At 40.7% G+C, this 110,391-nt stretch overlaps 7 protein-coding genes across 10 annotated transcripts; 4 read left to right on the top strand and 3 right to left on the bottom strand.

Annotated features, from left to right (window-relative positions):
- Positions 1 to 12,197: 12,197 nt before the first annotated feature.
- degs2 (delta(4)-desaturase, sphingolipid 2) lies at positions 12,198 to 18,841 on the top strand (the record flags this gene model as incomplete). Its single annotated transcript, XM_083910696.1, has 3 exons — positions 12,198 to 12,279; positions 16,437 to 17,179; positions 18,698 to 18,841. The coding sequence occupies 3 exons, from the start codon at positions 12,198 to 12,200 to the stop codon at positions 18,839 to 18,841; spliced, it is 969 nt and encodes a 322-aa protein (XP_083766822.1).
- A 3,347-nt stretch (positions 18,842 to 22,188) lies between these two features.
- evla (Enah/Vasp-like a) lies at positions 22,189 to 57,180 on the bottom strand. Of its 3 annotated transcripts, none has more exons than XM_083903361.1 (14): positions 56,830 to 57,180; positions 35,450 to 35,618; positions 34,608 to 34,788; positions 29,293 to 29,350; positions 28,917 to 28,978; positions 27,141 to 28,082; positions 26,359 to 26,615; positions 25,503 to 25,618; positions 25,221 to 25,248; positions 24,918 to 24,957; positions 24,761 to 24,821; positions 23,356 to 23,413; positions 23,188 to 23,245; positions 22,189 to 23,093 (listed from the first exon to the last, which is right to left on the bottom strand). In XM_083903361.1, exons 1-14 carry the CDS (start codon positions 56,832 to 56,834, stop codon positions 23,056 to 23,058), a joined length of 2,073 nt encoding a protein of 690 aa, XP_083759487.1. In that variant the 5' UTR covers positions 56,835 to 57,180; the 3' UTR covers positions 22,189 to 23,055. The 3 variants fall into 3 exon arrangements, with proteins under 3 accessions (XP_083759487.1, XP_083759486.1, XP_083759488.1); XM_083903360.1 differs by lacking the exon at positions 56,830 to 57,180 and adding an exon at positions 52,011 to 52,101; XM_083903362.1 differs by lacking the exons at positions 34,608 to 34,788; positions 35,450 to 35,618; positions 56,830 to 57,180 and adding an exon at positions 33,260 to 33,493.
- A 3,238-nt stretch (positions 57,181 to 60,418) lies between these two features.
- Positions 60,419 to 62,165, bottom strand: ccdc32 (coiled-coil domain containing 32). Its single transcript, XM_083904872.1, has 4 exons — positions 62,075 to 62,165; positions 61,529 to 61,764; positions 60,995 to 61,148; positions 60,419 to 60,894 (listed from the first exon to the last, which is right to left on the bottom strand). The coding sequence occupies exons 2-4, from the start codon at positions 61,758 to 61,760 to the stop codon at positions 60,705 to 60,707; spliced, it is 576 nt and encodes a 191-aa protein (XP_083760998.1). The 5' UTR covers positions 61,761 to 61,764; positions 62,075 to 62,165; the 3' UTR covers positions 60,419 to 60,704.
- A 288-nt stretch (positions 62,166 to 62,453) lies between these two features.
- pcmtl (l-isoaspartyl protein carboxyl methyltransferase, like) lies at positions 62,454 to 66,161 on the top strand. 2 transcript variants are annotated; one of them, XM_083885879.1, is made up of 9 exons: positions 62,454 to 62,547; positions 62,760 to 62,898; positions 63,985 to 64,089; positions 64,242 to 64,273; positions 64,389 to 64,493; positions 64,578 to 64,698; positions 64,799 to 64,884; positions 65,211 to 65,380; positions 65,548 to 66,161. In XM_083885879.1, the coding sequence occupies exons 2-9, from the start codon at positions 62,781 to 62,783 to the stop codon at positions 65,582 to 65,584; spliced, it is 774 nt and encodes a 257-aa protein (XP_083742005.1). In that variant the 5' UTR covers positions 62,454 to 62,547; positions 62,760 to 62,780; the 3' UTR covers positions 65,585 to 66,161. The 2 variants fall into 2 exon arrangements, with proteins under 2 accessions (XP_083742005.1, XP_083742006.1); XM_083885880.1 differs by having other exon boundaries at positions 65,512 to 66,161.
- A 910-nt stretch (positions 66,162 to 67,071) lies between these two features.
- rpusd2 (RNA pseudouridine synthase domain containing 2) lies at positions 67,072 to 69,452 on the top strand (the record flags this gene model as incomplete). Its single annotated transcript, XM_083906734.1, has 4 exons — positions 67,072 to 67,077; positions 67,195 to 67,698; positions 68,090 to 68,386; positions 68,475 to 69,452. 4 exons carry the CDS (start codon positions 67,072 to 67,074, stop codon positions 69,288 to 69,290), a joined length of 1,623 nt encoding a protein of 540 aa, XP_083762860.1. The 3' UTR covers positions 69,291 to 69,452.
- Positions 69,453 to 70,790: 1,338 nt separating this feature from the next.
- Positions 70,791 to 82,144, bottom strand: disp2 (dispatched RND transporter family member 2; the record flags this gene model as incomplete). Its single annotated transcript, XM_083910647.1, has 10 exons — positions 70,791 to 74,078; positions 74,430 to 74,588; positions 74,745 to 74,842; positions 75,487 to 75,605; positions 76,407 to 76,522; positions 77,022 to 77,145; positions 77,683 to 77,712; positions 77,805 to 78,043; positions 78,163 to 78,304; positions 82,047 to 82,144. 10 exons carry the CDS (start codon positions 82,142 to 82,144, stop codon positions 70,791 to 70,793), a joined length of 4,413 nt encoding a protein of 1,470 aa, XP_083766773.1.
- Positions 82,145 to 86,848: 4,704 nt separating this feature from the next.
- pkdccb (protein kinase domain containing, cytoplasmic b) lies at positions 86,849 to 98,848 on the top strand. Its single transcript, XM_083909882.1, has 7 exons — positions 86,849 to 87,520; positions 88,545 to 88,676; positions 91,540 to 91,811; positions 92,086 to 92,165; positions 92,482 to 92,589; positions 97,332 to 97,508; positions 98,723 to 98,848. Exons 1-7 carry the CDS (start codon positions 86,864 to 86,866, stop codon positions 98,827 to 98,829), a joined length of 1,533 nt encoding a protein of 510 aa, XP_083766008.1. The 5' UTR covers positions 86,849 to 86,863; the 3' UTR covers positions 98,830 to 98,848.
- The last annotated feature ends 11,543 nt before the right edge of the window (positions 98,849 to 110,391 follow it).

Raw genomic sequence — 110,391 nt, 5'->3', positions numbered from 1 at the left:
ATAGTAAAGTATGTCGTCCAAAATTGTCAAAAACGTCATAGTATAGCATGTCCTACAAAAATGGTCAAAAATTTCATAGTACAGTATGTGTTCCAAAAATGGTCAAAACGTCATAATATAGTATGTCGTCCAAAAATGGTAAAAAACGTCAAAGTATAGTATGTCGTCCAAAAATGGTCAAAAACGTCAAAGTATAGTATGTCGTCCAAAAAATGGTCAAAAACGTCAAAGTATAGTATGTCGTCCAAAAATGGTCAAAAACGTCATAGTATAGTATGTCGTCCAAAAATGGTCAAAATTGGTCAAAAAGTCATAGTATAGTATGTCGTCCAAAAATGGTCAAAAACGTCATAGTATAGTATTTCGTCCAAAAATGGTCAAAAATGTCATAGTATAGTATGTCGTTCCAAAAATGGTCAAAAACATCATAGTAAAGTATGTCCGTCCAAAATTGTCAAAAACGTCATAGTATAGCATGTCCTACAAAAATGGTCAAAACATTCATAGTATAGTATGTTGTCCAAAAAATGGTCAAAAAATGTCATAGTATAGTATGTCGTCCAAAAATTGTCAAAAATGGTCAAAAACATCATAGTATAGTATGTCGTCCAAAAATGGTCAAAAACGTCATAGTATAGTATGTCGTCCAAAAATGGTCAAAAACGTCATAGTATAGTATGTCGTCCAAAAATGGTCAAAAATGTCATAGTATAGTATGTCGTCCAATAATGGTAAAAACATCATAGTATAGTATGTTGTCCAAAAGTTGTCAAAAATGTCATAGTATAGTATGTCGTCCAAAAATGGTCAAAAACGTCATAGTATAGTGTCCTCCAAAAATGGTCAAAAAACGTCATAGTATAGTATGTCCTCCAAAAATGGTCAAAAACGTCATAGTATAGTATGTGTTCCAAAAATGGTCAAAAACGTCATAGTATAGTATGTCCTCCAAAAATGGTAAAAAATGTCATAGTACAGTATGTGTTCCAAAAATGGTCAAAAACGTCAAAGTATAGTATGTCGTCCAAAAAATGGTAAAAAACGTCAAAGTATAGTATGTCGTCCAAAAATGGTCAAAAACGTCATAGTATAGTATGTCCTCCAAAAATGGTCAAAAATGTCATAGTACAGTATGTGTTCCAAAAATGGTCAAAAACGTCATAGTATAGTATGTCGTCCAAAAATGGTAAAAAACGTCAAAGTATAGTATGTCGTCCAAAAATGGTCAAAAACGTCATAGTATATAGCATGTCCTCCAAAAATGGTCAAAAACGTCAAAGTATAGTATGTCGTCCAAAAATGGTCAAAAACGTCATAGTATAGTATGTCGTCCAAAAATGGTCAAAATTGGTCAAAAAGTCATAGTATAGTATGTTGTCCAAAAATGGTCAAAAACGTCATAGTATAGTTTGTAGTCCAAAAATGGTCAAAAAAGTCATAGTACAGTATGTGTTCCAAAAATGGTCAATAACGTCATAGTATAGTATGTCGTCCAAAAATGGTCAAAAACGTCATAGTATAGTATTTCGTCCAAAAATGGTCAAAAATGTCATAGTATAGTATGTCGTCCAAAAATGGTCAAAAACATCATAGTAAAGTATGTCGTCCAAAATTGTCAAAAACGTCATAGTATAGCATGTCCTACAAAAATGGTCAAAAATTTCATAGTATAGTATGTTGTCCAAAAATGGTCAAAAATGTCATAGTATAGTATGTCGTCCAAAAATGGTCAAAATTGGTCAAAAACATCATAGTATAGTATGTCGTCCAAAAATTGTAAAAAACGTCATAGTATAGTATGTCGTCCAAAAATGGTCAAAAACGTCATAGTATAGTATGTCGTCCAAAAATGGTCAAAAATGTCATAGTATAGTATGTCGTCAAATAATGGTAAAAACATCATAGTATAGTATGTTGTCCAAAAGTTGTCAAAAATGTCATAGTATAGTATTTCGTCCAAAAATGGTCAAAAACGTCATAGTATAGTATGTCCTCCAAAAATGGTCAAAAACGTCATAGTATAGTATGTCCTCCAAAAATGGTCAAAAACGTCATAGTATAGTATGTGTTCCAAAAATGGTCAAAAACGTCATAGTATAGTATGTCCTCCAAAAATGGTAAAAAATGTCATAGTACAGTATGTGTTCCAAAAATGGTCAAAAACGTCATAGTATAGTATGTCGTCCAAAAAATGGTAAAAAAACGTCAAAGTATATCATGTCGTCCAAAAATGGTCAAAAACGTCATAGTATAGCATGTCCTCCAAAAATGGTCAAAAACGTCAAAGTATAGTATGTCGTCCAAAAATGGTCAAAAACGTCATAGTATAGTATGTCGTCCAAAAATGGTCAAAATTGGTCAAAAAGTCATTGTATAGTATGTTGTCCAAAAATGGTAAAAAACGTCATAGTATAGTATGTCGTCCAAAAATGGTCAAAAACGTCATAGTACAGTATGTGTTCCAAAAATGGTCAATAACGTCATAGTATAGTATGTCGTCCAAAAATGGTCAAAAACGTCATAGTATAGTATGTCGTCCAAAAATGGTAAAAAAAGTCAAAGTATAGTATGTCGTCCAAAAATGGTCAAAAACGTCATAGTATAGCATGTCCTCCAAAAATGGTCAAAAACGTCATAGTATAGTATTTCGTCCAAAAATGGTCAAAAATGTCATAGTATAGTATGTCGTCCAAAAATGGTCAAAAACATCATAGTAAAGTATGTCGTCCAAAATTGTCAAAAACGCCATAGTATAGCATGTCCTACAAAAATGGTCAAAAACGTCATAGTATAGTATGTCGTCCAAAAATGGTCAAAATTGGTCAAAAACATCATAGTATAGTATGTCGTACAAAAATGGTCAAAAACGTCATAGTATAGTATGTCGTCCAAAATGGTCAAAAACGTCATAGTATAGTATGTCGTCCAAAAATGGTCAAAAACGTCATAGTATAGTATGTGGTCCAAAAATGGTCAAAAATGTCATGGTATAGTATGTCGTCCAATAATGGTAAAAACGTCATAGTATAGTATGTTGTCCAAAAATTGTCAAAAATGTCATAGTATAGTATGTCGTCCAAAAATGGTCAAAAACGTCATAGTATAGTATGTCTTCCAAAATTGTCACAAATGTCATAATATAGCATGTTCTACAAAAATGGTCAAAAACGTCATAGTATAGTATGTCCTCCAAAAATGGTCAAAAACGTCATAGTATAGTATGTGTTCCAAAAATGGTCAAAAACGTCATAGTATAGTATGTCCTCCAAAAATGGTCAAAAACGTCATAGTACAGTATGTGTTCCAAAAATGGTCAAAAACGTCATAGTATAGTATGTCCTCCAAAAATGATAAAAAACGTCAAAGTATAGTATGTCGTCCAAAAATGGTCAAAAACGTCATAGTATAGCATGTCCTCCAAAAATGGTCAAAAACGTCAAAGTATAGTATGTCGTCCAAAAATGGTCAAAAACGTCATAGTATAGTATGTCGTCCAAAAATGGTCAAAAACGTCATAGTATAGCATGTCCTCCAAAAATGGTCAAAAACGTCATAGTATAGCATGTCCTCCAAAAATGGTCAAAAACGTCATAGTATAGTATGTCGTCCAAAAATGGTCAAAAACGTCATAGTATAGCATGTCCTCCAAAAATGGTCAAAAACGTCAAAGTATAGTATGTCGTCCAAAAATTGTCAAAAATGGCATAGTATAGTATGTCGTCCAATAATGGTAAAAACGTCATAGTATAGTATGTTGTCCAAAAATTGTCAAAAATGTCATAGTATAGTATGTCGTCCAAAAATGGTCAAAAACGTCATAGTATAGTATGTCCTCCAAAAATGGTCAAAAACGTCATAGTATAGTATGTGTTCCAAAAATGGTCAAAAACGTCATAGTATAGTATGTCCTCCAAAAATGGTCAAAAACGTCATAGTATAGTATGTGTTCCAAAAATGGTCAAAAACGTCATAGTATAGTATGTCGTCCAAAAATGGTCAAAAACGTCATAGTACAGTATGTGTTCAAAAAATGGTCAAAAACGTCAAAGTATAGCATGTCCTCCAAAAATGGTCAAAAACATCATAGTATAGTATGTCGTCCAAAAATGGTCAAAAACGTCATAGTATAGTATGTCCTCCAAAAATGGTCAAAAACGTCATAGTATAGTATGTGTTCCAAAAATGGTCAAAAACGTCATAGTATAGTATGTCGTCCAAAAATGGTAAAAAACGTCAAAGTATAGTATGTCGTCCAAAAATGGTCAAAAACGTCATAGTATAGCATGTCCTCCAAAAATGGTCAAAAACGTCAAAGTATAGTATGTCGTCCAAAAATGGTCAAAAACGTCATAGTATAGTATGTCGTCCAAAAATGGTCAAAATTGGTCAAAAAGTCATAGTATAGTATGTCGTCCAAAAATGGTCAAAAACGTCATAGTATAGCATGTCGTCCAAAAATGGTCAAAAACTTCATAGTATAGTATGTCGTCCAAAAATGGTCAAAAACTTCATAGTATAGTATGTCGTCCAAAATTGTCAAAAACGTCATAGTATATCATGTCCTACAAAAATGGTCAAAAACGTCATAGTATAGTATGTCGTCCAAAAATGGTCAAAAACGTCATAGTATAGTATGTCGTCCAAAAATGGTCAAAAAAGTCATAGTATAGTATGTCCTCCAAAAATGGTCAAAAACGTCATAGTATAGTATGTGTTCCAAAAATGGTCAAAAACGTCATAGTATAGTATGTCCTCCAAAAATGGTCAAAAACGTCATAGTATAGTATGTGTTCCAAAAATGGTCAAAAACGTCATAGTATAGTATGTCGTCCAAAAATGGTAAAAAACGTCATAGTACAGTATGTGTTCAAAAAATGGTCAAAAACGTCAAAGTATAGCATGTCCTCCAAAAATGGTCAAAAACATCATAGTATAGTATGTCGTCCAAAAATGGTCAAAAACGTCATAGTATAGTATGTCCTCCAAAAATGGTCAAAAACGTCATAGTATAGTATGCGTTCCAAAAATGGTCAAAAACGTCATAGTATAGTATGTCGTCCAAAAATGGTCAAAATTGGTCAAAAAGTCATAGTATAGTATGTCGTCCAAAAATGGTCAAAAACGTCATAGTATAGCATGTCGTCCAAAAATGGTCAAAAACTTCATAGTATAGTATGTCGTCCAAAAATGGTCAAAAACGTCATAGTCATAGTATGTCGTCCAAAAATGGTCAAAAACTTCATAGTATAGTATGTCCTCCAAAAATGGTCAAAAACATCATAGTATAGTATGTCGTCCAAAAATGGTCAAAAACGTCATAGTATAGCATGTCCTCCAAAAATGGTCAAAAACGTCAAAGTATAGTATGTCGTCCAAAAATGGTCAAAAACGTCATAGTATAGTATGTCGTCCAAAAATGGTCAAAATTGGTCAAAAAGTCATAGTATAGTATGTCGTCCAAAAATGGTCAAAAACGTCATAGTATAGCATGTCGTCCAAAAATGGTCAAAAACTTCATAGTATAGTATGTCGTCCAAAAATGGTCAAAAACGTCATAGTCATAGTATGTCGTCCAAAAATGGTCAAAAACTTCATAGTATAGTATGTCGTCCAAAATTGTCAAAAACGTCATAGTATATCATGTCCTACAAAAATGGTCAAAAATGTCATAGTATAGTATGTCGTCCAAAAATGGTCAAAAACGTCATAGTATAGTATGTCGTCCAAAAATGGTCAAAAAAGTCATAGTATAGTATGTCGTCCAAAAATGGTCAAAAACGTCATAGTATAGTACGTCGTCCAAAAATTGTCAAAAACGTCATAGTATAGCATGTCCTCCAAAAATGGTCAAAAACGTCATAGTATAGTATGTCGTCCAAAAATGGTCAAAATTGGTCAAAAACGTCATAGTATAGTATGTCGTCCAAAAATGGTCAAAAACGTCATAGTATAGCATGTCGTCCAAAAATGGTCAAAAACGTCATAGTAAAGTATGTCGTCCAAAATTGGTCAAAAAGTCATAGTATAGTATGTTGTCCAAAAATGGTCAAAAACGTCATAGTATAGTATGTGTTCCAAAAATGGTCAAAAACGTCATAGTATAGTATGTCGTCCAAAAATGGTCAAAATTGGTCAAAAACGTCATAGTATAGTATGTCGTCCAAAAATTGTCAAAATTGGTCAAAAACATCATTGTATAGTATGTCGTCCAAAAATGGTCAAAAACGTCATAGTATAGTATGTCGTCCAAAAATGGTCAAAAACGTCATAGTATAGTATGTCATCCAAAAATGGTCAAAAACGTCATAGTATAGTATGTCGTCCAAAAATTGTCAAAAACGTCATAGTATAGTATGTAGTCCAATAATGGTCAAAAACGTCATAGTATAGTATGTTGTCCAAAAATTGTCAAAAATGTCATAGTATAGTATGTCGTCCAAAAATGGTCAAAAACTTCATAGTATAGTATGTCATCCAAAATTGTCAAAAACGTCATAGTATAGCATGTCCTACAAAAATGGTCAAAAACGTCATAGTATAGTATGTCGTCCAAAATTGGTCAAAAAGTCATAGTATAGTATGTTGTCCAAAAATTGTCAAAAATGTCATAGTATAGTATGTCGTCCAAAAATGGTCAAAATTGGTCAAAAACATCATAGTATAGTATGTCGTCCAAAAATGGTCAAAAACGTCATAGTATAGTATGTCGTCCAAAAATGGTCAAAAACGTCATAGTATAGTATGTCGTCCAAAAATAGTCAAAAAAGTCATAGTATAGTATGCTGTCCAAAAATGGTCAAAAACGTCATAGTATAGTACGTCATCCAAAAATTGTCAAAAACGTCATAGTATAGCATGTCGTCCAAAAATGGTCAAAATTGGTCAAAAACGTCATAGTATAGTATGTCGTCCAAAAATGGTCAAAAACGTCATAGTATAGTATGTCGTCCAAAAATGGTCAAAAACGTCATAGTATAGTATGTCCTCCAAAAATGGTCAAAAACGTCATAGTATAGTATGTCGTCCAAAATTGGTCAAAAACGTCATAGTATAGCATGTCCTACAAAAATGGTCAAAAACGTCATAGTAAAGTATGTCGTCCAAAATTGGTCAAAAAGTCATAATATAGTATGTTGTCCAAAAATGGTCAAAAACGTCATGGTATAGTATGTGTTCCAAAAATGGTCAAAAACGTCATAGTATAGTATGTCCTCCAAAAATGGTCAAAAACGTCATAGTATAGTATGTCCTCCAAAAATGGTCAAAAACGTCATAGTACAGTATGTCGTCCAAAAATGGTCAAAAATGTCATAGTATAGTATGTCGTCCAAAAATGGTCAAAAACATCATAGTAAAATATGTCGTCCAAAATTGTCAAAAACTTCATAGTATAGCATGTCCTACAAAAATGGTCAAAAACGTCATTGTATAGTATGTCGTCCAAAAATGGTCAAAAACGTCATAGTATAGTATGTCTTCCAAAAATGGTCAAAAACGTCATAGTATAGTATGTCTTCCAAAAATGGTCAAAAACGTCATAGTATAGTATGTCTTCCAAAAATGGTAAAAATTGGTCAAAAACGTCATAGTATAGCATGTCCTCCAAAAATGGTAAAAAACGTCATAGTATAGTATGTGTTCCAAAAATGGTCAAAATTGGTCAAAAACGTCATAGTATAGTATGTCGTCCAAAAATGGTCAAATTTGGTCAAAAACGTCATAGTATAGTATGTCGTCCAAAAATGGTCAAATTTGGTCAAAAACGTCATAGTATAGTATGTCGTCCAAAAATGGTCAAAAACGTCATAGTATAGTATGTCGTCCAAAAATGGTCAAAATTGGTCAGAAACGTCATAGTATAGTATGTCGTCCAAAAATGGTCAAAAACGTCATAGTATAGTATGTCCTCCAAAAATGGTCAAAAACGTCATAGTATAGTATGTCGTCCAAAATTGGTCAAAAACGTCATAGTATAGTATGTTGTCCAAAAATGGTCAAAAACGTCATAGTATAGTATGTGTTCCAAAAATGGTCAAAAACGTCATAGTATAGTATGTGTTCCAAAAATGGTCAAACACGTCATAGTATAGTATGTCCTCCAAAAATGGTCAAAAACGTCATAGTATAGTATGTGTTCCAAAAATGGTCAAAAACGTCATAGTATAGCATGTCCTCCAAAAATGGTCAAAAACGTCATAGTACAGTATGTGTTCCAGAAATGGTCAAAAACGTCAAAGTATAGTATGTTGTCCAAAAATTGTCAAAAACGTCATAGTATAGCATGTCCTCCAAAAATGGTCAAAAACGTCATAGTATAGTATGTCGTCCAAAAATGGTCAAAAATGTCATAGTATAGTATGTCGTCCAAAATTGGTCAAAAACGTCATAGTATAGCATGTCCTACAAAAATGGTCAAAAACGTCATAGTGAAGTATGTCGTCCAAAATTGGTCAAAAAGTCATAGTATAGTATGTTGTCCAAAAATGGTCAAAAACGTCATAGTATAGTATGTGTTCCAAAAATGGTCAAAAACGTCATAGTATAGTATGTGTTCCAAAAATGGTTAAAAACGTCATAGTATAGTATGTCCTCCAAAAATGGTCAAAAACGTCATAGTATAGTATGTGTTCCAAAAATGGTCAAAAACGTCATAGTATAGCATGTCCTCCAAAAATGGTCAAAAACGTCATAGTACAGTATGTGTTCCAGAAATGGTCAAAAACGTCAAAGTATAGTATGTTGTCCAAAAATTGTCAAAAACGTCATAGTATAGCATGTCCTCCAAAAATGGTCAAAAACGTCATAGTATAGTATGTCGTCCAAAAATGGTCAAAAACGTCATAGTATAGCATGTCGTCCAAAAATGGTCAAAAATGTCATAGTATAGTATGTCGTCCAAAAATGGTCAAAAACATCATAATAAAGTATGTCGTCCAAAATTGTCAAAAACTTCATAGTATAGCATGTCCTACAAAAATGGTCAAAAACGTCATTGTATAGTATGTCGTCCAAAAATGGTCAAAAACGTCATAGTATAGTATGTCTTCCAAAAATGGTCAAAAACGTCATAGTATAGTATGTGTTCCAAAAATGGTCAAAAACGTCATAGTACAGTATGTGTTCCAAAAATGGTCAAAAACGTCATAGTATAGTATGTCTTCCAAAAATGGTAAAAATTGGTCAAAAACGTCATAGTGTAGCATGTCGTCCAAAAATCGTCAAAAACGTCATAGTATAGTATGTCGTCCAAAAATGGTCAAAAACGTCATAGTATAGTATGTCGTCCAAAAATGGTCAAAAACATCATAGTATAGTATGTCGTCCAAAAATGGTAAAAAAACGTCATAGTATAGTATGTCTTCCAAAAATTGTCAACATTGGTCAAAAACGTCATAGTATAGTATGTCGTCCAAAAATGGTCAAATTTGGTCAAAAACGTCATAGTATAGTATGTCGTCCAAAAATGGTCAAAAACGTCATAGTATAGTATGTCGTCCAAAAATGGTCAAAAACATCATAGTATAGTATGTCGTCCAAAAATGGTCAAAAACGTCATAGTATATCATGTCGTCCAAAAATGGTCAAAAACATCATAGTATAGTATGTCGTCCAAAAATGGTCAAAAACGTCATAGTATAGTAAGTCGTCCAAAAATGGTCAAAAAACGTCATAGTATAGTATGTCTTCCAAAAATTGTCAACATTGGTCAAAAACGTCATAGTATAGTATGTCGTCCAAAAATGGTCAAAAACGTCATAGTAGTATGTCGTCCAAAAATGGTCAAAAACATCATAGTATAGTATGTCGTCCAAAAATGGTAAAAAAACGTCATAGTATAGTTTGTCTTCCAAAAATTGTCAACATTGGTCAAAAACGTCATAGTATAGTATGTCGTCCAAAAATGGTCAAATTTGGTCAAAATCGTCATAGTATAGTATGTCGTCCAAAAATGGTCAAAAACGTCATAGTATAGTATGTCGTCCAAAAATGGTCAAAAACATCATAGTATAGTATGTCGTCCAAAAATGGTCAAAAACGTCATAGTATATCATGTCGTCCAAAAATGGTCAAAAACATCATAGTATAGTATGTCGTCCAAAATTGGTCAAAAACGTCATAGTATAGTAAGTCGTCCAAAAATGGTAAAAAAACGTCATAGTATAGTATGTCTTCCAAAAATTGTCAACATTGGTCAAAAACGTCATAGTATAGTATGTCGTCCAAAAATGGTCAAATTTGGTCAAAAACGTCATAGTATAGTATGTCGTCCAAAAATGGTCAAAAACGTCATAGTATAGTATGTCGTCCAAAAATGGTCAAAAACATCATAGTATAGTATGTCGTCCAAAAATGGTCAAAAACGTCATAGTATATCATGTCGTCCAAAAATGGTCAAAAACATCATAGTATAGTATGTCGTCCAAAAATGGTCAAAAACATCATAGTATAGTAAGTCGTCCAAAATTTGAAAAAAACATCGTAGTATAGTACAGTGTTTTTCAACCAGTGTGCCGTGGCACACTAGTGTGCCGTGAGGGACCGTCAGGTGTGCCGTGGGAAATTATCCAATTTCACCTAATTAATAAACAAATAATTATTTATATGCAAATAATATGGATATGAATATTAACACTTTGATAAGAATGACTAAATTGTTAATATAGGCTACAGAGTATCATTTTTAAACATTTTTGTTTGGTGGTGTGCCTCCTGATTTTTTCAATGAAAAAAATGTACCTTGTATAGCATGTCGTCCAAAAATGGTCAAAAACGTCATAGTATAGTATGTCGTCCAAAAATGGTCAAAAACGTCATAGTATAGTATGTCGTCCAAAAATGGTCAAAAACGTCATAGTATAGTATGTCGTCCAAAAATGGTCAAAAACATCATAGTATAGTAAGTCGTCCAAAATTTGAAAAAAACATCATAGTATAGTACAGTGTTTTTCAACCAGTGTGCCGTGGCACACTAGTGTGCCGTGATGGACCGTCAGGTGTGCCGTGGGAAATTATCCAATTTCACCTAATTAATTAACAAATAATTATTTATATGCAAATAATATGGATATGAATATTAACACTTTGATAAGAATGACTAAATTGTTAATATAGGCTACAGAGTATCATTTTTAAAAAATTTTGTTTGGTGGTGTGCCTCCTGATTTTTTCAATGAAAAAAATGTACCTTGTATAGTATGTCGTCAAAAATGGTCAAAAACGTCATAGTATAGTATGTCGTCCAAAAATGGTCAAAAACGTCATAGTATAGTATGTCGTCCAAAAATGGTCAAAAACGTCATAGTATATCATGTCGTCCAAAAATGGTCAAAAACATCATAGTATAGTAAGTCGTCCAAAATTTGAAAAAAACATCATAGTATAGTACAGTGTTTTTCAACCAGTGTGCCGTGGCACACTAGTGTGCCGTGATGGACCGTCAGGTGTGCCGTGGGAAATTATCCAATTTCACCTAATTAATTAACAAATAATTATTTATATGCAAATAATATGGATATGAATATTAACACTTTGATAAGAATGACTAAATTGTTAATATAGGCTACAGAGTATCATTTTTAAAAAATTTTGTTTGGTGGTGTGCCTCCTGATTTTTTCAATGAAAAAAATGTACCTTGTATAGTATGTCGTCAAAAATGGTCAAAAACGTCATAGTATAGTATGTCGTCCAAAAATGGTCAAAAACGTCATAGTATAGTATGTCGTCCAAAAATGGTCAAAAACATCATAGTATAGTATGTCATCCAAATTCGTCCAAAATTTTACAAAAATGTCACAGTATAGTATGTCGTCCAAAATTGGCCAAAAACTAAATAGTATTGTTTGTCGTCTAAAATCAATATTTTCCATCTCTGCAGAGAACGTTTACTTTCCTGAGAAGTCACATCAGAGACACTCCGCTGTCTCACCTGAACAATTTTCCATTTAAAATAAACACAATCACTTAAAAGAGTTGTAAATGAGTGTAAAGTTGCAGTTGCAGAGCACACACACACACCTGAGGCCTGCATGCGTTTGATCAGTTTGGACTTAATCCCTCCCCTCCGGCAACAACGGAGGAGGGGGGGGGCGGGGTTATGTCGCCGCACCTTCCACCTTCAACCTGTGCGAGTGGGTGTGGCCCCGATACTGTGAAGGTCTGATGACACATAACGCCAGATCCACGGAGAGGGACAGTCATGGGGAAGACAGGTGGAAGGGGCGACTTTGAATGGGTCTACACGGACCAGCCTCACACGTCGAGAAGAAAAGAAATCCTGGGTAAGAGAGCTGACACGGGACATTTTAGTCTGTTGCCAGGGTAACGTCTCTCCGCTCCGTGTGTGTGTGCGTGTGTGTGTGTGTGATGAAGTAGAAGCGTGTGTTTGTCTCTCTCAGCCGGTTCAACCTGTTTACTAGTAGCCACTGCCTAACGAGCCATTGGTCCACAACGGATGAAGTGTTAGTGCAGACACTCATGCAAACACAACGGGTTTTTTTATTTTTAGTTAAAATACAGTTAAAATACTAAAAGTTAAACCCAAGAAGTGGAAAATATGTAAATGAAAGTTACTACAGTTCGAAATTACTCTGCAAATCAGTATACACGTTAACTTTATATATATAGTTGTGAATGAATGTAAAGTTTTAATCAGCATCATTAAATAATAAATAATTATCCATGTTTGCAGAGATGAATATATACTTTTTTCGTTTCGTTGCTTTCGTAGCACTGAAGTGTACTTTTCATGTGTACTTTGGAAGCTGCTTTTTTGTGCTGCCATCACAAACCAGCCAGAGTGTACACTGTACATATTTGCATTTAAAGGTAAAACTTGATATTTAAATGAAGAAGAAGAAGAAGAAAGACAGCCTGTTTCTTCTTGGTCAAACGAAGAATAAAGTGAAAATCATTATGATGCTGCTGCATCTGTTTAATTTTACCTTTTTTTATTATTTTTTTTATTTTAATTTTTCACGTCTGTTACTCAAAAGAAGAGCAGTGCAGGGCTTTTATTTTCTTGGAAGGAAGTGACTTGGACAATTTTTCAATCCCATCTTCCTCTGTTGTCCAATAACACATTTATCTCTGAAAATTGGTTTAAAAAACTGTATATTTTGGGTTTCTTGGGGGGGGTTAACATGTGGGAAAGGAAGTCTGCAGTATCACCACTACAAGTCATTAATTCTGACAACGTGGACCTTCAAAATAAAATAAAACAAACATCTTTCCTAGTCAGCCATAACATTTAAAGTATTTAGCTACAATAAATATTATTATTGTATTATTGTCGGATCTGCATGGTTCTCAAACCATGGTGCGTGTACCACCAGTGGTACGCGAGCTTCCTCTGGCGGGTACCTCAGAACATTTAGAACTCTCTGTCCATCTCAGTCGAATATCACTATTAGACCAGTGTGTGACGGGTATGTGAGGATATGTCACATATGTCTATTTACGCTACTGTGTTATAACATTGACTATAAGGTATTAAAGGTGGTGTTAAACGCTTGAAAACCACTGGTTTAGATGATCACCTAATAACACGTATTAAACTGCAGTTTAGGTTAAACATTTCCTGGTTGGCTTTTTGTGTGAAACCAGTCTGCCTCTCAGTCTGTCTCCCCCCCCTACACACACACACACACACACACACACACCTTCCTCTGACTTGCATTGATAGCAGGTGCAGCCGACAATGCCTCTGGGCTCACTAGGTAACGAGACACATTCCCTGCTCTTGACAAACACGGAGTACAATGCTATGCATGAAGTGAGAGGAGAGGCTTTTGTTGGAGTCCTGGGAGGATCCTTGGGAAGATTGCCCTTTATTTACAACAACCACATGGGCTTTTCATACACCTCTAAGTTTACAGAAGAGGAAATGTATCCAAAACTTTGGAGTAAACACTACGAGCCCTTCAGTTTATCCATCTTTTTCGGTTTGATTCATCGTGATTTCGGTTCACGTACGTTTCGATACTGTCTTTGAAAAAAGCGTCCAGAAAGGTGAGGGGTTGTTTGACACCTCCAAGCCTTTAATTATTAAAGCGTCTTCTGTTTTAATTCTGCCCAATGGCGCGTGAATGTCAGAGGTCACCTCATCTCTCATCAACACAATCATGTGAGGATATTATAAAGAATTTATGAATGGAATGACAGTAGTCTGCAATAAACGTCTCATTGTTTAACACCTTCAGAGGATGTTAATGTGTGTCAGAATTTGATTGTAACATGATGATTGTACACTTTTGTTTAGTTTTAAAAAAGGGTTTAGATCAACTCATGCAGGCGCAGTCAAATCTCAGATCCTTCCTTGTTAAAATATGAGGCTGAAACCTTTAATATGTCGCAGCAAATTCAATTCAATTCAATTAAATCCAGCAGAAAATGACTTTGGTAGAAGTTGAAGATGCTCTTTTATCATGTTACTTACGTAAATCAGAGGTCATCTTCTGATATAAAATGTACTTGAGTTTTAGAAGTAAATGTATTAAAAAAAGGATTTAGGAAATGTGAATGTTGTACTTAAGTAGAACATGTGTACTTTCCAGTGATGGCCACGTTGCAGAATGTTCCGCGCTGTGGCTTTAAGCAGTTTAAACAATTTATTTTACGATGCCTGGTTACTGATTTATCTACATGCCCTAACGACAACAACACAATGAGATAGCGTGCGGCTATAAAAACATATAAACATGACTTAAAAAGTCACTCTAGGTGAATTTCAAATATTGCAGGGTGCTGAGTTTTGATTTTAAAATGAGTGATCTTAGGGGAGCAGTAGGGAGTTTACCTCTCTTGGCTAAAGTTTAACTCAACGAAAGGGGATTTGATCAGTGGAGGACATAGCGACATGTGGCAGAGAAGCCGCTGAATGCAGCCTTTCAGTTGTCAAGGTGAGCCTGATTTGCACAGATGAGATAATGGAAGTGAGCTGACCGGAAAGGAGGAGACCACATTTGCATATGTTATGTCGGGTGTATGATGCACACAAGTATAGCGCGCTGAGGTGTGGTGAAAGTGCCTTTCATCACATCAAAAATACACTATAATACACACAAATAAAATAAAGGGTAAAAAATACAACAACCCTTAAACACACCTAGAACCATTTTTGTGTTTTTGGCGTTTCTTTTCTAGAATTGTATCCTTTTTTATGTCTATTGTCAAAATACTCACACTCGCACGCTTAGGGACAAAAATGTCCTCATTGAAACTCATTCAAATCACTATTTTTGATGCATCGTGACAAAACTTGGCAATGAGAGGGTTAAAAACTTTTTAAAAATGCATTAATATTGGATATGTAAGGAAAGGACTGATGTTGGTTTAAAACATTAAATTAAAAAAATTACACAATTTTTAGAGATTAATTTGTTTTATGAACACATTTTGGTGCTATAGTTGTTTTAAGGTGACTTTTTTGAAGGCTTTTTTGTTGTGAAATTAACATCATATATTTTTCATACTCATGTCGCAGCAAAATAATAAAATATCATTATTTATATATATACAATATTCATTGTGCAAAATAAATAGGCACAAATAATAATACAGGCTGACTATTTTAGCCATGAGTAATATCTGCAGATCTCGGCATGTTTGCAAATATCCCATAATACATTCTGAAGCCAATATTGTGCCCGGAATATTGTGCATCCCCAGTATTTGACAGGGAGCCAGCGAAGCTGTTGAAGGTCTCGGGGTTATACGATCTCTCCACGTAAAGGGCAGATTATATTTTAAAGGTCATTTGGAACAGCTCTTGTTGAGAATAACACAGAGTTTCCTGTCCCTCAGCAAAACAACACCTCCGCCAATTAACAGTGGCTTTTGTCAGTGGGCTCTTTCCCCCGGAGAGCAGCTGGTATTTTACAGCCTGCCTGATTGTGTTCGCTGGGATCCCCGGCAATTTGTCACGGACTGTAGTGACACGAGATTGACCTGGTAAACAAGCTTCTCTGCAGTATTTATGTCAGACTTCCTTTAAAAAAGAAGAAGAAGAACACACATCTACTATTTCTATCCATTGTTTCCCCTGAACCAATAATTAAGTTTTATGCAAATCTATTTACAGTGTTGTAATGTAACAAACTACAAATACTTTGTTACTGTACTTAAGTACAACATTCACATGCTCTTTGCTTTGTTATTTACATTTCTGGCAACTTGTGCTTTTACTCTACTACATTTCTGTGAACTATCTTTGTTACTACCAAATAAAATCAGAAGAAGAGTTGGTAATCTGTATGTATATAGACAAAGTACATTTAATATCAGAAAATTGCCTTTGATACAGTAAGTGTCATATACTTAAAGATTTTTACTTAAGTAATATTATAAAAAAAGTGTCTCAAGCGTCACCTTTTAGATACTTTATACAAGGCCTCTGTTTCTCATCAACCCCCTTTTTTCTACCCACTTCTCTCCTCAGCCAAATACCCGGAGATCAAGTCACTCATGGGTCCAGATCCCCAGTTGAAGTGGGTCGTATCAGGCATGGTCCTCACGCAGATCCTGGCCTGCTACCTGGTCCACGACCTCTCCTGGAAGTGGATCTTCTTCTGGGCGTACACCTTCGGAGGCTGCATCAACCACTCGCTGACGCTGGCCATCCACGACATCTCTCACAACGTGGCCTTCGGCAACAAGCTGGCAAAGTGGAATCGCTGGTTCGCCATGTGGGCCAACGTGCCCATCGGACTGCCCTACTCCGCCTCTTTCAAGAAGTATCACATCGACCACCATCGGTATCTGGGCGGCGACAAGCTGGACGTCGACATCCCCACAGACCTTGAGGGATGGTTCTTCTGCACGCCGGCCAGGAAGGTCCTGTGGCTCTTCCTTCAGCCCTTGTTTTATGCCCTGCGCCCGTTGTTGGTCAATCCTAAACCGCTGTGTCAGCTAGAGGTCCAGAACGCACTCGTTCAGCTCATGGCAGATTTACTCATCTACCATCTGTGGGGGGTGAAGCCCATTGTTTACCTCATTGCAGGGTCCATCCTGTGCATGGGACTGCATCCCATTTCGGGACACTTCATCGCCGAGCACTACATGTACCTGAAGGGACACGAGACGTACTCGTACTACGGGCCGCTGAATCTGATCACCTTCAACGTCGGGTATCACATGGAGCACCACGACTTCCCCAGCATACCTGGCAGTAAACTACCTCAGGTGAGACGTGCGCCGCGTCATTAAATCATGACTAATATTCCATTGGGTAAACTCTGGACCTGAGCTAATTCCTTCTCGCTGAGACAAATGTTGGTCACAGTTCGAGTACGAGGACGGTTACAACACACTGATAAAACGGAGGCCTTTCTTGTCTTTCAGAATCCAAGCAAAAAGGATTCTGCATTTTTTAGATGTAAGGGCGCTTTCACACCAACAGCAGTTGGTGCGCACCAAACGATCCATTCGAACCAAAAACTCTAGTTCGTTTCGTTTTCGTTGGTGTGAAAGCATCAATCGCACTCGGGTCCGCACCAAATCAAGCGGACCGAGACCGCCAAAAAGAGGTGGACTCGGTCCGCTTGACTCCGCACCAAATGTCACACTCTGGTGTGGTCCCTCTGGTGAGAACTCGGGTCCAAACCATATTCTGCAGTAAATGCCATGGACATAGCCTATCTTGTAGGTCTCTGGAGCAATCTTCGCCTCATAGTTACCACGACCACATTCATGAAAATAGCGCGTCTCCTCTGCCTGAAATATTTGATATTTTGCCAAAAAGGGCCAATACAGAGAATGTAATAAACGAAGACCAGAGCAAGTAGCAATGTGCGAACGTGTTGCTCCATAGTGAGTCAAAATTGGCGCTTTTCTACCGGAATATATATACACATTGATGAAACGTCAATCGTGCCAATTTTGGTTCGTTTGCTGGTGTGAAAGCGGACCACACTGGAGTCATATGTTGCATAATAACAATTGTATTGCCTGGTGCGGATCAAATAATCGAACTAGTGGTGTGAAAGCGCCCTAAGACACTACTTTGTCACCGATTGAAGTGATGAAGAGATTCACTGCTGCCTTTTGACACAGCTGACTTTAATGCAGCCTGTCCCGATGAGCCTCTTTTGTCATACACCGCCGTTTAAAAGTTTTAAAAGTCACACTTTTATTCATCAAAAGAGTTGCAAAATGAATAGAAAATATAGTCAATACATTAACAACATTAGAAATAATGATTTTTCTTCAAAATAAATTCAGCTGTGCTAACATCATTGCACAAGGGTTTTCTAATCATCCAACAGTCTTCTAACGCGATTAGCAAACACAATGTACCATTAGAACACTGGAGAGAAATGGGCCTCTATACACCTATGTACATATTCCATTAAAAACCAGACGTTTGCAGCTAGAATAGTCGTTTACCACATTAACAATGTATAGAGTGTATTTCTGATTCATTTAATGTTATATTCATTGAAAAAAAAAAGAAGAGCTTTTCCTTCAAGTGACCCCAAACTTTTGAACGGTCGTGTATGTTTAATTATTTAGTATTTTGAATGGCACCCATTGTGCCCCATTAATTATTTAACTGTTAAAATGAATGAGGATCTGAAAGTCGGTCTTTGCTCCTGCTTAACAAAGACAACAAAAGTCACAACACTGAGCCATTGAAAGGCTTGAAAAGACAGCGTCTACTTTGCATCCTCGCTGACGACCCTCATTTGCTTGTTTTGCTAGGTGAAGAAAATCGCTGCAGAGTATTACGATTCGCTGCCTCAACACACGTCCTGGATCCGGGTCCTGTGGGACTTTGTGTTCGACGACAGCATCGGCCCTTACGCCCGGATCAAGCGGAAGTACGTCGTCAACAAGCAGGGATGAACGCGACTGTGACTGATGATAAAGGAATTTGAATTTCAGTTGTAAAAAAAACCCAGAAACATTTGGACCAAATCAGTAATATTCTAGTTTATAGACTTTTTTTTGTTTGTTTTCACTGTATCTACTGTACATAGGTAATGGACGGTGTTAATTTCGTCCCTATGGATAAACGCGCACATTTACAGACAGTTTGTACAGCTATTGCGATTTTCCTCGTCCCATTATTTATTCATGCATAAACACTTTGTAAAGATGGAAGTCTTTTTACCGGGAAGTGACGTTAATATAAAGCATACATATTTATATAGTATTGAATTTGAACACCCGTGTTCCTTGCAAGACAAAGGTCGCGCGCATTCTCAAGCAGATATGGATTCACCGCCTCTGTCGATTCCTTATCTGTCTGCAAACATTACATCAGGCCTCTTAAGTTAAGGATTGTGAGAATTAAGGCACCACAACGACCCGGTGACCCACAATTTACCACCACGTAAAAACACGGCGGGAAAACAAACGTTAAACACTTACTTTTGCGGTTTTTCTTCTTCTCGATACCTCATTTGGCTTCCTGCAGACAACGACAGAATAGATGTCTGCCCTTTATTGTGACACGGTTGAATGACCCTAGTGGTGTTTTTGTGGCTGTAAAACCTCATTATTAAATCGTTGTTATTGTTTTGCTCCTGGCAGTAGTGACAGAAAAGTGTACAGCAGAGTGTGCGAGTCATTGCCGCAAATATTCAATGGTACACAATAAAATCCCACAAACAGCTGCCTGAACTGTGCACCAGCACAAAAAAGTGTGTTGTGATAAAGTGAAGGAGAAAAAAAAAAAAGAATAAATCTAAAAGTAATGAGCATTTGGGGGAAAAAAAGTGATCACATCAGAGTTTTTGTCCGTTTGTACAAACAATTTGAATAACCATCATGTGTTGTTTCTGTTTAAATGCTCAATGATATAAAAACCGACAAAGGATCTTTATAAGAGGATTTTACTATAAAGAAATGAGTTTGTGGTTGATTTGTTGTCTCCTGCCTGATTTTTGGTATCTTTTTACCCACTCGACACCACAAACCACACAGTGTAAGACCTTAAGTTCTGTTTTCAAGCTTCAACAAACCCTTTAAAGTTGTGATGTCTTCACCAATGATCCACTGGAGTCATAAACACAGCATCGTTGCATTAAATTGCATCATTAGAAAGTGAGGATAAGACGGTGTGAACTGTAACTTAAGCCCTACTTTTACATCATGTCCCAGTGCCTGCGGTGCAAGAGAAGAGACTTAGTGTGAAATCCTAGCGTTTGAAAATGATTAACCTCTAATGATGAGATTACTAACTGTAACAGATACCAAACGCCTTGAGGAACGACAATGGCTTTCATACGAAGGAGTATTAGGGCCAAACTGAAGAAATGTTCTTCTTTTGAGAATTAAGTCGTATTATTATGAGAATAAAGTAATGTTATGAGAATAAAGTCGTATTATTAGGAGAATAAAGTCTTAATATTATGAGAATAAAGTCGTAATCTTTTAAGAATAAAGTTGTATTATGAGAATAAATTCATATTATGAGAATAAAGTCTTAATATTATGAGAATAAAGTCATATTATGAGAATAAAGTTGCATTATTATGAGACTACAGTAACGTTATGAAAATAGTCTTGATATTATGAGAATAAAGTTATGTTATGAGAATGAAGTCTTAATATTATGAGATTAAGGTTTCAATATTATGAGAATAAAGTCATATTATGAGAATAAAGTCTTAATATGTGAAAAAAGTCTTATGAGAATAATGTCTTAATATTATGAGAATAAAATAATAGCAGAATAAAGTCTTAATATTATGAGAATAAAGTAATATTAGCAGAATAAAGTCTTAATATCGTGAGAGTAAAGTAAAGTAATAATCTAATCTAATAATCTAAAGTAATAATCTTTCAAGAATGAAGTCATTTTATGAGAATAAAGTCGCAATTAATATTCACGCAAAATCTCAGATAGGAACACAAAGCATTTTGTGAAATTACTTTTTGGTTTATGCTTCATCCCAGACTTCACAAATAAAGAAATACTTCATATTTTTAGTCACATCAGCAATGCATAATCTTTAACATCAGGACTTTGAAAAAAATCATGCAAAAAAAAAACGAAGTCTGTTTGGAAGAAAGAATCACACATACTTGGAGAAAACCATCTCTATTGTGGAGAGTCTGTGTGCTGCTGCCATTTAATAACAATACATTTAATAGTATTACGAGTTTAGTATCTTAAAATTACGATTTTATTCTCGAAAGATTACATTTCTTTCCTCTCTTCAGTTCGGCCCTAATACTCCTGTCGTACCCAAAAGAAAGCGCTTAAAGAAACGCATTAAGGGTTTATTCTAATGCTACGAAATCCTAGCTTTTCATTTCAAAGTGATTACACACTTATAAGAACATATGTGTTGCTTGTGTCCTAAAAATGACACACTGTTAGCCTTAAATGTCAGAGGCTCCCCATTAAATTGGAGTTTCCCTTCAAACCTGGACACCAGTGAGGACTTTTCTGTAGAGTTGGATCTCTCCCACGGCTTCTTCACAGCATCTAGTGAGGAGGACAGTAGCAATCTTAGAATGTATGTATATCTTAAGATGCATTATATAGTGTGTGTTTTATATATGAAGTATAAAAACTACCACCTGGATAAAATGGTTGGGTACCTGTTGAGTTGCGACCTGATCCCCGACCACTGCACAAAAAACACAAGCACTTCCTCAGATATGAGGCACACACACACACACACGTAGTTTTCAGTTTGAATGAGTTTACTTCCAACGTTTTTTTTTTGTAGTTTTTTTTTTTTTTTTTTTTTAAATCAGAACGTAGTCGAGAGCGGACAGAGTGGATAGAACGCAACAACCGATATTCGACCAAACTCTTCCTGCAAAGACACATTTAACTACCATCATATACGACCTACCAGTCACTTTCTGCACATTCTTTCCTAGGTCACATTTCCATTATTGCCCGAGCAACAACCCTCCTTTATTTATGTATTTTAAAATCACATTGCTACCATTATCAAGACCAACATTTCATATATTATTATTATTATTGACAGGGGGGGGGAATCTTCATGGAAACAAACCACCACAATAAATGCACCACCTTTTAGTACTCATTTTTTTGTTTGTTTGTTAAAAATCAAATGAAAAATTCATATTGGAGACGGGAGGTTTCATGCATACTTGGTGGCTTCACAAAGCATAGGATGACTAAACAGATACTACATTGTTTAACATCTATGTAAAAATCCAGGTGGCACATTTACAGCTTACGGGCTGTTTTATGAACGATGACCCCCCCCCCCCCCAAAAATTTTCAATCATCTCTCGAATCTATCTCTAAATCCTTCACTCATTTCTCTTCCTTTTACGCTTTGAATGGAGGAAAGAGGTAATTTCAGCGGGCTAATTGTCGTTCAAACACGTTTCCATTATCCCAGGAGAGAAAAGGACACACAACACCAGTATGAACAAGGTACATTGTTGTTGTTTTTTTTTTTTTTTAAATAATACGCCGGTTGTGGGCAGGTGAGTCTGCAGCACCATTTTTGCCCATATTGTGCTTGTTGTCATCAAATAGTGAAAAAAAGTGAATTAAAATAAAGAAGAAGAACGGAAATTAAGTAGTGGACATAAATGGTGTGCAAGGTTCCTTTTTTCCTTCTATAATAGTAAAATACTCATCGTTGTCAACAGCATCGTCACCACAGTTTTTTTTTTCTTTTTTAAATAATAATAATAATAATAATAAAACAGTAAAAACTTAGAAAACAAAAATCTTCTTTTAAGACTGAACAGAGAACAAAGAGCTGCAACACTGGGCTGACTGAGTCTATCGTAGGTGCACAGAGAGGAACACAACACCAAACTCGGCACAAATGTCTGTCCATCCCCTCCATTCTTTCATCTGCACGTTTTCTTCTCCCCTGCTGAGTTCATCAGTCCTTTCATCGTTCTTTCTCCGTCCATTTCTCTTCCTCCACCTGCTGCAGACTCAAATGTTGGCACAACATCTCTGCAACTTGCGTCGTCTCGTATTTGCGATGGTCACAGAAACATTGAGAGAACATTCCTTGGTCCTCGTGCGTCGGTGCATCTGCATGTCCATCCTCCTCTAGCTCCTCCCCCTCGCTCTCCCTCCTGCCGTTGCTCGGGTGAGATTAGGACGTACTGATTCTGCCAATTTCTTGTCTGATGGCTGCAAAGATGAGAAAGCGGCGTTAAAAAGGCGTCCACAGCAATGTGGTCGGCTGTTTTTTGTTTTTTTTTAAATACAAAAAACATGTTCTTACCATTAATTATTTCATCTTTCACCTTATGCAATTCACGTACAACTTCGTCCAAAATTTCCTGCCGAACAAAACCTGCACGTGAGTCTTTTTCCAACAACACAGGGTGTGAAAGATCATCTCAGCTCAACAGATAATTGATGTGACAATAGGGTGCAAAATGATACCGACCTGTTTCATCCTGTCAAACTCTGTGTCTGATTCACTAGTGCTGCCAATTGGCCTCACTCTGCAACACAAACCCGAAAATGATATCGTTACATAGCGAGTAGAAGATGGCGAACTGCAACTTAACCCCCGGTTTTACTCGTTTTTCTTTTTAATATCAGTGCCTGTGGTGCACGAGAAGAGATTTACTGTGAAATCCTAGTGGTTAAAGGTCCAGTGTTTAAAAATGAACTATCTTGGGTGGATTGAACCTTTAAAACTTTAAAACATTTAGACAAAGTAGTATTTTTGTGGAATCAACCTTTAAATCTTGGGAGAGAGAGAGAGAGGGATTCATAAGCCCCTTCCCTTCCATGCTTCCAAACACCTGTTTCTAACAGCCAAAAACAGGTGAAAAACAGAGAAAGCAAGGTATTTAAAGTTGTCATATTTCAAGAACGGTTGATCATACAGATTACATTTTAGTTTGTGAGAGAGTCAGGAGGCTTTAAGGAGCTCCCACATTTAAATTTGTGAAGAGCGGGTGTGAATTGACAGAGAAATTACAGTTTTAATATCACCCTCGTCTTCATTTAAAAAAAAAAAAAACAAAAAAAAAAACAAATAAGCTGAGTTTTAACATGGGAGTCAATGGGAGGTTTGACCAGAACTCTCTATGCTTTTATGTGACTTTAATGTACTGAAACAACACACAGGGCTAGACAACAACCATAGCAATGTTTTTATATCAAATTGTCAGTGTAGGTTGGAAATTGTGGGCAGAAGAAGAGTTTGTTTAGAGATTTTCGTGATTATTTTCATTATTAAATCTGAAGACGTCCAAAAAAAAAAAAATACAAAACTTAAACTGTGATTGTTTAAAAACCGTAATAAGTATCAAAACTATGATTTAGCTGAGAAAAGTCTCAAGTCTTGTGACCCGTTGAAAGTTTTAACCAAGTCTCTACGTTAAGGTATGACGACACTGTGAGGCTCCGAAGTGGGCTGTGATTAAATAATTTTTTAAACCGTTTCCCATTCACGTGTATGTGGAAATAGGATTTTTATCGCCATGGTAACTTGAAATGCTTAGAAAAATCAAAACACCATTCCCGATCAAACTGCTGTAATGGTAAAATTCAGTGTCTCAGAGCTACATTTGCTCATCACCCATACCAGCCGAACACAGAATACCAGGTCCTTTGTGTATAGTGTATTATGTATTGTGTCTAGCCTGCACTTTGTCTATTGGAGGAATAGCCTATAGCTAGGCAGACACTGCTGTTTTGCAGTAAGCTCGGAGAACACTTATAGGAACATACTTATTGGTCGTATTCTCAAAGTCCAACAGTAAACTCTCCTAAAAGTGTGTCTTAAATATGGGTGGGCCTTAAATATCAGCGGCTCCCTATTATATTTCCTTTCACACCTGGACACGAGTGAGGACTTTTCTGCAGAGTTGGATCGCTCCCATGGCTTCTTCACAGCATCTAATGAGGAGGACATTAGCAATCTTAGATGCTTACGATGCATTATATAGTGCGTTATATAAATATATATAAATAGTATAAAAACCTGGTGTGTACCTGTTGAGTTCTGACCTGATCCCCGACCACCGGAGTCGTCCTAGAAGGAGTAAAAGAAAGTGGTTACAACCTCTTTTACTGGAAGTTTGGAGTCCAAGTGAAAACTAAACCTTGCTGTATTTTACTATTAAAGTGTTAATATCGTGTGATCTCAACATAAAGCTCATGCAGTTTTGTGTAGCCAATCACGACTAATGCTTCAAGAGCACAAAACCATAGAATACCAAGACTGTGATCTTGTGTTAATGCCTAATAAGCTTCGGCTTCAGCCTACGCTAACGTTTGAATTTTACGTAAACTTACTTCATCAGGTTTCTCTGAAGCTTTCCGTCTGTGAGAGAGGGCAGAGTGAGCACACGAGCAAACAGTGAGAGAAACACAACACAGAGAATGTAACGTCGACAGGACATTTGAAAGCATTTCATCACAAGAGCAAATTTCCTGTTGGAGATCAATAAAAAAAACAAAAAACAGTTGAAAACAGGAAGAGTAAAAACAAATGAAAATTGGGTAATAGGCTTTTTTATGTGTTTGTCTATGATGATGAAAAAGGGGAAAGTGCATATATGGGTGTGGCTGTTTGACCTGCGAGCTAGTAAGGCATTCATCTCTTGCATCAGTCCCTCCCCACCACCACCACTGCCACCACTAGACCGGTTGGAGTCACTTTTGCCACTGGAGCCGGGCGGACTGCTTTCATCCTGGGGAGAACATTAGAAACATTAGTTTTGGTTCCCCTTAACACCTAAGCCTCAAAATGTCCGTCTGGACGTTTGTTTTTGCTTATTTTGACCAAATAAAAGGGCCAAAACCAAACATTTTAAATTTGAACAGTATAAAACACATTTAAATTAAGATTCATGTTTGAGTCTTTGTCTCAAGGTGCAAAAACAGGTCACCGCACGAGTAGAGCTGCAACTCCATAAAATGTTAAAAAAACGTTGATCAGTGTTTGTCAAACCTGGACATTTTTTGTCCACAAACTAAAATGATTCAGTTTTAATTATTTCTTTGTTATGTGGAGCAAAGAAACGGAGAAAATATTCACATTTAAGAAGCTAAAACAATCAGAAATCTTGCTTTAATCATGAAAAAAGCTATAGCTCTAAGCACGAGTGAAATTACCGCAATAACCACACATTGGCTTTGACGTGCAACTTCTCAGCTTTCAGAAACCCTTGGACATTTTTCCAAACTGTAATGCAAGCTACGGTAATGTACGGTAAAGTGCGCTTGAGCAAATGTGCCGTCTGCGATTACACTCGGTGTTAAAGGGTTAAATGATCTGATTCTAATGATTCAGTAACATCGAAAACAACTGCTTTACAAGTCACTAGTTTGTGTGTCACATATAAAAGTGAGGAGGTACTATATTGTAATGGAAAACCAACCAAACCATGGAGTGGAAAGGCGGCATAACACTGAATCTACACCTCCTTACCCTATGTACTTTCCGTAGTTTGGCTCCAGCCAACGCTGCAGCCAGTCCTGAGGGTTGTTGGTGCTGGGCTCCTGGTGGACCCCCAGGAGGCCCCCCGCAGGTGGGCAGCGGAGGGGGCATGGGTGGGGGCACCGCCATCGGAGGCGGTGGACCCGGTGGCGGAGGTGGCGCTGGAGGCCCAGCGAGGGGAGCTGGAGCTACAGCGGGAGGAGGCGCCACAGAGAGCATGGCAGGGTGACCTGCAGAGACAGGGGGGCCTGGGAGGAGCAGAATCACAGATCTGTCAATGGCTGCTCACTTTATTGAACCGTCTCACGCTCTTTGGAAGAAGATGCACACGCTCACCGTTTGACACCTGGTTGCTGCTCAGTGCGACTCATTTGAAGGATTTCAAATGTTGGAAATGTATTAATTTATTAAATAATATTAATTTACACAGTAGGTACTGCACACAACACATACAGGTTTTTCCTTCTGCTGTGGATTAGCCTCACTCTCTCACACTATGTTTTTATGTAACTGCAACTGGGCGTGTTCTGATCACTATGCAAACAATCCTCATATACCGGAACAGAAATTTGTTTGTTAAACACTCGTGTGGGTAAAGTTGTGTGGCTTTATGGCTTCATGTATTGTGTGCACATGCACCTGTAGAACAATGATGCGTACATTAGAGACTCACCTTTCACACACACAAGCACATACATAACATATATATACTATAATATGTCGTGTCCCTCTTGTTGAGAGACCACCTCCTCCTCTCTCCTCCTCATACTTACTGCTGATGGCCACAGGGGCCTGCTGGGGGACGGGGGAGGGGGTCTTCTTGGGCGATCCCCCGTCCGATATTGCAGTGCAAGTGGGGGGCGAGGAGGAAGTGATGGTGTGGGGTTGGGCCTGCTGCTGCTGCTGCTGCTGGTGGTGCTGGTACACCTGCTGCTGGTACACCTGCTGCTGATGTGGTTGAACTTGTGGTGGTGGCTGTTGCAGATGCTGCTGAGAGTGAAAGGCGGGTGGGTACTGGGGCTGGGGAGCTGCGAGGGGAGGCTGGGGGACGCCCTCGCAGGGCTGGGGAGCACGTGGAAGATGCTGAGAATGAGGAGAGTAGGATTCGTCCGGCTGGCCGTTGGACTGAGCGTGGGTGGACGGGTGGTGCTGGACGAACTGGTGAGGGACGGTCATGGCGCCTTGGTCGTGGGGCGGCGGCGGCTTCATCCTGGTGCTCGGGGGCTGGAGGGGGTGAGCCACCGGGAGAATGGGCTGCGGAGGCAAACCCTGTTTCACGGGCATCGCCATCATGATGGGTGGGGAGGAGGAGGGGGGCAGCTGGGCGTACATTTGCTGCAAATGAGAGGCGGACCAGGTGCCATGTTTCGGGGGGAGCATGATTTCTTGTTGTTGTTGTTGATGCAGAAGGAGGTGGCGAGCAGCTGTGGGAGGAGAAAGGGGGATATGACGGACCTGGCGGCCCTGGGTGATCACTCCTCCCTGGACTGGGGAAAAAGCTGAGGCGAGCGAGGTGGAGAGCTGTGAGGAGAGCTGGGCCTTAGCTGCCTCTCTCTCCTGAGAAGGAGAGGAGGAGGTGGAGGAGGGAGGAGAGGAGGAGGCGGCCACGCGGACGTAGGAAGGTGGCAGTGTGCTAGCTCTGTACTGTCTGTACTCGGGAGGAGTGTCTGGGTGGATGGGAGGAGTGGAGACTTTATATTGGAGAGTGGAAACGACTGTGGCGGACAGAGAGGAGAGAGAGAGAGAGAGAGAGAGAGAGAGATGCAGACGAAGAGGAGGACGAAGGAGGGCAACAAACAAAGGAAAACAGAAAAGAGAAAAACGTGAGAAGAATGAAAAGCAATCAACTGATAAACCAAGCAAGTAAAAAGATGAAAAAAATCAGGAGCAATCCAAAACACGGAAGCAATAATAAGCAAATAAGAAAGAATCAAAATCATCATAAAAAAGAACAAGCAGCAGAATGCAAACATGACTGAGCCATGATCAGAGAGCATATGGCGTTTTCCCTCCAACAAATAGCTGGAAGAGAGAGATGGCAGTGGCAGCATGTTGCAGGGACGGGTGGGTGCTGATATTGCAGGGACAAAGGAGAGGATGTTTAAGTCTCTGTGTGTCTTTAGAGGCAGACTTGAACATTTATATGTGTGTATGAATCAAATGATAAAAAGAAAAAAAAAAAGCATAAAAGTAAAGGCATACAGACCGGGGAGCGCTGGTCAACAACTAAAAGGTGGGAAACACTTACACAAACAACACTGGGGAAGCCAGGGTTTGAAAGCTCGGGTAATTATTAATGACGACATCACCGCTTTGCTTTGGAAACAAACTGTGAGCTTTGTCTGACCCCGACACCTGCACCGTTTAAAAAAAACAAACCCCGATCAAATATCCATATATGACATCGAGAGTCGACCGCAGGTTTGTTTAAAGTGTGCGTGTGTGTGTGTCGCTCGTAGAATCTGCTGCCTTCAACTCAGTTCGGTGTCCAGACCAGCGTTGTGTGCGAGTGCATTCAGTGGGTGTGGGAATGTTTGTTTAGGCCTCACCTGATCCAGACGTCCGCCGCTCCCTCTCCTTGTGCGCCTGCATCTGATGTTGCTCCATCATCCTATGAAACGCAAGGACGTCGTGTTGTTCTTAAAAATCTTAAAAGTGACCCTCCGTGTACAACGCCGTCATCAGGACACTTGATGACGGATCAGGATGCTTGTAATGTGCGGTGTTAGAATTATTTAAAATGAAAATTGTTTAAAAAACGCTGTGGTAATTAGGATACATTGAAAGTAATATCCAGGAAATATCTCAGTAATTCACATACTGGGCATTTTTAAATTATTCCGTATAACTTGTGTTTTAATTACAGTATGTATGTGTGTCATGTTAAGTGATGTTAAGCGAAGACGGTCGGGGGGGAAATTATACCTTCGTTGTGCCTCATTGTCGTCCGAGGACGGCCCATTTTGGCGCTGAACGACTGGACCTGGAAGACGACAAAATAATAATAATAAATCCACCACATAAATGCAAAACTCCAAGTAACCAACTCTTAAAAGCCTTTGACTGTGAACTTTAATTGAGGATTGTAAAGACAATTTATGATGAGTGAGGGCATTTAAAAAATAGTTTGTTTTAATTTGTTTTTTGGGGAAGGTTTTCCTCGTTTTTAGTAGTTTAGTTTTTTTTTGTAATATGGAGTATTTGTCAGGAGCAAGATTCAAAAAGGTCACAATAAGTATTGTGTCATAAAAACCCAATGCCTCCACGTCTACACAGTGTTTCCTCTCTCCTCCTCCACGCTGGTCTTTCTTCAACCTCTCCTCTTCAGTTCTTTCATTTCTGTCCCTAATTCTAAAGTCTTCTTCCATAATCCCTCTATCACTTACAGAATTCAGTTTCACTGCTTTTATTCCAGCCCCAGGCGTTTGTTTTCCACTTTACTGTTTTCACTCTGTCAGTACAACTCTTGTTTACTACATACAGTAACTGACAATAAGGAGCTGCTGCTGATTCAGCTTTTGTTGTTTCTACTTGTATGTGTATGTGTGTGTGTGTGTGCGTGTTGTCTCTCTGTCGCTGCGTTTGTTATGTACCCGTCTTTCCCGTTTCCCAGTATCCCCTACGTTTCAGAACAGGCCTAAACAAGAAAAACCTGTTTTATTAACCCTTATTTTTTTAATTGATACTTGTGCATTTTAATCCATGTATAGTTTTACGTTATAGTTATTATTTACTTGCATTCCTCAACAGAAAAAAAAAAGTTGTAGTGGTTGAATGATTCATTTCTGACTCAAATGTGGGAATGAAAAGGTGAATTCAGCTCTTCATTTGGCAAATAAAACAATAACATTAAAGTTTTTGTACTATCTCTAAAATATATTGCTTTTATGGACAGGCATCCGTGTAAAAACATTTAGAACAGAAGTGCAAACAGCGGCCAGGCTGCTGTGACTTTTGCCCCACAGTGCAAACAATCTGTTTATAAAGTAATTTGCTCAACATGTTGCCAGCCACAGGAATCTCGAGTGTAAACCACAGCAGGAGAAAGAGTTTGAGAGAGGGTGGGGACGAAAAACAGAAACACAGAGGAGGAGGAGATCCAGCATGTAAAGGCTCATAATTCAAACATAAGAATAACATAAAACATCCTTCTCTCCGCTCTGTATTAAGTGTCAAATAATAATCACTGAGATTCTCAAGGCAATAATGAAGAAAGATCCACGTAAAATGATGCTTGAAAGTTGTATTTTATAATAATATTGATAACTTCCCGTGAGCTTTTAATTTGTTAATGAAACCTGTTCTTTCTGGCTTTTGTTTTGAAGTACTTCCTGTGAATCAGTGATCACTGGTCTAACAGACTGCAATTGACATTTAAAAGAAACAAAACAAAAAAAAACCCTGTGTTCGGTATCCCTGTGGCGCTCCTGTGGGGGTGTGTGTTGTGTGTGTTATTGTTTGCTGTGTAAACTCAATAAAAAAGGGTTTGGAAAAAAAAGAAAAGGAGAAGAAATCCAAGGTGTGTGTATAGTGAGTCATAAAATCCCATCGACAAAACGTAACTCATCAGTGCGGGCTGGGTTTAACGCACGTCAACACCTGGTGTAATAATCAACATCATACCATCTCAGTTTAGCACTTCACTTGTTGTTGACCAACTACAGACACCTCCCCCCTCCCAGTGATGGGAGTTTTTAGCGCCTCATTCTATTAACGGGGAGCGTCAGGCAGGCAGCACTTATCACATATCACCGGAATACCAGTCTTTAAACTTCAACAACCCACGCTGACTTCCACAGCACAGCACCCATGAGTGATATTTCCGTTCACTGTGTCTGGAGAGAGAGGGGGGGCAGCAAGAGGCCGAGCTGTGAGCACTGGTAGAGGTCCATATTTTTACATTTACACATTAGACAGGCTCCTACTTTGTATGTTTTTATTTTTGTCTGCTTAGTTATTTTCATTCCATCATATTTATTTATATTATTATGTTTTATACTACTGTACAGCACTTTGATCAGCTGCGTTTTTTTTTTTTTTTTTAAATGTGCTTTATAAATAAAATTGGATTGGTATGCTACAGTGGAGTATTAGGGCCAAACTAAAAAGAAAAAAAAATATTTCGAGAATAAAGTCTGAATATTTTGAGAATAAAGCCATAATGTTATGAGAATAAAGTCTTAATATTTTGAGAATAAAGTCGTAATGTTATGAGAATAAAGTCTTAATATTAAGATAATAAAGTCTTAATATTTTGAGAATAAAGTCGTAATGTTATGAGAATAAAGTCTTAATATTTTGAGAATAAAGTCGTAATGTTATGAGAATAAAGTCTTAATATTATGACAATAAAGTCATAATATTATTAGGAAAAAGAAAACGACTATTCTCATAACATGAAGACTTAATACTCGTAATATTACGAGAATGAAGTCTTTACGTTATGAGAACATGGATAATTCCTCCACAGATTTTTTCATATTTTTCTTCTTTTTTTATGTACACATCCTGTCTGCAGGCCTTACCCTCGTTTGTCCACATCTAAAAAGGTGATTACTGTCACCAGGCAGCGGATGAATGAGCTTGCTGATAACGGCACTGATTCATTCTACCGTCGCTGACCTGTCTGGTGGTCTTCCCCTCGCTCCCCGACTCTCCAGTGAACTCACGGTGCGTGGCAATAATTTGCTGCACTCTAAACATTTCGAGCGTTAAGAAAAATACTACTTTGCTTTTTAAATCAGTAGCATTACCAATCTGGACTTATGGGAATTTGAATAATTGCTCAAATGTGTATCCGTGTACATCGGGAAATTTGTGGTCCTACAGTTGACATGATGCACGGTGCAGGGCTTTTGGTTGTTGCCATGACGAAGGGCAAAGATGAACGGGAAGCTCAGGGGACCAGAGGGCCTGATCAGACTTGTAAACTGGATCTCAGGAGGCAGTTAGGGATGTGAGCATATGTGTGTGAGCTTGCTTCATGTAGTCAAAGAAATATCAGTTATTCCTCCCTACTGTTCTATGCAGTTTGATGCTAAAATACAAACATCTGCCTCTTTAAAAGACACAGATGAACACAATCTGTTCAGCAGCTTCATTAAAAACACTTTCAATGCAGTGTGAAACAATTTTACAAGAGCCGAGACACATTTAAAAGGTTGGTACAAACATATTTATATAATAACAATTAACAATTTGTGAAACACTTTTACGAATGCCGAAAACAAATTTATGTAAAGCCACAGTCGCTGAGGGAAAGTCAACCGGAAGTGATGGAGTGTGAGGTCAACTCTTGTGGTGACTGAGCAGGGACTGTGATGATCTGTACATGCACATGAACAGCTTCATGCAGTCTCTAGGATTTTAAATATATAGTGAATATATATAATAGAAAAGTGTCATTTATTTAGCTGTTATGCCAACTGTCTATTTTGAGAGGTTTGCTCCCCCTGTTTGCTGGTTGGTGGTTTTAAGGTGGTTAAGTTGGTGTTAATTAAACCTTGAAATGATAATGTTCTTCCAGAAATAAACAATTTGTAATGATTTCTTTGTTATATGGAGCTAGTTTTCATTATTAAAACAAAAAAGAAACTACTAATCGACTGAAATCGGTCACTGCAGCCATAGCTGCAAAGTATTTCTTCCGTTTCTTAATCAGTTGCTAAACTACATATTTGTTTAGTATCGTTTATTACAATGTCTTTAAGCTAAATCCACAACTTATATTTAGCTTAGTTAGATATTTAGTTAAAAAAAAAAATCAAAATCTTCTGCTACGACCATCGATTTTTAAACTGAAAAGGACCAAAGCTCTCTCCCTCCTTCCCTCCATTTGCCATGCAGCCTGTTACTACGGAAATGGCTTTTTCCTCTGCGGCACAACACTTACTCAGAAGGATGACGGTTGAAGACACTCGCCTGAGGACACCAGGTGAAATCTCTGGAGTCAACATCGTGAGAAACTCTGCTAAAGTATCCAGCGTTTACCAGCTGTTTCCAAGCCCTGTTCACTGCACTGCCACACAAACAAGCCTTACTTTCTATATGAAATAGGATAAATAGGTGAAACTTTTTCGACGACGGATGCCCACGATCCCCGGACATCCAAAACAGACCCCCGAAAAACAACGTCGGGTTGCCATGTGAGGACAAGAGGTTACGACATTAAGGCTGCAAACGGGGATATTTTAGCCACCGAGAGGAGAGTCACAAGGAAGGGAAGGGATGGGATGACAGCACCGTTAAACAAGCAGATATTCTCACACACAACTTATAAGTAGCTCGTAACCAGAGCTGCTGCTCAGAAGTGACTTAAAAGTAGACGTCACGTTCACTTTGAATGCATTTTAGCAAGTGAAAATCTATACGTTATTATGTTGTACTTTGAAAAGAGTGCTTCAAACGCGACACAACGCGAAGATAACGCGCATTTGTTCACATGGCAGCGTCGTCTGTTACGACTCAAACACAGCTGTCGACTAAAGTAAGACCTTCTGAACATATAAAACAAATCTTTAAATAACTGACTGCTACTGTTTGGCTGAGTATCCAGAGTGCAGTTGTAGTGCATGATATTAACCAGCAGAGGGGAGTACAGCTCAGATAAGAAATCACAGAGATTTAATTGAAGCTCATTAATGTGGACACACTGTGCAATCAACAGTTTAGGTTATTTTATCTTCTAGGCTTCTACCGTCTATGTTTTCCATCCTGATTAAGAGAGTCAGGTCCAATAAGTGGACATAAACTCATATTACTCGTATACATGACACCTGTGATTGACTGTGATATAACAGCGGGTCTAAAAACTCAAGCTGCCGACTTAAAAACAAACTTCCACCCCCCCATTTCTCAGCAGAGACGAACCGTTAAACGTGACTCCCTGAAACATTCGGAGAATGTCTCAGAATAACCACGTGGGGCCTGAGAGGGAGTCAAGTGTAAATCAGGACATCATTGCTTCAGAAGACATCCATCCATTCACTTTTTACCGCTCTATCCTCCACATGAGGGTCACGGGGGGGTGCTGTGCCAATCTCAGCCGACATAGGGCCATCCACCATCCAAATCTCACACTCAGACCTACAGTCAATTTAGAATTTAGTCCACTTTACCTAATCTCCAAATCTGCACGTTTTGGGACTGTGGGTGAAAAACCCGGAAATGCAAACAAGGAACGATAATGCAAAGATGCATTTAGTGCATATGTAAAAAAGAAAACAAAAAAAGGTCTTTACCTCCACTGTCAGGTGAGCTGAGGACATTGAGGGCAAAGAGCATGGCGTTGGAGAAGGTGGTGGCCTCCTCCTTACTGGCAAAGTTCAGCCCATAGACCTGGCGAGCGTCACGCCACTGATGGAAGGTCGGGGTGGCCTGGTTGTACTTCAGGCCCTTCACTATGGAGTAGTTGATCACCACCTTTGAAAAAATTATAATTTATTACGATTTAATGTGCATTTGATAATGAGAGACTCTTTAGAAAAGACATTTGACAACTTTTGATTAAGTGCTTCACTCCGTGGTTTATCATCAGCTGACTATAAACATGTCATGACTGATTCAATGATGTCCCGTCTAAACCGGCAACATCAAACAACTGTTATATATACAGTATATCTGCTCCTGGTCTCTGTCTTCATATACAAGGCATAATACAACCTGTTTAATCAAAACATTAAAATAGAAAAGGTAAAAGAAAGAGGGGAGAAAAAGGAATTAGAAGAGACTAAAAGTTGCAGTTGTACTATATTCTTGGAGGAAACCATGACAAAGCATGACTGTATTTTACTATATTTATAATTCTTTATGACTATGAGGATATTGCAGACCCCAGGGAGAGTTGGTACCTTCCTTTATAGTGACAACTATTTCAAGCGTTCAGATTTTTCAGCTCCTTAAATGTGATTATTTTCTGGTTTCTTTGCTAATTAAAATCATTAAAAGCTGACTAATGTTTGCCGTGTGGACAAAACAAGACATTTGAGATCATCATTTCCACCATTTCAACATTTTTGATTCGTTGACTCGAGAAAATAATCGACAGGTACACGCAGCTGGCACACGCAGACTGTTTTCTCACCTGCTGGTCCTGCAGTTTGACGCCCACCACTCTGAAGGTGTTGTTGGCAGTGTTGTGGTAGATGTTGATGCGACTGAAGCCCTGCTGCCCAGGCTTGATGGGCACCCACTTCTTACTGGCGTCATCGTAGACCATCACAGAGGCCCGCGCCTGGCAGATACTCTGTTCACTGGACACAGAGAGAAGCAAAAACGGAAAATGTGTGTCAAAATTTGTGTGTTCAGACGTGGAGACAGAAAGACACTCGCTCAATGTAGCTTGTTCTCCGTGGGAATAAACAAGAAACCCAATGACTATATCTATTAAAAACAACATACAGTGCTGTGAAAAAGTATTTTCCCCTTCCTGATTTCTTATTTTATAACCCAAGTAATCATAAAATTCAGTTTTTAAGTGAAACTATCCCAACCTACATGGCCCTATGTGAAAAACCATATAGTAACTGTGGTTACTATATGGTTTTTGGAAAGCTGAGTACAGTTTCACTCGCCAGACCCCAGACTGATTACCAATCTAAAGAAATTCAGGAACAGATAAGAAGCAAAGTCATTGACATCCATCGGTCCGTAAAACGTCACAAAGCCATCTCTCAAGTTTTGGGTGAGGGTTATTATTCACAAATAGAGACAACATGGAACAGTGGGGAACCTTCCCAGGAGTGGCCGGCCTACAATAATTACCAGCGACTCATCCAAGAGGTCACAAAAGAACCCAGAACAACATCTAAAAGAACTGCAGGCCTCACTTCCCTCAGTTAAGGTCAGTGTTCATGACTCAACCATAAGAAAGAGGCTGGGCAGAAATGGCAAAGTTCCAAGGTGAAAACCACTGCTGACCAAGAAAAGAACATAACGGCTTGTCTCACTTTTGCCAAAACACATCTTTAAACAATATTCTGTGGACTGACAAGTTCAACTTTTGTGAAAGAAACACAACGTTTCAGAAAAAGAACAACATGGTGTTGGTAGTGGTAGTGTGACAGTGTGGGGGCTGCTTTGTTGCTTCAGGACCTGGACGACTCGCTTGAATTCTGTTCTCTACCAAAAAAAAAAATCCTGAAGGAGAATCAGCAGCGAAGCGCACTCGGGTTCTGCAGCAGGACAATGATCCAAAACATACCAGCAAGTCCACCTCTGAATGGCTTGGGTGTGGCATGACCTTTTAAAAAAGGCAGTTCATGCTTGGAAACCATCCAATATGGCTAAATTTAAACAATTCTGCAAAGAAGAGAGGGCCAAAATTCCTCCACAGTGATGTGAAAGAGTCATTATGCCAGATATCGCAAACAATTAATTGCAGTTGCTGCTGCACAACCAGTTATTAGGTTTAGGGGGCAATTACTTTTTAACATAGGGCCATGTAAGAATTGGATAGATTTTTCTTTAATAAATAAAATCATCCCTTAAAAACTGCATTTTGGGTTTACTTGGGTTATCTTTGTCTAATATTTAAATTTGTTTGATAATGTGAAACATTTAAGCATGAAAAGGATGCAAAAAATCAGGAATCACAGGATTTGTGTACATGCAGTCCTATTTTTAGACCTGGAGCCGATTCCGCTGACGGACAAAATGGAAAGTAACAACGAAATGTTTCCATCCGCCACAGAAGTTGAAATTTCAAAGTTCAACCTCATGTTTGAGGGTTTTTTTTTTTTTTAAAGAAGAAAAAATGTACCAAAGAAAAAACTCCAGGGGAAAAAATAAGTTGTGCAACTGGAGAGAAACCAAGATTCAGCAGCTCTTATTATAGAGAAGCTGCTCGTTCCCCTCATCGTGTTAAATATGAAGGTGGTCGATGTATGAAAAACCAATGAAACGGAGTTGCTGTGTAATTATCTGGAGAGCTGAGGGGGGTCACAGCTCAGCCACACCTTTCTGCAGTCAGTACTACAAGTGACCACTTTAACATAAACACTCACATGCTGCCACTGCAGGAACCTCACAGCCTGCACACACACACACACACACACACACACACACACACATATGCATATTTACAAGACCTCAACCTAAAACTCAACCCTGGTAAAACTCCCCGACCCCTCCCTGCCTTTACTGCGGTGCAGCGGCATCATTATTATTACATGGGGGCATCAGTGCAGAAGGGTGTGCACTATGCGTCGGGTAATGACACACTGTGTTAAAAACCCCAGGAGCGTTTGATCGGGGAGCGAATCACCAGCTGGAGAGCTCGTTTTGTGGCAAGCAAATGAAAAGTCACACGAATGCACAGCGACGGCGAAAGCACGTCAACCAACCGCCGATAGGGACACATTCGGCGGCTGCTGTGTGCGGCTTCATCACATCACAGAACGACTGCCTGTCAATAACACGAGGTTAGAGACGTTTACAGTGAGCCAAACATGGACTGTAGGTGACCCCTGACCCCACGTGATTATAGTTAACGGAAACTGAAAAATGAAAACTAGAGTTAAAAAAACAAAAACAAACGATAACCAACTGAAACTAAAATTGCTTAGATTATTTTTTCTTTGCTGGCAATTTTGTAAGATTGTATTTTCATTCATGATCAAAATGTTTTCAATTTGTTTTTGTTTACAATGTGGGACATATTGTAAGGCTTTGCAAGTTACACATAACATTTGTTATTCAGTTCATCTATTCAAATAGTATGAACTGACACACAACTCTCCGACTTTCACTTCCCGATCCGTCACTCTAAGACGTCCGTGCACAACGACAACAATTCCCATTGTTACACACGCTGGCAGTACAGAACTATCCAAAAACATTTTTAAAAAATCAATGAAATGAGAGTGAATACAGATTTTTTTATGTAGCAAATTAGTAATTTCCCTGTTGCACAACCAGAACTAATTTCAGCCCAGGCTTCAATAAAAATCCAAACTGATTGTGACAGAGCCTCAAATGCTTGATTAATTTAAGGACTTACAACCTTAAAATTGTAGGACGACTGCAAAAATCAGCGGCAAATGCATTTTAGCGGAGTCATGTTTGGGCTGTTTCTTTTATCTTTTTTGTGAGAACAATATTGTCTTTGAAATGACATACATAAGAGCTTCATACATTCAGAAACGGTCTAAAACGAGTTTGTAATATCGGCAGACACCAAAAAGTGGTATCGTACACTAATAATTATTCAATTTTACATTCAGACACTGGAGAGATGGATAACAATTTGGCATCTCTGCAGAAATCTGTCAACAACAACAATATAACGAGGAAGCAAATGAGTCGATGGTTTGATACATGACGCTGCCTACGTGGCAACCACTTGGAGGTCTGTGGTTTGTTTCCAAAGGCCCTCAGGATACCAGTAACATTCAAATGTCATCATGTGACCACCCCCCTCCCTCCTGACAACCTTTTCTTCAATGTACAGCTCTCTGCAGGAGGAAGACAAGACACCTGAGACACCCGAGACAAACCCCTACCACCCCCACATGGACTGCAGCAGAACATGATTTCAGCCAGTTTTCCTCTCACTTCATCATCTGAACGGCCATAAATAACTCAACAGAGATGAAGCAGCAGCTTCACTTCTGTGCTGCATCTTCATCCTCGCCAATTAACTGCTTTTTAATAGACAAGATTTAATAACAAGTGAGGGCAGGATGGAGCGGGAGGTCGACAGACGTATCGGTGCAGCGTCTGCAGTAATGAAAGACCCAGGACTCGCTCGAGAGACTATGACTCTCAGTTGGCCTGGGAACGCCTCGGGATTCCCGCTGAAGAGCTGGACAAATTGGCCGAGGAGAGGGAAGTCTGGGCTTCTCTGCTTAAGCTGTATGACAATATTTAGGAGCCCATGGCCGAGAGGAAAGTCATTGTGCTCGTAATCCGGGGGAACGCCAGTTCAATCCTGGGAAAAACCAAGGGCTGGGGTGGCCCTGAGCAAGGCACACAATCCCCCATTGATCCCCGGATGCTGCCCGCTCCTGCACCTGGGTTAAATGCACAGGTCAAATTCACTATCACTCATTGTTGCGTGCTCAAAGTTACCAACTCTAATTATATGCGTTTAAAACTTTAAACAGAAATTGACCCTTTTAATAAAGAGCCGTGCTGCTTTCACACAACAATCGAAAGCCTCGGTATAAACCAGAAGCCTATAAATCTTGGTTGACAGATAATACACAAATACACCTCTCTCTTGGTCCGATAGCCATCTGTCATCCAAACTCATCAAAACACAAATTAAAATTAAGTAATAGATAAAATCTTATTTTCCTTTCAGCTGCTCCCTTCAGGGGTCGCCACAGCAAATCAACCTCCTCCATCTAACCCTGTTTTCTGTATCTTCCTCTCTCACACCAGCTAACTTCACGCCCTCTTTCACTACATCCATAAATCTTCTCTTTGGTCTTCCTCTAGACCTCCTGCCTGGCAGTTCTGACTCTAGCATCCTTCTTCCAATATATTCACTATCCCTCCTCTGTACATGACCAAACCATCTCATTCTCATCTCTCTGACCTTATCTCCAAAACATCTAACATGTGCTGTTCCTCTGATTAACTAATTCCTGATCTTACCTATCTTCGTCACTCCCAAAGAGAACCTCAACATCTTAATCTCTGCTTCCTGTCTTTCCCTATTTTTTTTTTTTTACATTTATATTTTCTTATTTCCTAGAGTAACAGATAAAAAATACAGAACTAAAAAGAGGTGTCTGGTTTAGCATCATGCCTGGATGCAAGTAAAAGGTCAACGTCTCACAGTTTATATCCTCTCGTCTCGAGTCCAACAGGAAGTTCAGAGTCAACAGGAAAGACGTTTGTCCTGAGCACATGCACATGTGAACGCTGCATTCCTCGAATACTCCAACTAAAACATCAGACAGCAGGACACAACGGTCTTTTGATGAGAAGCTTTTATACCAATAATAATTATAGTCGCTATGTTTCGTACATCTTTACACAAGTTAAACAGATTCTCTAAATCACATAACAGAGTCTCACTGGGACCAGAGAGGGAGGCGGGCTGTCTCTCAGTGACGGATCCTCTTACAAAAACAGGCCCTATTTCTGGATCAGTTTGGGCCAGTGAGGGACGTCGTACCTGAAACCTGTTGCTGACAGTTTCAATACTCCTCGGGCAGGCAGAAATAAAGCGGGGCGTCTCATCTCCTCCCCCTCTTTACACGCCACGTGTTGCTCGGTCTCCACACATGACGCGATAATGAGGATTATTTGATCGGGACCTAGAGGTCTCTCTTCACGAGCTCCTGATGCACGAGCACTTAATTAGAACTCATTTCATCCCAGCCGCTCCTGCCAATTTCAATTAAAACCCACTGTTTGGTTAATTTAAGGACTTTAAGCCACACAATTGTGGGGAAAAAAACGAGAGGCAGAGAACACAGAGTGTCAATCAGCAACATTCAAAATGATGTGATGAATCAAACTGATGCCAGAAAAGGCAAAAACAAGACGATCCAAACGTCAAAAACAGTGGACAGTTAAAATTTACCGGAAAACGTTAAAAATGAATGAAATGAGCAAAAAGTAGCATTTTCCTTCTCATTGTATCTGACATGCCCCTTTCTTATTTGTCCCTCTTTGCTTTTCATTCCTTATCTACAACATATGCAAAAATGACATTTTATTGTTGATTATCTGTGTATGTCTCTAATCTAACTTTGTGTGTGCAGAATAGGGGATGGGTCAAAATATCAATGTGGCTATATATCGCCGCCCTTTCTCGATAGTGCCGGTGATAATGCGGAGAAAGCTACGTTAAAAGATGCTCCATCCACGTTTGCTCTCTATGTTGAGAATAAACAGAGAAATCCTTCATGTGAATGTTTTTTTCTTTAGTTAGAAACAGATATCATGATGTATCACTACACATCGTCTTGGAATATATTGCGAAAACAAACAAACAAGCTAAAAGATGCTAAAATGCCACGTATACATATACAGGTGATATTTCTATGTGCATTATTAAAGCAGCCCCACGATCCACTGTCTACATAAAAGCATTGATCATAGCTGCTCTAAGTAGATTTATACAAGGTTCTGAATGCTTGTACGTCCTACAGCTGACTGATCATTAGGCAGTTTTCCACTTTAGGCTGCTCCGGTCCTCTAAGGGTTTTAGACCTGCTGGTATTTTCCCCTCTTATTTATTCCATACACCGTCTTTAAAAATGCATAAGCACTTTCCCACAGCCGGCTCATAAATAAAGAGAGAGTGGATGATTCTCACACCACATGGACACAAAATATCAAAATATATCTGAGGATCCATGGTTTAAATAACTTGTTTGCCATTTGCTGATAACATATTTGTGTTGGTGAAGAGAAAATATGTGTACTCTGAATATGAAGTACTGTTATTTCCAGGAAAAAAAAGGGGGAAAAAAAGGTTCAAGCTTGAGTCGACTTGGCGAGAAGCTCCCGTCTGAGCATTTCCACCTTGTTTTTGCTGGACTAAGCAGTTTTCTCAGCAGAGCCGGAATAATATTCACCTCAAAAAAGGCACCAAAGAGAAGAAAATGCGCGATGAAATACAAGAGCAGAGAGGACATGAAGGCTCATGCCTGCCACACGGTCATGTAAGTCTCACAGGCGAGTGGGGAAAAGGAGGCCACGCTCCAAGAAGAACTTCCCAGCACACATGGGGAGACATAAGTGCCCCCCTCTCACTCCCTTTCTGATCCTCCACCATAAAACCTATACATGCACACTGGGACTGAGCATCACGGCTGTGTTTTGTTTCTTCCAAACCGGTAGCAGGAGGAAACGATGCCTAAAAGTGATCCAGGTGGTTGTGTGATGTATATTGACATGGAACGGACAGGACAGGAACAAGGGGAAGAACCAGCAGATCAGCAAAATCCATTATTTTCTTAGGTTAGTGTGGGCAATATATATGTCAATACCTCATACAACCACACATCATAAACTATCCCTGAGAAAATGTTTCACTGACACTGTTTAGGGTGGTAAGGCACCTGTAATTATCTGAGTAATTGTGTTCATCGTGCTGTTTTTTTTACAGTGGAACAGACGCAAACAAATGAGTTAGAGCTGAAACAATTACACGATTGATCAACTATTAATCGATTGCTAAAATAATCGTCAACTATTTTGATGATCGATTAATTGTTTTGAAGCTTTTTCATTATTAAAACAAGATTTCTGGTTGATTTAGCTTCTTAAATGAGAATATTTTGTTTGTTTCTTTGCTCCATATAACACAAAAATCATTAAAAGTGGTTTTCTGACATTTGCTGACCAAACGATTACTCAAGAAAACAATCGATTATGGAAATAATCCTTAGTTGCAGCTCTAAAATTAGTCTTTAAATAGAGCAACGCATACGCACAGCAGTTTAGATTTGTCAGGCCTCTGTAATTAGAACTAAAAGTTTAAAACATTACATTTTTAAAAAGTTTAAAATTGGCAGCAGCAAAAATGTTTTCAGGATGAAACGTGGATACAAAAGCAGCATTGTACTCTATTACACAAAGATGGCTGGCTGATTAAATAAACCACACTTCCACTTAATATTGCATTATGTGGGGAATTTAAGGCCACTTTTTAAGATGTGAGAGATTAAATGGCTCGTGCACTTCCTGCTTCCTCAGAAGTTCAGGAAAAAATAATTGTGTTACATGCTGTGTATTTATTGAGAGTTATAAGGAAGGATTATCCTTCAGGAGGAATCCAGAGTTTTAGGAGAAGCTGCATTTTTCTACCACGTCCCACACACACACACACACCCAGAGAAACTTGGCTAATCGAAACAGTCTCATTTTCCCTGGCACTGGTGTTCACTGAAAAAACTATACTTATCTTCCCAACAACAAACCTTCCTGCATTAAGTTTGACAGGCAAATGTCATGCAACCAGACTGTAGAACATCTGCTCCGTCAAACCAATCAGTTCACTTCATTCTTATTAACGACCTTAAAGACAACAACCGTCTGCACGACGGCAGTCAAGTGTCAGGGATAGACTTCCTGTGCAGCAGGAGCTGTAATCACTGCGTTTTTATGACTCCCCACTCGGTGATGGGGATAAGAGGGACTTAAAAGTCAGCGAGCGATTATACATCGATGCAGAGGATGTGAGTAAGTGAGTAAGCAATGGCATCCTCAGGTAGACTGTGGTTAGAGTAGGGAAGAGACGACACCACTATTTAGTGTCCCGATATCAATATGACAATCTCAAGTATCCACCGATACTGATATTATTATCCGATACGGGCATTTTAGACCATTTATGAAGCCGTCAACGACACATTGGCTGTTGCGGAGTCATTTCAGAGACACAATTCTCCAACTGTGTAACAAATATTGTTCTCCACAAAACGAGGAAATACATATATATAACCAATATTATTTTAAACTTTGCACATTAGTAGACATACTTAGTCTTAGATAAATGAAAAGGCAAACTTGATAGAATTAATATGAGACAGTTATATGCAACTGTCTCATATGATAAAAACAACAATTTCCTGTTCCTGTTTCAAAGTAAAACAGTCCGGCACCGACGAATGTCCAACATACACATCATGTGCCGCACACACATTCAAGATTCAAGATTAACTTTATTATTTGTCCTGGACTGCAGTGCCACTATGGGGGACGTTCAATTAAAAAAAAGACAATATCGAAACACATAATCATACAGAATTTAACAAATTATGTCATTGTGCAATTGGGGTGTTGTCACAGTGCATTTGGTCTCCTTAGTGCAATGGTGTATTTAAAATGAATCAATCAAATCTTCTGAAAAATAAAACCAGGGATCGTAACCAATAAATCGATGAGACACCCTTAAAACAATAAGAACTATAAAAGAATACAGAAGACTACACAAAAACTACTACTACAAAAAAAAGATTTTTTAAGTTAAACCATGTAATCACTAACCCAAATATACTTATACTCATTATTTAAATGATGCTGGAGGAGAAACGTAGACAGATGAGACAAACGTCCATCAGACGACTGTGAAATACAAAGTGCTGCGACTCTTTCTCAAAGCAGGAGAAAAAGTACATAATTATACGTCCACGCCAAGTACATTATAGTGCCCATACTGTGTGTGTGTGTGTGTGCGCGCATACACCCAAAATAACAGTCAAAGATATTTTTAAGGAGGGGACACTTGGGGGAGATGGAGGGGAGAAACAGGCTCACACAGAGATTGGTTACTGCGTATGGATTTAGTTAGATAGTCTGTTATTATTATGGCCTACATGAGGATTATAGCCTCCAGGGTTCACTGGGCATTTTGGGGCAGGGCACAGTAAATGTATACATTTACAGTATGGATGACTCCATATGTGCGTGTATGTTTGGGTGGGTGAGGGGGTCCCGGGCTGACAGAAGGACTGACTGGATTACAGACGGAGCCATGACGGGCAGCTCATTACCTCACTGCAGTCTTAAATCTAAATTAACCAGGACTTAACTCTCGTACAAGACCTCTAATCTGCTCCACAGGGGAAAGTACGCCTCACAAGGCACGCGGAGGAGAAGAGACGGTGACTAAAAAAAGCACGCACACACCAACTTTACTCACTTACGAAGACCGATTGTTCTGTAAGTGAGCAAACGTGTTTGGCACAATCACATTCAGTGTCTTCGCTGCTGCTGCTAGATCGGCGTACTGTTGCCACATGTTGTGGAACACATGCTGCCAAGAAAAGAACGCAGTCACTGAAGCTAAACAACAGCCATGTTACTCTTATTATTATTTAAGTGTCTGTCGGCACATGATACTGTAGTTCTCAGTCATGTTGGACGGTAATGGTACTGACAAATACACGTATATCAGCAGCGACAGCAACGAGAGCGAGCATCTGTGGTGCGAGTAACTCGTAACTTTCGCTTGCTCAAACTCTGATAATGGATTTAGGTCGTTTTCACACCTAATAGTGGAATGCACCCAAAGTGGACATACGATGATCTCCCTCAAAAGTGCTCAGTTCCTGCAGAAGCAAAGTGACAAAGTAAAAAACTATTATCATAATAATAATAATAATAATAATAATAATAATAATAAATGCTCATCTCACTCAATGTCACTGGAATTTGAAAAAGTGAATATTGTTAATACTGATATTTAATGGCTACATAGTAGCAACTATACTATAATATACAACTTAATAATGTACATTTTTAACATAATGGACTTTGTGCCTTGAATCTTTGTCATTTGTGTACTTTAATATTTAAAAAATTGAAAAAGTTTACGATACAGAAAACCTCCTCCAGTAAGAACTGACACTGCAGGTTTTTTAGCTGCTATTACTCTAATAAAACAATGCAGAGTTGCACTTCCTTCTAAAAACTGCACCAAAGGCACATTTTTCCGACTACAGCGCCAAATTCTACATTTGTATTTGTTCGAATATGAATATGTATGAGACTTCCTTTGTGGGTTGACACAGAATAACCCGCAATAAAGAGGACTTTAAGCTTAATGGCATGAAAAAATGTCTCCACCTTCTTCATTAATGCATCAGAGTGCCTCTAACAACAAGCCTACTATATACTCTATATATCCAGACTCTCATAATCTGACCCATCATGTTGTCCAGATTATAATCACTGCACTACAGTGCACCATGTTTGCCGATGCATCGAGCATACGCGGCAGAATCGACGTCTATTAAGTCCCAAATGGTTGGTGGGGATTTTTTTTTCCTTCCTTTTTTAATAGTATTAACGGAAACCACATTAATGTGCTTATGTATGTAGCAAAAACGTCCCCATTGTTTTGCGAAAAGAGCTCAATATAAAGCCGCGATGCATGTGTGGCTCACATGCAGTCACTGCTCCATTCAGTTCTCACACACACACACACACACACAGCAGCAGCAGCATGAGTGAATGAATGACCTACATTCTATTTTTCCCTTGATGATGTGATTTGCATGTATTAGTTTTACTGCAGTGCATATAAATGTATGTACAGCTACAGTATGAATGAAGCCTCAGCTCAAGTGACACTACAATTACTCGTATGTTGTCATTTTATCATACACTCGTTTATATAAAGGTTGGGAAACGTTGATGGATAAAATTTCCAGAGGGATAATAACGTCTGTTTTTGTCGCAGCTAGAAATATTACCTTTTTTATACAGTATAGTATATAGTATTTTCTAAATACTGCAAAAAATGACCGTTTCTTTATTATATATACACAAATATAGCACTGACCTACACACATCATATTCTACAGACTGAGGAAAACATCTGTGTCTGCACAAATAGCACACAGTGATCACTTTAGTATGTTATTCAAAAAAGAAAGATTATGTTAAATATTATCCTTCTCTAAGCCATCTTAGAAAAAAGGGGATGCATAAATGACAACGTTAAACAGTCTTTTTAAAATCTAAAATATCACATGCAAAATGATCCTTGTTTCGTTGAATGTCCAAAATGTGAGAATGGCCGCTTATGCCTCATTACCGCCACCTAGGGAGTGTTGATCAAGCACCATGAGGAAAATAGATGAGCAGTGCAAAGTAGTTTATCTCCGACTACGTTGCTGCCAAACTATAAATCTGTCACATCTTAACACACAACCTGCATTTTTGAATTCTAAATGTCTAATTTCTTTCTTTATTTCAAATTTTTGTTGTTTTCTCTGCATGATATGGTCCAGCGAAATGCATTGTGGGATACGTGGCTAGTACGAACATACTGATGCATACTTGGTAAAAAAAAAGAAACAGGCGGAGCGAGAACCAGGGTTTACGTTTTCTGGTATATGCCGGCTTTTGGCCGTTGTAACATGAATTTGGCCGGCCAACAAAATTGTCATTATAAAAATATAATACATTAAATAGATAAATACTATATATCGCAGTTAAAATAGAGAAATAAACTATAAAGTGTAATATTATTAAAGGGCCACTTCACCCACTTCAGTTTTTTCTTAACAATTTCCAGAGATAAATGTGTTTTTTGATCAGACAGTGGATCTGAGATACATTCCCACAACAACAGAGGAAGTTGGGATTGAAAAAGATAAATAAAACTGACAAAAATTTGACGTCTAAATGACAGCCTTCAAAGAACATAAAAGCCTTACACCGTTTTTCACCACATTTCTGTCAATTAAAACAAGTTTTATGAGTAAAATATCAAATTGAATCCAACGCTGTCATAGAACGTGAATTAAACAAACACTGCAGCATCTTAATTGTTTTAAATTTGCTCTCAATTTGGGGAAAAACTGGGTGAAACAGCCCTTTAAGTTTGTCCGCCCCTATCTATGATTTCTCCATCTAAAGTGTGGTTGTTAAGATTCTTGCACAAAGACAGAATTGTAAATTCTGGCTCTTAACAACAGTATGTCGAGGCCAGATTTAGATTACAGATTAGTATTTTAGCTCCGATTAAAAAAAAAAACACCCCAGCAGGGACAGATTTGTCCGTCTGTGCTGTTGGAACATAACAGACCTTTCTTTGCACACACTAATCAAACCCGCGAGTTCTAAAAGACTGAATTACAGCAATCTCTGTTTCACCCTCGTTCCCAGATTAGGTTTTTGCCCGTGACATTTCGCTCGTCTCTGACGTCACACGTGCACTGGAATAATGATCAAAGTGGTCACACACACACACGGTTTTAGAAGCACAGTGTCAAACAAAGTGTGGGTACAGACCTGGCAGCGATGTGGCTGTAAAACAACCCTGAGTCACTAACACTCTGGGGGAGGCAGTAACGCAGCACTTGGAGGCGGTGTACGTCCATTTTGGCAAAGAGATAAAAAAAACAACAAGAGCGAGAGAAGCAATTTAAGACACAAACTCCCTCTTGTTCTGCGCCATGACCTCAAAACAATAAGTCCTTTAAAAGTTCAAATGTAATCCTTCCGTTTGTTAAATTGCAAACAAAAAGAACGCGTCGGGTCAAAGAAACGTCTGGTTCTGCTGCGGCCGCTGTGATGATGATCAACAAAGAGACGACTGATGGACAGACGGGCAGAGATGAAGTCATTGACCAGCCTCTGTGTGTGTGTGTGTGTATCAGGGAACCTCTGTGCTATTGTCATAACCCAAGGGAGATTACCTCATATCCATCTCACCCATCCTCTACCCCCCTCCAACACTACAGTGTGTGTGTGTGTGTGTGATGGGATGGAGGGTGTTGGGGTTGCACCCCCCCCCCCCTCCTCCTCTTGACTCCAGCCTGCTGTTACCATAGCCACCCAGTATCAAGCAAAGGCAGAATTAACATCCAGCCAGTCCATAATGTGGTCAGCACCTATTGATTGATGTTCTCTAGCTCAGAGGACGACAGATATACAGGGTGAATGTACAATAACATGTACATTGACTGGGGGAAAAAAAGTGTTTGTGTGTTAAAGGACCATTAACGTCCACCGAGTAATTGACGAACTCACACTCGATCAGGGTTCGACACACAGTAGCAGCACGTAGATTAACTCGAGAGCGAGACTGATGAAACGACGCAAGCAAGCTCTCACATCGACAGACCTTCACTTAGTTCAGGGGTCACCGACCTTTTTGAGGCTGAGAGCTACCTGAAGGGTAGAGAATAACATGGAGGGTTACCGTATTCACATTTTATACAATTTACCATTTAAATAATGAATATTATGCATTGAACTGCATACACGTTAAGTCCAGTGCTTACTCCTGATGATTTTTATAAACAATATCAATTATATTTTACTGAGTGATCATATGGATTTCATACAACATGCAGTTATCCTATAAGAAAACAAACTAAATCTACTATTTTCTGAATCATTACCTGAACTGAATGATTTTGCTTTGAACATCATCATTTCCAGGTTTTGCAAACACCGATGAACATTCTTCTGACATTTTACGGACCAAACAAGCACTCGACAGATTAATTTATTATGAGAATAATCGTTAGTTACAGCCCGACAACTGGTGGTACACATCTAACCAATCAGAACGCATGTTGGGGGGCTGGTTGCAGGCTTCACCTGTGCCTTCTTCTTGCGTGATTCTTGAATGGTTCATAATTTGCCAAAATATCAATATGTAAAAACACTGTGTTGTCTTTAAAGTGCTTTATGAATAAAGTTGGATTGGATTGGAAAGCATACGATGAAAAACGACCAAATGATCTCTCTTTTAAGTATTTTTAACTGATCTACAGTTCGGCAGTTTGTCCAATCGGTGGCCGACAGCGGACATAAACGACGCTGAGTCACAGCGCGACTGTCGACGTGACTGGTCGCTCGGCATCAGTAAATGCTATTTGTGGTCGGTTAAGTACGGGTCATGTTTGGTAAGTGTTGATTAAACTAGAGCACCAGTCAGCAGCAGCACTTTGTATTCGGCTTACACTTTACGCTGGCTCTTCTGCGGCACCGTGCGCACAACTGGACTTTAGGACACTTCTGTGGCAGCAACCGGCAAATGTTAACTAGCTCCATCTGTGACAGCCTCTATAACATTTATTTAATCATTACAGACTATGGAAACATGCTGCAGGGCAAGTGATAGGGCGAGAGCTTCTAACATGTGATAGTAAAACGTGGACATGATTCTCCTGTTGTGTCCCCACATCCCAGAGAGACGACGCAAATAAAAATACACAACTTATTTATATAGAGTCTGTTACAGGTTCTAGACATTAATGCATTCATCATCTTAAATATCTTACTGTTAAAAAGGTACAGTTAAACATACAAACATCTAAACTCGAGGACATTTGTTCAGTATGTTTCTCTAAGACAGGGGACCTTAAACTCAAAATAACCTGGGGGAGAGTGAACTTCTAGTCTGGTCAGGAAGGGGTCTGTGGTCACTCAAGTGAAAAAAGTCCAACAGTTTGCGAAAAAATAACTGTTTAGTAAGTAAAAAATGGTTATTATATCTTGATAACCCATCATGATGTTGCAATTCTAAACATTTAGGATGATATTGCACACTATTTCAACGTACAAAGGTTTGATAGATTGCTCACACAAAAAAATTAACAAAATAAGAAAAACAGACAATTAAAACACTAGAGTATAGAAATATTGTTCACTGTTGGGCAGTTTGGGCCAGTTTTCATGAAGTGCATATGCGTTGGTCTGGTTGGATCTTTATTTAAAAATACACTAAAATGCAAAGAAATATGTATTTATTTCTCTGATAAATTCTGTTGTGTCTGAATGTTGAATGATTTTTTTTCCTCTCGCAGAAAAACAATCAGAAATGTGACAACTGACCCATTTTTCTTAGCTCCACAAATGACGCAAATAGTTTTATACGGACTATATCAAATCATCTTTTCTTTGACGTGTATCACTGAGGAAGAATCTTAATCTAAAAAGGAGATAATTAAGTGGTAGCACATGAACAGTAAACAACAATAAAAAGGAGTGTCATGAACATACTGACCCCCACAGTGACATCACTTATTCATTACATATTGCAATGGATGCCAGTTGGCCCTTAGGCTAATTGTCGCATACAGTACAGAGTGATGATAGCAACCCCCCACTTTGAAGCCACCCCTCCCCCACCTCATCCTCCGCCTCCTCACAGCTCTGCGCTCGTCTCCTGTCACTAATCCCTGATCCTTAAAGGGGAAACGCTGCTTCCAATTCGGCGACGCGCTACGTCACAGGACACGCGTCAGAAAGACGAGATTTGTCCATTTTGACACATTTGAGGGATCGAACGAATACAAGGTGAGATTAGAAAGCCACGCAATGTCAACACGAGCGATGTGTCATCAATAATGGAGACAGTGAAGCAGAGAGGTTCTCCTCCCTCTCGTGTACTGTACTTTAAAGATTACTCGAGTCCACGCGGTCAAGCGTAAACCTCTCATCATGTCATCTCTTCTCTTCTGTCCCACGTACTGTGTGTACTCAAGCTTCCAACAAATCACCACATCCCATAATGTAATCTGGCAAGAGCGTATTATGCACAAACACTCCCCTCCCTTCATCCATCCTTCTATGATTTGGCTTTTGATAGTCCCACTCACGCTGCCTCTCGAGAGATTAACGCTTTTCTTCCCGTCTTTCTTTCTTTCTTTCTCACGGACAAACGCACACACACACAAGCAAGCAACGAGTCAGATGGGATCAATCTTTTGAACGAGCGAGAGCAGCTGAGCAGAGACCAAGAGAGAGGAACTCATTCCTTCTTTCCATGAAAGAAAAAAAACAGAGAACCAATGACAGATTGCTAAAGGGTAACCAATCAGGCCAACAGCTGGCTACAGAGAAAACATAGACAGAGCGCTGGAAAGAAGGAGACAGACAAGAGAGAGTCAGCAACTCCTGGAAGAGACTTGCCTCCCCCATTTCCCCCCCTCATTTTCTCTACAATATATAATCTACATTACACCGTAATAATGTGTGATAACACACAGAGAGAAATAGGTTTTTTTTAAGCAGAGAAACAAAGCTACAAAAGACACCGCACAGATACTGTGGACTGAAAGCAGAGCCACTCTTTAAACAAACAAAAAAAAGAAACTACAGACAGCGAGAAAGAGAGCAACATAATTATAATGCACACCCCAAACGCCACTTTTTATCCAAACAACTGCACAAGTAACAAGCAAGAGACGAGAGGAGATGATCGCGCTTACCCAAAATCGTCCAGGGAATACATGTCTCTGAAGCGGAGGACAGGCGCAGTCCTCCGGCAAAGGATGAAGGGAGGAATAAAGATTATGGAGGAGAGGGGGAAGTGTCAGCCTGAGAGGAGAGAGCGACGCACATGCTGTCCAAAAACGCTGGAGCCCCCCTTTTTTTTTTGTCACCCCCACAACAGCAACACTTCTTCACATCCTCATGTGAAATGTTTAAAGAGCCCTACTACAGCAAACGTACAGTAAGTCTGAGAGAGAGAGAGCGCGCGAGGGAGGGAGGAAAGATGACGAGTGTTGCAAGAGTAAGGGAATGCAACACACAGAGAGAGAGAGAGAGAGAGAACATGTGACCAGTGTAGACCAGTCCCCCTTGCTCTGCTGCAACGATTTCAGTGCCGTCTTTAAACCTCCCAAGAATCATGTCCACTGGAAATTACATGGTCGCCCATATGGGAAACTGGAGTGTGTTTACAGTCACTAGGGTGGAGCTTTAAATACGTTTTACAGTGACAAATATAAACCATAATCACCAATTAACTGCACTGAAACACCTCATTAATTCAGCCAAACGGCATAAACAAGTTATTTTTCCATTACAGAAACAAAGGCTTCATTCATTTTTCACGGTTTTACTCGGGCGGGCTTTATCAGAAATTTCCCCACCGGTGGATCATCGGGCTGAAGCTGAAGCTTAAGACTATTAACCTTCTTTGCCACAGGGAGCAGAGATGTGGAGAAACAAACAAAAGAGCAATCTAGCCCACGAAAAGATTAGGAGGCTTTGTGGGTTATAGGGCACGCCACGGACCTGGGGTTAGAAATGGAGCCCTGGAGGTCACAGACATTAAAGAAAACTTTATGTTTTTAAAGCCTTTAACAGTGAGAGTACCGTTTGCGACACGTTTGGGCAATCGCTCTAAACATTACCGTAATTACGTGGCGGTTTGGGCAATCGGAAAAAAAACGACGGTTTCTGAAAGCTACGGTAATTTCTTTCCACGCTTTTATCCAAAAATGCCCTGAAGAAGGTCCTTTTGGGTGATAAAACCACTACGGAGGTGCATAGTTACCATTTTGTTGGCCTGTTTTTGCACATTGGGAGACAACTACTCCACACAATTTGTTTGGAAATATGTTTTATACTATTAAAATGCAAAACATCTTATTCATGTACTACTACAGTGTTTTTTTAAATCTAAATAAAAAAAACCTAAAAAACAGTTTTTCTTGACTTTAAACTGTCAATACACTCTTTTAACACGCAGTCAATTCTAAATAAGTGCCAGAAACTGGAAAAATGGGCAAAAGCACTTACTCACAGGACATTTTCTGGCCCTTTTATGTATAAAATAAGCAAAAAAAAAAAAAAGGCCAGAGAGACATTTTGCGGCTTCTATGTTAAAGGGTTAAAAGAATTTTTGCATTAAATTAGTTACAAAAAAAGCTTGAGTATGAAGTAAAACAATAGTGAGTTGACGCTGAACGACAGAACATAAAACTAAGTTAAATCCGAGCTCAAAGTGTCGGGTGCAGCCGAGTGAAAGCTGAGAGAAAATATGAACACCTCGCTGAGCTGTAAAAGCTTTTTTTTTTTAGTTGGGGGGGGGTCATCTGATACGACCTGTTTGACCTCCATGAAGCCAAAGGGCGTAAAACACCGCTTAATGACGCAATCTCAAATGACACAAAGCGCATGGTGTGTGACGCATGTGATCTGCCAGAAAACGAGCAAATTACAGTTTGAATGACAGTCTGTGGTGTTTGAGAAAGTACAGTTGTGCATAATGGCGCACACAGTGGTGCAGTGGTTAGCGCTGTTACCTTACAGCAAACAGACCCATAATATGTTCTGCTTGAACACAGTCAGTGTGTTTACATATGTTAAACGTCTGATTTTATTCGGACTAAGACAATAGTAGTCGGACTAACATACCTGGATAATGCGATTCATAGTCTGATTACTCCTAGTGCATATTAGACCTTTAAGTTTTCATAAAAAATGTTGTGATTGCTGTTTGGGCACCAAAAAATGTCATTTAATCATTTATTCATAACCAAGTGACTCACAAATGACAAACACTGGGCTTTGATGACGCTGGAGGAAATCCTGCTCTCACTCGTGCAGTCAGTAATTTGCAGCGAAATCCAGGCTGAACTCTTACATTATCCCTGTCAATGAAAGCCCCCGGAGGATTTGAGCGTGTCGTTGGGAGTTGTGGTGATGCAGTGCTCACGTGCAGCTGCTCTCTCTGATCGCCAGTAAAAAAAAAAAAAAAAAAAAAAAAGGCATAACTCAGCGTTTTTACCTTCCACTGGGCTCATTCTAGGAGTCACCACAGCAAGTGCACACCTGACGCCTTGCCGTTTTCTCTTTCAAACCACTCTACCTTTCTTCAGCAAACACATTTCAGGACATAACGGACATTCATTTCCTTTCAACTTAAAGCTGCAGTAGGCGAGACTATCCCTCAATTTTTGGGATTGAGTATGGACAGATGCACTGGTTTCACACAGATGAACTTATTTTTCTATAACATTTGGTGCTTTCTTGTAACTGTATATTTCTTCATCTCGCACGGAGCAACTGTGTGACCACACAAAAAAAAAATATATATATATATATATATATATATATAATCTTCCCTAATAAAGTACCTTTACTGTAAACCAGGGGTCTTAAACAAGTGAAACTGGGGGCCACATGAGCTTCTAGTTTGGTTGCGTGGGGGCCGTCAAGTGAGAAATAATCCAACTGTGTGGGGAAAAAGAGCTTAAAATGATATCATGATATAGCAATAATAGCATTGTGATGATATATCACTTTATTTCTAATCACAAGTGGGGTTTAGATAGCAAATATGATAGTAAACAAGATATAGTTCACAATAAAAACAACATATATGATACAAAATGAAAATCTTTAGATTTGAGAACTCTGCTCTATCCCAAACTTTTATCACTGAACCAAAAGTCAAACTTTGGTACCAGCAGTCCACATAAGACTTGTTTTAAGTCTGATATTTGTCCCCAAAGACAGTCTGGGACACAATCACACCTCAGAGCAACCAGCCACACAAGTGATACAGATGAGCCATCACACAATAAAACTGGCAACCTATCCATCCATCTTCTAGTGTACTAACCTCAGCTGACATAGGGCGATAGGTGGGGTCAGATCTTCAGTCCATCACAGGGACACAGAGACAAAAAAAACATCCACACTACTCTCACATCTACAGTGAATTTAGTGTTCAATTTACCAAATCCCCAAATCTTCATGTTTTTGGACTGAAACTTGAGAACCAGGTCAAAACCCATGCACACATGTGGAGAACATGCAGAAAGGCCCTTGTTATGACCGGGTCGCAAACCCCTCTAGAAATAACCACACTCACATCTTTACCTCACGTGCACATGTATAAACAGAGCACTGCACATACATAAATGCATGTTACGTAAAACGCTGCCAAAGGAACCAGCAAAGCTGAACAAATCGTCTCTTTGAATTCGTCTTCATCGGCCGGGGTCACCTTGTTGTCGCTTTGTGGAGATTTGAAACTTGCCTTTGGGCTTTGAGTTAAAGAACAGACCTGCCTCTGGCACAACAAGCACACAGGACGGGACAAACGCGCACGCGTGGAGCACAGCAGTGCTTTCATCCGACTGGACTGGAAGATATTCATTTGCCAACTAATACGCTGACTTGTCTGAAATTGGAATAGTTTTGGTGCTGCTGGCTTCCAGCTGCACGAGGCTACAGGACAGAGGAGGAAAAGCAGGAGCCTCTGCTGCTCTGTTTTTCACTTGTTATGTCTCGGTGTCTCCTTTCCCCCCCCCGTCCTCGTGTTTGTGCAGAAACATCACACGAGGACGAGTGTTTGTGTGTGTGCGAGAGACACACAGACAAGAGTGCACTGTATCTCAGCAGAGCTGTCAGAATAAATCTGAAGCCATAAAATAGAACGGTGCAGACACGGAGGAGTCAAACTACAGGCAGCAGGAGCAGGAAAATGTGTCATAAATAGAGCAGAACACAGAGACTCTGCTGCTGCTGCTCCTGCAGGAGGAGGAGGAGGAGGTGGAGAAGAAGAGCTGGGCCTCAGTGCAGTCCGTCTGCATACCACAGCGAGTAGGAAGAAGCTTAAAATACCATATATACGCTAGGATGCAGCACCGGGATTTAAACATGAGACACATTCTCTACATACAAACATGTGTGCGTCTGTCATGGAGGCTTATGTAGGAGTGTGTGAGGAAGAGGGAGAGGAAGAGGAGGGAGGAGGGGGCTGATAACCTGCCTGGCAACCACCAGAATAAACACCTCCTTCTCCTCCTGTGATGGTCATAAGCACCGTCACTTATCCAGTTCCCCCCCCCCCCCCCCCACCCCTCAGAGCCCAGTATATCTTCTCTTTTTTGTGGTACCATTACATGATGCTGCTGTTTCCATGACAACATGAGCCTAGATTAAATCACTGCATTCAGTACAATGGGTGGGTCCAGTCTGTGGTGACAGAAAAGGGGGGGGGGGGGTAAAATACACGAGAAGTGACTTTAAAAATAAAGATGTGTGTGTTCCGGTGATATGAAGCGGGCAGGCAGAGCTGAGGCCCGGTGGGTGGGTGGATGCTCCACATACTGCCCTCACACAAGGACACCAATATAACCCGGCCGTGTGTGTGTGTGTGTGTGTCATGTGTCTTCACTACGCGAGCAGATGCCGTATATTGTGAAAGGATGAATGGGTGAAATGAAGAAAGGGCCAGAGGCTGCCGAGTGTCTGGGTGCGCATCTGTCACGATTGGCCGCCGCTTACCTCATTTTCCTCGCCTTTTTCTTCCTCCGGTGGCACCGGTGAGGAGGCCGCCGGTGAGACGAAGCACCAGTCCGCGTTTACCGCAGCACACTCACACACAAACACACACACACAGTGTGTTAAACCTGTGCTAATGTTGTACACACGCTGACAATGACTCGCGTGTTAAGCGAAAAGCCGAGCGGCGTCTCCTCCGGTCTTTGTGCTCCGTGTTCTGTGTTCTCCGCTCGCGCCGCTGCGGCTCGTGAAGTCCATGTCCAGCCGGTTCCGGTTCCGCTCGGTGGTTAAGACGGTGCACGGTGGTGGTCAGCCGCCGACTCCCTCGTGCCACTTTTCCTTCCCATCCGGAGTGTTTTGGTGAGGTGGTGGAGAGAGATTTGAGGGGGAATGCTAAAACGGCGTGCGACTGAAGAGGCGAGGGGAGGGGGGGGGGGGGGGGAGTAGACTGGCTCAATGCTGCCCACCTGTGGTGAAGACGCTCACATGCAGCCTGCGGACGCCCACCACCAACCCCACCCACAGGTCACAGGCCTCCATGAAGCCTGGCCATGGATGGATTATAATTTCCACTATATCAGGGTTTGTCACTCCTGGTCCTGGGGAGCCACTGAAGCCTGATAACGAGTCATTTATTTGATTCAGGTGCCTTTGGGCAGGGAAACACCAGGACCAGGAGTGAGAAACCCTGAACAACTGTTATGCAATACAAATACACTTAAAGGTGCCATATGTGAGAATGTGGCCAAAAAAGATTACTACATTCAAATTCAAAATACCAAGGTCTTTTAGGTTTCGTTTTCTGACGTAACTGGCAACCCGTGGTTGCTTGGCAGCTGAGACTCTACGGACTGCAATGATTGGTAGACGGCGGTAGGTGGCGCCACATGCCAAAACATGATTTCAAAACATAAACATGATTTGCAGTCTGTAAAAAAAATGTTTTTAATGTTAATATTTTGGCTGTACTGTTGTTGGTGAGTTCAGTTTGTTATATGAACATTATTCCTGAGTCTCTGTGACATATTAGGAGGATTTTATGGCCAGTTGCTTTAGATTTATTACATAATGCACCTTTAAGTTGTATGTACAAGTGTTTTTAAAAAAAAATAAAACTTGAGTTTTTCTTAACACTTTAAGGTACTAACCAAGAAAAAAGCAAAAGCATTTTTTATTATTTTATTTAATTTTACTGATTATAATAAAGACAATCAATATATATATATATATATATACTTTCTTTTAAATTAGACCCTACAGTATTTCAGATACAGGCCTCTACCAAACGGTTGAGACGTCTGCTCATAATAAACCTGGTTTGCATAATTCATAAAGTACAACATTCAGAACAAGTCACATTAAGTGTTAGTGAGTTCAGTTTGATGCATTTAGTGTGGTCGACCAAATGGTTGAGCAGTACCTTAAAGGGTTAATTTTAGATACATTGTAAATAACTGCCAGATATTCAAAGTTCTTCTTGAAAAAGGCGCGGGACATTTTCTGGCCCTTTCATGATTAAAATAAACAAAGTCCAGACGGATATTTTGAGGCTTTGGTGTTAAAGGGTTATAAGCCTACATTTTGAAACACCTAGTGACTTCTATGTGGTTCATTCAAAAAGACAAAGAGCACAAAAAGCAGTACTACTATAATATTTAATGCCATTGGAAAAAAAATCTGTCTACATAAATGAAACTTCCTAAAAGTAAATTATTATTATAACCTTCTGCACCACCAATTAAAACTAAATGTTCACCCATAGTTCCTAAAATATTCTCAGCTTCATTTCCCTCACAGCTCTAGTGATGAAAAGTTCACTTCTCATTGCTGTCTCTCCTCAAAATAGCTGATTTTATAGACAGTAATGGCACAGATCCATCTGGATTCTCTTATTCCTTCAACAACTAATGTTGAGGCATTCTCGTGAAAACATTAAACTTCTCAAAATAAGGAAGAAAAAACTGTCAAACAGCTTAAACTTGTTCAACAGATAAATTTGATTGCGATGGTGGTGAGAGGTGAGGAAATGTCACAGTTACAAGACATTTCCTACAGTACACGCTGAGCATTTGGATTTTGCTGCAGGTCAGAGTGCAAATCACGTGCAAAAGATAACGAATAAATCCAGCACGCGCCTCTGCTTCTCGTCCTCTGGAGGAAAATTGGAATAATTATATTTAATAAACGTTTGCATCAACTGCATTTATCTGCTTCTGAATTCAGATATACTCAATTATAATCCTTACTTTCTGCGTCATGAAATGATTATCACAACAGTGTAGTCTTTCAAGATGTCAACACTTTGATGTGCAGTTTAAACAAAACGAAAACAAAAAAACCAGGTTCCATTGGAGTCAGTGTTGCCAGATGGAAAATATAAAATTGCCATACTTTGACTTTAAAATGATTGTATTTTGTATTGTACTTACGCCTTTAAGCATTTGTTTATTAAACAGCTTTTCAGATTTTCAACATGTAAAATTGTTTATTTTTTAATCTTAGACAATAGACATCAAGTAGACAAATAGACGACAAGTGCAGAAAGCTCCCAGGGTCAGCAGCATGTCTTACAAAGTTAACTAAATATGTTAATTAATAAATTTACTTATTTATGTATGGTAAATAAGTGGGGAAATGGGAGAGGGGGAACTTGGTAACCTGCAAATGGTAGTAACCAGAGGTGACAATCAGGGACACCACTAGCTGTCACTGAAATTAACCTTTGAATGAATGAACCCATGTTCAATACTGCTTTATTGCGTCATTTGAGCATCACTAGCCTCTGTACTCACCCTGTTCCACAAGCTGGATTTTGACAAGCCTTTCACTCTGCAAACAGATGCTTCTGGTGTGGGCCTGGGAGCGGTCCTACTGCGGGAGGTGGATGGTGAGACCAGTTGTGTTGAGTCGTAAGCTGATTGACAGGGAAACGAGGCACTCAAATAATTTATAAACATTATTAAATTGTGCTTCTGATGGGTTTTTATTTGGAATAAAATGTCTCTTTTGATCCCTCTTACCATTGCTGTTAATTTGTCACCAGCATCCAGCTGCATTTAATGGTCATTTTACAGAGCACAAAAAAAATCTTCCACTTGTTTGTGCATCCCACTACATGTTAGTCCATCTATACCTGAGGGCCCTCATTCATCAGCCTCTAACCTCTTCCATAAATTAAACTGTTCAATCTTAACATCAGGCTAAAACAGTCACTCTTCACATTTCAAATCATCTCTAAATCCACACCAAGCAGCCACAATGTGGTTATAGTTGATTTTAAACAATAATTAACACAATATAAAACTTGTTTTATGACTTGACGTAAAAAGCCAGTTACCTGTTTTGTTGTGCAAATTTAACAAATGCGCACTGTTGTCAACTGTGCCTCTGCTATTTAACTAAACATCACGGTGCACTGACTTCAAACAAGCACATAACAGTTTTTATTGCAGCATGGTTAAAACAGTTTTTTTTTGAAAATCTACATGTCAAAAATAAACAATGTTACACAGTATATTACAATAGAGTCAGGATTACATGACGCAAATCTTCAACTTCAAGTGACACAAAACATTCATTGGTTGTGTCTAATGAAGAGTCACAACACACTATCTGCTAATTCTGAAATACTAAGACAAAAGAAAGGTCTACATTCAAACACTTAGATTGAATTTTTCACTATGATGTGGTTGAAGATAAGATGGTGTATAACACTCGGGTGCTGGGGAAACCAAAAAGGGCCGTAATTACCTCTTTCCACTGATAACAAAAGCTTTGGCCACAACAGGAATAATCGCATTGCTGCGGAGGCTACAAACTCACACACACCAAAAACACTTAAGATTAGTCCTTCAGTTTATTTTTTTTTTTAAACACACCTATTTCTCTGGAGTATGAGTGTCCTGGTCATCTTGGTCCTGTTTCTCTCCATCTGTGTCATCTTCATTTTGTGTCTGGTTTGATTCTGCTAGGTCCTGATTCTGTGATGGCCTCAGGAGATATTCCAGCTCCTCTGCACTGATGGCCACCTTCTCCGGTATCAACCACCGTTTAAAATGTTCCAGGGCACTGAGAAGGGAGTTGCACAAATGTCAAGGGTGTTGACATGTCAAAAGAAGACCTGAGAATATGAAACGCTCCTGCACCAGGATAGTACATAGTATCTTACCTGTCATCCATGTCTCCTCCTTGAAAAAGCTCAGAGGTCTGGGCATCGTGCAGGAATCGATCCCAGCATTCTTTTTTAGCCTGAGACAATGAGCGCAACATGTCCCTGGATGTGACATCACTGGTCTGGCCTTTTAACTTCTTCAGACGGTTCTCTGCAGCAAAACATGCAACAGCAGAAGAAGTCACATGAAGAAAGATTCATACTATAAATTGGTTCACTGAAAACAACCTCCAATGCCAAACTGAAGGTACTATGCTATAACAAAAAGGTACACTTATTTATCTTGGACACATTATTTTGCAGGGTTTGAGCTTTGTGTATGTGCATTTTACCTCTGATTTTCTACTTATTTACTCCTAATTTATTGAGGTTTTTTGTTTCTTTATGTGAAGCACTTTGAGTACCTTGTAGATGTTAAGTACTATATAAAACGTTGATTGTATATTGTGCATTTGAATAATCTAAATAAGCTCTTCCTTTAAAAAAAAACCCCAAAACACTAGGTCTCTGAACAAAGAAGCAGGACATTACCTAAACTGGCTATGTAGACCTCAGAGTCCTCCATGGGCTCCCACGTATTGGCACTGGAAGAATTTGTGTCTGTTCCGTTATTCTGACCACTGACCACCACTTGTTCTGTTGGCTGGAACGAGTCTCTGAACTCAGTGTTGTTCTCCGCAGCATCATCGGGGAGACTCGAGCAGATCTCGGTCCAGAGCTCGCCGCTGGAGCGGGCATCCTGTCTCTCAAAGTCGTCGGTCATTCTACTGCAGTCATACATGTCAAACATCAGTTTCCAAAACCAGCTTTTATTGACCTGGTTTCGTGTGTGGCCTGACTATTTCAGCAAAACCTTCAAATATACAGACTAAAGACCTAAATGTCAAGTGTTCACAGTCAAAAAAACAACCTGAAAATATCTTCATTAAGCTGCATCAACATAATTTAGCTTAGGCGACTAACATACCGGCATGTGATTAATATCTTCGTTTAAAACAGTCCGTCATCACAGTGAATTACATATACATCTCAATAGCATGAAAGAACAGATAAACAGCCCTGTTACCATCATCTTACCTCAGCGAAAATCCACGTTTAAATATTTTTATGGCCACTTTTCAGTGAATTTGAAGATTAGCCCGCTAGCTAACTGCGTCCATCATTCACATACACAAACAGCGACAGTCCAGTTCCTTATTTTGGGTGCATGTGATTGGACAAAGTCAAGCTGCTCTGTGATTGGTTCTGACGGGCTCTTGTGAGAAAGTCGGCATGTGATTGGTCAGGTGCTGTGTAGGACAACAGGAAGCAAGTCAAACGACGCGAGAAAGTCTGTGCGCAGCTATTTGAGGTGTTACGGTACCAGTGATTTAATATCAGTTTATTTGTCCTTTTTGTCCGCCGCAAGCACCCGTACCGTAACGCCTGGAATAAATGAGCAATCTTTTTTGCGTAGGTTAGCTTGACAGTTTCCACTCATGTAGGCTGTCACTCTGTGGACCGCAGTGAAGTTTATCTCAGAGTGAAGGAAGTAAGGAGTGCTGCCGAAGGTAAACAATCTCCCTGACTTCTTCTTCTTGTTCATAAGTACTGTCGAACGTTAGCTCTTCATTTCTGCTGTAAACTGCACGAGCTCACAGGCTAACTAGTCCAGAATGTGCTCGACTCTGAATACGCAGAACTGTCAGACACGTATTGTGTCGCACTACAGAGGAACGTGTAGTAAACGTTGCAGTTCGTGACCCAGATCTTGACTCTGCAGGGAGACCCGGGTTATGAGGAGATGCTAGTAGCGTTACGTCTGGTCGTAGTGGCAGTACCGATGGGTGTGCTGCTGTCCCGGACCATGGCATGGATGTCCAGTGGCAAAACACATCCAGAGCTCGTCAGCAGACTGAGGGGTAAGTGACTGAAATCATCACAATCATAATCGGGTATAATGATTTAAAGCTGCAAAGTAACGTTAGAGAACGTTGTCTAAAGGTTGTAGAAGGTAACGTTCTGCAAACCAAAAGATTGTTAGCTGGGAGTGTATAACATTTTGACATAAACAAACGTCTTTGCATTCGAACCAATATCACACCATGACAGCCCATGGTTTAGAGGTCAGGAGATGGTTAAATCCCAAAATGGGCTAATGGCTGGGGTGCCCCTGAGCAAGGCACCGCAACCCCCACTTCCTGCACTCAGATAGTAGTGGTGCTGTCCTCTGCTGGTCTCTGTGTGTTTGCTACTGGTGTGTAAAAAGGGTGGGTTAAATGCGGAGGTCACATTCACTATCACTAATTAACGTGTGTGCAAAAATAAGTCATTTTAAATAAATAAACAGTTTCGTTTTTTGCGGCTCTGTTTGTTTGATTGTTTATGTTTCCACACTTCCACTTGCACTTGCCACTATGACCAGCAGAGGGCGCCAGAGGCTTGTTGCATGAATGGGGTGAAGTCTGCCGTCTCTGATTGACTTGTTTATTAATAGATTGATTTTGCATGATAAATACATTTGTATTATAAACTATTTATTGTTGCATGATCAACAGAGACACTTTTATTTTGAAATCGTGTGAAATATCCTCATTGTCTTTTGCTCAAAAGGTTGGACTTGAGACCCCTGGTGTAAGGCAGTGTTTCTCAATCCTGGTCCTGGGGCCCCACTGCCCTGCATACTGTAGATGTCTCCCTGCTCCAACACACCTGATTCAAATGGCTCATCAGCAAGTTCTGCAGAACCCATTTATTTGAATCAGGTGTGTTGGAACTCTGGAACATACAATTGTTCCAGAGTTGGCTTATAGCTAATTTACATCTGCAGTCCTTGGGCAAGCAAACAACAATTAGGACAGAATAAGAACATGACACAATATATAAGAATACATAAAAGAAACCTAATCAACAGGAAGACCTATCATATAATAAACCTTGTAAATACAATTGGACCTATTTTATCTGTAGCTCTGTTCAGTGTCATTTCCTTTTCTGTTCTCACTCAGATCATGGTGTAATCCGCAACGACAGAGTGTTTGATGCCATGCTGGCCACAAACAGAGCGCTCTACTCTCGAGACTATCCTTATACAGACTCTCCACAGTCCATAGGTATTCATTTCAGTCACTTCATAAACACAAAAACGTGCATGCTTACAAGTATGCGAATGGATGTCTACATTAATACATGATGCTGTAAAGTAATAGCCCTTTAATGAGCACAGATGCACACTATGACTGTGTTATGATGGTTCTAATCACAGGCTACAGGGCGACAATCAGTGCACCACACATGGTGAGTCATAAAATCTGAGATGAAATTTGAGATATTATATGGTTAGTGAGGCTATATCACTCACTAAGTACGTCCATAAATCATTAAATGTTTCCTTATGGGCCTCGTTTGACAGCACGCTCATGCTTTAGAGCTGTTAAGTGAAAAACTAACAGAAGGAGCATCGGCTCTAGATGTGGGTTCAGGGAGTGGATACCTCACTGCCTGCTTTGCAAGAATGGTAAGTTCTATATAAAAGTTGAATTTCCTCACGTCATTTTTACACGAAACATTGCAACCCCTTCATTTTCCCTGTTGCGTGTAGACGGGACCCAGCGGTAGAGTGGTCGGCATTGACCACATCGACGAACTTGTTCAAATGTCAATTAAAAACGTGAGAGCAGATGACCCCGATCTGCTCACCTCTGGACGCATCAGACTTGTAGGTGAGTCTGGCAATGTCAAGGCAATACTGTCCAAAATGTTGCGTCTTTAAACTGCACAGCGACACAGCACTAAAAATACTATTCTTTTATTTGTCCTCAGTGGGAGACGGAAGGCTTGGCTTCCCAGAAGGAGCGCCGTATGATGCAATTCATGTTGGTGCAGCTGCAGCTACCGTCCCCAAGGCTGTGAGGACACATATGGATCTTAAAAGATAGAAAAGAATAGAAGAGATTAAGACTAGGGCTGATTTTCTGACACCTAATTTGTGAAAGTGATTTAAAATATAAAAGTGTGGATTATATACATTTAAATGATACAGAATTTCAAGCTTTGATATTTGATAATTGAATTGTTATATATTGCAATATAAATATATATATATATATATATGATTAGTTGAGACAAATCACGCACCCACCTTGGGGTAGAAGTACACTGTTTTCTGAAGTGAAATTAAAACGTACCGACAGCTCATGTCGTGTTAATATTTAGTTTTGTGTCTCTGTTGCAGCTCCTGGAGCAGCTGAAGCCAGGTGGACGCCTGGTTCTCCCAGTGGGCCCTGATGGTGGAAGTCAAGTATTAGAGCAATATGAACGGCAGAGTGATGGGACCTTCATGAAGAAAGCTTTGATGGGAGTTATTTACGTCCCCCTGACTGACAAGAGGCGTCAGTGGCCCGGGTATTACACAAAAACACCTCTGACCTTTCTTTTTAAAAGCATGTACTCCTATCACACACTTCTGTAACATCCACCCTCATCTAATACCTTGTTCATGATGGCATCCATGCTATCCTTCCTTCTCTCCTCAGAGGTGAGCTCTGACTGCAGTGTGGTTCCCCCTGCAGGAGATGGCGTTGGTGCTGCTTCTCTGAGGCCCCATAGTCTCCTGTGGTTTCACAGCTGAGCTTCAGAATGAACAGCCACCACCTGTCCTGCTGCGCTGTCACTTGGCAATGTGCTGGAAGTCCGAGGTATATCACGATCACGTTTGCCTGCTCTGATTGTCTTCCATGAATGCTAAAAGAGTTAGTGACCACCACTGGACTAATGACCTTTCTACCAGAATACATGAAGTCCCTTACCTGTACAGAATGATGAGTATACAATAATGTGAAGGACAAAAACAACAGGTTGCTGATGAAATGAATCTTAATATTGTTCATGGTCAGTAAAGATGACAAAATTGTAACTGCAGCTTAAGAAGTTGGTAAATTGTGTGTAATCTTATGGGTAAATGTTTTAGATAAACCCAAATACAAGCTGAGAGATTTTAATACGACTCCACAAAAAGTACTAAGTTATATTTATTTTGTGGTTTAAAAACTGCTTCTTATACTGTATGAATGTTTTGTTGACATTGGCACTATGGTAACAGAGGAGACACGGTGCTTAATATTGATCAATTGAGGGACTTTTGGTTTTTAAAACTGCATAAACATTACAATTGTGTAAAGGGTTATAATTCTTAATAATAAAAAAACTTAATTGATATTGTATCACTCATCCTTTATTGAATGTGTGTGTGTGAAACTGAGGGTCATGAGAAGATGCATTACAGTGACGGAATGAATAATATCACAACTGTTCAGTGTTTGTCCAAGTGCACTGAAGAATAATCATGACTGAACTCATGGATGGACAATAAGAAATGGGATAGCTCAGTGGTATAGTCCACAGACCTTGGTATGGAATGCCAGGGTTCAGACCACGATCAGCTAACACCCAGTGGGTTATTCTTTAGTAATCCATAAAGTTCTTTGGCACATTTTGATTTCATTATAAAAGCACATAAATATGTGTCTTTAGAGAAAGATTTGGCAAAATAAGCAACACATGAATTATTAGGTCCGATTCCGTCTTCTCTATTATTACACCAAAAGTAATATTATCATTTATAGTAGTAACAGTCTGGTATTTTCCATTCTATAACATGTTTCCAGTGAAGTAGGAGAGCATGAAACAGGTTCCAAAAAATACATTATTTTAACTCAAAGCCAAATCTTAATTTTATAAATTCGCTGTAAGGGTAAATATCATTCATTATTTTGAAGTGGATTTATTTTGGACCGGACGTTGTTGTGGCCGAAGCCAAGGGCTCTTATTTTGAAGGCCAGCGTAAAAAGGGTAGTTAGGTGTGTTGGGGCAAAACGTTGGTCCACTTTGTCTAAAAATAAACTGGCGATTTTTTGTTGTTCTACACGTCTCCGGATATCATTTATGTCTAGCTGCACAGTGTAGTTATTTCAAAAACCACTAGGTTAGAATAATTAATGACCAAATCTGCCCAGGCATGTAACTGGACTACTCGTTGACGTCATCAACGCGCGTCTGTGACGAGAAGGACCTGTGACTGCAAAACAGTCCAAGCAATGCATGTGAGTTTTGGAGGTTTGAAAAAGTGTAGTTTTCTGTTGGTGACTCGGAGTAAAGTTGTTTGTAAAGTACAGCGCGGTGTTTTATCTCATAACGTTCATGCGTTTGTAAATCTTCAGAAGAGCAGTTCGACCATGGAGCAGGCAGCTACGGCACCACACACACCCACGAACAACACCGTGGAGGAGGAGGCGAACACCCCGGCGTCCACGCAGGGAGTCGTCGCTAACGAGGCAACAGATACCGGCAAACGTAAAAGCGAGGATTCGGGCGAAGCTGCGTCAAGTGGCCGAGGTAAGAGACGGAGGGGAGCGGGGGGAAAGAAGCTCCGTCCGGGCGAGAGATACGTCCCTCCTCCGCAGAAACGAAACCCCATTGTCGGCTTCAGCCAGGAACATTTCAACGAAACGTCCTACTATTTCGAGGGTGGTCTCCGCAAAGTCCGTCCATATTACTTCGACTTCAAAACTTACTGTAAGGGTCGGTGGCTTGGGAAGAGTCTGCTGGACGTGTTCGAGAGCGAGTTCAGAGCCGAGTCTGTGGAGTATTATCAGCAGGCTGCCAAAGAGGGTCGCATTCGGCTCAACGACACGCCTGTGGAGGACCTGTCAGTGGTGCTCAGGGTAAGAGACAACACCACACATCTGGCATTTCACATTAAAGCACATTTTATAGCATCTTATATAGCCATGCTATGTTCAAAGTCACATTAAACTATATTGTGTAACTTTTAAACATAAAAAAATGACAGTTATTTTCAAATCACAGTCAGATGTGTTGTTGTTGTGCATTGTTGTCTGTGTTTCTAAGTATGCAAAGAGGTTGGAATATGACTGAAAAACAGAGACATAGGCTGACAAACACAAAACATTTGTGTCTTAGACAATGACGCGATACTGAAAAACAAATAGTTTTGAATTCTGGCTTGTGTATGATTGTAAATATATGCAAATTAAAAGGTTCACTTGCTGACATTGAGGCCAGTACGTTCTAATCTGTCCCTGCCCTCCACAGAATAACGACCTCTTGAGAAACACTGTGCACCGCCACGAGCCGCCTGTGGTCGGCAGACCCGTGGAGATTCTGGTTGATGATGGTGAAGTGATCGTGGTCGACAAGCCTGCCTCCATCCCAGTCCACCCCTGTGGTCGTTTTCGTCACAACACCGTCATTTTTATCCTGGGGAAAGAACAAGGCATTTCTGAACTTCATACTGTCCACAGACTGGACAGACTCACCTCTGGAGTGCTGCTGTTTGCCAGGACATTGGAGAAGTCAAAGAAACTGGACCAGTTGGTGAGAGACAGACAGGTACGTTCCATCTAATACTCACATTTTTAATTATCGAAATACTCTTGTGGATTTTCTGAATTTTTTAAAATATTATCTTTTTTCTTAGCTTGAAAAAGAGTACGTGTGCCGAGTGGAGGGGGAGTTTCCGGAGGATGAAGTGATCTGTGAGGAACCCATCCTGGTCGTTTCTTTTAAAATCGGCCTCTGTCGGGTTGACCCAAAGGGAAAGGACTGCCGGACAGTCTTCCAGAGACTTAGCTTCAATGGAAAGACGAGCGTTGTCCGCTGTTTACCCCTTACTGGCCGCACACACCAGATCAGAGTCCACCTCCAGTACCTGGGCTTCCCCATCCTCAATGACCCCATCTATGGATCCTCAGCATGGGGTCCTCACAGGGGCAAGGGGGGACTGATGGGGAAGAGTGACGAGGAGCTGCTCCAGGCTCTCCTGGAGGAACATCAATCTCAGGAAAGTCACCACCTGTTGGATATTCCAGATGATGGGATTGGACCGAAGGCGGAGAAAAAGAGGTCATCTGTGGAAATGGACAAATCGGACTGCATGTCTGAACCTGACAAGAGCAGTCAAAGTCATCCAACACAAGTGTTGACAGATTGTATCTCAAACAGTACGACAGTAAATGAGGCGATTGAGGTCTGCAAAGACCCGAGCGATAACAGCACCTCTATCAAGGAGCCTGAGAGCCATCTACCGATCGAATCGAATGGAAATGAAAAAAACACGACTGATTCTGCTGATTCTAGCGATCACCTGTGTAGTGAATGTAAGCTGGTACGACCAGATCCCAATGATAAGGAGCTCATCATGTATCTCCACGCTTTACGCTACAAAGGACCTGACTTTGAATATTCCACAAGACGGCCCGACTGGGTCAGAGAAGACTGGGTTGAAGATGATTAAAGCCCTGCTGATGACTGAAAAAGTGACTCGAAAATCCTTTTCCCTTGTGATGGCTTCTGATTTTTATTAAACTTTTATTTTTTAATTATGCCTCTAAGCCATCGATGCTTGAAACTCAAAAATATTTTGTTGAATTATTTTTCTCATTTTGCCGTTTTAACGTCAAGCATATAGTTTTAATTTAATTTCGAGATTTGAAGCCTGTTATGTGTGGTACTCAAACAAATCCATTAAAAGCCACTGTGCAGGAAAAATAAACGTTTTGTCAACTTTGTGAAACATGAACATAAATGGCTGTAAATTGACGGTCAGTTGTGACAACCCTCTTAGCTTTGATGAATTTAATTTGTTTTTCTCGAAGGCAGATTGTTCTGCCATAGTGATTTTCAAAGTAAAGGACCAATGAAGAATTACCAGCTGTCAAAAGCAAACACCTTTATGAAACAGCACTTCATCTTTTCTTGTTTAACCTTTTGTTTTCCATAAATGCACCTTTTGCACAAATCACATACACTGCACGAGTTGTCTAAATACTGTTATACTAACGGATATTTGAAACTTATGTAATGTGTTTGCTATGGGACAGGGCGAGGACAAAGACATAAGAGTTTCTCGGAGCAGTACAGCACTATTGAAGCAATGGTTGTATGTAATGGTACAACTACTGCACTGGAAATCTCCCCCCTGCCTCTTCACAAAGGTTACTTAGGCATGTGTTGACATCTGCAGGTTCGAGTATGCCTCTTACTCTGCCAACAGTGTTTAATGACAATACAGCCAATTTAGAATTGGTACATAATGAAGTAAATACTACATTTTTGGCACTGACATTGAAACAAACAGCATGTAAATCTTTCATTTGACCGTTAAAACATTAAATGCAACCAAGCTATGGCATTTTGTACACCACAGTAACAAAAGATGTTTTATACACATTATTGTCACAAAATTGGAAAAACGACTAACTGTAAGTGAGTGACAGTTGTGATAATTCTTGCAGTGTGTACACAGAATGAAACTTTTCTCACATGTATCTTTGATATTGATAATTGCTTGCATGTATGGCTCATTTTAGGTTCATTGTTGCGTGAAGAAAGGCCAGCAGCAGATGCACAAAACTGGACTGCGTGTGCGTACAAAACGAGTTCCAGGCACAAGTTATTCTGCAGCGGCAGATGCAGAATTTTAATTGTTATTTAAACCCAACGTCGCTTCTTCACCAGTGACGCTGGTGTAAAATTGTGACTGAATAGACAGCTTTGTCTCGTTTGATTTTCTTTAAAATGCAGGGTTGAACGCTTCATGCTTTGACTTGAACCTTTCTGCTCATGCTTTGACCTCCTCTGTAACAGACGCAACGTTAGCAGCAACATTAGACAAAAATGTTACATTTGCAGTTGGCTTATATTTCCCTTGAGTGTCGATACAAAATTTCAACTGTATGCTCCTTTTGTGGTTGCTATATGCTACGATATTTTCCATTTAACGCACAGTGTTTGCTCAACATGTATCCTCTCGCTTTCCATCTCTCTTGATCCAAACGTCTGGCAGGTCTGGCTTGCTGTTGGGTAAAATGACGACCTCCTCGCTCTGACTGGTGCGCCCTTTATTCGACGTCTCGTAAACAGTTTCTTTCAGCGAGAGGCGAAGTGTGTCTCTCTTCCCGTTAAGGTATCCTGGTTGTAACTGAACATCTCCTTCTTCTTCTTCTTGTAGCATGGTTGAAGGTCCTGGCTCAATGTCGCTGAGGCATGTTTCACAGGAGTCCTCCAGACCATCGTAGGAGCTCTGGGACTGCAAGGAGAGGCATCCCTTCCTGGAGTGGTGGTGAAGACACTCCTCAAAGGTTTGTTCCTCATGACAGAGAGATGGCTGGTCAGTCGTCTCCAATGTGTTGCTGATTATCGTGTCCTGTATGCTGGAAGATGAGGAGAATGATGTATTGGCCCAGTCTGTCACCCCAGACTGAGCTCTGCATGTCTTACACAGCAGCTTGTCCTCTTGTCCCTGTCCTGCAGGCCGTAGGGTGTTTTCTCTGTAAGGAGACGAGGTCTGAAGGGCTGGTGGTGACATCTCGTCATTCTCGCCATCCATGCTGTTTCCACCAGTATCTTTCCCGCAATATTCAATCTCATCAGAGAGTACAGACGGCCGGTTGGACAGTTTACTCGTGCAGGTGCTGTTCTCGAAGCTGTCGCTGAGGCGATAAGCCAGTGGCTGCAGCTCATACTGCTCCGGTCCCCTGTCGCCTCCTCTCCCTCTGGTTTGTTTCAGTCTTTGCTGACGTTGGTGGTCAGGATAGAGGTAGCCATCTGGCTCCTTGTCGTAACTCCTCCTCACTCTAGATCTGCCAAATGCCCCGTTCGCTGCCGGGGAGGAGCCAGGCTCTGCTGCCGAGCACGAAGACAGCACGCCGTCTGTCTCCTCTGAGAAACACGGCAGCGCAATCATGCCGCAGTTTTTTTGGGGCCCGAAAAAGCAACACAGGGACTGGAAAAAGAAGGTTGAAAAACCGCAGGCTACACATTTCACCAGAAACAGGAAAATCCCCAGTTTTCTGAATAGCAATGCTGTTGCAGGCAACATGATGATCCCCATGGAGAAAAATGCTCCAGAAATTATTGCTACTGGACGTCCCATCCGTTTAGTGGAGTGTGCTACTTTTCCAATTTTGTCCGAATGAGGAGCCAAGCTGTATGATATGCAGTAGTCGGCAACAAAGTCGACAGACAGTCCCGCAGCAGATGATATAAACAGAGCCTCCATGCCGCTCAGCTGCCACTCAAGAAGAACCAGGAGGCCGACTGTGACAAACACGCTGCCTCCTACAGCGACAGTGCCATAAATACTCAGAGGGATATTCCAGGTAGTCAGAAGAAGCAAAGCAAACGTGACAGCGACCGAGAAGCCAGCGACTACCAGAGTCTCTGAGCTTAAACTTTGTTGTAGATCGAAAAGAGACAGCTGACTGATGAACCACACGTTCTCCAGCCCTTGTGGTGCTCCAGATTTTTCAGAGTTAAACCACGTCAGGATTTCTTTGTACAAAACACTGGTTCTGCTATAGTTGAAGCTGTAGAGGTATGTGGTTTTGAACGCCAGCACGAGGGCAGCGATCCTGCCATCTGGCTGGAAATACAGGCCTCCACTGTGGGCCAGATGGCCCTCGGCATACTTCTCTGCCAGCATCATACTGAGGCAGTTCTCAAAAACACTGGGAGGGTAGGGGAAAGGGATGTCATTACAGCAGAAGTGAAGGGCGTCATCCCTCTCTGAGCACCGTCTGACGGACACCCAGTGTATCAGCTGCTTGACAAGGCAGACGTCGTCTGTCATAATATTTCTGTCTTCAGTCGATGGAGGGGAATAAAAGCTCTGGTTCTGGACTCTTCCGCACAGGTCCCTTAACCAGATCTGAGCGTCTGGTCGGCTCATGTTGAAGTGTGGGTCAAGCACCAAAGAGCCATTGCTTTTCGGGTTAAAGTGATCCCCGTTATCTGTCGCTTCGATCCCCCACACAAGTGTTAATGTCACCGCTTTGTCCTCGCCATTTATCTGCCTCTCAAACTTAAACATGTGGCGATATTCGGCGTCGTATCGCTCAAACGGGTGACTCGAGCGGAAGAGCTGGCCGACCTTGCTTTCTAAGGTGGGAAGCTTCATGCCTGGGTCAATGCACGACATGTATGTCCCCCCGGCGGCGAGCACTGCGAACCAGCACACCCAGATGTACCGGAACTTCACCACTCCACAAGGCGCGATTTTCAGAAACAGCAAATTTGACGTGTCGGTCAGCCCTCGTCTCAATTCTCTCAACTTCTGGCCGAACGTGAAGAGGCATCTTTTGCGTGAGCTCGTTTCCCAGAAGCCGCCTGCGTTTTTGGAGCAGCACGGCCTCCATCCTTGCACCGCTATGGACGCAGAGGACGTCTCCGTGTAGTGCTCGCGCAGGACAAACGAGCAAGGCAGCCACACGAGTGCGAGGAGGGAGCTGATCAGAGAGGCACTTCCGAGATAAACAGAGAAACATCTGATTGCCGTGATGCTGCTGAGATAGCCGGAGAAAAACGCTGCGCTGGACGTCAGCCCGGATGTTAAAATCAAATAGCCCACTTCCTGCACCGCTCTGTGCACTCTCTTCTCCAGGGAGGCCGGAGGCTTTTGGGATAACTGCAAAATCCACAAATCGGCAAAGATGAAAACCTGATGGGAGCAGTTTCCCATAAGAATGAGTGCTGCAGTGAGGTTGATGAGTGGGAAGAAATTAAGGCGAAATACGACTTTGTAGAAGAAATAAGAGGTCAGGAGGGAACCTGTGATTGCTATCAAAGATAGCGCCACGATGAAAAGAGAGTGAAGATATATAGCCATCGTAAAAAGAAGACAAACAACAGCTAAGACGGGATATATTGAATCTCTCGCGAGGTAACGCTTGAACAGCGACTCCTTGATTCCAAAGTCCATGCCAGTAATCGTTGTGTTATTGTAGGTCAGCTCCCTGCCTTCAAAGCTGTTCATGTATATCTCCATCATGTGCTCGCCTTTGCTCACAGGTAAGAAGAGGAGGCTGTACTTAAGCGTAGGGATTTGGTATTCGACAGTCTGCGGGCCGAGGAAGTCTTTGTCGACGAGGAAGTGCAGGATCTGGAACACCACGCGGGATTGTTTGCAGCAGGACGGCACGGAAGAGCAAGCGCCGTGTTGAGGTCTGTTGACGCAGTCTTCTGTCAGATATCCCTCGTGATAGTGCAAAGCACACTTCCGTAGGAGGTTCAGAGACTCGGAAACCTGGTATGAAAAGAGGAAAATAACACAAAATTCAGACACTGTTATGACATAATGAAACAGATTAAACCTGCGTTGTTTTTGTTATTTTTCATGTTGTCAGTATTGCCCAAGAAAAGATCCAAATCAATGTCATAATTGAGTTCAGTGACTAACACAATGTACCATTAGAACACTAGAGAGAAATGGGCCTCTATAAACCTAAGTACATATTCCATTAAAAACCAGACGTGATTCATTTAGTGTTATATTGGTTGAAAAAAGTGCTTTTCCTTCAAAAATAAGGTCATTTCTACGCGACCCCAAACTTTTGAACGGTAGTGTATGTGGTCATTTGTCTGAGTGAGACTGTACCTGGTGGGAGGTAAGGCTGAGGCAGCAGGACGCATTAGCAAGAACAGCCAAGTAATTCCCCAAAGACCAGCTCGGACAGCAGCTGCTTCTGGACATTCCCTCAGCCTCCGCCCTCACGTGCTGCTGACACAGGTCCTGGAATTGAGCCTGGGAGCGAATCTGAGTCAGATGAGAAGAAGCATGCCCAGTTTTGAATTTTAAATGGTTTTAAAGTGTTTTTTATGACAGATAATCAGGGGGCAGATGAAAGTAGGGGTTTTACAAAAGAGGAGAACTAAAGGGATGGAGAAAAGGTGAGATGAAGAGCTAGCAAACCCTGGATTGCTCCATCTCACACATGGCGTGGATGGCCTTCAGGCTCCAGAGGCTGGCTGAGTTTTCTGAGCGGAACACGAGCTGGGCCAAATGTTCGCCTGCGTGGAGACAGACAGATGGATTCAACATACAGTGACGATTGGACCCAGCAGTGACTCATCAGCTCACGGGGATGGTAAAACTGTTGTCATGAGTAAACGTGTTTTTGGGGAGGAACAAATCCATAAAGGCAAAACTTTACTGTGTGTTATATCCTGAGTACAAACCATGCGTCATATAATGAAAACATCAAGGTTCAGAGTTGCTAATAAATCCGTTCGGGGAGCTGCCTGTGGTTTATGAGGCGAACAGAAGTCAACTTTGATCTATATTTCAAAGTAAGAGAATCTGTGATAATCCGCCTCAGGAGAAATGCTCTGCAAACTATTCTCTTTGAAGCCACAATAAAAGCTCTTATTCACTTCTTATTGTGATCTCACTGTTAAATATGCACCCCACCAGAGTTGTTATTGTTTTTGTCGTTCTGATTCCTTTCTAACAAGCTTTATTATTCTGTTTCCACACAGTATTTTTGTATAATAGGCACTCATCGTATTTCCATTTCATTCACCGCACATGTAATGGTGTTATTGTGTTCTTAAATTTGTAACAAATCTACAATTCAGTTGTGTTTTCTTTGTTTCAGTTTGGCACACACCTTTGGAGGATTAATTTCTGTGACAACTGATCATTAGAGACGCACCTGGATCGTCGCACAGGAAGGTGTCGGGGGACGAGTCTCTGGCCAGCATCCTCTTGATGCGACGAGGGGAAGGGCCTTGCTCGCCACCACCGCTGTCTCCGCTGACGACAGCCCCGAAACTGCAACACAGGTAAAACACTTAATCCACCAAACAGTCAAAATAAAGAAAGCCTTTCCACTACCTGGTCCCGCTTCGCCTCGGCCCGACTCTACGCCGTTGTTTTCCATTTTAACATAGCACCTCCTCAACGTGGGCGGAGTCAACCCTGCACGGCTGCATGAAACTGCCGTCACTAGTGACCTTTAAAGCAGTTATTTTCGATGTACTGAATCGTTAGAATCACTTCAGTTAATTTCGTTAGTTAGCGAAAACTAATTCTGAGACTAAAACTAGCAGTGAAAAAATAATTTAGTCAACTGAAATCAAAATAAAAACAATTTTTTTTTAAGGAAAACGAAATAAAAACTACAAAGAACAAAGCAAAACAAACTAAAACCAAACTGAATTGTAGATAAATTCAGCTTCGTCTAAGTTTTTCCAAAACTTGATCATTCAAAGTTTTTCTTCTGATTTACCTGCAGGTGTTAAAGGTTAAATAATGACATTAAAGGATTTGATAATCCATGTTTATACCTGAAAAACTAAGCTCAATGTTGCCAATTAACGCACATTTTCAGGATTGTTAAGTCTTTTTTAACTCATCTACAGTTCGGCTGTACTACAGTTGTTCACATTGATTCTTGTGTCAGACGTCACCTCTTTTGGAACCTTGCCACAAAAAAAAAAGTACCACTACTGTCACTAATGGAAAAGCCAAATTGCCGTGCCGTGTCGAGGCGAGTCGTGCCAGGACCATGTTATTGGAAAAGCAGCATTATATGCGTTTGTAATAGTGAGTCTAAACTAAACCACTGCTGACCTTTTACTGAGCTGCTGTGGTAAAAGAGACAGAGCTTTCCCCAGGCCTGTGTTCTCCTGCAGCTTAGACAAGCTGGACTGACGAACTCCGATGTATGTTCCCCGAGGCTCGAAACCCTGAGTGCAGAGAGTACGGACACACACACTTAAGAAAATAATACACCATCAAAGCTAAAGAAATGCTCTGCAGTTAATCAGCATCACAAGGAGCCTTTGATATTGTGTGAACTTGGTTCACAGTGGGGAAGTTTAGTATTCCACCCTGATTATATTCCATTCGTATGTAAATCTGCCTTACAAAAGGTGACTCATTGTCGCACAAACTCATTATCTGCGGGGAAAAACATGTCTAATTTCAGCGGTGAGAAGGTGAGAACATGTATTTAATTAAGATGACGGCGTGCAGCGATCTAATTTGGTGAGGTTCATTGAATCAGAGATGAGACCGAAGTAAACGGATGAGTTCATGAGTCACTCGGGCTCGGGAAACAGTAATTAACGCTCAGCCTTAGGTGGCGAGGGAGGATTCAGCCCCTAGATGTGGCAGAGGGAAGATGGTAACGATAGGACTTTCACATAATACTGTGTGATATTTTTTTTCCCCTGTGTTATTCACCAGCAGTGGGTCAGAGAAGTCGGGCAGTGGACCAATCAACAGTCCTGCCATGGAGCATCCCAGCAGCAGCACAGCACAACCCACCAACACGGCTAACGGGTAATCCACTATCATCTGGGAGTAACTGCCGAATAGAGAAAAAAACACAGATTAGCTGTGATATGCACTACCGTTCAAAAGTTTGGGGTCACTGAGAAATGTCCTTGTTTTCTAAGGAAAAGCACTTTTTTTTAAAAGAATATAATGATATCAGAAATACACTCAATACATTGTTAATGTGGTAAACGACTATTCTAGCTGCAAATGTCTGGTTTTTAATGGACTATGTACATAGGTGTATAGAGGACCATTTCTCTCCAGTGTTCTAATGGTACATTGTGTTTACTAATCGTGTTAGAAGGCTGTTAGATTATTAGAAAACCCTTGTGCAATGATGTTAGCACAGCTGAAAACTGTGAAAAGGCAAAATTATTATTTTGAATAAAAATCATTATTTCTTATCTTGTCAATATCTTGACTAGATTTTCTATTCATTTTGCAACTCTTTTGATGAATAAAAGTGTGACCTTTAATGGAAAACACCAAGAAATTGTATAGGTGACCCCAAACTTTTGAACGGTAGTGAATTTGGGGTTTAAAGTGAAAAACAGTCAGCACTTACTTTCTAAGGATGCAGTTAAATCCTCCATCCCTGTAAATGCAGCAGCCAAAGTTAACGAATCATTAATCTTTATTGATCTTTATATGAATATTTCCTCCTGTCTGCGATACTTTGAAACCCACCTCACTGTCACCACATGTCGCTGCGCCGCTTTCTGCGTCCCGCCTTCGTGTGACCCGTGCAGCCAGTGGCACCTCACGGCGCCGTGGCACGACGTCTGGCGAGCGGCGCTGCAGCCGTGTCCCATTTTCACCACCACGCCGCCGCCTCCTTCCACGCAGGGATTGAGCGGCCTGTGATGGCTGCAGTGGGGGCAGCTTTGGTGCTGTGGAGAGTCGTAGGCACCGAGGATGCGAGGACCCTGAAGCAGGAAAGAGAATAGGCAGAATATGGTGAGATAATTCTCCTGCTCGTTATACCTCCCCCAAAACTGTGAGTGCATTTCTACTTTTTCCTCAGACTGTCAGTGTTCAGCCGTACTTGATATAGCTGGCAGGAGGAAGACGGTCTGCCGAGGCTGCTGCAGCTGTCACACAGCTCCCCCCCAGACTGGATGACTGTCAGTGGAGCCTCGGCGGAACACAAGCTGTCAGGAGGACACAGAGAAACGGCTGGTATGTCACTGAGGGGGAGAACAGGAGAAAGAAGAGAGGGTTTATTTTTTTTAATAAGTCAACAAAAAAATAAGAAAAACACAATTGAACACAACTCAAATCAAGAATAAGGTCTCCATCTTCAAGCTTTCAGAACCACAGCTCCTATAGAACATGGGCATTCTTTTTCTTACTGCAATATTAATGCAAAATTACATTATTACATTATCTCTGTTTATAATGTAAATATCTAGTCCATAGTGTATATATTCTGGAAATTGTCTATTATGTACACTATACATTCTATTCTATTTAACTCTATTTAACTTTTTTTTATATAGTCTCAGTGTTAATATCGTTTTATATTGTACTTTTCTTGTTAACGCATGGTTATTATTTATTATCCTTATCTTTACTGTCTTGCTGCTGTAAATTTCCCCCCACTGCGGGACAAATAAAGGACTCTCTTATCTCATCTTATCTTATCTTATTAGGGAATAAATAAATAAAAACAAAAACCTCCGCAAAGGGACAAATGTTAACTGTGACTGTGCCAACATCTGCAGTGATGTTTTATGAAAATCCAGGTGTAATCGTCTCTCTCTCCCACTCTGCACCGTAGCCTCTGGACTGTATTCATGGTTCTTCTTCTTCTTCTCATGTTCAGTGGTGACCTGAGCCGACCGAACTAATGAGGTAAGGAATGGAGTTCTCATGCTCACTTTGGCTGAAATAGAAGCTGAAAAATATGTCCAATTATAAGAGAAGTGAAGGCGTGTAACGATTTCTTCAGTCTGTGTCTGTGTTCCTTTCTCATATTGTACGTAGTATCCTGGCTCATTAGATATTTGGGTTAATAAGCAGTTGAATGAGTGTATACCTAATAAAGTGAGCGTATTGTCCGTGAATGTGATTCTATGTTGCTGTGAAGTGATGCTCCAGTGAAGGTCAGAAGGTGTGTGTGCCGTCTACCGCATGCTTGTTTTTCCACAGTAGACGCAACGACACTTCCTGTCTCGTCGCCATAGGAACGGAGCAAGGAGTCAACAGAGCCTTAATGACCTCACACTGGTTTCATTTGAATCCAATCCAACTTTATTTGTTTAGCACTTTAATCAAACCGCAGTGGACCAAATCGATGTACATAGTAAATAAAACACGTCGTAAGTAAAGAGTTAAAAATGAAAAACGATAAATGAAATAACATAAAATAGATTCATAATAAGGCGACACAGATGTCGTGCAGGAGTTTTGTCACAATAAAGCTGGAACAGGGTCTAAATAATAAATAGCTCACCACGTCCTCAGCAAGCTCTTAGTCACAAGACGAGTGTCATTTATTTTAGCCTACTTAGAAGCAGGAGTGATATAAACAACCGTTCCAAAGCTTAATTCAGATTAAATAGTCGCTAACCAAGGCCTGGCAGCTTCCTCGCGGCGGCAGGAGGACGTTTACTCCGTTTAGTCCATTACTCCGTCTTTGGCCGAGTGATGTCAGAATCATCAATAATTCAGTCGACGAATACGAAAATAAATCGCGACTGGGTGTCGCTGAACTGTGGAAATCATGGTCTGATGTCCTCGTGATTTCAGGTTCACGTGGAAACAGTTAAGTGTGCGAGCTAAAACTAAACAAAAAGAGGTAACTTAGGGTCTTATAGAGAGCCAAATACAGCCAAATAAGGCTTTTATTGCTTGTTAGCAGTGTTTTAGACTATTGTTAGACTCATTCCATCATTAACTGGCAGCTAAGGGTATGCAATGTTAAAATAAGTATTTTTAGTAGCACTGTGTGACTGAATAGTCTTCATTGGATGTCAAATATTGTCAAGTTTAAGATGACATATTGGCCAAAATTGAATATACTCCCCCATGACTTTGTTCGTATAAGGCTATAATCACTTTAAGATGATTTAGTAATATACTCTTCAGACAAGAGCCTTGATTTACAGCTATGAAATCTTGCTTTGCAAACAAAATAGAACCATGTCCTTTCTGGTACGATTTAAAATGCATACAGTTCAACTAGTAGTACTTGTGCAGTTTAAGCTGAGTTTTATTGGTACTAGTGGTAAAGTACATGACTGTCAGCAGCTTCATGGAGCTTAAAAGACTCCAGGGTTAGGCTCACTAAATGTCTCTGTAGCTGAAAACTCAGCTTCCACTGTCCTCTCCTCCTGTCTGCCTCTGGTTTCCCTTCTTTCACCCTCTGTCTCGTCAACTTTAGGAGAACAGACTGTTCCTGTCCTTAAAAAACCCTCCCCAGATCTGGTTCTGCAGCCCGGTATATAATCAGAGGAAGCAGACAGAAGCACTCCTCATCCTCGCAGAGACACAAACGTGTCGTGTCGCTGATCTGAGGAGCAGCAGACCTAGGTCCTGTTTCATGTTTGAAGCCTCGTGACCATTTTCATGATTCATCCATTGCTTTTGTACTGTGTTTTTTTTTTCATACGCAGGCCTGCTGTGTGTGAGTGAGTGAGTGACAGCAGTGACCCAGAGAGGCGGCGTGACCAAAGGCAGGAGGCCCGGTGACACTGAGCAGAGAAAATCGCCGTTGTTGAGTCAACGGGGAAATAAAGTGTGAGTGTGAGAAAGATTATGCGCGCATTACTGCTGTCACTTGTGCTGCTGCTTACTGCAAAGCTGTAAATCTGTCAAAGGTAGGAATGAGGGCATAAAATCCCGTTTATGGGTTGATACATTCATCCAGGCGCTGCAACACTACCTCACTTAATGATGCACCGCTGGATAGTTTACCCAAAAATGATCGTTTTTGGGAGGTTGGTTATCAACAAAATGTCATGCATCATTTAGTTTGTGCTACAGACACAGGAATCAATGTGATGCTGGAAATAATGACAATACGTGAATGGTAAAATAACAACTAGGGTTGCAAAGATTCCCAAAATTTCCTATTATTCCTATTCCTGTTTTTCTCCCTCAAAATTCCCAAATTACAGTTCCCAATCCTGGACTGTGCGTGTGTGTGTTATTGGTAATGGTGTGGTAAAAAAAAAACAAATAAGGTTGCAAAAATTCCCAAAAATGGAAAGTTTCCAATTTGGAATTTTTCTAAAAATTCCAGAATTTACCAGAAACATGCCGCCCTTTTTGTAAGCTCATATACTATGTCCTTACTCCTATTGTCCACAGCAGAGACAGAGACACAGCTGGACCGAGTGTCGAATGTCCAAAAACAACTCAGGTTGCCAAAATTCCCACAAATGGAAAGTTTCCCATTTGGAATTTTTCCAAAAATCCCATCCAATCCCTTGGAAAGTTTCTGGAAATTTACCAGAAACATTCCCCCTTTTGCAGCCCTAATAAGAACAGCTCATATATGTCCTTACTCATAGTCCTGTTGTCCACAGCAGAGACGGAGACACACCTGGACTGGGTGTCAAATGTCAAAAAAACAACTAGGATTGGCAAAATTCCCAAAAATGGAAAGTTTTCAAAGGAATTTTTCCAAAACACCCAATCCATTGACATTTCTGGAAATCTGGAAATTTACAGACAGACACAGCTGGACTGTGTGTGCGTGTGTGTGTGTGTGTGTGTGTGTGTGTGTGTGTGTGTGTGTGTGTGTGTGTGTGTGTGTGTGAGAGTGTTCTCGTGCGTGCGTGCGTACTTACAATCAAACCACAACATAGTAAAAACACACATGTCGGTTGTTTTCACTCCAATTATCAAATTACAAAGTGCAAAATCAATGAAATAAAACGGTAAAACAAAGAGACACAAATCAAAAGATAAGGAGAAACCCACCTTTGAGAAGCCTCCTGAATCTCCCCCCTCTCATCTGAGGGAGAATCATCCATCACTATCGCGTCCGTGCTCTCTCCTCTCGCTGAGCAAGCATCCATCTTCCTCCTGCTTCGCTCTATAAAAGAGACGATCGAGAATTTCCCCTCCCGTGATTTGTTCAGTTTAAACGGAACAGTCTCACATCTCGGGTCCACGAGGATCAGAGGTGCGAGCTTGTTTTCTGACGCTGCTGCTGCTGCTTTACCCACACACACACATACACATACACACATACACACACACACACCTCAGATCCACCGGGGCTGTTTGGGTTAATCTGCCCCGAGCTGCGTTATGATTGGCGGAGCCGCGGTGATGCTGCGGACGCTGCGCGGTCGCTGTCCAACCGGCCGCGGTGCTGGAGATGCGAGCGCCGGAGACTGAGCATCAGTGTCTGCTGCTCACAGACACACACAACTTAGGCTACCATGTTTTATACGCGAAAACTAGACGCTCATGAACGGAAGAGTATGTATTATTAGGGCCACATGTAAATTCTGAGATTAAAGTCATAATATGAGAAAAAAACGTGAGAATTCTAATTCTGGGATTATAGTCAGAATTCTGATTAAAGTCATAATTCTGAGACTATAGTCGGATCTGTGAGATTAGTCTGAATTCTCACTGAGTGGGATTCCGACTTTAATCTCAGAATTCAGACTTCATAACTTCAGAATTTCAATTAGTCAGTCAAACAGTCAATGAAATCGTACGTTTACACGCATTCGCTGCTCCACAAAAGGCACATGCCTTACTTACTTACTTATGGTGGTGTATTAGGAAGTCACCTGCACCTGTTAATGGTTAATGGTTAATGGTTAACTGACATTACTACTGCACAGCCAAAACAAAAAAGTCAAACACTAACTAGAAGTTTTCACAACCTGGCAACCCAGCTATTTCTCAGCAATGTCTCATTAGATCCCTTAGATAATTAGATAGATTATCTAAGATTAGATTAGATAATAAAATAATGAGTTTGTGTGTTTTCTTTCTGCAGAGTGTCTACGTGTCAATGTTGCAGCTGCAGAAATGAGCTGGAGTTCACTTATAAAAAGTAAGCAGAAAACATAAATCCTCTCATGCCGTGTCTCAAAACCCTCTGATTTGTTGCCATTCTTTGCACATAAAGAGACTCACAAATGGTTTTTTTTTACACGCTTTGAGCTGCAAGATGTGGACTGCACAACAGGAAAAGAACATGAGGGAATTTACAGCATTTTTTTTTATAATGATATGCTTCCCCCTCTATTTATTTATTCAGATTTATACCGTTATGTAATGGCCAAATAAATCTTAAATGTCTCACAACAAAAACATTTTTAGTGGGTGAAGATGTTGCCCAACAAAGTAAGGAGAGAAAAGGGGGAAAAAAAAGAAAGGATATAACTTTGAGCTCCTTATTAAAGGGGAAGAAGAGAGCAAGGCGAGGCCATGCAGCTTAGAAGAAAAGAGAGAGTGTGGTTAGATGCAGACCCATGTGATCCGCTGCTAATGAGGCGACCGCTGGTCTGGCTCTGGTTATAAATATGAATCATGGCGCTGGGCCCTTCTCTCTGAGGGACTATGTTGGGGGGAAAAAGGGGGTGATTTATTGGAGGAAAAGTTTTATTTCTGGGTTTAAATAAGAGGCAAAGACAGTGGAGATGTATGGGTAACGGTGGGCTGTGAGTCATCACAGCACGGCTGCATGAAACTGCTGTCCATCACAGGGACACGTATAGAGACAAACAACCATCCACTCTCACATTCATACTGTCAATTTAGAGTGATCAATGTACTTAATCCCTAAATCTGCATGTTTTTTAGACTGTGGAAAGAAACTGTGGACAACCCACACACACACACGGGGAGAACATGGAAATCTACATGCAGACACCATGTAGAAAGGCTCTTGTTCCAACCGGGTCACAAACAGGTCTTCTTTCTGCAAAGGTAAGAGTGCTGTTTAGTTTTTTTTTTTTTTTAATCCCCTTATGTGCTATTGTAAAAAGCTGACACCTGATATAGAGTAAATATAAAAGGCTCATTCTGTAATCTGTAATACATACACACTGGGCCTTTAATGGTCTCGTCATGATGTGAAAAACAAACTAACATGATGAGTGTACCTCATGCTCAGGTTGTGCTGTGGTGATGGCTGGCGTGTCGTTTTGTGAACAGCCTGCGCTGCAGCTGACGCGGCTCATGCCTTGCTTACAGCTTCAGACACTGATTAACTCGCACGCACGCGCGCGCACACACACACACACACACACATAATGAGGGGCTGAAGAGCGGAGAGGGGGTTTGGCTTCTGGCTGGTGCTGAGGCGACAGCCATGGTAATTTCCTGTGGCAGATTTCTGGGAAACGCTTCATTACAGCCTCAGCGCTGCCTACACTGTCTGTGAGATTCAGTGATATGAAAACACACAAACACAACGCCGTTCACTGCAGTGTGGAAAACCGAGACAAGAGCAATGTGTTTCTGTGAATCCTATATACATCTACAGATTGCTCAAGTTTAACATTAAAGGGGACATATCCATACGGATAGGATAGGATCCGTAGGATGAAGCACCACAGCAGTTCAATCACCCTGCCAAAACAGCCCTGTTCAGAACGCTCTGTTTAGTAGTATCTCTTTAGGTCCACCTTAAAAAAAAAGTCAAATGAAACTTAAAGGACAGGAAATGACATCAGCCACAGAGGCTACTGGGAGGTAACAGCAGTTAGCATTTGGAAAAGTGATCATTTGCAGGCTCTAGCAGGCACATTGCCGTCATATATAACATGTATCCACTGGACAGATAAATCCTCTGAGGCTGGAAGTTTGTGTAGAACTCTGTGCTGCAATAGCATTTTTTCGCAGACTTTGCATGTTTTACGGACAAAGCGGAGCTCCACGAGACAACAATTCCAGGAATTTAGCGCATTGTGACGTCCCATTGAGTGCAGAAGTCAACATTGCATGTTTTATCTCCTGTACTTAGACTGAGGAGGACCACAAAAACATGAGTGAGTCATCTTTGTTCACACTTTGCCGACTGCTAGGACCTCCAGAGTCCCAAATATAAGGATTTAAATGATTAAAGGGTTGATTTTGCATCATTTGAGGTTTCTGTGAGATCCCCCCTGAAATTGTTTGATTAACACTTTAACACGCTTATTTTAACCATAAAAGGGCCATAAAATGAGCTGTGAGTGCTTTTTGCCCATTTTTCCAGAACAACTTTTAATATCTGGCAGTTATTAACGATTTAAGTTAGAATAGTGTATTAACAATTTAAAATGAAGAAAAACAAAAGGTTTCGAAAAAACCCCGTAGATGTACTTATATTGTATATCAGGTATTTAAAATAACATTTGTTTGAGTCTACATGTACAGGCGTTTATCACACTCTCTCCTCTCTGGTGACAAAGACCTCTGATTTGCCGACTTCCTACAACAACGCGAGTGAAATTACCTTGCTCGGTGTTAAAGGATTAAACGCTGTGTGTGTCGTTCTAATATGTGCTTTCTCAGGATTAAAACATTACAAATCGGTTACAAAGATTGTGTCTGTAGTCTCCCACGTTTTTAAAATCAAGTCAGATTTGAAAAATCCTCTAGTGTGAGACAGGCTCAAGTATTGCTTTAAAAACAATTGTTTTCACATAGTCTTAGAAGCTTTTTAGTCTACAGCAGGCCACCATATTTCCCTGAGGTGCTTGGGAAAGGGAAGAGCGCTTGTTGCAATCTGCAGTCTCACCATTAGATGTCACTAATTCACACACACTGGACTTTTAAGAAACTAGAGAAAGCTCTGTTTTACATCAAAATCAAATCATATATAATGCTTCATTGTTTTATTGCACAGCTGCAGTTAACGGAACACTAATATTCACTGTGTCACTAGCGCCTCAAATGGTGAACTGTGTCTGAATCGATTAATTTCTCCATTAGGGGAGGAAATAATCTTTATTGTCATTATACGACCGAAATTGCACAACAAAATGTGGAGATCAGATGGAGGGTTTATCAGAGATCATGCAAACACAGAAACACAGGAAAGGTCCTGCACTGGGAATCAAACCCAGCATCTGCTTGCTGTGAGGCAACAGTGCTAACCACTGTGCCACCGTGCTAACCTTTGCCTTACAATAACCTCCATCCCCACAAATGTTCATCAACATCTGCCCTGAGTTATGCTGCTCACAGCAGGCAGACAGCTGGCAACAAAGGGAGGCATTGATGGTTGCACTGGGAGAAACTGCAAGGACTTTTGCTGCCACCTGTTGGGCAGATTGTGCAAGTGACAGCAGGATTTCCCCCCATAATTTGTAAAAAAGACAGCTGTTTGGACACAGGTTTATAATCTATATATGATAACCTCCATTGGTAATAATCTAAATGAATCAACAACATATTTAAGGTTTTTACGCACATTTAGAATACTTTTTTTTAAAATGTAGTTTTTCTTTCTGTTTGAAATAAAAGCGCTTAATTGGATTATTATCAGTCGGCGTAATTGATTTAGATCCTCGCATCAGCTGCGGGAGGCGTTTGAGCGCGCGGAGTGAGTGACAGCATGAGGTCGAGCTCTCCTGCTAAGCTGCACGGCGGGTGTAAAGTTACGAGCGCGCACAGGACACACCTCTCGACTCTAGAGGGAGTTGCCTGGGAGGTGGAAACAAGGAGCTGCTCCGCTTCTTCTGCACTAAAGTTCTTCCACTCGGAGTCAGCGGTGCTCAGAGCCTGCGGCCGTGCGCATTTTCTGCAGCGGCAGCAGCAGCAGCAGCAGCAGCTGTGCCACGATGATGGCCAACTCTTTACGCGCGGCTGCCCTGCTCGCGTTCGTGGTCCTCTCGATCCTCGTGTCACTGTTGATCAGCAGCGTGCAGCAGTTCGGAGCCAGAACATCGCACTCTTCCAACGCGACTGTTGCCGCTGCTGATGAGGAGGAGCTGACGCTGCTGCGCGGGGCGTTGATCCACCAAATCAACGAGAGGCGCAAAGAGATCATTCCGCTGCTTTTACTTCACGAGAATCATTTTAGTAATAATAATAATAATAATAATAATGATGATAATGATGATGATGACGACGAGGAACACGCGCCATCAGATGGGACTCTACTTTCCTCACAACTTGACCCTAATGTGGATTATAATCTGTGGGACGAGATCACGCACGGCTCCAGGGAAGCGCACTTGGATGGAATGGGATGTGATTCTCTGGTGGACATGCAGGCGGTGGAGGTCCTCGGCTCTGGATACACCAAGCTGGTGGTGAAAGTGAATCTGGCCGGAGGTCAGCCCGTGGCCCTGAAACTCGTCAACGAGCAGGGCATCGACATGGGGAAGTGCGTGGAGGACTTTAAAGACGCGCCGGGCTGCAGGGAGCTCGTGTCCTACAAGCTGCAGAAAGAGATCGTGCTGTTGCAGAGGCTGCGGCATCCAAATGTCATAAAGGTGAAGGGTCAAACTCCTCCTTTGTTTCCCCCTCTGTAAACCAGATGATTTATGAGCAATAATTAGAATTTAACACGATATTAGGGTGCCGATTTTATTTGTATTGTGATTTTTGTTCTGCAAGTATCGCGATTTTGATACTATCTTATTTGCTTTTCTCCTTAAATCAAACGTTGACTGAGCTAGTGTTGTAATAAAGTCAAATAAAATGCCCTTTAAAAAGGACAAATGAGGCTTTAAATTAACCAATACTTCCTATTTAAATGTATTTTCTTCTAAACCCTGGATTACATTATATAACACTGTTAAACACAACCTGTGAGAGAAAACCATCTTTAAAAATAATTCAAAACAAAGTCACTATTTTATTTATGCTTAAAAATACAAAGTTAATCCAACAAAACAACAATTCAGAGGACATATTTGACGACAGAGTTTGAGGAGTGTGTGTGCTCCATCAGTGACTACCTCTGGAAATACTATTACTAATGTTTTCCATAATCCATGCTCCGCTGCTCATATTTTCCTTTGTCTCAGACACCGTGAAGTAAAAGAAAGAAAGAAAGAAAGGCTTCGCTTTGGCTCTGTGGGACTTTCCCCCATGTAATTAAATTAAATTCAGTGACCCCGTCCTGACCTTTTGGGTCCAGTTTGGCAGGAGCTGACAATGTGCCTCTGTCCTCTCTCTGCTATCCACGGTTGCATCTGAAACCCTCCAGCATTCACTCGCTCAAATCGTTACAGCCCAATTTAGAACCAGTTTTGTACTCATCCAGCAGACACGCGTGACAACAGCAGGAGTGAGTGTGTGTCCGACGGCCTGATTCAAGCAGAACGCATTCCCTGGTTAGCTGTAATGTGATTTTTATTGTCACAAGTCTGAGTCTAAGTGAGGCCTGGCAGAACATCACGTCCTCTCACTTTTCCCCTTGCCACACATACAACGTGTAATTATTGTAGAGTTATAAGGATTATTATTTTACTGGTTCCATTTTTTACTGACCGTTCCCTCTCCACTCCACAGCTCAAGGGTCACTGTGCAGGAAATGCGGGAGGCCAGGGAGGAGAGAGGGGAAGAGTCGCCGTCATTCTGGAGCAGGGGAATCCGCTACAGATGATCCAGTTGCTCCAGAGCCCCTGGGAGGACAGATTCAGGGTAAGCCACGTTTTCCTTCTACTCTTCACACACACACACGCACACACTCTGTCAATCCACACACACTCCAGCACACATGTTGCTCATCATGCACGTGGAAGTCCGTGCTTCTCCTCCTGGCAAACGCACCATAAAAAGAAGGTTGAAAGATCAGGGAGTTGGACGTTGTCCACGAGTGTAGAGAAAACAACTGGACTGGGCTCATCCAACAGGCTTTTTTTTCCGTTTCTGACTGAATTTATTTTATTTCTGAATGGACTACATGCACCGCCGCTTCCTGGTTTTCAAAAAGTACTCCCAGTGAGCTGCCAGACAAAGATGCAGAGTTGTTTTTACCGCCTTTGTCTGCAGGAGTTACCAAGAGTGTTTCATAGGTTTCATGGTCCGGGTTTGCCACCCCGGTCGGAACAAGCACCTTTCTGCATGGAGTTTGCATGTTGTGTTTGTGTGTGTGTGTTTTCTCCTCCCTCAGTCTAAAGACATGCAGATTTGAGGATTAGGTAAAATTGGACAGTCTAACTAAATTGACCGTAGGTCTGAGAGTGGATTTGCCTGTTTGTCTGTATTATATGTGACCCTGCAAAGGACTGGCGAAGGACAATTAAAAAAGTCCTATATATCTTATGCTTCACTCTGCACAGACTGTAAAAGTCCATTTCTTCTTTTTGGGCGAACAATATTTGTTGCACAGTTGGAGATTTATGTCTTTAAAAAAAAAAAAAGTAGTGTTAAAATGACTGTTTCAGACTAACATGGGTAGCTACAAATTATAGTTCTCTGCTGTTTCCCCCTTGCGTCGCTGACATTTGAACATCTCTGGCTCTTGTTAAAAGACGATTTAATCATTTCTAGAGCTGCAATTAACGATTATTTTCGTTGTCGATTATTTTCTCAAGTAATCGATTAATCGTTTGGTCTATAAATTTGACGGAAAACGTCGAACCGTGTTTGTCAAACCTGGAAATGACGAAATGATTCGGTTTTAATGATTTCTTTGTTATATGGAACAAATAAACAAAGAAAATATTCACATTTATGCTTGTTTTAATCATGAAAAAAGGCTTAAAACCGATGAATTGATTATCCAAATAGTTGACGATTCATTTAGTAATCGATGAATTGTTTCTTAGTGACGCATGAGCAGAAGTTCTAAGTGCATATTGCCTATATCTGCGCCCCTGAAGATGAACTGAGAAGTTTCACAGAGGAGGATATTTGAAACGCTGACATCTGTCCCTCAAGTGTATTTGATCAGGCTGGGATTGAAATGGAGATGGGTCCTGGTGGAGTTAATCCACTGGAGGCTAGGAATGTCATGTGTCTCTCTCACACACACACACACACACACACACACACACACACACACACACACACACACACACACACACACACACACACACACACACACACACACACACACACACACACACACACACACACACACACACAACCCCCATCCCAGGTATGCTCACAGTGGGAGTCAACAGAGGCTGGATTTACACTCCAGGGATCCGAGTATGTAAGTGGGGACGTGGACTTTGTTTTGTTTTGTGGATTTAGCAGAAAAAAAAAAAAAAAAAAAGGCACGTCACAGTCCATGAGTGTCATCTCAACCACGGGGGCCTCATTTTTGCTCCATCATTCAAACAGCCGTTCATAATACACACCCCCACCCCCTCGAGCCTCTCAGCCAACGAAAGCCCCCCCCCCCTTCAGCTACGTCGCATCTGCGCAGGCTACAGTAATCCAGGGGTGTTTGGTTTCAGCCAACTCTGCTGCTGCGGCGCTTTAGGTCCCACCAAAGTGACGTCCAGGAGACTCGCGGCATGACCTAACGCTGCAGCTATGTTTGCAAGCGGGACCAGATCATTTCATGCTCCGTCAGTGCGTGGCTAATGCCTTTATTTTGCCTTTAGTGGCCTACTTATTTTCCTCGTTCCTGTTTTTTTATTTATAATAGGACTTAAAGAGTGCTATAAAAACAGTGCGAGGAAATGGCTCGCAAATGTGTTCAGTGAACTGGTTTACAAGCAAGTAAAGCAGTTGTTTTATTGCTAGATAGATTGTTTTTTATTATTATTATTATTTTATGAAACTCTATATTGTTCAAGGAAAAAAATCTGTGACTAAGTGTGCGAAGCATGAAAGGAACTAGAAAAATACTTTTGTTTTCAGTTAGAAAGGAGTTTTTTAAGGACATTTTTGTCAGAAAAACTTTTCTATTGTCAATTTTTCGTGTATTTTTCCGCAAGTAAACCTCAACTAAATGATTTACGGAAAATGTAGTCCAAGATGACAAAAATGAAATTGGAAATAATACAAAAAGGCAAAAATAACACTTTAACACCAAGGGTATCGCAGGCGACATCTTTCACGCAAGTATGCGTTACCGTAATTACGCAACTGTTTGTGCTATCAGAAACATTCCAACGGAGTCAAAGCCAACGTGTGGTTATTACGGTAATATCACTTGCGTCTGTTGTCACCACAAAAAGGGAAAAAGTGGGAGAAAAGCTTGTACATTAGTTTCCATTGACAAAAACTCGACAAATGTTACTTTAAATATGTTTTATACTGTTCATATTTCAAATGTAACTGTAACAAAATCTAGTGTTTGTGTCCAGCTACAGTGTCTTTTTTAAATAAAACTTAATTTTAGTCTAGATATGGAAAGATATACTGGAAAAATCTTACTCACAGGACATTTTCTGGCCTTTTTTATCATTAAAATAGGCAAAGAAAAGTCCAGATGGTCATTTTGAGGCTAGGTGTTAAAGGGTTAATGCTGTGTTTATCATCATCATCATCATCATCAGTGAAGCTAATAATTTTTTTTGGCATGTGACCCCTTTTCCCCTCCCAGGTTTGTCTGGACCTGGTCCGGCTCCTGCACTTCCTCTCCCAGTCTCCTCTGGGCTCCGTGGCTCTGCTGGACTTCCAGCCGCGGCAGTTTGTCACCGTGGCCGGCGAGCTCAAGCTCACCGACCTGGACGACGCCAGCGCCGAGGAGACCGCCTGCCGCGGCGACGCCGACTGCACGCTCCAGTTCCCGCACAGGAACTTCACTCTGCCGTGCTCCGGCCGCGGCGTGTGCGAGGGCCTGAACGAGAAGAGGAACATCTACAACGCCTACAGGTGAAGGAAAAGTGGCAGTGTGATGATGGATGGGTGCTGGACAGCTGAAAATGTGCATTTAAGTGGAGATATGTGAAAGAAATTAGTAGTTCCTGTTGAAAAAAAGGGAGTATTCCTCCTTTTAAAAAGCCTTCAGGTTCTCTGACAGCTTTATGAAGTGTTTGTTTTAACACCGACGCGAGACAAGTCGTGCTCCGCGGGCAGCTATGCGACGGGGCTTGCCCCTTGTTTTCTCTGCGCTGTCTCAATGAGTCGTCTCTGCTTGGGCCCGCAGGTATTTCTTCACCTACCTGCTGCCTCACCAGGCTCCGCCCGGCCTCACACACCTGGTAAACCACATCATGAACTCCACAGGTGAGTAGTGAGAGAGACGCGCTCACGTCTTGACATGACGAGGCGCTTCCAAAGGGAAGAAAGGAAAGTAAATCACTCCGTTATCGGGGGGAGTCGTGTAATTAAGTGTTTTCACTGCCTCTCTTTTTAATGAGATTGGGAGAAACACTTTGTGACATGTAATAAAAACATGTTGTTATCTGTCGAGATCACACAACGGGGGTTAGGCAGTAGCGTTTGCGCGGGGATAAATCACCTATATTGGATGACTTTATGCCTGTGGTGAGTTTGACTCGGTGTATTGTGTGTGTGTGTGTGTGTGTGTGTGTGCGTCTAGGGGAGCTGAAAGCTGACATCAATCAGACACTGGAGGCCTTTGAACACATCCTCCTCCTTTACAAGTCTGGCCTGCACCTGGACAACCTGCCTCCATCAATAATCCGAGGTAAGAGCTGATGGAATGAAGCACAGTGGGCCCTCATGTAGACTTTTTTTTTTTCTTGAATACTTTTTTAATCACTGAAAGACTACTCCACCTTCCATTATGTATCAAAAAAAAAAAAAATACGAAGGGAAGGAGGTGGGGGTGTGTCTCTCCCTCTCAGACTGTTTTGACAGGTTTATTAAGCAGCCTGGAATGAATGGACAAGACCAACAAAGTGGGATTAATCCTGCGTGTCTCGGGCTCAGGAACCGCAGTCGGCGTTCGTTTAACAAAACAAGAGTTGTTGCAATTAAATCAATAAAAGCTCGCTCCTCCTCCTTCACAGGAGAAAAAAAGCTTTCATTTGATTTAATATCAGCCTTTCAGGTTGATTTTGTAGCGATGGTATGGAGTTAGATCTGTGTAGGTCTTTTCAAATGACACTTTTTAAGAAGCAAATTAATGGAGCAAAACAACAAAAATGAAACACACAATCAAAATACATATATTTCCAATAAAATTTGGATTTAATCATTCAAATATGTTTTTATTTGTTTGAAAATACACTTTTTTGTTTGCAATGATCGGGAATTTTGTTTTTGTTCTTGGCGCTGTGGTTTTTTGTTTGTGATTCCGACCGTGGGCGGACCTTAGAAAGCTGCCTGCTGATTGGCTACTGCGTTTTGGAGCGGGGCTTGAAGTTGCTGTCCATCTGGAACTCCGACAAAATAGTTGTTAGTATCTAATGTTTGTTAAACTGTTGACGGGGGGAATAAGTCCTAGACGGACAGCGACTCTAAGCTCCGCTCCAAAACTCAGTAGCCAATCAGAAGGCAGCTCCACCCATAGTCAGAATCGCAAAAAACAACAGCGCAAAGAACAAAAAAACAAACAAAGTGTATTTTCAAGCAAATAAAACACACTTTTTTTGAATTATTAAATCCGTATTTTAACTGCAATTTCTGTCATTTGCTGGTTTCAATTCACGAAGTGGTGTTTGAAAATATCGACACAAATCTAATTCCATAGGATAGAAATAAATGCTTCAGTTTCAGCCGCTAAACATTCCCTCCCCTTTTAACTGCCCCCTCCTCGCCCCCCTCCTGCCATATGAAATATTAATAACAGACTGACTGGCCCCTGCGTTCCTGCGGTGAGATTTTTCCGTCCCCCAGACGCAGTTTGGACTGTTTATATAGCAGCGCTTTGTGAATTTTATCACAGATTGAGGGTATGGAGGAGGCCTGGGCGCCGAGGCTGACATTGAGAGAGAGAGAGAGAGAGAATGTTTTAGTTTCCCAAGTCGGTGCCATGAGCCGCCCCTGCTGCTGCTGCTGCTGCTGCTGCTGCTGCTGCTGCTGCTGCTGAGTGTGTATGTGTGATGTGATGTGTGTATTTTCATTTGCCATATTTTTCGGGGGGGTTTTGTTGAAACAGAAGTCGTTTTTTTCGAGCACAAACCCCCGGTTTCACATTTTGTGTTTAGTCTGTACGTCACCGAGTCGAGCTGAGCTCACAGTTTGACTTTGGAATCATTCATTCATTCACTTTCCTTTCTTTCTTGCAAACGAGATGACACGTACACAGAAAAAAAACAACCTGGAAGTTGCCAGTTAATATAATTGTTTGTGCCGACTGAAACCTCTTTTATGTTTATTTCCTGTCAACAGTTATTAAAATAAAATACCAACTCGCATAAAATCTTGTAAAAAAAAGGAAAGAAACAGCCACACTGGACTCGTCCAAAGGTTAAAAACATGTGTTTCTGAGCTCAGTAATGATTTAATGACTTGTTTGGTGTCTCTGCTGTTGAACATCAGACTGAGTTAGTCAGAAACATTCATCTTCTCTACTTTAGAAGGTGTAGGAAGTTTCATTTAGATGAAGTTTTCTCCGAAACCTCTCAGTAATCAGTTCGTGATTCGTTCCCCGAAGGTTGTTATTAGCCATTTTGAAGACAAAGTGGACAAAGCTGCAACCAATCAGAGCAATGAAGCGCGAGACACCATGTGTTTTTTTTTTTCCTTCTTCTTCTCCTATAGAAAATCTGCCGTCCAGATCATTTAATACAGACTTCTCCACATCTGTGGCGCTCATAATGTCTCTGCCTCTGTGGGAGGGGACGCTAGCGGTTGTGTAAAGTCGCTAAATATTCACACGGAAAAACAAACCGTCATTATTTCTTTGTAACTCGTTTCATTCTGTCCCCGTTTCTGTGATTATATCTATAATGCGTACCCACGCACGTCTTCTTCTCTGTTTTTGATGCAACGTTACAGCGCCGCTCGCAGTCCTGGCATATGTACTGCAGAATTTTCGTTTCGTTTCGTTTCGTTTCGTTTCATTTTCTTTGGAAACGGCACAAGACAAATGGATTGTTTACGTTTGGCTTTTCCTTCTCGTGAAAGTATTTAGTTACATGACGGAGAGTCTGTAGATTTGTCGCTAGCGGTTGCGTAAAAGTTGCTAAATACACACACGGAAATAAACGGACATTATTCCTTTAGAACTTTCCTCTGGCTCGGTTCATTCTGTCCCCGTTTCTCTTATTATATATGTTACCTACGTCTTCTTCTCTGTTTTTGGTGCGACGCTACAGTGCCACTCGCAGTCCTGGCATATGTACTGCAGCGTTTTGGAGTCGTCTTTGGAAACGGCACAGGGAAAATAGATTGTTTTTATGACAGAAAGTTTGTAGATTTGTTGCTAGCGGTTGCGTAAAGTCGATTAATATGCACACGGAAACAAACGGACATTATTTCTTTATAACTTTCCTCTGGTTCGGTTCATTCTGTCCCTTTCTCTGTTACCCACGTCTTCTTCTCTGTTTTTGGTGCAACGTTACAGCGCCGCTCGCAGTCCTGGCATATGTACTGCAGGGTTTTGGAGTTGTCTTGTTAAGCAGCACAGGGAAAATAGATTGTTTACGTTTTAGTGTTCCCGTCTAGACGTGGCCTTATTGGAGAAATAAGCTGTTCAGTCGTGCCTCCAGTCGGCTGCTAACTGTAGCTGCAAATTTAATTTAATCTCTTCTAACTCTAAGAACAAGAAGCTGATGTGCTCCAAAAAAACAAAAAAAAATACAGAGGAGAAAATAAAATCATGCAATTATATCTTAAAAACCCACGTGGGTTAATAAACATGTCTCGTGTTAAAAAGAGAGGGAGAAAAAAAATCTGAATCGCAGCCAAATACAAACCTCGAAGCCAAATGGCAGTGCAGCTCAAAGAGCGGCGTGTAGAAGAAGAAGAAGAAGAAAAAAAAAAAGATGCTGATCTCGTCCCCACTTTTAATTTGAAATTGCTGACAGATGGAGATTCATTGGACATGTGGAGGAAACTTTTTCCACAGCTGAGATCATCTGTGATTTGATCAAATAATCTAGTCAAGACTCTGAGCTCAGGGAGCTTTTTCTCCAAATGGCTGCTGCTGCTGCTGCAAGAGCAACTTTTGTTTAAAAAAGAAAGTTCATTTATTTAGGTCCAGAGTGCTTCCCTGAATATAAATACTTATTATTATTATTTTGACACATAAGTACACACATACTGCATAGACGTCCTCTATTTACAGTACGTGTCTCTGTCTCCACTAACACTCCTCAATAGGCCTCATTTTTTTCCTCTCCCAGGAGAAGGATCCTCTACATTCTCCCTCGCCGTCGCTTGCCTTTGCTTGAGACTCGGGGAGTGGAGATCCTCGTGTCTGTTTCCTCCCAACAATACTCCTACACACACACACACACACACTCACACACACACATCAGCCCCTGCCATTTAGGAAGGTTAACAGTTTGTAACAGAGTGCCTCCTCCATACGAACTCACAGACCAGGCTTTTGTGTGCCTGTGTGTGTGCCTGTGTGTGTGCCTGTGTGCGTGTTTGTGTGTGTGTGTGTGTGTGTGCGCGCGCTGCTTTCTCATGGCTCCCGCTAATGTGTAGCAGATGATTTACGAGCAGATCCAACAGAAGTCTGACTGAGAGAGAATTATAATGATGAATGAACACAAATGTTGGGCACGAGGAAGGTGAAGGGATTTTCTTTCTCGAGTTGCATGAGCAACTGGAAACTAAAGCTAGTGTCAAATGGAGATTTTTCTTTTCTTTTTTTTCTTTTGTTGGTAGAACAAAGACCAGAGTATTGGTTTATAAACAAACCCTTATTTATGTATGTGTTTACTTGTCTTTTGCTCATGTGAAAGTAATAACCTTTGGGTTTCGGTTGACTGTCAGTTAGACCAAAAAAAAAGTAGTAATTGCAAATTAAATCGGCAAGAATCGTCCTGTTCTTGTGTAAATCTGTATTTCGGAAGAACTATCTTCTCTCACAAACAACACAAACGTTTTCTTTGCTGCTCGTCTTTTAACCCTTTTAAGACACAGAGCGCGTCGCTGACGAAGCGTTGGCACCGTAGTTACGCGGCGGTTTCTGAAAGCTGAGACGTTGCGCGTCAAAGCTAATGTGGGTTTATTACGGTAATTTCCCTCCCGCTGTGACAAAAACTCAAATAATGTTATTGTAAATATGTCTCATACTGTTTCATATTTAACACACAAAAGCTGTTGTTCATGTACAACTACAGTGTTTTTCTTCCTTTTAAATAGTTAAAACAGTATTTTAACATGCAGTAAATTGTAAATAGCTGCCAGATACTGGTAGTTATTCTGGAAACGTGGACAAAAGCACTTATTTATGGTTTAATTCAAGCTTTTATTCTGCATTAAAGTTACTTAAAGTGTCATCTCTCCCTCCTTCTGTGCTCCCAGATTACAACGTGATCCGAGGTATGGGAACGTCCGGGAACGCCGAGTACCGCTGCTGGCCGTCGCACAGCCAGCAGGGCTGCGTGCTGTCGGTCTCCAGCGCCAGAGAGGCCGCGTACATCTGCAACTCGCACACTCAGTGCAACAGCTTCACTCTGACGGGACACACGACGTGGACGGGTTCGTAGAGTCGCAAACACGCACACCCTCCTGCCTTTCCGCGAGGCTGTCATGTCACGTGATCCACGCTCTCAGTCTAGAATTGGCCTTTAAACGGCGGTAAAAACTCAACAACAAAATTTCACTTTTTAAGTGCGTTGCCTTACAATTGGGTGATTGTACACTGTACATATGTATATATATAAAGAAATACATGACCGTATATACACTGTAAAAAAGAAAAGGTTGAGAAAATTTCAAGGCAACTTACTGCAATCGATTTTTGAGTTTACAGGCCAACAAAAGATCTAGAGTTCTTAAAAAGTTCCATTAACTAATATTATTTTGTAAGAAAAACATCGTTCAAAATTCTTTTTTTTTTAAATTATTATTACATTTTTTAATTATCTGAACAAGATTAGCTAGTCAAACTGTTTGAAAACAGAATTTTAGATTATAAAAGTCCGAACCGTGAACACAGAACGCATAAAAAACAGGACGAGAAGGGACAAACGAGAATGAAACATTTAGTAAATTAAATAGATACTAAAAAAAAGTTATAAGGAGAAGAAAAAAAAAAGGTGCTTTTCAAGTTAAAAGGCCTTCGAGATCTTCCCATGTTGGTGCCCAAAGCCTAATATGGTGCTTTTCCACTAGCGTGACAACGCCAGTTTATTTACGCACATTTATTTTGCTCTTCCATTGGCGATAGCACCTGGTACTTTTGTTTTTTTAGTACCTGCTCTGGTGAGGTTACAAGCGACCGATTGGTCAGAAAGTGTCGCCACAGAAAGAGGCGTGAGCGCGACGTCCGACACAAGAATCAAACCGAACAATGCCGTACTGTAGCTCAAATAAAAAAGACTTAAAAATCCGGAAAACGTGCGTTAAACTCCAACATTTACCATAGGAAATGTCTAAAATCTCAGTATTTAACAGAGGAGTCTGGTGTACTTCGCTGCCCCCAATATGACGTAGAGTACAATTTGAGTCTCCTTTAAATGTGTGTGTGTGTGTGTGTGTTATTATTCCCATAATAATAATAATAATTATGTGTCAACACATGCTAGTGAAATCATGTTTGGTCACATGACTGAGACTGCTGAGTAAACGAAGCGTCTAAATCCGCCGATGAAGCCTTTAAATATACATAAGTCATTAAAGGAAATCGAGTCAGAACATGTTGTGTTAAACGTGTGTGTGTGTGTGTGTGTGTGTGTGTGTGTGTGTTACAGGACGCCTCCTGGCTTCTTTCAGGAGCAGCTTCAGTCACCTGGTGCCTGACGGGACGTCAGAGGTGTACGTGAAGAAAACCAAGGCTCCCGAAGCGTCCCCAGTGTGACGCGAGGACCAAAATGTTTAAAATGTAGTTACCGTGGCGTGTGCGTCGGGAGGAGGAGGGGGGGGGGAATGTGAAGCTAAAAACCCTTTTTGAAATTGTGCGCTTAAGATGAGAAACGGTGTCGTACCTCGTGAGCGTGGACTCGCAGGAGAAGCGCAGGAGGAGGAGGAGGGAGGAGACGTTTGAAGTGAGGCAAGTGAATGTGATGTATTTATAGGGCTTCTGCTCACTGACTGTTTGATCTGCCTGCCAGCTCTGCCAACTACTATTTAAAGGGATTTCCCTTCAGGTACAATTATGCAGGGAGAGCCTTGTGCCCTTGACATGTATTTTTTTTCTTCTTTTTTTTTCTCCTTTCCTCTACCTTGTCTTTATTTGCCATGTGTGTTGGTTTTCCTTGTGAGGCCAGCTCCATGTACTTGGACTCTTTAAGCCAAAGAGGTAATGAGAACAGCCACTGGAGCTCAGCGTTTGAAGCCCCGAGGACGAGGAAAGAAAACAAGCTCTTATAGAAATACACTTTGATGTTAATGCGCTGAGGTTGCGGCCGTTTTTTTTTTTTCACTCACGGTTTCCTGGCTTAGCCGCGCTGTGGTGCGAGCTGGCAACAAGGCATGTAAGCATTTGTACGTCAACAAGGAGCGCACACGTGATTTAAAAAACCATTCCAGAGTCTGTTTTTACACACTTTTGTAAACTTTAATAGTGCTTTAGTTCATAAATAATTATACGATCGTATGAAATGTAAATGTTCTGACATGATTGTGCATTTATAGCTTAAACGTGCACCTTGTGGGTGAAACCTTTTTATTTTCAATGAAAAATAATTCACTTCAGTGTTTTTTTATACTTCACTAATTGTAACTGTACAGTTTTTTTTTTTTTTCATTTTTGTAATGATATAAATCTATTGTTTCTACTTTTTCGCTGTTGTGGTCACTCGCATTTTATCGTCTGGTCCATAAAATGTCAGAAAATGTTGATCAATTCACTTTTAATGACGTTATTTGTTGTGTGGAGCAGAGAAAATAAGAAAATGTTCACATTTAAGAAGCTGAAACAAACAGAAATCTTGTTTTAATCATGAAAAAAAGCTTCAAACCGGTTAAATGATGATCAAAATAGTAATGTTTCAGCTTTTATTAGCAGCACCTGTGTGTATGGTTGCAAACAGAATTTCGAAATCACTGTGCATGTGATTGAGGAATACACTGTAAAAAATGATATTACTTTGTGTAATTGAATTGACTTGAATTCAGTGTATTTATCTCATCACACACTACTACTTAAGATAATTTGACTTGTTTCGAGGTATTGTTTCAAGAAAACTTCACTTAAGTGCCATATTCTTGCTGCACTGGCAATTTTCCCCTAATAGTGGTTATATTTTCTTGTTTTTTAGAGGCAGTATAATATTATAGTCCATATAGTTATGTTCCCAACCTTCAACTTTTTCCAGTTTATTCCCATTAATTCCCACAAATTCCCATTTCCAACTTAAAATTGTGCAACCCTACCTGTGTGTGTGTGTGTGTGTGTGTGGGCGCAGGATGGGAGGTGAAACTTGTGTACACTGACCTGTTTCCCTGTGTGTTTAAGTCCTTTTATCTAATCGCGTGCCCCCACATCAACAATCCCCAGCTCCTCTCAGCGGGTGCCGCTGCAAACCTGTGGAGCTCCGCAGAGTTTGCACAATACCCGAGGAATGCATTCAAATGCCGCATCACGCTGTGGCTCATTATGAGCCTTAATTAATACATGTGAATTAGCTTACTCACTCACCCCCCCCTTTTCTCATGGTGAGGGATAGGAGGGGCGGTGTTCTACTGTAGGACAAAGGCAGTCGTCGGGACAATCAGAGCTCAATCTGTGGTTTGCACACGAATGGACTTGCCATCTGTGGCTGCCAGGAGGAACCTGGTGAGGTTGAGATAATAACAGGACTGCAGGGGTGGCCAAGTGATGTAAAGGAACTGTGAGGTCAGGACTTGTAGGATGAAGATTCATCCCGGTCTTTTCGTAACCTACGCTACCGTTCAAAAGTCTGGGGTCACCTATACAAGTTTTGTTTGTTTTCCATTAAAAGTCACACTTTTATTCATCAAAAGAGTTGCAAAATGAATAGAAAATATAGTCAAGACATTGACAAGATTAGAAATAAGGATTTTTTATTCAAAATAATAACTTTGCTTTCGTCAAAGAACCAGCAAAACTGTTTTCAGCTGTGCTAACATCATTGCACAAGGGTTTTCTAATCATCCAATAGCCTTCTAACTTGATTAGCAAACACAATGTACCATTAGAACACTGGAGAGAAATGGGCCTCTATACACCTATGTACATATTCCATTAAAAACCAGACGTTTGCAGCTAGAATAGTCGTTTACCACATTAACAATGAATAGAGTGTATTTCTGATTCATTTAATGTTATATTCATTGAAAAGTGCCTTGAAGACATTTTTAAGTGACCCCAAACTTTTGAACAGTAGTGTATCTTAACCTAAACTCCAGCACAGACTGGTTCATAAAAAAAAAACAACTTAAAAATATTTCATGCTTTAGTCATTTAAAACATCATTATTTATATTGCATAACATCAACAAATGAAAACTAGATTCCAAACACATTTCGGTTGTGATTCCTTCAGCGTTCAGCCATGCCACCGACTTGAAAGAACACGCTCTGTCCACAAATTGCACTTTTTTTTTACGGCGGCGGAGACAGTGATGAGGCCTCGGGGTCCTCTTGGGTTCACGTTGGCCCCTTTTTGTCTGGACAAAGCTGCCTGATTAGAGTCTGATTCTGGAGATTAGAGAGAGTCTGAGTCAGATTAGATAAAAAAAAAAAAAGAAAAACAACACAAAACCTGCTCAGTCGACCAACACAGCGAGTCTGACGAGGACTCTGTGTGTGTGTGTGCCTGTGTTGTGTGAGGGAGGGGGGGAGGGAGGGTTTCGCCCCCTTAACATAACATTTCAAAAAAAAAGTTCAGAAATGTGTTTATTTGCCTTTTTTACAATGGAGATTGTGTTTTTTGAGCAGCAAATGAAATATGCTGGGGGAATGCAGGTTATGGCCCAAGGGATTAGATTTTTTGGAGTGATTTGGATAGGGTGGTAATCTGGAATAGGAATCTAATGCTAGTTTGAGTGCTGTTTCTTCTTTAAAGGCATAAATCATGCTAAATGTTCATGTAAATGTTAAAAAAACACTTTTTCTAGATTGACTGCTTCTTTTTGTTTTGTTTACACCATATTTTCTGCTTCTCTGGAAACAGCAGCTACAGTCTACTCCGCCTGACCTGGCCTTACAAGGCAAACATGACCTTTGTGTCTTCACATTGATAAAAAAAAAAAAAAAATTGGTCCACACCCATTGAATTTCTTTGCAGTGATAAGCTTTTGATTTATTAAAACTCCCAGCTGTTTTTCATCCTCCTCCTCCTCCTCCACATCAGCGTCTGGCGTCTGACTGTCGAGTCTTGGCATGGAGCTAATGGATGTTCTGGCTTCACGTGAAACTTGCACATTTCTTTTTTCCCTTCATATATCCAAATGCTTCGAAAACACATCAGGAAAAGCATGAGCAGCGATAGATTCATCAGTGTGTGGAAATGCGTGTCGTGAATCAGCTTCACGGCAGAGTTTGTGTGTTCTCACTCCAGTCTGAAAAGTATTCCCTGTCTTTCTTTCTTTCCTGACTTTGTTTATTTAGGTGGAGCGCTGGGAATAATGTGAGGTGATTTGAAGGTAGAGCTTGCTCTGAGCCCCCACTCCCCCAATTTTTTTGCATTTCGCTTTCACGTTATAGTAAGATATTTAAAATCATGTGGTTATTACTGCACTCGTGTCCATGGCTGGTTACAGTGTTCTTCTGTTTTAACCGTGTAATTGACAAGTTGTGTGGAGGATTTTTTGTGGGGGTTGAGGCGGGTGGGGGTGTTTGGGGGCTAGAGGGTTTGTTTTTTTTACTCGGCTCCATACGCCACCATTTCTGTTTTTTCAAGTTTCCAGTTTCACCCCCGACTTGTTTCCGTCGGGGTTTTTTTTTTTTTTTTATTCATGACCTCCATCTGGAAATAATATATGTTCATGAAAACAAGCCATCAGCAATTTTCGAGACGAGTTCACTCCGTGTGTGTGTGTGTATGTGTGTGAGCATGTGTGTGAGCATGTGTGGAGCTAACACTCAATGTACGTACAGTATGTGTATGTGCTTTTTGAAAATCCTGCGTCAGTACATTATGTTTCATGACCAAAGTTAGTCATCGAAATGCTTGGAAACCACAGCTGCTGGGAAAAAAAAAAAAAAAAATCAACATTGGAACTTTGGCAAACACGTCCGACCTTGGCTCCCGTGACTAAAAACTATGCATTAACTCGGTGAAAGCCTTGCATAGTTCACTTCTGCGAGGGGGGGAAAGAAGATCTGGCTTGTGTTTGACTCTGCTCTCTGTAGCGTACGCGGCCTGTGACGGGGGGAGGGACGGGGGGTTACAGCGAGAGATAGAGCAGATATTCACTCTCCTACGACTCCACAGGCCTCACAGAAACACCTCTGTGCGCCTGTGTCTGCCCGTCTTGGCCGCCGCACACAGGAGACCGGTCAGTCACACCTGAGAGGCTCTGAAGAGTAGCCAGACATTTAGCCCGGGCTCTGTCCCGAGCACAGAGCTCTCTTTAGTGTGCAGGTCACTGTCTGTATATCTAACTGTCTAACTAACTATTTGTCTGTCTGCCAGGAGCCGATCCTATCTCTTACAGAGTCATAATGGCTTTAGCAGGCCCTGAAGCAGAGAGCGAGTAAGTGTGTGTGTGTGTGTGTGTAGAGGTTTTCATTTCTGTCTGTCTGCTGTGAAGGAAGGAGGATGAGGAGGAGGAGGTGGAGGAGGGGGGGTTGTCTGTGTTTGTGTGTGTGTGGTGGAGGCTGGATCATGTTTTAAAAGCCCCGAAGTTAACCCCAGTCATAAGGTTTATGCCTACCACTAAAGCCGCAGAGGCAGCATGAAAGGTGTGCGCGGCTTTAGCGTTTGGATCGAGTGACAGTTCCATGGACCCACTGCGTCGTTATACCTGGGCACGACGGTTTACTGCAGTGCTGCAAAAATACGCTCCCCCCGTATATAAGATCTGTACGTTCAGAGTCAGAATGTCTGTGCTTACTTGGGGGGAAGGAAGGAAAAAAAAAAAAAAAGCCCCACTGCAGATCTTTTTTTCATTATGATCCCCACATGTTCCTCTGCTGCCTGCATTCTCTCCTGCTACATCACAGCAGCAGACTGGGTCATTTTTCTTTTGGACAACCCCCCCCTTCTTCCTCACCAGTCCACCCATCTGGAACCTCCTTTCACCTCACCCGTTCACCTCTGCTGCTGCTGCTGCTGCCACTGCCCTTTCTCTCCTTCTCTCACTGCTGCTTCAAGCTACAAAAAAACATTCCTTTACTATTAAAGTTAGGGTGGGAGATATTCTACCCTATAGTTCTACAAGTTAATCTAGTTCCATGGTGTCCTAATGAACATGTCTGTGACATGATTTGGTCAAAATACCTTAAGGATGAAGTACCACAGCAGTTCAATCCCTCTGCCAAAACAGCCCTGTTCAGAACCCTCGGTTTTGAGTGTCTGTCTCTTTAAATGCAAATGAGACACAGGAAACTACGTCACTGAGGCTCCGGCAGCTAACAGCAGTTAGCATTTGGAAAAGCAATCATTTGCCGACTCTAGCCGGCACATTGTCGTCATATGTAAAATGTATCCACTGGACACGTAAATCCTCTGAGGCTGGAAGTTTGTGTAGAACTCTGTGCTGCACTGTGCACCCAAGAATAGAACACTTCGCCGACTTCCGCTCTTCCAGACACCATTGCTCTCGCCTGCACTCTCGCGTTTTTTAGGGACAAAGCGGAGCTCCGCATGAGACAACAATTCCAGGAATGTATCATTGTGACGTAGCAATGAGTGCGGAATCCTGTACTTAGACTGAGGCGGACCACAAAAACATGAGTGAGTCATCTTTTTTCACACTTTGCCTACTCATAGGGCCTCCAGAGTCCAAAATATAAGTATTAAAATTATTAAAAAAGTTGATTCAGCATAATATGTCCCCTTTAATGGCCCCTGTAAAGTTTATATTCAAGGTGACAATATGGCTCCCAAGCGGGTTTGCACTTGGTTTCAATGGTGGCTCGACTCAACTCATGTTTGCATGGGCTTCTTATGTTGGGTCCATGTTACTGAAACCCCATGGGACATGGAGCATTATTTGCCCACTTAGTATTCAGGTAGTCTGGAAAGGGAACCAAGTGGGTATGTGCTTGAAGTGGGCAAACACAGGTAGGACCACCATGGAAACCATGGACAAACTCGTTCAAGACCACATAATGTCTCCCCGAATTTGAACCCCACATGAACATGCTGGCTGGGTCGTCCCAAAAATGAAAAAATGTCAGTTAATCCTTTCTTGTTGGATGACCCAAACAAATTAATGTCATTGTGATGCATCAATCAAACAGCCATTTGCCCCTACCTCACCCACCCCTCATCGTGCACACATGCTCAGGAGACAGCGCCAGAGCTTATGCTAGCTTGCTAAATCCAACGAGGCAACAACAGGTGTTGTTCGCAAACGAAAGACGGTTCGTGGGAAAAGCTACTGCCAAGACAAAAGGCCGACGCCGAGCCATCCAAGACCAGAGTGAACATCGGTGCTGCGTTTCAACGACGGCGACGGTGCTACTTCTACTGGACCGGTAGGTTAACTCTATGTCTTTGTGATCTTTTTAGTTGAGTATTTGTTATTTTTCGGCTTCATGTGGTCAATTGAAATTGAAAAGTATCCAAAAAAGTTACCGGAAAGTACTGAAAGGTACTGGAGGCATAGCTTCCAGTAACGAAGGGAAGTCTTAAGAGCGGGGGCCTGGACTTTTGAACTCAAAATGTAGCCTGTTTTTCCAGGATCTCCAACCCTAGCTTTAATTTAGGCCTAGGCCACTTCTGTTAAATTGGTCCCATCCAATATAAAACTCTAACACAGAGCTTCTCAATCCCACTGAAGTTTCCCCTTCCTCCAACACACCTGGTTCAAATGGTCAGCTCGTCAACGAGCTCTGCTGAAGCCCGATAACGAGCCAATCATTTGAATCAGGTGTGTTTGTGTCTTGTGTATTTGAGCAGGGAAACTTCAGCGGTCAGTGGGTCCAGAACCAGGATTGAGAAACACTTCTCTAACTCTATCTTCCACAACCTCCATCTTCTTCCCAAGTCAGAGCCATGAGTGCTGTGAAGCATCTGGAGTCCTTCCCCCCCCCTCCCCCCTCCCCCCCAACTTTCAACTGGCTGAGACCTCAGGGCAGGACTGCTCAGGATCAAGGACTGTGGTGAGTGTGTGTGTGTTTGTATTTGTTATCTATTAAGGACTTGTTCTTGCATAAACACTGACCAGGTGTGTTTGTCAGGTCCGGTAGTCTGCAAATGGAGACCAGAACCTGGTCCTTGTATCATTTCTGAGAAACTGGTTAAGCTAAGCTATTTGAATTGTGGTTAGCCTAAGGTTAGCCTGTTAAGACCTGACCTGATACTTTCAGAGAAAAACACCCTTAAGACAAAGTAAATGCAGGATTGCTCCACGACAATATTAGAGTTCATGCATGTTCTTGGTGTCTGAGGACATCTCGGGACATTGGGGAAATTTCTGTCCTTTTTTTGGACAGAGGCTAACACCAATGCTAACAATGATTCCATGCACACAGACGCCATTGATCCCCTTCAGCAACCCCTTGCCTACAAATATACCAAATGCGATGATAATTCAGTAGCTTCTCCACTTTCAAAGGACTACAAAAATGGCCTAGTCGCGGATGTATTTACGATGATATAAACGATAATGTTTTTCGTCTAGTGCAACATTTCCAAAAATTTGATTTAAATCCATTTCTAAACATTCATTGTTGCACTTAAACACACATTAGGACTTGTTTTGTGAGTATTTGTTTTGTTTGACTTTGTTTTTATAGCGGATGAGTACGTATTATGACTGGTTATGATAAAGAAGGATAGCTGCATAACCGGTGTGTGTGTGTGTTCTAGGTGTTACTCATAATTGTGAGGACCGACGTGTGTTTACAGTCACATTATGGGGACTTGTCTTCCTTATAGGGTCAAAACACAAGGATGAGGTTCGGGTTAGGAAATCTTATGGGTACAGTTAGCTGTTAATGTCAATGTAATGTCCTCCGAAAGTCATGAAAACCAGACTCTGTGTGTGCTGGAATCAAAGTGCCTGCCTTTTGTTGCATGCTTTGGAATCCTCTCTGTCACACCTCGGCCGTTTCTCAGCAGGGGGGGAACTGTTGCCCCCCCCCCCCAGGCAGAGGAAAACTTCCTCCCTCCTCCTCCTTCTTCCCCTACAGTTAATCTTCTATCACAAATCTACATCTTTCCACATCCCTCCCCCACTCCCCGCCCCTGAGTTACAGGATAATTCGCAAACTAAATTAAATTAAATGTGCATCCAGGCCTTTTATTGTATTTTATTGGCAACACTTTGCAATTATTCAAAACACACAAACACTTTAATCACTTGCATTTTCCAGTCGATCCTCTCCTGGGAGTCTGTAAAATCAAAGCCTTGTTATTTATTGTCTTTATTTCTGCCTTTATCTCGCGGTGTCTTTTTTTTTTTCCAGTAACAATACGTTTGTTTACTGTCTAACAAATTAATTGCAGTCGCAGCACTTGTCTCTCACTCTCATTGTGCAGCAGGTTGTTAAACCTGTGAAGAGCTGTGAACTGCAGCTCTTTGCCGCAAGTCCCCAATTAGGGGGTTCTGCCCACACGGCTATAAAACAGTTAGTGGAATCATTGAGAGGCTGTTAGATTTAACACTATTAAGAGTTCATTAGTACCTGCATATACAACCGCCGCTGCCATAGGAGGATCATTAACATAGGGCTATTAAAGCAGCCTCGAGGCTCCTTAACCCGCATTATTAATTGAACTCTCTGTCAGCTCTCAGTGTATATTTTAGAATATATACACACGGTTTATTTAACTTTGTGTGACAGGAGCATATTATCACAGATAATGAGTTTTTCCTGAAATTAAAGGACCACTTCACCCCACAAAAAAATATACTTTTTACTAATTTCCAGAGATAAATATTGTTTGTTTTTTGATCATCAGACAGCTAACGGCTAACAGCTAAGTCACAAAATGTCCGTCTGGACTTTTTCCCGCTTATTTTAACAATAACAGGGCCAGAAAATGTCCTGTAACTAAGTGCTTATACCCATTTTTTCAGAATAACGTTCGATATCTGGCAGTTATTTACAATTTACTGCATGTTAAAATAGTGGATTAACAATTTAAAATGAAGAAAAACTAAATTTTATTTAGAGAAAAACACTGTAGTTGTAAATGAAAACCAGATTTTGTGTGCTAAATTTTAAATTTGAACAGTATAACACAATAGCATATGTTAGTTGTTTTTTTTTTACAGTACAATTTTGCAATAAAACATTGTTTATTTTCAGATTTCCTGCCTGATGTCTCCTCTCATGCCCTTAGTTTTTCTTTGTTCTAGTCAAACTTAGCTGGAAACATCATATTAAACTAATTTACAATGTTTCCAGGCCTTTTATTGTATTTTATTGGCAACACTTTCCAATGATTCAAAACAAGCAGAATAATTTTTTAGCTTATTTTAACCATTAAAGGGTCAGAAAATGTCCTGTGAGTAAGTGTTTTTACCCATTTTTCCAGAATAACTTTCGATATCTGGTGGTTATTTACAAGTTACTGCATGTTAAAATAGTGGATTACCTATTTAAAATGAAGAAAAACTACATTTATTGAGAGAAATAGCTGTAGTTGTAAATAAAAACCAGATTTAGCGTGTTAAATTTGAAATTTCAACACATGTTTAAAATAACATTTGCTTGAGCTTTTGTCTCAATGTCCAAAAACAGGCCAACAAATGGAAACTTATGTACAGGCGTTTTTCCAACTCTTTCCTCTCTGATGACAAAGACGTCAAAGTCACTTCCTTCAAAGAAAATAAAAAAAAAACCTACATTACTCAATTATAACAAGTTTTATGAGTAGATGATGATGAAGATGTGACAATAATAATAAAAATTAAAACAAACTGGGTGAACTTTAATCTAACTCTGTAGTTTAATCTGTTAATTTAGAGAGTAACATGCTCACATGGAGGGTGGGGAGATTCACTTTTGTCAGTGTTTAAAAATATTATAAATTTATAATTGTAAAGAGTTTTAAATGATAAATCTCTAATATGTGTCTGCAGAGTTGATTAAACACCATAGAAACTGTGTAATTCACCATATTGTTGCACATTTGTCGAATAATCTTCATGCATAAATGTCTTAAGAAACTCATATTACATGTGTTTAAGCAGATAATGATGAAACAGGAGCGAGAAGTAGAAGGAAAAGTAAGAGAAAGTGCTTCAGACTGAGGTCGACTCAAACAGGGTCAACACAAACACAGAAGAGTAAAATGTGAAAACACCAGAGAGGTCGACATATAGTTTAGGAAAACTTTTTCCAACATATTCTACATGAACATACATCATTTCACAGTGACTGCTCATGAGAAGCGTCCTCTGCGACTGTACACAGACGCTGACGCCACATGAAAAGCTCACCGCACTCGCTTTAAAAGGGAAATTACACATGTTCGACTCTGCGTCTGGTTTCAGGACAAATTAGTGGGCAATTATGTATTTGTAACTTCTCTGACGTTATTGTAAAACAGCCTCTCTGACCGTGCCGTTTGTTTCAAAGGACCATAAACCACCGGCTCAACTTATGACTTTAATGCGTGGAATTGAAATTGATCAAACAATCAGATATAGAATTAAGTGTGGGAATCCACAAGGTTTTGTTTCGGGGCCAATGCGTTTTTTATTTCGTTTACAGGATCTTAACATTTTCTTTATTTCCCAAGCATGTCCTATAAATAGAATTCTGTTTTTTTTAATCAATTTATCCTCTGTTCAACAGTCACTACTCAATTTGTTGAGTTGGATTTGTTTTATTCGATTATTAATGTCACATAAATAATTATATTTACTATTTATTTATTTTATTTTTGTTCAGATCTTATACTCATAAAAAACAGGGAAACAAGGCTTTTATTTTCTTTGAAGGAAGTGACTTTTTGTCAATTTTATTCAGGATATTCAATCCCAACTTCCTCTGTTGAATATGCTGACGACGTTAGTGGCAAATTACCAGCCTAATACCAATCTTCTTGTGAATAATAGGCCTGAAATCTTTACTTTACAGTACAATTTTGCAATAAAACATTGTTTATTTTCAGTTTTCCTGCCCGATGTCTGCTCTCAAACACCCCGTTTTTCTTTGTTCTTGTAAAACTGAGCCTGAAACTTCATATTAAACTACTTTACAATGTGATAAAGAATAAATGGCTGACTTCTCTGCACGCTGGAGTGAACGTATTACCTCATTTGAACTAATTGCGTGCGCTCACTCGTGTGTAAAAACACAGTCTGCTTGCCAGAACGAGGAGAGGAGG

This window comes from Microchirus variegatus (genome assembly GCF_963457635.1).
Source record: "Microchirus variegatus genome assembly, chromosome: 2".
Classification (NCBI taxonomy): Eukaryota; Metazoa; Chordata; class Actinopteri; order Pleuronectiformes; family Soleidae; genus Microchirus; species Microchirus variegatus.
This window is presented reverse-complemented; position numbering and strand designations above follow the sequence as displayed.

Excerpts from the sequence above, each read along its gene's own strand:
- pcmtl (XM_083885879.1), top strand. The coding sequence starts at position 62,781 with ATGCTAGTAGCGTTACGTCTGGTCGTAGTGGCAGTACCGATGGGTGTG. Across the intron at positions 64,090-64,241 it reads AGACTCTCCACAGTCCATAG|GCTACAGGGCGACAATCAGT; the intron begins GTATTCATTTCA and ends TTCTAATCACAG. Across the intron at positions 64,699-64,798 it reads TGGACGCATCAGACTTGTAG|TGGGAGACGGAAGGCTTGGC; the intron begins GTGAGTCTGGCA and ends ATTTGTCCTCAG.
- pkdccb (XM_083909882.1), top strand. The coding sequence starts at position 86,864 with ATGATGGCCAACTCTTTACGCGCGGCTGCCCTGCTCGCGTTCGTGGTC. Across the intron at positions 87,521-88,544 it reads GGCATCCAAATGTCATAAAG|CTCAAGGGTCACTGTGCAGG; the intron begins GTGAAGGGTCAA and ends TCCACTCCACAG. Across the intron at positions 92,166-92,481 it reads CCACATCATGAACTCCACAG|GGGAGCTGAAAGCTGACATC; the intron begins GTGAGTAGTGAG and ends GTGTGCGTCTAG.
- ccdc32 (XM_083904872.1), bottom strand. The coding sequence starts at position 61,760 with ATGACCGACGACTTTGAGAGACAGGATGCCCGCTCCAGCGGCGAGCTC. Across the intron at positions 61,149-61,528 it reads GGTCTACATAGCCAGTTTAG|AGAACCGTCTGAAGAAGTTA; the intron begins GTAATGTCCTGC and ends GTTTTGCTGCAG. Across the intron at positions 60,895-60,994 it reads GGAGGAGACATGGATGACAG|TGCCCTGGAACATTTTAAAC; the intron begins GTAAGATACTAT and ends CTCCCTTCTCAG.
- evla (XM_083903360.1), bottom strand. The coding sequence starts at position 52,033 with ATGTATTCCCTGGACGATTTTGG. Across the intron at positions 28,979-29,292 it reads GACAATGAGGCACAACGAAG|GATGATGGAGCAACATCAGA; the intron begins GTATAATTTCCC and ends TGCGTTTCATAG. Across the intron at positions 25,249-25,502 it reads AATGCCTTACTAGCTCGCAG|ACGGAAAGCTTCAGAGAAAC; the intron begins GTCAAACAGCCA and ends CCTCTCTCACAG.